This window comes from Pituophis catenifer, unplaced genomic scaffold (genome assembly GCF_029215685.1).
Source record: "Pituophis catenifer annectens isolate HBS135680 unplaced genomic scaffold, rPitCat1.0.hap2 SCAF_2, whole genome shotgun sequence".
NCBI classification, from domain to species: domain Eukaryota; kingdom Metazoa; phylum Chordata; class Lepidosauria; order Squamata; family Colubridae; genus Pituophis; species Pituophis catenifer.
Window position 1 is genome coordinate 132,580,232 of NW_027256882.1, and position 113,820 is coordinate 132,694,051.

The following is a 113,820-nucleotide window of genomic DNA, read 5'->3' on the forward strand; positions in this document are numbered from 1 at the left end:
TTTCAAGGACCCAAATGGTTGAAGAAAAAACAGATGGTTGGACTAAAGGAGGCCCTTTATTCTCTTATAAGTATTTTAAATTTATAGCATCGAGTCTATTCTTGTTGGAATGAAGAAAAACTGGCTGAACACTTTAATCTATGCTGCTCCCCATTCCCCAATTCATGTCCAACCAAACATTCACTGGGTGCTCTGAAGTGTAATATATATCTGACAGCTACAATGTAAAACAAATGACAGCAATAAAAATGAGACGCATTTTCAAAAGTTGTTTTTATATTCCAACATTTAAGTCAAACCAGTAAGAAAGCTTATACAAATTTAGAATGATAGCATTTTTGTAATTACAGTGGTGAAAATGGCATTATTGTACAATTATGTAGTTTGAAAGTAGGGAACATAGGTAGTAGTTCAGAGGATTTACTTCTGAAACTGCCTAACTGCCCCAAAATGGCATGGTTTGTGAGGAGGGTCAGCAATGTCCAGAGAGAGAACAGAATGTTCTGGAAGTCTCTGGAAAATTCTGTTCTGAAATCAGTAAGTTATAAACATCTCTATTTGAAACCTTCGTTACTATCACACATACACGAAAGACATCTAAAATGTTTATGTAGAACTCTAACGAAAATGTCACCATACAGATTCAATCTGATTTCTTGTTCACATAAACCTTCCTATCAGTTGCGTTCAGATCTGCACAAAGATCCCCCAAAGACAGGAAGGGCTACTAATATAAAGTCTCAATTTTCAAAATGTTCCAGGTCCTGATTTGTGACATTTAATCTAAATGGATTGCATGGCAATAACTCATTTTAGTCCATATGATGACCTCCATGAAACTGAATTGTCACATACTTTTTTTCTTCTTAAATTTTTGACGGGAGTATTGAATCTTGCCTATAATTCTTGGAGGCAAACAGAAAAAAAATGTTACTAAATGGTCCAACTCAGTAGTTTTTCTTCTTAAAGAGCTTCACACTCCATGAAGATCCTAAGGTAGTGACAATTGTAATACAGTTTTCAATGAAGTATAACATTGACACGGTGACACTGCATTGCACACAGTACTGTACGAAGCAGTCATAGCAAAGCTTAAGAGCTTTTTTTCCACAGAAAAATTCCATTATACACAGGACGGTCCACTCGTCTTTTTCCTATTTTCAAACAGTCTTTCATTTCCACATCAGGAAAAGAGTGTCCCTCTGTATTTCAAAGACAGTGATTTTGGTGTCAGTCAAATCTGAAAAAAAAGCTTCAGTCACTCAATCAGTTTCTTTACTGCGCTTGTCACTGTTTTGCCTTTTTCACTATAGTGCCAACAGCTGAAATTACTGTTGTTTTGGAGCCACTTGCACTGGTGGTTACAGTTACAACAGCCGGCAATGTTGCAGTGGTTGTGAGAATGGTGGGCTGTGCTATTGTTGTCACAGGAATGGCAGAATCCCATTTGCTTTTCCTCTTCTGTGCATCTGTGTATTGAAAGAAAGCATGAATTTCAACAGGCTTCGTTAGACAAAATTCTCCTTATCACAAATTTACTTTCCCTCCGAAGTAAAATGCTTTCAAAGTCATCCCATCCCACTTCAAAATGCTGTTGGGGGAATCATTAATCTCAAATGAGTTTTCCAATTCGACAGTATCATCACATTTGAGACTAACAAATGATTGCTATAAACTTTCATGGATACTCCACCAATGGAAACCTTATTTATTTGTTTAGATTTGTAAGACTGCCCAACTCAAAGCCGACTTTAAAAACAGCAAAAACCCATAAAGAAAATTAAGAGTGGGGAACATGCATCAGAACCCAAAGCAACAATACATATCAAATGGGCACATCACCAACATATCCTGCAGCAATTTTTGAGAAATGTATAAAGGCCTGTAGGGTTAGGGCGGCCCAATCCCTGGGGTTCCAGGAGGCAGGCACTACAACAGAAAAGATGTGCCTTCTGGATCTCCTCGGATGACAGTACTTAATAGCTAGGACACAAAGCACATCATCCACTGTGTCAAATCTTATGAGGCAAGCAAAAATAACAGGACAAAGGCAATCTCTTAGATGGCCAGGCCTGAGTGATCACGAGAACGGACTTCAAGTCCAGGAAAGGGTACAACTTACAGCATCCCAGATGAATCTGAAGGCCATGAACCTATAGAAGACCCTCCGGTCCACAGTTGTCATGTGATAATTGAACAAAGGCTGTGAAGTCCAGGAAGACTCCACATTGAATGCTAGTTTGAAGAGGACTATGTAACCTAAACAACCTCCAGACACTGAACATAACAGCATCACTTGGTTGACCAGTGGTCAAGATGCACAATGTTGAAAGAGTGATGGACAAATGAAGAAGCGGGACTTCATCAAATAAGGAAGAACAAAAATTCAAATCTAGACTTCTCACTTACCTCCACCCGCAGTGCTAGCTGTTGTGGTGGTTGTAGAAGGAGCATTTGTTGTCCCTTTCTTAGTGCCTGTAACAAATTCAATCTAAAAAAAAAAAAAAAAAAAAGGAAGAGCCATTATACTCCGTGCTTCTGATTTTTATCCAAAGGAATTAAGAACATGTTCCCCAAAATTATTAAGAACACATCTTTGCTCCTGTTCTCAATTCTGGCAGAATCACAGAGATTCAATGCATGAGACTCAGCTATTTACCAGGAAATAATAATGATTTTTCTTCATAAATAGCAGACAAGAGGGGGTCTCCTCCATTTTCTTATTTGGTCTTATTTAAATACTAGCTCTCTCAATTAGAACAAAAGGGGTTTAAAACAATTAATTAGAACTTCATACTATTTAACAATAAAAACATAAGGAAATTAGAACTCCTAGAAAGCATGTCTCTTCAAGCATAACCTTAACAATTTGCATCAACAATAGCAAATCAGTGGCTGGGAAAATCCCAACAATCTCATCATACTTCGACAAGTCCAAGATCATTGGACTTGGAGGCAAATCACAGAATTATGCAATTACAATACAATGTAAGAAACAATTTGAATGGCTGTGAAAAGAACCAAGGTCCAAACATGCTACTGAGAAGTCCTCATGTATATCTTGTTAACTATTTGGATAATATACACTAAATCCAGGCCTTTACTAGCTAAATATACTGGGTTCTACAGGAGGACAATCAGGTTGGTTCTGAGGAATTCCTTAACACAAGGATTCGTTTTATAAAGCTATAGATAAACATACAGATAATCCTCAACTTGTAACCACAATTGAGTCCAACATTTCTGTCTTTAAGCAAGACATCTATTAATGAGTTTTGCCCCATTTTATGACCGTTCTTGCCACAGTTAAGAATGTGTGGTTTCAAGTGAATCTGAATTCACTTGAATTCAGGTTTCAAGTGAATCTGGTTTCAAGTGAATCTGGTTTCCCCATTGACTTTGCTGTCAGAAGGCCGCAAAATGATCACATGGCCTTGGGACACTGCAACTGTCATAAATATGAGTCAGTTGTCCAAGTATCTGAATTTTAATCACATGAGCTTGGGGATGCTGCAATCGTAAGTGTGAAAAACAGTCATAAGTCACATTTTTAGTGCCATTGCAACTTCAAACGGTCACTAAACGAACTGTTGTAAGTCAAGGACTACCTGTACACAACACACAAATATATATAAAGTTGGAAAGTGCCAGGTTATTGGGAATAGAAACATGACTATATATCTCCATACTTACTTCTCATCCTTATCTATGCTTTTGGAATACTTGAAATATCTGTCATCTTTGGTCGAGAAAAGAATGTCTAATTTGCTTAATTTAATTAACTGCAGATTTATCAAAGTACAACCTGGGGAATGCAACACTTTAATTCTTTACATTCCAAAATGTAACTGATACCTTTGTTCGCTCTTTCTTGGCTTTTTCTAGCTTGTCCATTTCAATTTTCTGTGCTTTCGCTGAAAAAAGAGCCACATAACAGTAAATACACCCAACAGATTCAAATATGTGGGTCAAAAGAAGTAGTATCTCAATATTTTCAGCATCAAACCTTATCTATTAAAAACATTTGTTCTCCAGATTACAGAATACTGCAAGTTTCCTCTAATTCAGCTAAAGGGGAAATAAAAGCCATAACTAATGCTTTGAGCTCTTTGAAAAACAGAGAGCATACAAAGAAAATGCATTATTTTAACCACACGTTTTCTCCATTTTACTAGAACTTAGAAATCTAGAGAAAGCATGGAAGAAAAATCTTCAATACCTAGTGCCTCATAATATGAATCTTCAGCCCACCCATGAGGATCAAACATGTCCTAAAAGAAAAAAGCAGAAAAAAAAATCCCTGTTACATATGTAGATTTTAAATTATGCAATATTTAAAGAAAAGAAACCCCCTGACTTTACATCCTAGTTAAGAATAGCTTATGGATTTATGGCTTTTTTTAAACAGATAAAAACTAGAATCACACTGTCATAAAAGATTGTGCTTTTTAAAAAAAATCTTGTCTTTTTTATATATAACTCAAGGCAGTGAATATATCAAATTGTGCTGTGACGGTGGGAATTACAATGGACCACAAATTCTGAGAAGCAATGGTTCTAAAGCTTCAGCTGTATGTATGTATGTATGTATGTATGTATGTATGTAGGTAGGTAGGTAGGTAGGTAGGTAAGTAGGTAGGTATTTTGTCCTAGCTACAAGAAGAATAATTCATAATAATGGCAGAATGGTGAAGATAGTGCCTATTTGTGTGTTTACAATATATCATACACAAATACAGTCCCTTTTCCTCAGTTACTATAAGTGCTCCAGTTTGGCAATACTCATTTTTTTCCTCATGCCACAAAATAGGAAGCTACTCCTAGTCAGAAAAGTATATAATCCTCCAAGCTAAGTGGGAAACAATTTATTTTTATAATCAAGAAAATATCTCCAAAACGTTGTGGTGATCCAGTCTTTTAAATCTACTTACCTTTGGATAATTAGTGCCAAGTTCATCAATTGCACAAAACTGGATCAGCTTCTCATAGATGCTGAAACAAAGCATTGCAACATATTATTTCCATTATTTCATGTCCCATTTCAAGTCACTGAATAGTTTCTGACTGGCTTGAAGTAAATCAGTATGTGTTAAGACATACCATATTTTTCGGACTATAAGACGCACCTAAATTTAGAAGAGGAAAACAAAAAAAAGTTTTTGGCCTCCAAGTGCCCCATTTTCGGCCCTCTATTTGGCCCTTTTCCAGCTTTTTTTTGCCCGTTTTTTTTTTTAAAAAAAACAGGCTGAAAAAACCCCTAGAAAACGGGCCAAAAAAGCCCCAAAAATGGGCCGAGGAAAGCCCCGAAAACGGGGTGTGCGAAGGTCAAGAAACAGCCAGCGGGTGGGCAGGGCTTTGGCAATATTCAGTCTATAAGACGCACAGACATTTTCACTCCCTTTTTGGGAGACAAAAAAGTGCATCTTATAGTCCGAAAAATACGGTATTTATGCTCAAAATTGATATTGCATTGTATTAGTTATATTGTTTTCAGGAAGCTTGGACAACACACTAAAAAGAACGTCTAATTTATTTCTCAGAGGTCTGTGGAAGGAAAGCAGAAATCAAAGCTGAAACTTTCCATGACTACACAATGCTATCTACTATTGCCCTTCAATTTCTACAGATGAAATGTTCCAAATCTCTTGCCTACAAAACGCATAGCCAACCATTTAACTGAACTTGGGGGAATGATTAAGAATAAGCCCTCAATCATTTGTAGGAAATGGTCTTTCAGAACACAGAAGGTTTACATGGCTTGCTTAATCTCCCTATAGAGCACGCATGTCCAACCTTTTGGCTCGTCTGGGCTGCACTGAGTGAAGATGAATGTACAAATAACAAGTTTCTTTTTTCTAAAATATTTTTTATTATGATCTCGTGGGGCTGCATTACCAGCTGTCCAGGGCCACATGCGGTTCTTGCGGGTGGTACCTGCCTACTATAGAGGATATTTTGGGGGGTGAGGGGGGGGGAGAACCCAAGCATCAACCAGTTTGCATATTTTCATGAAGCTTAGAGATATATTTTACATAGAAAACCAATTCTGATAATCTTTAGCCAGTTCCAGAAACAAAAACTGTTCTCCCTTCAGTCCAACCCCAACTCATGAAGAGTCCACAGATATTCTCCAAATAGTAGTACAGTATATACTTCTGGACTCCGAGCCTTCATTGTTGCATATAAATGTGAGAGCTGGAGCTTACTATGTCAATATTATGATCCCGGTGAAGCCCTTGTATGAACATTTGGCATTCACTCAAGTTTTGAATTCGGTGGCCTACAAATGTGCTCCCAGACTACTACTTACCTGGGATTTCGGAACTCTTTTTTCCTTTGAATTATCAAGTTCATATCCATTCCTTCCTTGATTTTCCTTTCATATAGCTTCTGTATTTTGTCCTAAAGGAAACATATAGGAATATAAGCAAAGGAATGATAATAGTTAGATATACAGGAATGAGAAGCTAAATTGACACTTTCCGCCCAAAAAAGCAAGAGATGAAGGATATAGAATTTAGTACATTCCAGATGTTTTGAATTGCAATCCAGATATTCTCAGAAGACAAGGTCAATGGTTCTCAAGAAGAACTAAGGTTCTTATCATCTTCTCATTATTGGCTGTATTAGCTAGTGCAACTTTGGGTTTGTGTTCAAAAATGTCTGAAGAGCCACAGATTCCCCAACCCTGTTTTAATTACACTGCAACAGTATAATATTCATAATCTATTGTGTGTGAACTAGACTGCTCTTGTACAGATAATTGTTGAACTTAAAAAAATACAGAGTAACTATAATTGTAATTATGCATGGTAAGACATATTGGTTGATAAACTAAGAACACGTGTGCTTAGGCTGTAAAAAAAATATATATATCTAGAGCGCAGAATGTCTGAAAGTACAAACACTTCCTTAATATATGTGAAAAGTCTCTTAAGAGTTCAGTGTGCAACAGCTTCTCTTGAAAGGAAAAAAAAAACCCAGATACCTTGGTACACAAATACATTCTTCCCTCTTCAAAGAGTGTTCTTCAGAATCCCATACCAATAAGCTGTTGCTTTACTCTGTTTTCCCCAAAATAAGACATCCCTTGATAATAAGCCCAATCGGGCTTCTGAGTGCATGGAAATAAGGCCAAGCGCTTAATTCAGGGTTCAAAAAAATATAAGACAGGGTCTTATTTTTGGGAAAACACAGTAGATATTGTTAATGATTTCAGCCCACTTTGTGTTAAAAAGAATCAGGATGAATATGTGAGTGTCAAGTGACAACTAATTGTACAGTGGTGTACAATTAGTACAATTCAATTTTTTTACTACCGGTTATGTGGGCATGTGGTTTGGTGGGCGTGGCAGGGGAAGGATACTGTAAAATCTCCATTCCCACCCCACTCCAGGGGAAGGATACTGCAAAATCCCCATTTCCTCCCGATCAGCTGGGACTCGGGAGGCAGAGAATAGAATAGGGGCCAGTCAGAGGTGGTATTTACCGGTTCTCCAAACTACTCAAAATTTCCGCTACTGGTTCTTTAGAACTGGTCAAAACCTGCTGAATACCACCTCTGAACTAACAGCATCATTTGGATTAATAGCATCTGACAGACAGGATCTTTTTACAATTACAAAGCTATTATATATAGGAGTGAATATGAAAGAAAATGTGCATGGTTAAACCTTTATACAAGACTCCTGAAACAGATACTTTTTGCAGAATCTCAGATTAAGATGGTGATTAAATACACAAGATCTTAGTGATTAGAAAAAAGAAAAAAAAATTCAAGGAAAATCTTACCTGTAAGTGGTTGGAACATCTGCCTTGTGGTTCTGGGGGGATTTTGATCTCATCAGGTGACATGTTCCTTACCCGCTCAGAGAAGGAAGCTAGAAAGAAAGAGGCCATCAGAATTAAAAATTATAGCACATTAAGTTTATTTGTAAAAGTTGCATTGTGATATTAACAATAGATAATCCAAACAAGTACCGGTAAGTGGTTCCTAAAATCTGGGAAGCAAGTTAATTGACAAATAAGCATACAATACACTTCTCTCTGTATATAACTATATAACTATAATTTTCACAATCTCCAAACTCTTCCTATTGGACACTTTGGCTAGAGTTGGTAGAAGCTGCAGTTCATACTAACTGAATATTGTAGGGATTAGTACTGGTGATCAGTACTATATGACAACACTACTGGTGTTGTCATATAGCCAAAATTTGCATTTCATCACCTATAATTTTGTAAGATGCCTGCAGTCATCCAATCCATTACATTTTTTTAATGAATACATAAATTAAACAGCCTTCAATATCACAGATGGTCAATTCAGAAGTTTTTCCATATATAGGCAACCTGTTTGTGTATTTTTCCTAAGTATTTGTTAAACAAGGATGTGATAGTTGGACTAAAATGCGAAAGCCTCAAGATGCTACAAGATGTTTGTTGACATTCTTCATTTAAAACACATTGCAAAAGGCATAATCTGATAAATATTCAGCAGGGTTGTGTATAGGCTATAGACAACAGAAAAATGGCTCCTTTTCTAAGTATATTATTCCAAGGCAACGTTGTGTACTGGACTCCAGTTCTCCCCTCGGCATGAAGCTCTGCCTGTAGTCTGAAAAGTTCATTTGTGAGAATATGTTTTCGCTGAATTTTCAATTGTTACTATAAAGAACACGATAGGGTGGGGCAGTTCATGGAAAAGAACAAAACCGCTTTTCATTCGTTTTTACCATTTTAATAGTACTAATCGCCAAGCCTCCTGATAGATTGCATCTTTATTATCTTTATCTGCTGTCTATGAAAAAAAAAAAAACCTAAGTAAAGGTAAAGCCACAATTCTGTATGTAGCTTACTAATACGGTAGTGACTCTAAGCCAGGCCTCCATTGTGATATATAGGTAATATATTCATCTGAATTTCTGTTCTACTGACAAGTTTTGGAAATTTGTTGAAGATGCTATAATTGGAACAATTCCTCAATTATATTTTCTTTTAGGATGGTATGCAGGGTTGAATTCTCCAGCAGTCACAAGTGACAAAGAAATGTTCTTTGACATTTCCAGAGAATGTGTTTTTATGCGAAAAGAAATTTTGCCAACATCTCCAGAGAAACGCGAACTGGTTCCAGAACCTCCTGACAACAAGCTACAGACTTACAGCTACTGTTGTGAGAATCTGGCAATTGTTTTTAATTAAGAACTCCACTTCAATAGGGGCCGGTGAGGCAAAAACCAAAACACAAATGATGTCTATTGATCTTAGAGATTAGACAAGAGTTCAACACCTGGGACAAGATGAGGGTTTTTTTTTTTTAATTTCATAAGGGCAAAATCCTGAATGTATTACTTAGCCTACACTGAAATCAATGGAGAATGGAGAACATAAGTATATATTTACTGTGTGCCACCTGTAAACAAAAGCTTTAGATTTATCTAAAACTTCTCCTTACTACCATTTTACATTAAAAAAAGGAAGAAGACATGTTCAGAGAAATCACACAGAAACAGTGTGCTGCTTAGAGAGTGACTTAACAGTCAAATAGCAAATACTAAACAGCAGGTAATAGTTCTTGAGTATGGTGTATTCTATGCTCATTTTGTAATGGGTGCCTCAAGTCACCCTAGGTGGCCCAATGGGTGAATCGGTGCAGAGTTTTTCTGAATCAATTTAGCACACTAGGTAACATATTATACTAGTCCTTTAAGAGAAAGGCAATCAAAGAGAGAAAAGGGTTATAATATATATTAAAAAGCAATTAGTGGGGTAGGCAAAGCATCTATATGGGTATTTAAATCAGCTGGATGCCTAAGCCTAAGATTATTACAGTATAGAAAAAGAAGAAAACAAAGGATAATTACATCTGGTATTTTCACTCCAGTATCTTTCCTTTGAAAAGGAGCACAATGCCAGGATGCAATGGTAGACATTTATGTATTTTTCATTATGCGATTTTGGCAAAGATGAAATTTTACTTTTGTTGAAGCCCAATCAGTGACACTGGCTGCAACCCCTGCCAGGGTGTGTACCCTTGCTGCTTTCCAGTCTAAAGAATACTGCCCTGGGAATCCAGGATGTTGACTCTAGACATGACTCACCTCTATGAGTCCAACCAGAACATTTGCAAAATAAATAATTATCCATACCTTGCAGCTATGGTTTTGACAAAAGGTTTGAGTAACGCAATGCAAGCCACTTTAATAAGCTGGGACTTGACTGGAGTTAGAAATGTATCACTAAATATCCCAACATCAGCAGTATAGGAAATCTGCTTATACTGCAGAGATAAGCTTTATTAGTAGAACACTACCTAACATTAGTGAATCTTTTCTAGGGGTTAATGCTAGAAGCTGGGAGACCATGAAGTTTAGCCCCATCTAAGCCCAAAACCAGCTGGGTGACTTTGGCCAATCACTCTCTCTCAGCCCTAGGAAGCAGGCCATGGTAAACCTTGCTAAGACCTTGCTACAACCTTGCTAAGGAAACTACAGGAACTTGCCAAGGCAGTCGCCAGGAGTCAAGACTGATTCAAAGACACAAAACCTCCCCTGCTCGACTTAAAGGAACTCTACAGCTGTATCATCTTGCATTTCTCCAAACCAAAAGCCTTCATTATCTTATTGGTACAGGTAGTGCTCGACTTACAACCACCACTGAGTCCAAAATTTCTGTTTCCGAGAGAGGCAGTTTGTTAAGTCTTGACCCATTTTATGACTTTTATTGCCACAGATGTTAAGTGAATCACTGTAGTTGTTAACAACACGGTTATAAAGTGAATCTGGCTTCCCCATTGACTTTGCTTGTCAGAAGGTTCAAAAGGTGACCACGTGATTCTGGGACACTGCATCTGTCATAAATATGAGTCGGTTGCTAACCTTTCAAATTTTGATCATGTGACCGTTGAGATGCTGCAATGGTCGGAAGTGTGAAAACTGGTCTTAAGTCACTTTTTTTCAGTGCCGTTTGAACTTTGAACAGACCCTAAGTGAATGGTTTTAAGTCGAGCACTACCTATACTACTGCCACCTATTAATAGGGTGCAGTTTCTCCGCAAATCAACTACAGGTCTTTCCTTGTGCCTCACAGGGAAATTATAGTATGCCTTTATTTTCTGAAAACCGAGTTTTTTCATTAGTTTTCAAGCTTTTCTTCTATGGATGGATGAATAAGGTTTATAGCAACCATTTGAAATCGACTGTTTCCTCAAAGAAAGCCTTTCTGTGTAGCAACCCACTAGTTATTTATTTAAATCAAAGGACTGTCAGCAACTTACAATTACAGCAATAACAAAACATCAATAATACAATTACACATCCAAGTAAGCAATCATAAGAAAATTAAAACCATTCAATAAAAATCATAGGAACAATCAATAGATATGCAATAATGTATATAGCGACATTGAGAATAGTCCCATTTTGAATAATTTCCTAAAGCAAAATAAGGTTGATTATTTTTGCATGTCATCCCTATAGCAGAGTAAGAAATTCTGCAACATGAGTTGCAGAAAGGGCACCATTATTCAGGTCCGTGCTTTAAACTGTGATTGTATTGCCTGCATCTTATCTTTTCAAAGCACAGAAGAACAGGGTGTGTTTTCACTTCTATATCAAAACTTCCCAACCATTTTATGAATGGTTAAACATCCTGGCATAAAATGGCTGCAAACTAAGACGCGGGCAATATAGGTGCAGTCAATCATAAAAAGTTAATGTAAATCATGATGGCAATATATTATAAAAATATAGTTCTTACTTTACAGAAGGCATACAATGAGACTGAAACTTGCCTTTTGCTCCATGGAATGGGAGCTGCCCATGTTCAAGGGAAAGCAAGCCAATTAGCCTTCTGCAAATTAACTTCAGATAAATGATTTCAAAGTTATTTCTCCAAGGTCACTCGTAAGTCAAACCACATATTCATTGCCCAAATCAAATGCCTGTTCAATTAACATACTATCTACTACTTTTCCTCTCCGGCAACTTGCTAAAACTTTAATTTTTCTCTTTATTCCACGGCCATCAATCATTTTCAACTGTTTTGTGTTCCTCTTATGAAAACTGATTCATTCATGCTCTGCTATGCCCCACTCCTATCTATTTCTGCCTTCCCCTCCCCCCCTCCCCCCAATTTATGTGGCAGTTCTGAAATCCCTTTTATTTTTTCATATTTTCACTGAGCCACTGACCATGCTATAGTCTAATGTGTTGGGCTCTAATCTCCCATCATTGTCATATCTCAATCATTCTGGTGTTTGGAAGATGGCATTTAACTTGGGCACCACTGCCAGAAGTTCAGTTCATATATGTATATTAAAGTGTAGGCATATATATGTATATGGTTGGAAGAATAATTAAGAGGGGGAAAAACTAGTTCATTTTAGTGTTCATTAAGTGGGGTTGGACTGGACTGGACTGGTACAATATAGACTGAAGACTCCGGGTTAGCCACAGACTTCACTGGATAGCTTTGGGATGCCCATCTTCCCTCAGAGCAATCTACCTTACAGGATTGCTTTGTAAGGTGTAAAATGAGTAGAAATCATCATGTAAGCTGCCTCGAGCACTATGGGTATCTGCATAAAAAACAACAACCGCAAAACCTGACTGTAGTAAAATCGTAAGAAGCCAGAGGTAGAACAAAAGCCAAACATTTAATTTTCGAAGGAAACATGCTCAAGCTTGTAAAAGAGAAAATACGAGAGTATTGTGCATATCTCTCATGTTGAAATGGTCTTCTGCTTTAACTATATTGCAAAATTATGCTTATACATAAGTTTTTAATAAGTAACATTAACGAAGGAACAAGTGCTAAAAAACAGGGGTCAGCCAGTCTTTCACAAAATGGAATTGTCTTATCTAACTTATGCCTGGCTGAAGTACTGCACCTACGTATTCAATGTGCACAAAAATCTTTGCAGAAACAATAGGGAGCAATGCATTTTAAACTGGCATTCTCCTCAGTCCAAAACTGTTTGAATCGTATGCAAAGCAGAGCAGGTTTTCTTACTTTCTGGTAGCAGCAAAACAGACATATCAGGAGCATCAATGTGCCAATCAAGCATACACTTTGCAACAGATATACAGTTAACTAACTTATTCGTGGATTCAGAGATACACAATGAAATCAACATATTTTAATATCAATTCTTGATAATGTTCTTTTCCCACCTCTTGTATATCACCTTAATAATACTGGGGGAATATTTATAAGCGCTGATAAAATCTCAGGGTTGTACCCATTATTCTTCCTAAATTATAGATAACTTGTTTGGGTCTTTGATTCCTGCATCAGGAAGAAGGATAAATTCATTTATAGAAAGAAAATATTAATCTGTGGGAGCAGGAAGCCACTGAAGAGATTTGGATTTCTTTTTTTTTTCCTCAAGCAACTTTTCCCAGCAATCTCCTTAGTGTCACTTAAGGATATAAAATGGGTTCACTTAATAATTAAACAGAAAATAAACAAAGCGGGTGGAATGGTAGTTCTTCTGTAGTTCATGTCTAGTCTTTGAGCAAAAAAAAAAGTATCCCTGCTATAGTAGATGGACAGGATAAGAGTTGCCCTCTGTAGCCATTTGAGGGGAAAGAAGGAATATTTGGGACGAATGGGGAAGAACAAGCATGAAAAAGAAACGATTGCATAAGAAAAATGAGAACAATAACTGCCAAAGGTGTAATTCTTATACAAAGGAGGAAAAGTAGCTGGTTGTGAAGAGTTATGAATAAGCATGTACTTGAGCAGACTCAAACAAAGAAGAAACATGAGTAGGCAGAAAAAAAGATCCCAGGGAAGAAAAACGAGTCCGTTACTGTACATGGCCATCTTGAGAAAGTTAGGCCCAGATTGTGGAGCCTTTCTTCTTTCACCTCTATCCACTGGCCTTGCCTGATTTCATAGTGAGAAGGGAATTGTATGAACATTCAAAATATCATTAATCGTTCAAGAAAAACAAGGTGAGGTAAAATAATATTTTTATAGTACTTACCGACTAACTCCTGGGGATCCCTCTTTTCCAATTCCGAAAAGTCCTAAGTGCAAGCAAAGAAGAAAAAACAACAAAAGATTAGCAAAAAGCCTGTACAGTATTCAGGCTTTGTAAATGCCTGAATGTAGAGTGTTTATTACCCAAGTCTATGCAATAAATTGCTACTCAGAGGCTCACAATTCAGGTGCTTAGCTTGTGCAACCGAGAGCCTAAATTTAGAACAAAAAAGGTTAAACGTCAAGTGAATTGTAGAAAATCAGAATCAACCATATTCCCAATGTATCATCTCATGAAAGGGGCGTTGGTCCTACCTGACATGCTCCTTCTCGGGGTTGGGGGAAGATATTGAATGCAATAACTGTTATTTCAGTAATGTCTTTGAACTTTAATGCAATTTATGTTGCTGTTAGAAGGCCAGCGCCAAATTTAGGTTGTTTGAAATGAAACAATAAAAGGGGGAAAGCAAAGATTTTGAAAAATCTCTTTCCAAATTGGGAGAATGAGATACTCAAATTGCAGGGCAAGATGCTGCACAACGCAGCAAAGCAACCTAACTGCGTATAGGTCTAAGATGATGGTACTTCATCACAGGAAGGTGATTTGGGATTATGGTGGATAGCTCAATGAGTTCAATAACCCAAGGCCTGGTTGCTGTAAAACAAAGGAAAGTTCCATCATGAGAATCCTTAGGAGTGAAGTATAAAAGCTAGCAGGCATGAAGAAATATTGTTTTACTCTTCTGTTTTCCACACCCCAAAAAGAATCAGAAATGGATAAAATTCTCAAAAAGTAAGAGCTTTTGAAGGACGATTATGATAATGGGGGTTTTTTAGGCTTAAAGAAAGGGCAAATAAAAGGGATATGACTGTCTGGATATCAGTCATGCATGATTATGAAGAAATGAATAAAGAAACTTTTTCCCCTCCCTCATAATGTTACCATTCATGAGATATCAAGTACCGATCAATGCAGCGGTTGAATACAGATAAAAGGGAAAAAAAACTATTTCTGACAAGCAAAATAATGGAATTCACTGACACGTATAATACAGTTGGCAGTAACAATATATATTCTCATTATAATATGGGAAACGTGAGATACATTAGGGTTTTGTGTTCATGTCTGGCTTGTGTTACCATAGGTGCATTAACTGATTAAAATAAAGCTACAGGATTAGTGCTCATGAATGAGACTAATAACTTGTTAATAACTTGCTGAGAACCCAATTTCAACCCAATGTTGAAATCATTATTGAGAATCATTATTGTTCACACATTTTTGTAGGCAAGACCATACAGATATGAACTTGAATGTATTTGAAGAGACACAGGACTTCCGGCCCTACGACTGATTAGATTCAGCTGATAGCATGACAGCACTATAGCTGTTATAGCTTAGCTTCATGTTTACAAATGGAAGAATTTACTCAGAACACTCCTGAATTATGAAGTGCAAAGTATGAGAAAGTATGGCTGCCAGGAGGAAGGGTGCAAGGGACATGAAGAAGAAAGACAGGCATAAAAAGCACAAATTCTTATTAAATGAGACACTGGGAGCAGTAGCAAGTCTTTTATAATTTGCAAGACTTTTCATATCCAGGGTTTTTCTAGCAGGGCACTAATACTATTCATTCAAATAGGAAACACTGCCCATTTGTTGCCTAGCCATATGACTGCCACAAATACTACTATTTCTATTTCAGGTGGGCATAGCAGGAGATTATGTTTTAGAAAGGCTAACGTTCTGTAAGGTACTTTGGAAATTGGCTCTGCCAAATCCATGATGTCAACATAACCTTTTCTAAAGAACCTCTAAGGGATTAAGACCTTTTCTCAATCACTAAAGACAGTTAAATAGCTTTATATAGCTTTTTTTTCCTAAAAAAAAAAGTTGCATGGTTAGAAAAATGTTTAGGTCATAAACAGGAAGAATTCCCTCCCTCCCTCTCTTTCTTTCCCAGCATCTTTTTGCTGCAGCAAACACTGTCTGCTTTATTTCTCCGTACAACTATGTACAATTCATGAGACACATTCAAACTCTGTACTAAAGTCAAATGTTAAATGTCAAACTACATATTTAAAGCTGTCCCTATATGGAGATTCTAGTTGCATAGGCAATTGTCAAAATAAAGGCAGGGGTAATAATAAAGGCTAGAAAACATAAAATCTGGGAAATTTTACAATTTAATGTTTAAAATATATTAAACCAGCAGGCAAAAAAAACAAAATTGTCAAAACCAAACAAAGCTAATGTCAATGTTAACTTTGAAAACAAGAAACAAGTAATGGCAACATCATTTTAAAAGAAGCATTTCCTTTTCATGCTCATAGAGATATGGAAGCCTCTTAAGAAGATGCCTGTAATTATCTAAGCATGAATTTTGGATCCTGGGCATTTTCAAAAAAAGGGAAAAATAGAGAGTTTGCAATCATGTCAGAAATCAAGCTAGAAACTGACTATCCATCTCCATATTTTAAAACAAGATCTAACATACCAAGTATGTTTGGATTCATTGTTTGTACTTATAATTGAAAACTGCCTGGACAAGTCCCTGCAGTTTTTTGGCAAGGCTTTTTAGAAGTGGTTTGCCATTGTCTCCTTCCTGGAGCTGAGAGAAATGACTAGCCCAAGGTTATTCAACTGGCTTTGTGCCCAAGACAGGACTAGAACTCATGGTCTCCAAGTTTCTAGCCTAATGCCTCAATAACTACACAAAACTGGTTGTCACAATAAGAAACTGTGCCTGTTCTATTCAAAGGGAAAGAACAATTAAAATGCAGTTATCATTACCCTCTATTGTTCTCATCATGGCTAAGTATACATTCCTGTGTACAAAGGCTAGTAAAAAATAATAATTAAAAAGCTCAATGATCCCCTCAGAAACAGACTGTTCTGGGAATCTCACAAACAAGGCAGGAAAATAACAACCTTTTTTCCCCTCCTGTATGTTTGCCGTTTGTTGGAATCCAGGAGGACACTACGATGAACATAGGTTCTAGTCTATTCTCAAATACAGCAACATAGTTAGAAATTCTAACCAATGAATATATATTTTCACCAGGAATTTACATAGAACAGAATCTTTCAAGATAAATGTAGCAAGTGGAATTTGCATCATTTGGCAAAAAAGTTTAACATCATTCTCTAACTTTCTTGGGCACTACCTTATCTGTGTGGAAATCCCTCCTGGCTCCCATTTCCTTATATTAGAATGAGTAACAAGATGTATATTGTTTTCCCTTAGGCAAGGTTTGCATTCTCTGATGTTGTAAACTTACTGAGCAGCAGCTTCTCTAATTTTTCATGATGCTACTCCAACAAGGCAACTGCAATCACAAAAAGGGCTATTTTGTTCTAACTGCACTCTTCTAGTTTGAATTTGGTTGGTACCACAATGCTCAGCCACATGAAGTTTGTGTCTTGTGTTTCTTACTCACTGCAGGTACAGCCCTCACAAATTCCTAGTTGGAGATCGCATGCCAATTTAACCAAAAGCAGACCTTTGAACTGCTTCAGTTTTAGTCCTACTTTTCATCTGAAAATATTTTAATAGTCATGATTTTGGAAGATCACTACCGAAGTCTTTTGAAAAAACTAAATGGAAGCATCTCATTCACTGAGTTAATTTGAATGATAAATAAAAACAAACCTAAGATCTACTTGGCCACAATGCCCTTCTCTTTCCAGTGCAAGTGTTAGAGTTTGGTCAATGTACAAAGGTATAGAAATAAACCAGCTTCAAATCATAATTTACAAAGTTAATTAATATGAACAACTTACCTTAATAAATTATATTAAAATTAACATTTTGAAATTTGGAAGTTCCTCCTGCCTGCAGTTAATCTAAAAAAGAAACTTCTACTCTACAAGATCCAATCTTAGTCAATCACTGGGACCAGAGGTTTAGTCTTCCAAGCTTTCAGATTCGTGGAGAAGCCACAAGGAATTCTTCCATTCCCCACCATCCAATCAGAGCTGAAGAAGCTTCTTGGACGAGAAGTGAAACGTCTTCAAAGAAAAACCAGAAAGTCCAGTTGCCTCTTGAAAAAGCACCTTTGGGACAACTATGACCTGGATGACTGAGAATTTCCACAGACATCCTCAAGGAACTTCTTTTTACTGGAATCTATGTTTTGGGCTATTTTATGCATCCTATTTATGTACTGCCATCTTATAAATTGATTGGTGTGGTGATGGCCAGTGATTGGCTGTTGTTTCCTTGTGCCGTCAAGTCCTCTTCTACTCTGTCTATGGAGATTCTCAATCATCCAGGTCATGATAGGCCCAAAGGTGCTTTTTCAAAAGGCAAATGGACTTCCTTGTTTTTTTTCCCCCCTTGAAAACATTTTGCTTCTCATTCAAGAAGCTTCTCCAGTTCTACTCTATTCTACTCTCTTCCTCAAAGCTCTGTATGAAGTATATGGAAATCCAGGAACAGGGAAAGCAAAGTTTATACCTGTGGCACTTCATTATGTACAAACATTTCGTATGCCAATGTATTTTTAAGAATTTATTTTAAAACACTGCTACTGTACACCAATTACTTATTTCAGTGTTTGGATTGATTCCTGTATCTTTTCATATTTTAAAGGAAAAATATACTGGACTTGTTTGGTTTAATTTGACCAATAGAAAATTACTAGAAACAGATACAATTCCCCCTCCAATTGGATCAGTAACCTCTTTTAATTAAAATATAGCAGCAGCCAAATAAAAAAAGAAAAGGACCAAAACGTAGAACTAAAACTAATTGTAGCCTTTGAAGATTTGAGACATATCAAAACCATTAGTCATATAAAAAATACAAGGTTCTCCTAAATAAAATCAACCTTCAAGAGCTCATCTTCCCCAGAGGATATGAATTTTACTGAAAGTGAAGAATACCAGAGATTTCAAGACTGTACTAGTCCACAGCCTGCTATTATAAGATTAAAATCACTATCACTATCAAGTACACCTTTGGGAAAACCAATATACACAGCTTTCACCATTTCAGAGGTTTAAACATTCATCACATAGATATCAATGACAAAGAGATATGATAACCAATCAAAAGTAGATTCACCAAAGTTACCTGGCTTTGGCTCTTCTAATGTGCTCTAGAGTAACACTTTCAATGTGGATTTTATATAGAGCTTTCCAATCAACAGGACCCTCTTAGATTTTCCCCCCACTCTCTCTCTCTTGTGATAAAATCAACAGCTGATTTGAAATCAACAGAGACTGAAAAAAAGGAGTTTCTAGGCAAGAGGAATATTTTCTGGCTAAAAAGTGAAGGACCAGACAGTATGGCACACTAATCATATATTCTACACATATGCAGAATCTGGAAATTGTTAGAGCAGGTGCTTTTCTGATAGTTTTATAGGTGCTAGATGGGAGAAAAATCTTTTCAGGATAGTCATTATGTACTTTCAGATCTTTCTGATAAAAAGATATTTGGCCCTCTTTATATGATAGTGACGTTCTTCCGATTCAATTATATAAATCCAGTGAATCATCATTAGTAAATCCAGTGATTCATCATTAGTAACATCATTAGTGATTGAGAATTTATGCTGCAATAAAAAAAACCTGGCTATTCTTCTGGAGCCTGGTGAGTAATATGATAGCTTTTACATTTTTTAGCTTTCCTTTATCCTTTAAGTTCCTTCCTTTCCTTTAAGTGCATTTTACAGATACTGGTTTTTAATATCCTAAATTCAGTTGTGGTACCATCTACCTAGGGAGGGAGGGAAGAAATAAAGGGAAGAAACAATACAAATGAATAATTTCTGACAATTAGGCTGCCAGAAATTTATCTCCAGTTTAGGAAACAATTTTTGATGAATATCACAAAAAGTGCCTTATAGAGCATGTTATGCATAAATCTATCAAATCTGGTACGTAGTGGGGGCTTTCCCCTTTTCCCCTTATGTCTCTGCACCACAACTTATACAACTCACCATGGCCCTGACAATTCAAAATCAGATCTACTGCATCTAAACCTGGCTCCATCCTAAAGATTGGTTATGGTTTAAAACGATTTCTATGTAGCTTTTTGTTAACAATCAACATTATGGGAGAGAAAGTCTGCAAGACATGGGAGACAGATTTTTTCCCCCATGATTATGCTTATATCACTAGAGAAAAAATTATTCTCGTTAAATAAAAATGTTACCACCAGATTAGGTACATTTTGTATTGGGATAGATTATATTACAAAGAATATCAATTATACTCTTCTGCATTTATCAAAATATTAAACAATAACATGTTATTCAGTAATATGTAAGCTTCTTTATTATCCATTAAATCAATAACAATATCTTTTCCTAGGGTATAATAATTTCAGACAATGAGAGTAATGGAAGATAACTAACCTTTTTTTCAGGTCTAAGAGTCAAAAAGTGCTTCATTGCCTATTGAACCTTACCTTACTGAACAGAAAGCTAGTATAGTGTATATAAAGTTGTGATTTTTTCTCCCTATGCAAGTTCACAGCTTTGTAAATTTTGTCCATGGACTCAGGTTAAGAACCCACAGCCTATACCATGGAGAAATAGACTAAGAAATTCCATATACAATATGGTCTTGATGGTAGTACCTCATGCTTAAGCAGCTCTTCACTTGGTTGCCACTGATAAGCAGCTATCTGTAAAGCTATCCAGGTAGTAAGATTGTTAAAAAAGAAGATATACTGGCACACAGTCATCAAACATCTTAAAAACAGTGCATATTACAAAAGTGTAGAAGCATTTTAGGAATGGCCCAGTTAGGTGGCAGCACCTTGTCAATCATGGTTGATTTTAAAAAGTAAAGGCAGGTTGGACCTGATTAGGATTTGCATTAATCATTGCTAGAAAATGCCAAGGTTAATGTGGAAATCAAAAGGTATCACAGAAGAATGCAACCGCAAACCAGTTTTATACTGTTGTCAGAAAACAACAGTGATGTGTCCACAAACCCATCAATGATTACACTTAATATGAAAGGAACTTTTAATCAAGTTTTTCCTGCACATTCCAAACCTAAAAATCTATCTGAATTCAAGGTGGGAAAATCACTTCGGAGATTTAAGTTACATGGCAGATTCATTTTATGAAACTTCTTGGTATACAGAAGCTTCCAACACTTTACATAGATTTCAGTGTACATGAAGCTACAGTGGGAGAATTCTGAATTTTTTTCCCCCTTGCCCAACAATGGTGGTGGTGGGGAAGTGGAATGCTAGGGAAATGGAATCCTTAAACTATTTCCTATGGGTGTTTCCTGTTTGCCAGCTTTGTGACAAGGCTCCAGGCCAAATGCCAAAATTAAAGATAGTTAAAATTTGTTTGAAAGATTATAGCTCAGTGGAAACAGAACAGGCTATACTGTGAAGAAATTTACATATGCCTCTATCTAGAAATCCAGTTTTCCAGGTTTCTGCAGACAATCAAGTTTATTCTACAAAAGATAGCAGTAATTAATTTGGAAATGGGAAGGAGCAACCATCAAGGAACATTTTATTCCTTAAATGCTAACGTTTAACAGCATCATAGTACAATAGCTTTTATTTTTAATATATACTATCAATACAGTACAAATCCAGAGCACTGAAATAGTAGACTCCCAATCAAGCCAACAAGATTTGGCAAAAAATGATTGGTTATTGAAATATTTTAAAAACAGGGATTCCTAATACTAAGTCAGCAATAATGAATGATAAATCCAGTCCTGTCATCAATACATTTTACTACAATGAAGTTCACTAGTCAAGAAGGTATGATAGAAAATCTTTTCATAGATTATGGCAAATGTTTCAACAACTCAGTGCAATATCTTCAAATTTTATATAGGCCAACATCATAAATACATGTAGTCTTTGACTTTCAACAGTTCATTTAGTGACTGTTTGAAATTACAACAGCACTGACAAAAGGGGCTTATGACCATTTTTCATACTTATGACTGTTGCAGCATCCTTGTGGTCATGTGATCCAAATTCAGACACTTGACAAATGACTCATATTTCTGACAGTTGCAGTGTCAGGTGATCACCTTCTGATAAGCAAAGTCAATGGGGAAGCCAGATTCGCTTAACAACTGTGCTACAACTGCAGTGTTTCACTTAACAACTGTGGCAAGAAAAGTCGTAAAATAGGGCAAAACTCACTTAACTGATTCGCTTAACAATAGAGGTGTGGAGCTCAATTGTGATTGTAAGTCGAGGACTACTTACACACACATACTACCTTTTCAAAACAAGAGTTGCATCTTTATTTTAGTATGCAGCCTGAAATATTTGCACCGAGCATAAACTAGCCAAATCAGCAAAGCTTGTGGGATAACCCCTAACCCTGACTAATAGTTCAGAACAAGTGATAAGAAGTCCTGAATGTTTAAGACTGCTATATACTTGAGGCAAGGTGTCTTTTAAACCTTTTTTACTTTACTTTGGTAAAGTTTTTCCTTGGTTTCTTCTTGGCCCACCTTTTGTTTTGTTGAGCATAAAATTTGGGGAAGGGTACTGTCAACAGTAGCTCAATATTGTGTTTAATTGCTCAATATTTTATAATGTTTATCTGAACCCAGGACGAATGCTATCATTAATACATTAGTTCTATTTTGTGAATAACTGTTAGGAACAAAGCCAGTTAAGAATGGTAAACTTCAACTGTTCCTGATTAGTTACAGAGCCAAAATTCTTTACAGTTTTCCAGCATCTGCTAGCTTTAGTAAGATGCTACGGATGCACTACACACTCTCTAGAATGAATACCCATTCCCTAATCTGCAGATATATTTGGATAGGTACTATTTATTTAAAACTACTATTTCTCACTGAAAAAAACAGGAAAAAGGCACTTTTCTGAACACATTTAACAAACACTAGAGACTCTTGTGGAAGAAAGGAAGTCTATTATTAGCTTGAATGTGAGAATTCCCACCCCTCCACAAATACTTAAAATACTATAAATGCTCAGGTCAACCAAGTAGGTACCATAGATTTCATTTTGCACCAGTAAACTTAAAAGCTGTTTACTAAGGAATAGATTGAGAGAATACCCTCAGTCTGATACTTTCCAAATAATTCAGAAAATTAGCTGGAACATTGTCTAAATGACCAGAGATGTGGAACCATTCACATTTACTCTGGTTTTGTTTGACAGACTCAGACAGAATTTATTATTATTATTATTTTTACTAAAGATAGCCAACAGTCAAGGAGCAGTAATGAAGCATCAGTTTGCCCATCTGAGTTGTTAGATTTGTCAGGAAGGGGCACATGGGGAGGATAATAATGTAATGTAATAATGTAAGCCAATGCAAACAAAAATACCATTTCTCATTTGGAAGCCACACCACACCCATGTCAGCAATTTGTGGTATTCAGAACTGAAGGAGTCAGGAGGTTGTTCTAGCTTGTACTGCTGCTAAGGAAGGACCAAACAGGCATGTAAGAGACATGCCTTATTCTCTAAAAAGTACAGAAAAAACAGTTTAAAGAAAAGAACCTACAAAGCCCCAGGAAAAACATTTCCTTATTTCCTTTTATAGTAGAAAGAATTAGGGAGAAAGGACAATTATATTGAAGGGACACTGGAGAACCTCTTTTTATGATTAATGCCTTAACACTGGATGAAGTTATACTATCGGTGGTAGGTGATTACATCGCGCCTACCAAGGTGCAGATAGTCCTTAACTTACAACCACAACAGAGCCCAAAATTGCTGTTGCTAAGTTAATTTTGCCCCATTTTTCTTACCACAGTCATTAAGTGAATCACTGCAGTTAGTAACATGGTTGTTAAGTGAATATGGCTTCCCCACTGACATTGCTTGTAAAAAGGTCACAAAAGGTGGATCACATAACCTCAGGACACTGCAACTGTCATAAATATGAATGAGATGCCCTATGTCTAAATTTTGATCACATGACCATGGGAATGCTGCAATGGTCGTAAGTGTGAAAAATGGTCATCAGTCACTTTTTTCAGCGGTTGTAACTTTGAAAGTCACTAAATGAACTGTTGTAAGTCGAAGATTACCTGTAGTTGGAAGATTATTGCCATGTCTCTCTCCCTATTGATTTTGCTTGTCAGCAGTGAAAATTGCCACAAATTGGAGTGTATGTGTTTTAACATTTTAATGTTTTAACTTTTGTATGGGATATTGTTGCATTGTTTTATTCTCTGTTGTAAGCCCCCCAGAGTCCCTTGGGAGTTGGGCGGCATAGAAATGCGACAAAACAAACAAACAAACAAACAAACAAACAAACAAATAAATAAATTGCAAATGCTGATCACATGACCATGGGGGCACAGCAACTGACAGAAGTATGAGGACCGGTCTTAAGCAACACTCATTGAGCACCAATATTAAGTTCAAATGGTTTCTGAACAAGTGGTTGCTAAGTGAGGACTACTTGCATTAGAATGATATTGTACCCTCACTCCTTTTTTAGGAACTGGAACATAAACACAGCCCTTTCAATAACAAGTCTAGGTCCAATGTATACATCAGTTCATACCTGGCAGAAAATCTGCCAGGAATATTACAGAATATTCTCTCTCTCTCTCTCTCTTTTTTTTTTAAAAAGGAAGCTATTCTCAGAATGTAAAATGTGCACTTTATCTTCGTATTTGGGGAAAATGTTTTCATGATATAATTGTATGCCTTCTATGTTGTTTAAAATGATATTTTACAGGAATTTGCTGCTGAAATAGCTATTAGTTTCTGATTTTGTTCATCAAACAAGCTTCTGGAAAGTTAGGAAAAACCTCCGGAAAGAGAGTGAGTTTTGGGGATGTCTATATCTCAGTTCCTACAGAAAGTCTGAATCAATCTCCTTCTTAGTGAAATTCTTAGGGATGAGTTTTAAAATACACCACTGTTCATCTTTTCTATAAATTTGTCTAGCTAGAACAAATTTATTTTAATTTCCTACTTCCGATGCTAAGCATTATTTCATGCTTAAATTTCACTGGGCAGAGTGGTTTAGCTATATAAAAAAAGGAGAAAACTATCAATTAGATTTTGCATATGGAAAAAAAACCTACTGTAAACCATAAGGTGGATCAAATATCCTAAGTTTGTGGATTTAATGTCAATTAAAGAGAGGCTGTACCTTTGATAGAGGTATACTCTGTATACAAGAGGTCCTTGGATTATTTCCTAGCATCTCTATACAAAGATAGGAAGCATTCCTAACAAGGACCCTGAAAGCTGCCACTATTATTTCATACAAACCAGATAAAATGAGCCAATGGCATGATTCTGTATAATGAAACATTATACTTCATGAATTTGACAAAGGAATTGTGTGTGGCTATGTATGGAAATGGAAAAAGGACAAATAATTAGCACAGACCCTTAATTGGATTCCTTATTTTTTATGTAAAATACAAGATACATGTTAGGGATAGATTGCCTTAGAATTAGTTCATAATTCAAAGACCAAAGATTTTCAATAGACTCACAATCAATCACCTAACCGGAAAGAAAATAGAATTCATGATACAATTGTTGGTATTTAGTAATCAAACATTTGGACTTTGCCACTCATAAAGCAATCATTAACATGTACAAAGAGGAAATGCTAACAGTCACTCTTGGAACCACACACATTCCATTGTGAACTGAAGGCTCTTATAATTCCCTTAACTAATATTTCTATTGGAGTTATTTGATAGTTACTTTAAAGAAAGTACTCGGAGCTGGAATTAGGAACTTCTAATGAAAACATGGCTTCACCAAACAAGATGCTACTGTATAACAAATGTAACATCCTGCAACATTTTATATATGAAATTACTGAGAATCCATGACAAAAGGAAGAGGCAAGGAATTTTAGTGTCAGAGACTATATCCATCTCTTCAAAATTTGGCAGTCATTAGTCAAACAGGTAAATATTTAACTATTAGCCTATATTTAAATTAGACTGGATGGCTAGAGTAATTCCAAACTTTTTCATATGGATTCAACATGGTCATAAGCACCATGTTGCTTTTGGACACAAGGCAGCTAAAAACGTTGACTGTTTTGCATGTCTATTGTTTGTAAATCATATGTAAGAAAAAATATTATATCTACACTGCAGATCTTTACAATTCACATAGAGTGCTAACACCATTGGATCAAGGTTGTAATAATAAATAAATCTAACTCCTAAGATTAAAAGCTGAAAATTATGGCTAGAGACTCATATATTGCTCTGTAAATATGTGCTCTTTTAAACCAGATTTCCAACCTGACACTATTCTCAAAAAAATTAAAAGGGAAGTAGCGGGGATTCTATTGCAGGCACTCCTTATGAATTAAGTGTTAAAGGTGGGTACTGAAATGTGTCCATGGCATGACTCTACTGATGAATGTGTTTATGTCAGTCACATCAGACTAGTCCTCATGGATATAGTTAATCATTCCCCTGAGAACACTCCTTGAAAAGCTTAAGCAGAAGAGTTAGTCATACAGTGTTTATTACCTATTGTACTACTCTATGTTCATAAATCTGTGATTACTATTCAAAATTCTTTCCAGACTGGTATAACATCAAAGCTACAAGGATTTGGGATCATTAAAAACAACTGTATTTACATGATTATTTTTATATCAGTGTTGTAAAATAAAAGCCTTTCTTTTAAAGGCTGTCCTCAGTTGCAGCTAGCCTAGCCCTGGAGCTAAGGAGAAAACTGCTACTTGACATCCATGTCTGAACTTATAAAGCTGACTTGGACATGCTGTTCTGTTATTCAGCATGACTAAAAAGCTTTAAAAAGCAGCCTTTTATAAAAAAAGAAAAGAAAAGAAAAGAAAAAGTCTCCAGGAACAGAAAAAGTAGTTTTAAAAACAAAGCATCCATATAGAGAAAGTCTGGGTTTGGATGTTAATTGATTCAATATAAATTGCAGAAATTAGAAAAAGAAGGATCTTTATAACTTTTAAAATGTTTTTGAAAAACAGAAATGTATGCCCATCTGAATAGAGATAATTGCTAAGTTTATATTTCAAAACATTCAGTTCAGATCTTCTATATACCCTCATCTACTAGGCTTCTTTGTACTATTATATTTGGGACATTAATCAGGCTGGTCAAATTATCAACCTGGGTTTGCCAGTTGAGTCATCTAATTGATGCAGCTTGATATAATGAAATCAGAGGGTTAGAAAAATTAGTGAAGAAATACTGCCACTACATGGACAACACAGTTAATTAACAACACAGGTTTTTAATTAACTTTTAAGTCTCAGATGTTTTAGATATTGAGAGGCATACATTTGGAAAGAAATATAACTTTAGGATGCTTTAAAATACTCAACAAGTATTTTCCTAAGTAAACAAATAAACCAAATAAATAAATATCTCATATATAGACACAGAGAGAAAGCATCTAATCAACATCACAATAAGACATCTATTTCTTACTTATTACATTTAAATCCTGAATCTGAAGCTCAGTAGTTCTTCCTCCCATTTTGCCCCACAACAAAAAAACGTGTAAAAGAGTGACTGATCCAAGTCATCCAGAGAACTTCCAAAGCTAAAAGTGAACTTAAACTGGAGCCTCAAAGTCCAACAACTTAACAACTGTTATCACACTGGTTCTCTGTGGTATCAAATTATAATGGACATATTTTGGGATATATGTGATTGTTCAGGATTCAGTTTAAAATACTTGAGTACGTGAACCAATATTTTAACTTCAACCAAGTGGTAGTAAGACAACAGAGGAAATTTGTCCAAAATAAGATTACAATGCCTTCTTACAGCAGGTTTATACATGCCTCTGATTTGTAACATATACAATATATGTGGCTGGACAACACTTTATATTCCACATTTATATCGCTTTCAGTAGGTATATTTACAGATCACTCCAGCAGGGTTGATAGGTAGATATACATTTAAAAGTTATATATGTGCTGAGAAACTAAAAATTGATCCAAAAACTAGCAATATAAAGCTCCCAGGAGAATAGCTAGTTGAATCTTGATCTTGGGCTGGGAAGATTGTGAAATATAGAAAGTATGAAACATACGCACAAACACAGTGATCAAATGGAAATGGGAAAGAGAAGCAGCTTTTTGCCTTACCAAAATTGTTTCATGTAGCAAACTGGCAAGAGAAATGTCTGCAGACATTGTAGCACTGACATCCCCTAGTTGGGCTTCACTGCTTTATATTTCAAATCAGTTCTACCAATTATTCAAACGGATTGGGGTAGGGAGATGGGGACTGCTTAATGCAGAAGATTATGTACCTATTACTTTGGTTGATGGAGGTGGCCATATATTAATACAAGTGGCCACTAAATAGCAGCATCTACAGTTTCACGGGACTAGCAATCTCCCTCTCTCTCTATGAACCTTTCAGCTTCTCTTAAACTATTTTAACAGACTCTGCCTGCAAGAGAAAAATCTGCTTGTCATTTTACATATACATATAAATTTACATATACATTTTATATTTACATATAAAGCAATGTAGAATCCTATTTATCATTTAATAGGAGGTGAACAAACGGTGGTTATGACTGGTCCTTGAGTTCCAGACATCTCGGCACTCCCATGATCACGTGATCACAATCTGGGTGCTTATCAAGCCGTTTGCACTTATGACCAGTTGCCAAGCGCCCCATGATCACATTCTTTATGAGCAATATTCCGCAGTGGTTTCCACAGAAAGTCAATGGGGAAGACAGCAGGGAAGGTTGCAGGTTGCTGGGTTAAATCTCTGCCACCCTCTCTGTGCCCACACTGCAATGGTCACTTGCACACCAAAGCATCCACCCAACCCTCGCTGTGCCTCCCTCATACTCTCAAACACCCCCTTACATATAACCCAATCCACAACCCCATGCACTATTATGTGGAAAGGGACATTATTGCAGCATTGCCACAGCCCTAAACTAGCTAGGGCTCTAACATATACCGTAAGCAGCACTGTACCAACACTAAACTGAAGATCAATGGATGAAATAATATCCTCAGGAAATTAATGAGCTCTACCTGGAGAGCCAAACTAAGGGTCCTTAGGACAACAGCTCTAGTTCTTTGCTATTCAGCAGGCAAATACACCTGCCCAGTCTGGTATAAATCAACACCTGCACAGCACCTCTCACACGCCTCTTGCATCCTTCTGACCTATGTGGTACCTCTCTTGCAACCCTCACACTCTCCCTGGCTCTCTCTCACAACTTCACAAGCCCCCCCCCCCCAATTGTACATATCTTCCCTATTACCCCTTTGCTTCTTTCCCACCTTCTTATGGGCCTGGTAGTTGCAATTTCCTACCAGTCTCCCCACTAACTTCGGTTATAGGAAGCCAACAGGAAGTTGTCTCACCTAATGACTGTGATATTTAGTTGACAATGGCAATTGGGACTGCAGAGATTGCTGTTGCAATGTGGTCATGCATCACTTTATTGACCGAAATTCTGTCACTGTAAATTGAAGAATACATGCCTGGTCTTATTTTTTTTTTTTTACAACCCCAAATTAAGGGGTTGCAGTCTCAAGCACTGCATGAACTTCACAAATCACACTAAAGACGAAAATTTGGAAACTGGTTCTTAATACAATTCCCTGAAACATGTAACTCCTTTTTAGACATCTGCATTATTTCTAACCATTTGTGTTAAGAGCCCATATAAAGCATAATATTGCATTTCCTAATCATTAGTCAATCTCTGATACAGAAGATTAACTTAGTTACTCAAACTCATATATACTTTGTAGAAGGAGAACTGTGATGAGTCTACAGAAGGATCAAAATTAGGAGTCTGGTAGCACTTTTTCTGACTAACCGTAGTTGCGCCTAATGAACTGTACTGTAGTTCACAAAATCTTGTATCTTTTAATAAAAATATGAAAAGTTGTTATCCGAGTCCTCCTGACTTTTTATACATCTCAGGAAACATCTCCCACTCCCCAAACAAGAGTTAGCTTGCCAAGAATAGAAGATACGGATGACTAACTAAATCACACTATTATACGCTTTGCAGTGTATTCCCATCCCACCATAATACTCCTCCAAATACCTTCAGATCATCAGCCTCAGGTTTTTCAGTCTCTGAATCGTCATCTTCCTATAAGACAAAGAATGTACAGAATTAAGCTTTAAATTGTCAGCAAGTCCTTGCATATTTGGCTAGGGACTTGCATTAAATAGCCTAATTTGGCTTTTTAATTCAGCTGGGCTGTTCTCTCGACTTTCCCGAACTCCAAACAGCCATTCAAGGGAAAAAATATAAATGAGTTAAGTTTATTTCTAAGATGGTAGGGTAGATACTAGAAACTCACACAATACTAGATTTAAAAAAAAAAAAAAAAAAAGCACTACAAGTCAACAGATAGGATAAATTTTATCAGTAGATAATTATTTTTTTGCCAATTTTATTTTAATAAATAAAGCAGGTCCCACTAGGCAAACATGAGGAGAACTAGTCATGTACCCACTTAAGAACATACAGTATCTCTGATTCTAGAGCCTCCAAAACAGAGTTTCAAGATAGTATAATGTGCATTTGTAAGAAAACAATTGCAAATATTGAATACAATGGAATGTGGGGTCCTTACTGCCCTCTGAGCTTAAAGATTTTCTTAAACAATGGAATGAATGGAAAATGAGATAGAACACTTTTCTAAGACTAGCATATAACTACTACCATAGAACTGTATTATCAATCAATACCATGCCCCAGGTTTTTCATTGCTAAACAATGGCCCTGAAATTCTGTAACACGTCTACTTTAGGGTTCAACAATACTGTAGGTTACAGACTCCACATTTATTATCACATCCACTGTGTCTTTCTGAAACTGAAGTTGTTATCCAGATTTGCTACCCAGATTCTACTTTAGGTACTTATTTCAAACTCAACACAAGATTAAATACTGAATAATCACAGTTATAGGGATGTCCACAATAAAAAGGATCATTTAACATTATGAAGAAATTTTTAAAATTGCAAATGTTTTCTTCTATATGAAGAATGGAATTATGGATACCATTAGTTAAGATTAAGTTTGAAAGAATTTACAAAAAATATCACATCGTAATTCTGTAATTTAATTTTAATTTATAGCTGCATGAAACATCAATATTGTGAGCATATGTGGTAGAGGTTTGAGATGAGGTATCAATATTATTAATACACAGTTCTTCCTCTTACTGCTATTAACTGATCTAAAAGAAGTGGCAGGAATCCTGAACAGGTGTCCCGGATATGTCTTGACACAGATAGAAAAAAAACTTAATTTAGACAATAGTATACAGTAATAACCATCTGTGGAGGATATCAAAATAAGCAAGATGGTAGACAAGGTGTGGCATGGCTGCTTTTGAGCAAGTGTATTGATATATGCACATAATAAGTGGGATTTGCATTGTGATATTCAAATATTTGTGTTATGATGTTCAAATAAACCGCCATTTGCAGATGCTTTCAGTAGCACTAATAGGTTCTGCCAATCAATATAGAGATATAGAATCTCACTTAGATGAAATGTGCTATATTTATGAATTTATTCTGAGGTGTTCATGCAATAGCATCAGCCTGAATGTTGGATATCAGCTATAAAGCAAGTTATTTTATTTTTTTGAAAAATGGATTTCCCCTGCTTTAAATATCTTTGGGATTTATTCACATGGAAGGATGGTTCTTGAAATAAAAACTAGTAGTTGGTCAAAGTATATGAGCAATATACTTATTCTACTACTCAGATTAGAGTCCTTTTATCTTCTCAAGAGGTCATCCATACATGTCATATTAAATTTCATTTTAAGCAGGAATCAGAAGTATTTTCATGCCACTTATTTATAAAAAACAGTTATATATCTAAATAGTAGGTATTTGGAGATAATACAGAATTGAATAGAGATGCACATAAGAATGGAAAAGTTACAGGAAAATTTTACTTACTTCAAACTAGTAAAATATGTAGGAATTTTCAGTTACAACCCCAACTGAAGGGATAAAAGAGGAAAATACGTTTGGGAAATGCCACAGTATCTTGGTATAAATTATCATTTGAAACTCTGGCAATTTTAAAATACTATTTGAAGACTCTTTTTAATTATCAATTTAGAGAGCTGCCCAACTCACAATTGCAACTCTGGGTGCTCAGCATTAGATTAAAAGCAAGAAAACAAAAATATGCCATACCCAAGTGTAATAAAAATAACACATCTCAGACTAATCAAATGTTCATAGAATGGGCTCATCTAACATCCTGGCCAAAGAAGGGAAAGTGGCCTAAAGCAAAGAATGGAACAGAGTAGAGTAGCTACATTTTAAAAGCTTTGCAGGAATAATCACTTCAAGCAATGCATGTGGTGGAAGGAATAACAGTGTATTGATTGCTACCATATAATCATGTTATCTGTTTTTATCAATTCATTTATTTTTTACTTTTAGATTTTAGAATATAGAAATTTACTTCTAGAATCTAGAAATGTCATGTGTACATCTACTATAAAATTGATCATTTTATTTTTACATTAAGATTTGATCTTGCAAACAAAAAGGTATTTTCACTTTTCCATTTTATATAAGCATTCCTTTAGCAATTCTGTGATAACTTCAAATACAATATATGTAAACAAAAGCAATAAAGAAGATACAAAAAGTTAATATTCTTATTATGCTCTAGTGAAACCTGCAATCCAAGTCTGATTGCTGTATAACAAAATACCTACTGACTGTCTGCTGTTTTCATCATCATCTTCATCATAACCATCCTCTTCTCCTTCCATTTTACTGAAGTCATCTTCTCCATAGCTTTCTGACACCAAACCAGCTTTTTCTTCTAGACCATCCAAAGGAAGAAAATGATTAATAGTCACTTTGCAACCCAGTGAAAATACACAGATTGATACTATTGTACAAAATCACATAAATACACCTGCTGAAATAAAATTACCCTGCTAAACAAGAACTATGATCTTTTACTTAAGTAACTTTTCTTCAGCCCCTCTAGTGTAAGTTCTTTCTTGCTAACTGTCCAATAAAATACATTAGTTTTACTATGTTTTGCATATACCATGGCACTTAAAAGTGTGTGTGAATGAGTTTAAATTTACAATGTTTCTGCAGAAATATAACCTAAAACATAATCTGTCCTCCATACAGATACTAAAACTAGTTAAAGAGAAGCCAGATAAAGAAATGAGTCAAAATATTATAATTCATTTATTTACTGAGGAAAGCTACAAACTTGTAGTGGCTAAAGTAAATGACCTTCTAGGGCAGTGGTGTCAAACTGGTGGTCTGCGGGTTGGATGCAACACATGCAGGCCACACACACTCCAGCTCCACAAATGGGAAAAATGTTGAAACATCACATGATGGCAACGTGATGCCGTGAGTTTGACACCCGGATTATCAATTCCTTGGAGGGGAAATTCAGGGGTTTCAATCAATGATTGAAGATAATCAGGTGTGATTGTGAAAGGTTTGCCTTATTTAAATAATGGAATTCTGAATATTCACTTTCAAAGTCTGATCTTTGCAACACAGGTAAAGAGAAGTGTGTTATGGCTCAAACAAAGGAGGTTTTTAAGCATCTCCCAAAAACATTGTTGATCCTTACCAGGCTAGAAAATGTTACAAAATTATTTCCAGAGTTTGAATTCTGTCAGTCCACTCTCAGGCAGACTGTGTGCAAATAGAGATAATTCAACATCACCGTTACCCTTACCAGGAGTGGTTGACCAACCACGATCATACAAAAGGCAAAGTGTGTAATACTTCAGGAGGTGTCAAAGAGGCCCAGAGTAACATCTAAGGAACTAAAGGCTTTTTTCCACTGGTGAATATCAGTGTTTGTGAAACTATCATCAGAAAAACACTGAACAACAATGGTGTACCTGGCAGGGTTGCAAGGAGAAAGCCATTACTCTCCAAACGAAGAAAATTGTTGTCCATCTACCATTTGCGAAAGACCATGCAGATAAACCAGAAGGCAACTGGAAGAATGTTCTGTGCACAGATAAGACCAAAATAGAAATTTCTGACTTGAATGAAAAACATGTTTGGTGAAAGGCAAACACTGCATTTCAGCTAAGAATTTTATCCCATTTGTGAGACATGGTGGTGGCAGTATCAGTTACTGGAAGCAAAGGTTCACATACATTTGCCACACACAGGTATGCAGTTCTGGATCATTTTCCCCAATAAATCATTAAATATGATGTTTTGGCTCACACAGATTATAATTAGAATAATAATCTAATTATTCTCTTTATCTAGCTTTAGGATTGGTGGGAAGAACAGATCACATTTTAGGTATTTTAAGCACCACTGTTTTTTATATATATAAAAACATTTTATATATATTTTATATATATAAAAAAACATTATTTTTTATAAAAACAGACATTTAGTACATCCCTGTGACATCTCGGTGTTATCTTCCGTCATTCTTCTTCTTCCAAAAAAGGAACTTTTTTCTATCTTGATCTTTATACAAACCATTTTAATATCTCCTTACTAAAACAAAATTCTGCCTATAAAATTTTTAAAATATAATCATAAAACTTTTATCTTTTATCTCTCTTTTCCAACCAATAATAGAAACAGTTCCATATTCTATAATACTCTTATCTCTTCCCTATCTTTAATCCTTAAAGTCAATCTATTCATTTCTGCACAGTCCATAATTCTTTTTAAGCACCATTGTATATGCCAAATAATACCAAGTCAAACGTCTGATATTTTCTCTAACAACTAGTGTGGTAGAACTCGCACTGAAGAGGCTTGAAGAAAGCAGTCGCTGTTAAGTAACTGTGGGGGCTGAAGTTAATTCACAGCCGTAGCCAAATAAAAAGGTGCTTCATATTTTCAGAAAGGCACCTTCTCCAATAACCAAATTATCCGCCCAAGATCATTCGAGAGGAATATACCGCCACAACACCCATCAGCCAAGAATCCAGGAAACGGGAGGATGGAGAGATTGAGAGATTGAGAGAGAGAGAGAGAGAGAGAGAGAGAGAGAGAGAGCGCTTCAACGGGGAGTAAAGCCATTTATCATACCTCCCTGAACACGAAGCCAAAGCCAACCAACCCTATGATGCATCAGCACACCCAGCAAAGACCCCGAAGCTGATTGCGAGCCATCCCGATCAGCTTCCAAAGAAGAAGAAACGAGGCATGGCGTCTTATTAAACCCAACCAAACCGCCGCCTTCGCCCCAAAGGCCTCACCCGTCCCTCCTCCTCGATCGCTACCGGCCCCGCCGGCCTCGCTATCAGACTCGGGCTCGGAATCTTCCGCATAAACCGCCAAGGAAGATAGAACGCTTTTTTTCGCCGCCGCCGCCATCTTCCTTTCCGAACTCCGTTGAATTCTCTTCCGGCGCAGGAAAATGGCGTCAGCGAAGCGATCGCCGGAACTACCGTCTTTCTGTTCGGGACCGCGATAAACCGCGGACTACTTTTCTCCTCAAAAGTATCTCCCACCCAAGGAGGAATCCGTGTACTGCCGGGTGTCGTTCAAAGCGGAGGAAAAGAAGAGCATTTTGTCTCCAAAGTCTCGGCTCTTCAACGGCCTCTTACGTCATCAACGCGCGCTGAAGCGATGCCGAAGTCTCAGAGGCTGCTGGAAAATGAAGCCGTCTGAATTGCTAACCGGGATTCTGGCAACGGCTGCGCCCTCACCGGGGCCTTATGGCGCAAGGATGTAGTTTCGGAGAACTGGGAAGGAAGGGAGTTTAATACAGCTAGTTTATGGATGCACTAAAACGCTTCCCCGCGGGGCCTCGATCTCGAGTTTCGGTCTCGGCTTCCCTCAGATGGAAAAGGTTGGAGCGGTCAATACCTGGAGATTATTTTTTTTTAATCCCTATCCCCGGACAAAGGTCTGAATTTTTCATCGTATCTCTTTTAACCTGCTGGGTTTTTCTCTGGCGGATCTGCGTTAGGAAATAATGTGAGAAAAGTGATACCAATAATAAAAAGGTCAGGAAATTCAAATTGGTCTCAGAGTTAGGGGTCGGTTAAATAGCGATTTGTTCTCCAAGCCCACTCGCCCCCTCCTTGAAGGGTTAAATATTATTTCGTGCGAATTTAAAAGCTGCATTTTGTGGAGCATTTTCTGAAGGCTGACCTTCAGAAAAGCTAAAATTTGGCTTAGTACTTTTGCGCGAACGCCACTTTTGAAGGATCCCAAAACTATAGCCTAAACTGGGAAGAAGAAAAACATCCTGAAAAGACAGCTGCTTCCCTATTGTTTAGAAAATCGCATGGAATTGAGCTCCATTTGAAGGAAACGAAGGTTGGGACACAGGAGCTTGCAAGGCAATAGAAAAATTAGTACATATAAAATAGTAATCTGCATTCCGAAAAAGCAAGAAAATAGTTAAATTTCTTGTGCCTAGCTTTTTGTAGTCTCTGGATTATAATACCAAAATAGTTTTGCTTTTTCTATAGGCTAATAAATAGCAAGAACCCTTTTGTATTTTACTAAATCAGAGAATATAACTGCCATGGTGATGGTTGTATAAAAATAAATTATACTTCATTTTAAAGAAGATGGTATTATTGAAATATGTCTGTTATGCCTATACAGGTGATGGTTTGCAAGAAAAGAAAATAATTGCATGAAGGCCCTCTCCTTACCTCTAGTTTGAATTATTCCTAGTATTGGCTTTTAAGATGAGTAACATCTCTTCCTCAAGATTGGAAGATAGAGTTCTGCAAACTCTGACAAAAGTTTTTGGATTTAACTCTTTCAAGACTTCATTGCAAGGAAGTGCAACTATGACTGTGGTAAAAGGTAAATCGCAAGTACTTTTTTATGACAGTATAAAATATTTTTAACATGTCATTCAACGATTCCCAGCTTTCCAAAACATGGCAAGTATTAAATTCTATTCTCTGCAACAATAAGATAAAAACATATAGTGAAAAAGCTCTGAATATTATAAAAGACCATTTTTCTACTGCTGAAATTACAGAAAATCTTTTAGATTCATTATTTCATTATTTCAATTGCAGATTTTCCTAGACTCTCATAAAATGAGTAATTGAACTTGGCCAACTCTGTAGTAAGAATTGATTTATCTGGGAAATAAACCCAATTAAACAGACTGTTTTCTAAGGAAATGAATTGTCAGTTCCAAAGGTTATGTTAGCTGAGAAATCATGTAAATGTATTACAATCCTAATACATATAGAGAATACTTGGCTGGTGATGGATTTTACATCAATTTGGATGACGCTGGTTTAGCTTCATAAACTAAAATGTGAAACTACAATTTATTCTGAAAGTTTTCAGTTAACAGTAATTTCCTAAAACATCCAAACTGAAGAGCTATGGACTGGAGTCAGATTTCGTCATTCATAGAATGGAAATCAAATAAAACTGGTCAGGTAGTCCTCAACTTATGACCACAATTGAGCCCCAAATTTATGTTGTTAAGTGAGAAATTTTCTAAGTGAGTTTTGCCCCATTTTACAACTTTTCTTGCCACATTTGTTAATCATTGAAGTTTGTTAAATTAGTAACAGGTTGTTAAGTGAATCTGGCTTCCCCATTGTCTTTGTCAGAAAGTTGCAAAAGATGATCATATGATCCCAGGCCACTGCAACCATCATAAATATGAACCATCTGTCAAGCATCCAAATATATATAGCTTGACCTTGGGGATGCTGCAATGTTCATAAGTGTAAAAATAGTCATAAATCACTTTTTAAAAATACTATTGTAATTTCAAATGGTCACTAAAAGAACTGTTGTAAATTGAGGACTAACTAAGTTATGACTATTTTTCTGACCCACAAAAATGAACCATTTCACCTTAATTTAATCCATAACATTAAACCAATATTACTCCTATTAGCTGGGAAACCCAGCACCTCTAGTTCTCCCAGCCTATCTGGAATTAAAGCAAGTAGAAATCCAGTCCCATCCATCACCCAGAAAAAGAACAGCTGCAAAGAGCTTGTTCTCCTCACCATGGCACTCTGCTCCATCTTTGCCCTGCAGTTGCTATACCAAAAGAGCATGCTGTGGCAAAACTCTGAGAGCTGATAGTGTGCATACATGCAGGACTTTTTGAAAAAGGAGTTGTTTTCTTACAAAGATAATTTATTATATGGCATTCAGAATGCAAATTTCATAGTTCCAGTTACATTTGAATGATTTCATAGACATCCCATGTAAGAGTGAAACTCATGGACACATTTCAGCAACATCAATGACATGGTCATTGCTACGGGGCTTTGTGGTCTTTTGATGGCCAATTTAGAGCCTCATTTAAATAATATCTGGGTATATGATACCGGAATCCACTCATTAAACTTGATCTGTGGTACCTTTTTTCTGGATTCAGCCTGAAAAAAAAAGGTTCTGTCACTGAATAGCAGAAAGCTCACTCTGAGCTAAAGCATTTCTTTTAAATCATTTTCATAGAGTACATAGCTCTAATATGTTTTACTACAATATATTGTCTCGGTAGTGTTGTGCTTATATGGATATATGTAAGGTTTGATGTCCTATGCATATCCTAGAAAAAAAATTGTGCTGGTCTTCAAAACAGAATCTGGAGATACTTGTAATTGAAAAAAAGATCTTTGTACATTTTGTTCTTGCTTTTGCAGGGGAAAAGGATGTATTTGTATGTATGCCAACAGGAGCAGGGAAATCCCTGTGTTACCAGCTTCCAGCAGTTTTGGCAAAGGGCATCACGATAGTGATTTCACCATTAATTTCACTTATTCAGGTATCTTTTACAATTATTTGAAAGAAGAAATACATTTCTTTAAATAGAAAAATGCCTTAGAATCTACGTTTTCTGAAGAGCTTGTTAGCTTAATTCAGATCAATAATTACAGGTTATTGTATAATTCAATCTCATAACTGAAAGTAATTGGAAGTTCTGGAATTAGCTTTTTTTTTTGGCCTTCAGGTATTACCACAGTGAGATTATATATGTAATTGTTCTGAATTATCTTTCTGTATCAAACTTTAGAGGTGTTTAGAAGTTTCACGTAAATAAAAATTCAAGGAATTAATCCATTGTTTTTCATTTTTGGTACTACAGGTGAAACTTGAAAAATTAGAATATCGTGCAAAAGTTCATTTATTTCAGTAATGCAACTTAAAAGGTGAAACTAATATATGAGATAGACTCATTACATGCAAAGCGAGATAGTTCAAGCCTTGATTTGTCATACTTTTGATGATTATGGTTTACAGCTCATGAAAACCCCAAATTCACAATCTCAGAAAATTAGAATATTGTGAAAAGGTTGAATATTCTAGGCTCAAAGTATCCCACTCTAATCAGCTAATTAAGCCATAACACCTGCAAAGGGTTCCTGAGCCTTTAAATGGTCTCTCAGTCTGGTTCAGTAGGAATCACAATAATGGGAAAGACTGCTGACCTGACAGTTGTGCAGAAAACCATCATTGACACCTTCCATAAGGAGGGAAAGCCTCAAGTAATTGCAAAAGAAGTTGGATGTTCCCAAAGTGCTATATCAAAGCACATTAATAGAAAGCTATGTGGAAGGGAAAAGTGTGGAAGAAAAAGGTAAACAAGCAGCAGGGATGACCGCAGCCTGGAAAGGATTGTCAGGAAAAGGCCATTCAAAAGCGTTGGGGACTTTTACAAGGAGTGGACTGAGGCTGGTGTCAGTGCATCAGCAGCCACCACACACAGACGGATCCTGGACATGGGCTTCAAATGTCGTATTCCTCTTGTCAAGCCGCTCCTGAACAACAAAGAACGTCAGAAGCGTCTTACCTGGGCTAAAGAAAAAAAGAACTGGTCTGTTTCTCAGTGGTCCAAAGTCCTCTTTTCTGATGAGAGCAACTTTTGCATCTCATTTGGAAACCAAGGACCCAGAGTCTGGAGGAAGAATGGAGAGGCACACACTGCAAGATGCTTGAAGTCCAGTGTGAAGTTTCCACAGTCTGTGTTGATTTGGGGAGCCATGTCATCTGCTGGTGTTGGTCCACTGTGCTTCATTAAACCCACGGTCAATGCAGCCATCTACCAGGAGATTTTGGAGCACTTCATGCTTCCTTCTGCAAACGAGCTTTATGGGAATGCTGACTTCATTTTCCAGCAGGACTTGGCACCTGCCCACACTGCCAAAAGTACGAAAACCTGGTTCAATGACCATGGGATTACTGTGCTTGATTGGCCAACAAACTCGCCTGACCTGAACCCATAGAGAATCTATGGGGCACTGCCAAGAGAAAGATGAGAGGCATGAGACCGAACAATGCAGAAGAGCTGAAGGCTGCTATTGAAGCATCCTGGTCTTCCATAACACCTCAGCAGTGCCACAGACTGATAGCACCCATGCCACGCCGCATTAAGGCAGTAATTGATGCAAAAGGGGCCTAAACCAAGTACTTAATACATATGCATGCTTATACTTTTCAGAGTTCTATGTACAATCCTTGTTTTTTTGATTTCATGTAATAATCTAATTTTCTGAGATTGTGAATTTGGGGTTTTCATGAGCTGTACACCATAATTATCAAAATTATGACAAATCAAGGCTTGAACTATCTCGCTTTGCATGTAATGAGTCTATCTCGTATATTAGTTTCACCTTTTAAATTGCATTACTGAAATAAATGAACTTTTGCATGATCTTCTAATTTTTCGAGTTTCACCTGTATATTGGATGTTGCTCATTGTCATCTTTCTTTAATCAACTTGTTTAAATAGAGGCAAATCAAATACTGTAGGTAATTTCAACCATTGTAGTTTAAAGAATACTCTTAAGGACCTAAAATAAAAAATTGCATGTATAGTAAATGTGTTTGAAAATTCTAAATATAGTTAGATGATTATAAATGTCTTCAAATTGCAGCAGTTTGCTGGTCAGATTCTTTTTGTAAAGTTATCTTTCTCTTTTCCCATAGGACCAAGTGGATCATTTGCTCTCTCTCAAAGTCAGAGTGAGCTCTTTCAATTCCAAGATGTCCGTTCAGGAGAGAAAAGCCATCCTTGCTGACTTGACAAGTGACCATCCTAAGATAAAGCTGCTGTACATCACTCCAGAGATGGCAGCTTCTGCTTCTTTTCAGCCCTCCTTGGAGCGTCTAATATCTCAAAATCTTATCTCTTACCTGGTAGTTGATGAAGCTCACTGTGTTTCCCAGTGGGGGCATGATTTCCGACCGGACTATCTGCGTCTTGGCTCCTTGCGTTGTCGCATGCCCAATATATCATGCATAGCCCTGACAGCCACAGCTACTAAGCAAGTTCAAGAAGATATTATAGCCCTGCTGAAGCTAAAGCAGCCTGTTGCCACTTTCAGGACGCCTTGCTTCAGGCCCAATCTGTACTATGATGTGCAGTATAAAGACCTTTTAGCAGATCCCTATGAAAATCTGAAGGATTTCTGTCTGAAGTCTCTTGGACCGCAAAATGAATTAGGGGTGAGTGAAATCTCTCAAAAAAAGATTGTGGCTTATGGGTCTTCGGTAACTTACAACTATCATGATAGGACAAAACTTGGATTGAATTATATTTCCTTTGCTACTTGTTCAGAGAGAGGAATTCCCTGATAACATACATAAGACATCACATGCATCTGTTGAGAGATAACTAGGAACTCAGCTGTGAAATATACTTGTAGGTTCATGGATAATATCAATCTGTAATAGGTTCAAAAGTATATAGTTCTAGTATATAAGGTCTTTTGTTATTCGGGTCTTCTCCCACGTAAAATTGGAAGTGTATATAAATTCTAGTATATAAATCTATATACTAGATTTATTTCTGAGTAGACATGCGTAGGATAATTCTGTTGAAGTGACTTTTTTCAGAAAAACAAGTAAATGATAGAGTAGTATTACAGAAAGAATAATTATGTATAGTCATTGACTTACAACAGTTCATTTAGTGACTGTTCAAACTTACAGCGGCACTGAAAAAAGTGACTTATGACCATTTCTCATAATTACAACTTTTGTAGCATCCCCATGATCATGTGATCAAAATTCATGTGATCAAAAGTGTGATCAAAAGTGGCTTGTTAACTGGTTCATACTTATGACCATTGCTGTGTCCCAAGGTCATCTTTTGCAGCCTTCTGACAAGGAGAGTCAAAGCCAGATTCACTTAACAGCTGGGTTACTAACTTATCAGCTGCAGTGATTAACTTAACAGTGGCAAGAAAGATCATAAAATGGGGCAAAGTTCACTTAGCAGCTGTCTCACTTAGCAACAGAAATTTGTGTTTCTGTTCAATTGTGGCTCAGTTGTGGTTGTAAGTCAAAGACTGCCTGTGGTCATCTAAATTTTCTTCAGAGCTAGATCTCAACAGCCCTCAGCCATTGCCCACATTAACCTGGGCTACTGGAAGAGTTTCTTTCACAGCATATGGAGAACTATAATCCCACTCTCACAATATTATTTATAGATCTGCAGGAATAAAGGAGGGATATAAATAAGTACATAGGTGACATGTATCCAAAAGGCTCAAAAGAAAGAATCCAAATTCTGCAGATTTTATTTAGCAAGTATGAACTTTTTAGCAGCACATTGGAGTTTGAATTCCTGTTTAGTTTAGCAGAGTCAGATTGGAGCAAAAGGACTGTACATGAAAATGCAGATTATATAAATATTGTATAGGAATATAAGATTATATAAACTTATATAAGTATTGCAGAATTCTAGTTTATTGTGGAGTAAACATAACCTGTATCACCTCATGGGAAACAGAATAAATATAATATTACTTTATTCTTTTTTCCATAAGGTGATTCAAGTTGTATAGTCCATTGAATATTTTTAAAAGAAGGCTTTGAATATTTTTTAAGAGACAGTGAGGCATTGTGGTTAAGCTGTTGATCCCAGGTTCGTATCCAGGATCAATCATAGACATTCTTGGGCCATTCACTGTTTCTTAACCCAGTATACCCCACAGATTGTTACAGAAGACATCAGAGAAAAGGATGCTATGTTTGTTACCTTGAGCTCCGAGAAAAAAAACAGGATATGAATCTAATAATAATTATTAATAATAATTATAGTATAAATACTAAATTAAAATTCAGAGTCATCCAAAGTTGGGCAGCCATATAAATTTTTGAAATAAACATCTAAAAATATTTTGAAGTTGCAATTTCCAATTTCCTCTGCATATGTATAAATTTATAGATCAGTAGTTCAAACTGCAAGATCAATTTAAGGACATATCACTTTAGTCTGCAGTACTTTTGTCTGTTTATTTAAAATATTTGTATGCAGTGGTTATCACCAAGGACTGAAGATAAGTACCATTTGTTTAACATTGTTATAACTTTGAATGGTCACTGAATGAATGATTGTTAAGTGAGGACTGCTTGTATAATAATTCCTTTGGCGCTTCAGATCTGTAGTTTAGAAAACTTAGCTATTTCGAGAACCTGTTCTGTCACACTTGGCATCACTGAAGGTTACCAAGCTTTTTATTAAAGTCAACATAAGAAGGAAAGGGGGAAGAATGGCTTATGTGAGGTAATAGACATGAAAGAATATTACCACAGAGAAATTGACCTTTTATAATCAGGTGAGGAACTATGGCCCTTTGATGACTTATGGACTTCAACTCCCAGAATTCCTGAACCAGCCATGCTGGGAGTTGAAGCCCACAAGTCATAAAGGGGCCATAATACTCCACCTCTGATCCATATGGATGGCTGGAGTCAGAGAACATAAATATTGTCCACTGGTAAGTCTTTTTTATCTTGATTGTTCAGTGTAGCAGATACTGTTCAGACTTTTGTACAAGTTCTATTTGGATGAAGGAAAATCAAAAGGTTCATGAGAATATGTTGGCTGCTGTATAAAATATATATAGTGTTAACCCTAAGCCAAGTATATGAAAACTTATCTTTTAGCACCTCATATCTCTAGCTTAAGTGTTATTGCATTTCTTTATGATGCTAATGTTAGCTTCATTCTCTTTTCCTCTATGCAGGGATATCCTGGCTGTGGAATTATCTATTGCAGGATGAGAGATGCTTGTGAGCAAGTGTCTATTGAACTAAGCTATAGGGGAGTAAAAGCCAAGGCGTATCATGCAGGTAATGAAAGCTCTGTTTCTTTTTACTCCAAGCAATTATTTAATACATACCAAAAAATGTTTCTTAGGATAAATGGATGGATAAAGACAAAGTCTGCTGATATTATACTTGTCCTTTGTTTTTTCCTAAGGGCTGAAGCTGGTAGAGCGAACCTCCATTCAAAATGAATGGATGGAGGAAAAATTTCCAGTTATTGTTGCTACTATCAGTTTTGGAATGGGAGTTGACAAACCCAATGTCAGGTGTGTGCAAAATGATCACCAAGTAGCCAAACTGTTTGTGCTTTCAATATCAGTATATGTCTTTGCTCCTTTTCATTTAATAAGATAGGGGCAGGGGATGGGGAAGGAATCATAAACTGGCCTACATTTATTGTTGTGGTTAGGTTGGCCTTTAATATGGACGTATTTTAAAACTTTTAGATGTATCCCATGTAAAAATTATTATTGGTTTACATCACACAGATTCGTTGCACACTGGAATATTTCAAAATCGATGGCTGGATATTACCAAGAATCGGGAAGGGCAGGGAGAGATGGGAAGCCATCAAATTGTCGCCTTTATTACTCTCATACTGACAGAGAACAAATCTGTTTTCTCATCAAGAAAGAAATTACTACACTTCAGGTAGGGGCCTTCTGTGGTATGGCTTCAGTGAATTCTTTCTTTGCCAAATCAACTGCTCATAACTAAGAATCCTTCATTTACTGTGTATAGTACTGTGTGCTATAGCTCACATTTCAATGCTCACAAAAACCAGTTTAATTTTGTATTTGAATAAAACGGGCAAGATACAATATAGATTTTACTGCTTCCTCTTTGTGAAGGTAACAGTCATGTTCGTTAATATGCAGACAGCTTCTTACTAGTAACTGGCAGGTTTGCCAACACATAGTTGGCTCTTTTTATATACTCATAAGTAATACATTGAAACTCATAATGGATTTTTTTTTTGGTACAAAATTTCCATACTGTACTGGCTTACATTCCATTTCCTTGGTAGTACAGGGCACCCTGTTTAAGTTTAAGGCACCCTGTTATTAAGCTGGTTATTAAGGACCAGCTGCCTGCAATTACTGCAGGGTTCGAATCTCGCCAAGGCTCAAGGTTGACTCAACCTTCCATCCTTTCTAAGGTAGGTGAAATGAGGACTCAGTTGTGGGGGCAATAAGCTGACTTTGTATAAATATACAAAAGGATGAAGGCTATTTCTGAGCACATTGTAAGTCGCCCTGAGTCTTCGGAGAAGGGCGGCATATAAATCAAATTAAAAAAAAAAAAATTCTCCCCTTAATACCACTATTGTCCATGTTTCCTCCAAAATCAGATTGCCTTTTTTAGCAATGATCTCCCCAGTTTATTCCATATTCTGCACTTGAACAGAGACAGCATAAGATATTTCAACTTTCTTTAAGTTTTATCAATTTCTTCAATAAACTAATTCTTCAGCTGTTTGCACAGAGTAGGATCTAGGAATTTGGTATTTTTTTACAACTTGGACAAATCCCCACATTTTATTATGTCTAAGATTCACATGATCTCACACACTCAAAGGAGAGAAGGGCTTAATCCCACCCCCCTTATAATATTAATCTTTTTAATCTTTTTTCTTTTCTTTTTAAAAGAAAATTAATCTTTTTCTTATCTATGCTTCAATTGTTCATACATATCTCTGCAATCATCTTGTGAGTTTAGCAAAATAGTAGATGCCGGTAACCTAGTTTGCAAACATTTCCCATCAGTAATTGTGCTGGTGACTTTATGTCCAAATAGGATTATTTCTATAAACTCAAAGACACAAATAAAAATCAGAAACATACAGCTTCTCTAACATTCTATTTGCAGTCTGTATAATTGTTTCTACCATCCCATTTGTCATAGGACAGGTACACTTGTCAATAATCCTTTCAATTTATTCAGTACATTTTATATACTGGCATGCAGGGAAATTCCATGTCTTCTAACATCAGCTACCTTAATCGAGTTTTCAGAGTAGCCATTCTCAGAACAAATTTTGCTAAATAATTAGCCATACCTAAAAAACGCTGACAGTCTATTTTATCCTTTGGATTTTGCATGTGAACAATAGCTTCAATCTTTGTTTCACACCACTAGAAATAAGTTTATGTCAAATTTAATTTTTTGCTTATTTAACTTCAAATTTCTTTCTTCACGCCATTCCAGAGCTTAATTCTCTTACCTTGTAATTGCTTATCCTGATCCTATAACAACATATTATAAATAAAACACAATACTCTTTCTAAACCTTCCAGAATTTGCAACTCCATACAGAATTTGTATTGCTATTGATACACCAAAAGGTGTATTGAATATACATAGCTTAGCATTTGTGTCATCTAATTGAATTTGCAAAATTCATTGCTTGATCTAGGGCAACAAATATTTTGTCTCCCACTAAATTAGTCATATAATTGCCCAATCTGGCAAGAATATGCTAAAAAATCTCTATTATGGGGGCATTAATATTTTTGCCTCCCCTTTGTTTCCTTGTTAGTATTCACAGTGATTTTTAGATTTCTCAACAACACTTGCAGGTTCTGCTTATCAGAGTGCTTATCTCCAGATTAGAATGAATTAAAAACTTACGTTACTTCCTCTCTAGCAACATGCATAATGAAGCTGCCTGTGGTTTCCCATTCTTTTTGTTGGCTCTACTTCCACATAGTACAGCTGAAATACAGCTTTGTTTCCATCTCCTTCATGTTTTTTATACATTTCCCAAAAACATATTTGAAGGCTATTGCTGTTTCATGGCTACATGGTACCATCCAAATTTTTTTCTGTTGATTTTTTACATGCATTATGTTCCTTAGCACAACAAACATAGAAAATATACAGAAAGACAAATTCAGTGTGGAGGTAGGTCTAGCTTTAAAAAAAGTAAAGAGCCACATCCACACATATCTGGCTCCTCTTATTCATTCATAAGTAATACGTTGTAATTGATAATAATACTGAGGAAAAAAATGAAGACTTATTTGCTACATTCTTATATGAAGAAGTATACCCATAAAGAGTATACTTTCAAATTGCTGCAGTACTTTTACAGGATTTAAATAAAATGCATATTTGTTTGTAGCATCATTACGCAACTAAGGATAATGTGACATTGTTGTGAATAAATGGTTTTCTGAATTCAGTGCTTTGGGACATAGCTTTGTTTATTCAGTTTTATGTTTCCTCAGGGGAAACGAGGTTCCTTGAAGGAGTCTGATAAAGCTGTGATGAAAAACTTTGAGGTTATGGTCGCCTTCTCTGAAAATCTTGTGTAAGTATGGATGGATACTCAGATGGGTTGGAAGCTTTCTCTTCTATATTATGTGTGTGTGTGTGTGTGTATGTATAATGTAATATCAAGTAATTTTATTATTTGATAAGATGGGAAGGACTAAGGTTAGGCTGGTAGCACAAGAGGCCTGTGTTCTATCAGTTTTCTCTTCAGAAGATCTGTGAGAAACCTGCCCTCTATATTACCATTTTTGGGAAGCTTCTCTTCTTTGAAAAAAAAAGAAGGTGTGAAGCCTAACAGCTTGAGGATGAAAAATTAAATTGGATGCTCCATAGTTACTGATGTTCCTTATTTAAAATAGTAGTTGCAATATTCAGTAATTAGTGTAGAAATTACAACCTGTCCAAAAATAAATTCTATATTTAAAATAGATTGTGCTGTTGGAGCCATGAGGAACTTACTTTTGCAGTAAGACAGTAATGTATAGGTGCTAAATATAGGAAAATATAGGTTTGTCTGTAGTCTAGTGTGTTCTAGAGGACATTTAATCTAGTATTACAGAGATGCCAGGCAATAATGGTGGGCAGGACTGAGGCTCACATGTGGATAGAGAAGAGATATTTTCTTACTTAGTTTTGGGGGCTATAATTGAAGACTGGGGCTGTAATTGAGAGGTTCAAAATTGCATTGCACTAATTTGTTAGCTTCATCCATATTATGGGAGAATAAGAATAAAAGCTGAAGACTTTGTGATTATATAGTTGTATTTGCATAGTTATTTTGGCAATAGTTTGAGCTTGCCTTTGGCTTCTTCCAGGATTTTTTTCCAACTTTCCAATCTAGCCTACAACTTCAACTTCAAGAAAAGAATATGTTGCTTGAAGTTGAACTATGGAGTCCTAGGTGCTCTGTAAGTTTGGTTGTTTGCTTGCAGATATTTCATTACCAAATAGGTAACATAATCATTGCTCGAATAGTTAGATAATGACATGTTTGCAAGCAAAGAACCAAATTCGAAGATCACCAAGGACTCCACAGCTTCTAATTTCCTGGTGGCTTCGAATCCAAATGCTGACCAAGTATTACACTGTTTTACTTTTTCAAGGTCAGCCCAAGTTGCCTACATGATGGTAACTGTTGTGGTAGAATAAGGTTACAAGAAGATAATAAAATGTTGTTTACATTATTCTTGAATAATTGTTGCTCATTGGTACTACAGTACTATATATCAAGTACTATATATTTCATATATTTACTTGGTTTACTTCCATTCCAAGATTGAATAAGATTTGTAAGATGTGTTGATCTATTCTGAAATCAATTATTTTGGGGGACTTGCTACCTAAATCTTGGAATAGTAGGGGTTTATTTGTAAAGTTATTGGTGTTTCATTTATTTGGTACGTTTTCTTCCCAGGGCTTAAGGTAGAATATGATTCTGTATTCACCTTACCTTTTTGAGGCAGGTTACAATAAAAATAGGAAATACAATATCTGGGCAACATTACTCAGTATTCTGTGGCCAATTGTAGACTTGATGTCCCTGGTTTTAGTCAGGTGTTATGCCTACTCTGCCACACTGCTTGAAAGGAATAGATTTTTCATACGCACATAGAAAAGATAATTGAAAAAAAAAGAGACTTTTCATATACTTTAGAAAAGACAACATAAAGCAAATTGTCCTTCAGGGACTTGGACTGATCCTTAGCTAAGTACTTTTCATTAGGGCAGTGATTTGAATTAAAGAGCAAATCTGAATCAGCAGCAGTATGTATACTTCACACCTGTTAGGAACACTTTGAAGCAACTGCATCTTTTCCTGGGGCCACCCAGCTGCCTTCTACAGCTGGCATTTAAACCCAGGAAAATTCACATTTGGCTTAAAGTATTTCAGGCAGTTGGTACGTTCATCTGTGGCTCAAATGGCATATCCTTTGAATTGTTGCCCAACCCTAATTTTTATGGCAGTTGCCTGAATACTGTACAGGTGAGAATGGAGATTACACTTATAACTTGCTTTTTCTTATCTCTATGACTGCTTTAGGTCATTTTTTTCCTCCTATTCTTGAGTGGTTCTAGGTTTCATATTGGCTGGGATAATATGTAGATTTGGCTACATATTGAATGAGTGGCAATTGAGGCCCATTAGAATGAGAAGAATGTTTTCATTGTTTCTTATGGAAATAATCCTAACTATCCATAATACCTCCAAATTGTTGGTGAAAATTTTCATGAAATCAACATTTACCACGGCCCTGTGTAATATTCAGATGTAGCATCCAAGTACCCATGAAAGATAATCCATCTTGTGTATGTAAGAATTTGTACATATGCTGTATGAAAAATGTTACAGTATATTTACTTGGACAACAAAATAGATTGTATGAAGGATTAGGGCTATTCTTTATTTTAAATAACAGTTTGATTTTTTTTTATTCATATCATTGTTTTTAGATGTAACAGATGTTTTAAACAGACCAACTGTCAGGTCCTTTCACACTTAAAAAGTTTGCTAGAGAAAAAAGTTAAGTAGATGATCTTCAGAAAAATTAGACATATTCTGAAATATAAAACAGGCCTTTTGAAAGATTGAATGAAGATTTCTGAGACCATAGCCATTTATTGTTCAGTTTTCCATTGCAAATAGACACCACCCTTGCATCAAAAACACAGCAGAAACATGGCTTATTGCAAACTTCACTTGGAGTCAGCCCTCAGATGCTAGTTGGCGTTATGCTTTAGCAGCACCAGTTTCTTCTTTGATACATTCATTTCTAAATTCAAAAGATAAAACATCAAGAAGCAGCAGCTCTTTACACTACTCAGTCACTGTAGTTAAAATACCTTAAAGGCAAGTACTCTCATGATTTACCCAGAGCTTAGTTTCTCCTTTCAGTTGAACAGCAGCCAAAGATCACAGCAAACAAAATGAGGACAATGATGATAGTGAAGAATGAAACTATCACCACTAGTCCCCCAAGAACCCAATCATCCGTCAGAATCCTTGTTTTCATATCTTCTAGAAATTGAAAAGCTGCTTGCTTTGCAGTTGGCATTGTTTCCAGGCCCTGAAGAATGCAGGAAATAAAACATATATGTACACTTATTTAATTGACAATGTTTTAAAAAATTCTCCAGTTCTTTCCAGGCTAGCAATTCTCAAACAATACAGGTAGTCCTTAACTTATGACCAGTTGCTTAGCGACTGTTCATAGTTACAATGAACCTACCTTCAGGCTACTTATGATCCAGATTCTAACTTCCAACAATCAAAGCCCCTCATTGGTTATACGAGCAAATTTTGGGCACTTGGCAACATGGCCGCATTTACAGCAAGTTACAGGTTCCCACAGTTACATGACTGCATTTTACAAAAGTTTTGCAAAAAAAAAAAAAAGGCACTTACTTTCAGTTTTCGGCAAAACCATGCCATAGCAAAAAAAATATGGATCTGCTTAATGACTACAAAATTTGCACGTATAGCCACATTGTTCACTTAACGACCACTGCAAAAAAATGTTGTAAAATTGAGTCAGTCACGTGACTGCAACCATTACAACTTGCAACCATAATGGGTGGGCTCTGTTATGGTTATGTGTCAAGGGCAAACTGTAGAAATGCTTAGAGATGGCTATAGGAGTAAGGTCTCTAGATACTATTCCCCACAGCAAGGAGAAACCCAGATGGTTAAATTTATTATTTTATCCAAAGAAGAGAATATATTTAATTTGTTTCTGTTTGGAAATTGCTTCCAGATTTTGTGCTTGCAATGGGGGGGGGGGGGGCTGATTTTGTTTTTGCTGATTAGATAGGTTTGTTGCTATAGAAACGGCAAGTATATACTGCTGTGTAAAAGTAAAAAGTTGAGGCTGTAATGTTATCTTCTGTGCTAAAGAGAGTTGGAAGTTGGTGCCTTTTTCTTGTCCCTCTTTACTCCATATTTTCTCCTTTCCCCTTCCCCCAGTTTTTTGCGAATTTTTTAATTTTTCTTTTTGTATTTTATAATTAGATAAACTAATAAAAATGTATGAAAAGAAAGGAAGGTAATTCTTATTTTACGACCACGATTGGGATGGGAATTTTGTTTGTTGAACCAAGCAGTCATTAAGCAAGATACCCATGCGACCGCGCTCTATGGCCACATTTTAGACTCTCCCAGTTGCAGTCAATAAGTGATTCTGTGGGTCGTTTACTGGAGTGCGTGGTGCCTCAGGTGGTGGGGAAACCATATTGCCTAACAGTTCGTGAAAATTTGCTGCAGGCTGGGAGGCTCTCACCTTCTTCCCACCACACCACATCTGGGAAGCCCAGGTCCTCTCCCTGCCCCATAACACTAGGGTCCATTTACCTTTGTATTCTTCTGACAGATGTACCCAGCCAACGCAAAGCACAACCTCCCTACCAGGACCACCTCATGTCATTCTGTAAGTGGGCTCCATTCTCGCGAAGATTTGGAAGGCTCCTTCTGCAAATCACATAATTTGGAGGAGGACCTTATGAACCACTGCAAGAATTATCACATTTGCCAGGCTAGGAAAGCTAGCAAATATCATTCTGAAGGCATGTCATATTTTGCTAACATTCTCCTTCTGACAGCCAGGATATTTAATCTCGTTACTTGTCACATTCCGAGCTAAGCTGCAGAACATGTTGCCCCATAATATTGTGGTGATCACAACATACTTGTAACTGTTAAGCTAGACTAAGGAAAAAATGAATTGAAATACTGTTCTGATTGTTTGCTAGTGTGGACATGTCTGATATACACTGCCAAAAGTTGATTGGCTGCTAACTAAACTCTGCTACTATTTGAACTTATAATGTGAACACATGCTAACTGGTATTTCACATTGCACTAAGCAATAATGTGTTTGGTTTTTTGAATAAACCAATTCTGGTTTATTCAAAAAACCATGTTTAAACCAACTATGACATAGTATAAATCAGGCATTGTGATGTGTACTAGGATGTGTGAACAATCCAGCTATTTTTTTACCCTCCTTGCAAATAACAATAGTGAATTCAGGCTGTCAGCTGATATTGTTGGGCATAATTTTTCCTGTGTCTCACAAATGTTAATGTTCTAACTTTCAAACAGAAATTTCTCATATTTAGCATTTCAATTTTTAAGTGAAAGTGGCATGGCTAATTATCTTAGTGTGAAATGTCTTTTTTTTTTTAAAAAAAAAAAAGGCAACATTTTAAAGCCACTTTCACTTTTACAGTAATTTCCCTGATTTGTTTTCATTGAAAAAACATATGAATTATGCATTGAATCAGCAAATATAAAGTGAACTGATTAAAGACTGAAAATTAAACATTAGCTGGATTCAGCCTGTTTATAACTAGTCTTGCTTTCCAAATTTTGCCTTAAATCTGGTTTGGAATGAGAAGGGGCTAAGTAAAATGTAAATAATTTCTGTATTATAGGGGCATACTCAGTTTGAACGTTTGAAATGTTGTCATTTATCTGCACATTAGTGATTCCATTTACCTGAAGCTTCCTTATAGTACTACACATTTTATTTTAAAAGGATCTTTTATTTATTACTACATTCAGCCGATACAGATAGAAACAACAAAAAACCTTTCTAAAAATTCATCTGTGAGCTTTCAGGACTTTTTGGAATCTCAGAAGCATTTTCTATAAAATGATGATAACTTTGCCAACAGCAATTGCTTCAAATCCCAAATCCTTATAAAACAGCCATTTAGTTGTAATAATTTTAATACACCTGGAGAATACAAAAGCGAAAGAATTACTTTTTTCTTACCTTTGTATAGATTTTGTCTATACTAGATGTGGTTTGTTTCTGTGGAAGTCTACCAAATGCACTCCTGTCTTCTAAAAGACCTTATTTCACTTACGTGAATTGCAAATACAGAATATCTAATATAGGTATTTGTTCTTTAGTAAATCATTAATACACCAATAGATTATTTCTCCTCCAATATAGAAGTTTCTAGGGGACAGGTTTATTTGCAATTCTGTTGTTATAAATACTGCTGTAAACTTATTTTCGCCATGATTAATCTACCTCCAAAACTGAGTAGAATTTGTCATAACTACAAGAAAAAGCACTCTGGAAAAAATTCTAATTTGCTGGGAATTCCCCACCTCCACCCCCATTTTTATATTTGTTGGGAAATAAATGTTGGTTCTGGGCTATCTATTTTCTTATGCATTATAAACGTACAATAAAAGTGGCATTTGCAGTAAAGATTCTGGATGAGAATGGAGAGACCCATATATTATTTACTTCTACGGTAGAAAGAAGTTGATTGTTTTATTAATTTTTCATCTAAAATCATTATAAATTTTCATACATAGGTTCCTTCTTGAGCAGGTAATTGTTGTTTATATTCTATAAAGAATATGGCAGTAATTTAGCTTTTGGTGCTGAATGTGTTTTATAATTTAATGTTAAAGCAATAAATATTTTATGGAAGTTTAAAGCCATAGTAATCCACCCAAAATGAAGGTATGAATGATGACAAATAAGTACACACTAGACTTTTCTTTCAGAAAGAAAGAATTAATTGTTTCATATGCCTTCATTGAAGATCGGTGGAACTAGTATTTCAAAAAAGGTGCTTATTTTTTTCCTTGCAAGGCCTTTCTCAATACAACACATACTTTTGTTTTCCCACCCCAAAAAATCTCTTTAACAGATTTGTGAGGAAAGCAGATGTGTCCAATAAAAGGTTGAACACTTTCTCCTGGAAGACTTCCTCCCTAAACCTTAAAAACAATTATTTCGGCCTACCATTAGTTTCTTTTAATCCAGCATTTTTTTCCAGTGTAATACTTGGTTTAAATTTATTATAGTATTAATGGAGATTCAGGATATTGTACTTTTTTTTTCTGTAGCGCACTATCATTGTATTGTTGGAAATACTGGACAATGATTTGGCTATGGGATCATTTTGTGTGGCTAACTTGTTCTCTCCACAGTCTGGCAGCTGTGCAATTATAAAAAAGCAGCCATGTTTGAAATCAAGTTAATCTCTGTGTCTCTGTGGTTGCTGAAGCTGTTTTCTTATTCCTGTCATTTGCACAAGGGAGTGACTTCTGAAACAGTGCACACCCAGAATAAATATACTGGAGGCTTTTCATCACTCTTCATAGCATATAGAAATAGAACTTGCTGGTAGATGTTGCTGAAATGCAGCACCTTGCATCTCTCATCTTTACTTATGTTGACTGAGGTTCTTCCCAATTATAGTTCTAAATGTCTGGGTCATAAATTTCTCATCCTTCCACTAAGAAAAACAACCTCAGTTGTACCTTAATGCAGCAAAACTTCATGACAACTCGGTTGGATGCTTGATAAATCTGGTTTTGCAATTTGGGATTGCAGAAATTTGGAAGAATTAAATATTTGCAGGCACAATATATAACTGGTACATTGCTCTAAGTTTTAGTCGAAAAGGTATACAGTTTTAATTGAGGTATGGCATATATATTCAGCATATTTAAAGTGCTGAACCAGAATAAGGGTTTATTAATCTATATTATTCAGAAATGTGGATTCATGGGATATAACTAGGTAACTATGAGATTATGTATTGTGGTAAAAGGTAACCCTATTTCATGTTAAATTCAGATTCAAATCGCTTTGGGGTAAATGAGATAGTTATCTATTACCACAATAGGAGTCTTAGCAGTCTAACTGTGGGTGATGACAAATATAGATAGTCCAATACCTCTAAAGAACAGCAGATATACCGTTATCCACCACCAACTTTTCTATTTCGATTTACACAGGTCAAGTGCCATTGTTTCTCTTTTGTGCACATGTAACCCTCTTTGAAATCGATTAAAGCAGAAAGTGTCTCTTTGGAAAGGGATTTATACTCTGTTGTAAGTTGTGGCTGGGTAGCTCATTCTTGGTTATGTTTTTGCTGTACCATTTAGCATAATGCTGTTGTCCAGCTGTTGCACTCATTTCCTGAGTGAAACCTCCTTTCGCTTGTACTCTGTCTGATCTCTCTGTGTATAAATTCACCTTAAAACACAGACTCCTAATGAAGGGAGCAAAGGATTAAACTGTAAACCTCACTGAATGATTGGAAGAGTTCCTGTTACCTCCTGTTGCCTTTTTTCCCTTTGGTATATTTTAATTGCCTTAAATATAACATGAACCCACCACAACTATAAATTATTCATAAGAGTATTCATAGAGGACATATATAATTCTTAAGCCCAACATAAAGTCAAGTGATTCTTTTGTTCCCTTTCCTTTGAGTTAAGGATTTGTCATATACAAAGTTTAAACAGAAGACACCAAAACATTAAAAAAAAAAAAGGCAGTAATTTTTAAAGGCAGGAAACAATACAGCATTGTGAGCATTATCATATCCCTTCAGCTTTCCTTGGGTATACAGCAGCTACAGCATATGTACTTTCTTTGACAGTTGTTTATTCTTTCATTAAGGAGGGAAGGAAGACTAGAGAATTTGTTGCTGCTTTTCTTTGCTGTCTCTGAACTCGTTTGTCATCTTCAAGCCTGCATCATTTTCTGAATGCCTGACTTGCTTAGCTATCATGTCTCTGGTTAACTTAGCTTTAAATGGTTGAGCAGAGGGGAAACCATGCTTATGTTAGACTTCATTCTGCTGAATGCTTGCACATATCTTGATCTCTCTGGGACTTCCCCAGCTGTAATGTGGAAATGAAATCTGGTGTAACTTTCTTCTGCATGTTTGACCAGATTTTACACTTGGAATTTTAAAAATTGTATTGTCTTGATAGGTTGAGGAGAGAAAACTACTGCAAACGGTGCATTTTCAACATGTCAAAAGCCATGTCATAAAATAGAGTCCTATGTTCAGGTTCAATCTCTTTTTTCTTCTCTCTCTCTCTCTGTCTCTTACTTTATCTCTCATTTACCATTATGTTCCATGGATTGGTATGCCATGTTGGAGTCGTTCCAAGTCTTCCCCCAACTTCTGTATTCTTTTTTAAATTCAGTTTTATAAATCATCTGCAGGTTGAACCTCAATCCTTTTGGCCTTCTCTTTTGGTTTTCCATCATAGAAGCAGCTGCAGCAAAAGCTGCAAGCTACAATCATCATTGAAAGCATCGTAACTGAAAGGTGAAAGGAGACAAAGAATATTGGTTTTGGAAATGGACCAGAAATTAGAACCAGTCCAGCCCACTACGCAGTGAGTGTAAGCAGATGTAGTCCAGAAGTAGCTTTAGAAAGTAATTTCTGAGATTGCTTATAATGCCAACAAAATATTACCTGAGAAGAATTATTACTTTTGATATTCAAATTATAAATTGTGGCTTAATGTTTTTAATTGTTGAGCTTCTTGGGCTTAAAATTGTTGTAATGCTTTCTGCCACACTCAGTGAGGGGATGTGGAGGGAAAGGTTGGTATAGCTGAATACCTGGTGCAGAAAAAGCATAAGCAAAGTGTTGTGTTTATGTACATCCCACCTGTCTCCTCCTACATAGACATGAGGAAAATTTTAGAGGATTTAGCTTCACCTCCCCCAAACCCTGGTTTTTTCTCTTTCCTTTGCCACTGTAATAAATCTTCTCCTGGCCACACAGGAGAAGGGGTGGAATAGACTCAACAATTTGCTTAGATTTGTTCAGGCTTGTCTGCCAGCCTCTCCTTTTCACACTTTAACTTATTCTTCAGCTGCTTTTATTCAATGGTTAACTTCCTAAAAATTAATGGGCCTTAATTAAATGTTTATTTGTCCTGTGAACTCCTGATCTAGTTCGAAGCTGGTTCAAATATGCCCATGTTATTAGAATATTTCAGAAGTAAATATGTTCCATGGAAATATAATCACAGACATTTCATATTGCTCCACACAATCTGCTTTCTAGTGCTTCAAGTATCCCTTCTTTTTACACTGATAAATGTCCAGATAAAAACATGCATACTTCAGTATAATGTTGAGATGTGCAAGTTTACAATTATAGGTAGTCCTCGCTTAGTAGCCACAATTGGAACTGGCAACTGGTCATTAAGCAAAGCGGTTGTTAAAGGAAATCATTCTTATGATGTTAGTTCACCTTTTTTTTTCTTTACAACCCAGCAAAGATCATAAATGTGATGATTGGTTGTAAAGTTACTTTTTTGCCACTGTTGTAACTAGTAATAGCCATTAAACAAGGACTATCTATGCTTAGAGAGTGTTCATAACCTGGAACGAAAAATATGCTAGCACAGTTCTTAAATCAAAAGCCTTATTCTCATCATTCTTACTTTGTTGATTGACCATGCTGATTTGGAATAGTAGGCATTGTGGCCCTGCATTTCTGAAGCCATTCAGTTGGAGAAGCTTAATTTAAATATTGTATACATGTTACCATATTGAAAAGCTTTGCTGTATTGCACTATACATAAAGACTTCAGACTATCCCATTCTAAATTAAAGCATTTAGTTCCTTCTGAACTTTATAGCCTTCTATAAATCAGAAAAGATTTAAATTACAGAATAAGCTTATGGAACAGCACTATTTAGAGCTCCTATCAAACATATTAGTTGAGCCTGGATCTGTTGCAAGCATCAGGAAGCTGGATACTTACCAATGAATAAGATAATAATAAAAAAACAGACAATCTCCAGCGGGTCAGCTTTGTGTAGTCTCTGGAGCTTAAGCCATAATTTGTAACCAATAGCACTGAGCTCGTTCTGAAATTCTTTGAAGGACATTCTGCTGTTCTCAGTCCACAGCTTGCAGCACTGGGGTACAGAGAGGAAGGCAGAAGACAATGTGTTTTGCTTTAGTTTCAGCTTGTGAGCGCTAGGAGAAAGACCTGCCTTTTATTTAAAGCCAGCAAAAAGCAAGATCATTAACAAAACAAGTTTATCCGGGCTGTGCCCCAGGATTTTCAGACAGCTGCTTGGATGAAGGTTCTCCAAAGTTGCCCAAACATAAAAATACATTGAAAGCAATCAAATGCTAATTTGCATTTGTCTCATTTTAGAGTTGTAGCACGAGTGTAGCATCTCCTTGTATAGAGCCCAAACAATTAATCATGGGTATATGTATCTATTTAAAGTATGTGTGTTGTATCTTCATAGTACATTATCAGTGATTATATGATTTGTTCTATTTTGACAGCATACTGACAGTTAAGGGGGGTTTATAGTTCACTTGCCAGCTTTTCTTGATCTTCCAGTGAGAAAATAATTCCATCTCACAGTAAAGCAAGCTTGGAGCAAATCCAACATGAAGTGCATCATATTGCCTTTCACATAATAAATGATGTTCTAAGTTCTATGTTCCATCTACTAAGAAGTATTTGTTTCTGTTCCAGAGTTGTTGGGGTTCTATCTGCTACATGGTACATTCTGAAACCTCTAGTCTAAGAGTGGCATCACTATTTCATTCTGAGTGTTTTGTTCAGTGTTTTAAAGTATAACTCAGATTAGATATATTTTAAAACATAGCACAGAAATTATGAAGGTATAACATACCAGAAAATAATAAGAAAGGAACCACAAAGGAAACATCTGTTACAGGTTCATTCTTTTTGACCTAGCTACCAATTTGTTATGAGCTCTGTATTGCCTTTAAGCTGTTGAAAAAATGATAATGTAATAGCATGTAATATAATTAAAATCTCAAGGGAACTCCTTAATCTAAGGAATTAGACTAGCTCCAATTATAGTATTAATGGCATTGGACTTGGAAATGGATTTTGGCTACTGATGGTGGGGGGATCAGGCAGTTTGAGAAAATCACCCTGTCATTTGGGCAGGGTGATTCACAGAGTGTCCATTTACAAATCAAGGACAATGCTTCTCCTTACCTCCCCTCGCACTTCAGAACAACTTGTTTTTTACCTGGGAAAATATGGGCATATTTCTAAACAAACGGTTGGTTATGTGGAGGTCCAGAGATGTAGTTTTGAATAAAGAAAATGCTTAACGCCAATGCTTTAAAATGAGACTCAAGGAAGATTGGTGAATGTCAAAACAGGTGTCCATAAAATAGATTGCCTATAGACATCACATAGCCTACTTTTATATTTATGGGAGGTTCTTGTTATTTTACACCTTGTAATATATATTTTTATTTTAAATTATAAATGGTAAATGTATGTAGTCTTATACTCTATGTGTGTTGGCAGAAATATGGGAATAAAATTATAAATACCTCAAATCTATCACATTTGAATCAATAATTGCTAGCATGTCAAAATAAAGCTGATATTTTTTCTTAAGTATCAAATATAGGGTAGAACTTATGAATTAGAGAATTATTATCTAAGCAATGTGTTAAGATATTTAATTTAATAGCTGAAATAGTAAAGTGGATAATGGGCCAAAATACACAGTGATAGTTGGTTGGTTGGAGAATGCATGAATTCCTGCATGAGGCAATCTACATTATGATTGGTTGCTGGATGTAAAGGGGGACTTTTTCCCGCCTTTTTGCTGTTTTGTGATTTACCATCATGATGTAGTGATGTGCCTGGCTATGTTATTTGTTGTAAATATATGTTAAATATATTTATTTATATAAAATTACAAGTTCGTGTAAGCATCTCTGACTTCATTTGGACACCTGCTGCACAATTCCCTAACAGGTTATGGGCCCAGAAGTTCCCTGACATGACAGTAGAAAATTTCTCTGATGTAAAAATTTTTTTGTGAGTCCTAGAAAGGTTGAGGATTATTGGCTTGTACAGACAGCATGAGGCTATGTTACAGGAATGGGAGGAGGATTTCCTTTGGCTCTTCTTAGGATGAATTATCTCTCATGGAGCATAAAGATGGAGATGTTTCTGGAAAGGAGGATTTGTAGACTGTTGTAAGCAATCCTCCAGCAAAACTTAATGAGGAACAACAAAAGCATAATTTTGTGCTGGGAGGATAGTCAGGTAATACATGTGTGTGGGCTCACAATTGCTAGGGAATACTGCTTTGCATTACCCAGAATTTATGTAAGGAAGATGGCAAGCAGCAAGTAACTCTCACCAGAAAACTTTATAGAGCAAGGCTATATAGTCTGGAGAAAGTCTGACAAATCACCTCCAGTTCATGAGGAAACCTTCCTAGAAGAGCAAGGAATGGTGTTTTCAGAAGCAGCACAAATTGTATGGTGCTGTGTTCCCTTGATGATGCATGGGACATGTTAGTAGCAAACCTGGAGTCCATGAAAAAGCATGATTTAACTGAGTTATATAACCAGGAGGCTTTTGGAAGAAGAACAGAAAAAAATAGTGAGAAACATCGCACCTGAGAGTAACAATAGTAATTTACAGCTCAGTCAAAAATGATCTGCATTCCAGAGAGATAATAAGATGGGAGAGAAAATCTGTGTACTAAAAACACTGCTTTGCATGTGGATCCACTCAACATATCCAGAGAAATTGCCCAGTAAAAAGATTAAAAGAAACAAACAGAGAGACAGCACAACAATAGAAGAAGGGAGACACACAGATTTCTATGGTGAAGGCAAACAACAAAGGCATTCAAGACATTTGGTTGTTGGACAGCGGGGCAAATGAGCATATGAAAAACAACTTTTTTCCAGTCTGGGACCAGCTGCCCAGAAATATGTAAGCCTGGCAAATAGTAATCGTTCTTTTGTACAGGGGCAAGGAACAGTATATGTACCATGTATTGATAAGTCGTTTAATAAGGTTTTGTGTACCAGATTTAGATCACAATTTGCTGAGTGTGTCTTGGAGAGTGGAGTTGAAGAATGAAGGATATGAGGTAATTTTTACAAAGGGTACATGCAAAGTCATAAAGACTATCGGTGTGTGCACAAGATTTGAAACTGAACAATTTATGTTTTGAACCACAAGAAAACTAGTGGCAGTATGCAAACAATTTCTAATGAATCAAAGCATAATGGCTGTGCACATTTATTGCACAGAAGACTGGATCATGCAAACTTTAAAGTATTACAGAAAATGCCTGACTTGAATGTAAAAGATTGTGACAACTATTTGGATTGTGCAAAGAGACCAAATCGAAAATAAACCCTGTCAGCAAAAGAAGTGAGAGGAAATCTGACAGCATTTTTCAGTTAGTACATACTGATTTAATTGGCCCTCTATCTCCATCAATGGGAGAGGCCAAATTTGCTTAGGTAATTGATGATTTCTCAAGATATGATATTGTTTTTATTAAAAAGCAAAACAGAACTGTTCAGCAATTTAAGCAGTGGGTAATGTTCATAGACAGGAGGGCATGTCAACTACAAACAGAGGAACAGAGTTCATGTCTAACATGTTTCAGCAGTGGCTGAGAAAGAAAGACATAATCCATAGAAGAATGAATCTCTACACTCTGGCAAAGAATGGAATTGTTGAATGCAGAAATGGTGTGTTACAAACTATGAAAGATATATTACTAGTAGATGCAGGAATGAGTAAACTGTATTGGTGAAGCAATTTTAACTGCCAATTATTTGGTAATAGACTATGGAGTTCAGCAATTAATGAAACTCCATATTACATGTTATATAAAAGACAACTATCTTTGGCACATTTAAGAATCTCTGGTGACAGTGCATGGGTGCACATTCCCAAGACAATGAGGAGGAAAGGACAGCCAAAGGCAAGGGATTAAATGAAATTTATAGGTTATCAATCAACCTATAGGTTATAGGCATTTTTGTGTCCATCTGTAAATGTTATTATCTCACATTCTGCAAATTTTTCAGAACATGAGAATTGGGAAAAGATTCATGCCAGTACTGAAATTTTAATGCCTGTTAGTCAGAGGTCTCCAATGAATGAACATTCACACAGGCAAGTTAAACAGGAATCCAAGAGTAGTTTAGGATTTGTGTATAGCTCAGGGGAATGTTTGGAGAGTGAAATTCCAGTGAAACAGGAAGAGTTTATTCCAAGGACGGCTGAGAGAGCAAACAAAGATGTTCCTCCAGAAAGATTCACAGTTGATGAGGTAAAAAGTATGTGACATCTTTTATGAGCCCCCAAATTACCAGGAAGTATTCAATTTACCTCTGGCAGAACAAAAGAAATGGAAAGAGGTTATAGATAAAGAAATGTTGTCTATGCAAAAACAAAGTTTTCACTCCAGTGGGATTACCAGAGAGAGAAAAAGCTGTTGGGTGCAGATGGGTATACAAAAAGAAACTTTTGATGAATGATGAAGTACAATATAAAGCAAGGTTAGTTGCTCAAAGCCTACATAACAACACTGGTTAAGAATTAAAAGAATACTACATTTAAAAGGAAACATGGATTTTGGATTGCATTTTCAACTATCAAATGAATTGGGAATTGAAATGTTTTGTAGATAGTGATTGGGCTAATGATGTACAAGATGGACAATATCAAGATTTGTTCTAATGTTTGCAAATATACTATTGGTTGGAAATCTAGAAAATAGACTTCAGTTGCCATTTTCACAGCTGAGGAGGTTTATAGCATTGCCAGAATTGTGCTCAGAGTTAACATGGTATATACAATTGTTAAAGGATTTGGATATTGAAGTGAAAGGAGCTATACCAATATTTGAAGTAGCACAACATATATACAAATGGCAACAGGTGAGAGAGTAAAAACCAGAAGTAAGCATGTTGACATAAAATATTATGTCAGAAAAGCAGTGAAAGAAAATGTGATAGACCTAATTTATTGTCCATCAGAAAACAATTTAGCTGATTTCATGACAAAGCCATTGAGTATTTTATTTTATTTTATTTTATTTATTTGTTTCAATTTCTATACCGCCCTTCTCCAATTAGGACTCAGGGCGGTGAACAGCCAAAGTAAAAAACAGGACATACAAAATTTAAAAACAGTTTAAAATAATTAAATATTTTGGCCGTAAATTGAAACAACCCAATTTAAAATCAATTTAAAATTTAACTCAAGCCAGCCCAGCTAGTTGAAATAAATAGGTTTTTAGGGCCCGACGAAAAATCCGGAGGTCTGTTATTGTACGTATCTCTGGGGGGAGGTTGTTCCAGAGGGTGGGCGCCGCCACAGAGAAGGCTCTCCCCCTGGGGGTCGCCAGCCGACATTGTCTGGCGGACAGCACCCTGAGGAGGCCCACTCTGTGCGAGCGTACTGGCCGGTGAGAGGCTATTGGTGGCAGAAGGCGGTCTCGTAGGTACCCCGGCCCTAAACCATGGAGCGCTTTAAAGGTGGTCACCAACACCTTGAAGCGCACCCGGAAGACCACCGGGAGCCAGTGCAGCTCGCGCAGGAGAGGTGTCACATGGGAGCGCCTCGTCGCCCCCATAATCTCCCGCGCGGCCGCGTTCTGGACCAGCTGGAGCCTCCGGGTGCACCCCAGGGGGAGCCCCATGTAGAGAGCGTTGCAGTAGTCCAGGCGGGAAGTGACGAGTGCCTGAGTGACTGTGCGAAGGGAGTCCCTATCTAGAAAGGGGCGCAACTGGCATATCAGGCGAACCTGATAAAAAGCCCCCCTGGCCGCGGCCGTCAAATGATCTTCTAAAGACAGCCGTGCGTCCAGGAGGACGCCCAAGTTACGAGCCCTCTCCGTGGGGGCGAGTGATTCGCCCCCAATAGCCAGCGATGGCGTCAGCTGGCTATATCGGGACGCCGGAAGCCACAGCCACTCGGTCTTGGAGGGGTTGAGTCGGAGCCTGTTTCTCCCCATCCAGGCCCGCACGGCCTCCAGGCACTGGGACATCACTTCAAGGGCATCGTTGGGGTGGCCTGGGGTGGAGATGTACAGCTGGGTGTCATCAGCGTACTGATGGAACTCCACCCCGAAGCCACGGATGATCTCACCCAGCGGCTTTACATAAATGTTGAACAGAAGGGACGAGAGGACCGACCCTTGTGGCACCCCACAAGCAAGGTGCCTCGGGGTCGACCGCTGCCCCCCTGTCAACACAGATTGCGACCGGTCAGAGAGGTAGGAGGAGAACCACCGCAGAACAGTGCCCCCCACCCCCAACCCCGCCAACCGGTGCAACATGATACCATGGTCGATGGTATCAAAAGCCGCTGAGAGGTCTAACAGGACCAGGATAGAGGAGCAACCCCTATCCCGAGCCCTCCAGAGATCATCCACCAACGCGACCAATGCCGTTTCCGTGCTGTGCCCAGGCCGGAAGCCGGACTGGAGCGAGACAGCTTCATCCAGGTACCGGGGAAGCTGTTGCGCTACCACACTCTCAACAACCTTCGCAACGAAGCGAAGATTGGAGACTGGACGATAGTTAGCCAAAACAGCCGGATCCAGAGAGGGCTTCTTTAGGAGGGGCCTCACAACCGCTTCTTTCAAAGCGGCCGGCAGGACCCCCTCACTCAAAGAAGTGTTAACTATCTTCTGGAGCCAGCCTCGTGTCACCTCCCGGGAAGCCAGTACCAACCAGGAGGGACACGGGTCCAATAAACGTGGTCACGTTCAGCCGTCCCAGGACCCTGTCCATGTCCTCAGGAGCCACAGGATCGAACTCCCCCCAGATAACACTCTCAAGACCTGCCTCAGTCATCCCGTCCGGACATACCCAGTCAGAGGCCAGCCCTTCCCCAATCTGAGCGATTTTGTCATACAGATACTGCACAAAGTCCTCAGCTCAGCCCTGCAAGGGGTCATCCCGCACTTCCAGGTGGAGGAGGGAGCGGGTCACCCTAAACAGGGCGGCCGGGCGATTATCTGATGACGCGATAAGAGCAGCAAAATAGCTAGATTTCGCCGCTTTTATCGCCACTAGGTAGGTCTTAATATGAGACCTCACCAGTGTTCGGTCGGATTCGGAGCGGCTGGTCCTCCAACTACTCTCCAGGCGTCTTTTCCGGCGCTTCATCTCCCTGAGCTCCTCGGAGAACCAAGGAGCTAGGTGAGTTTGGTGCCGGGTCAGAGGCCGCAAAGGCACGACACGGTCCAAGGCCCCGGCAGCCGCACTATCCCAGGCGGCCACCAGGTCTTCAGCCGAGTCATGAGCCAGAATCTCAGGAAATGGCCCAAGCTCCATCTGGAACCTACAAAGACACAAAGATCTTGTGAAACAACTTGGTTTGAAAATTTGAAATTTGAAAACAGCAATTAACTATCTTCATACAAATCTTGAATTCTAAGCCATTCTTCAATCATGTATAAATACTTTTGCAAACTTAAGGATTTGAATTGGCAAAAAAATTAAGTGTTTAGGATTTTAGTGTGAGAAAGTAAAAAGTTGTCATTGCAAGGCTTAGGAAAAACTTGGAGCATATGATAATAAATAATGGTGGCTTGTGGGATTGCAGGTAAAGGAGACTTGTTTTTTCCTAAATTGTACATATTGATATTTTTAAATGTAGACTTCCTTTGCAAAGTCTATTTTAGATGTAAATTTCCATTGCAGTACCTATTAAAGCAATGAAAAATTACTAGATTAACACAGTTAACTGAATATAAAGCATATTCCAGAAATGGATAATTTGTTAACAAGTTGGATATTTTACATTAGCTTTTCCTTTTATAAATTATGGTTGTGGATTTGGGGAACTCCTCTCACTCTCCACTTGGATGCAGTTTTTAAAGCCAAAATTATGGAGTTATTTCTTATTCCAAGCAAAATACATAATAAGCAATGCATTATTGTATACCATTTCATTAATAAACAATTCTTCATAGAAAAATCCAGCCACTTTAAAAACGAACTGTCCTTAAGCTTGCTTTCTTCTCTTTGAATGTTATTTTCCCCATTGAAATGCAATAGCAGTTCAGCTCATGCAAACATTCATTACAGTGTGAAGCAATCTTGATATTTTGTTTATATAATGGTATGCTGTAATAAATGTTTATGGAGATTCTCGGTCATCCAGGTCATTGTTGTTCCAAATATGGGTTTTCAAGAGGCAACTGGACTTTCTAGTTTTTCTTTGAAGACAAAAGAACTCTAGAATGCAAATGACCAGCTGTCTGCAAGGAGTATAAATCCTTCCATTCCCCACCATCCAGCCGGAGTTGAAGAAGCTTCTTGAATGAGAAGCGAAACGTCTTCAAAGAAAAACCAGAAAGTCCAGTTGCTTCTTGAAAAACCACCTATGGTATGCGATAGTAATGATTTTAAACTTGTTTTTCCTGTATGCTTTCCTGTCAGGTGGTAATGAATTGCAGATAATTATATAGGTATCCTCAACCTTTAGGTTGTTTCTCCAAACCTTGATGATGGAGCAGACTTCTTTCTCCAGAATATGCTCTGTAGAAGGAATTTCTTAGACATTCTTCCAAGGAATATTCAGAAGTTCACTGTCCTTGGTAGCAGGTTATTATTGTTCCTAAGACTCTACTAAGTGAAATAACTATGTTTTGTGCAGAGCCCCTTCACCAACTTAATGTCAGCATCTGCTCCAGCTTTGTTTCATAAAGGCACTACTGGTTTGAGTGGACAGTCCTGCAGGTGTCCAGATGCCAAATCATAAAGGGCTTTATAGGTTGAAAACAGTGCCCTAAATGGTACTCGAAAACCAATAGGCAACCAAGACAAGGTCTGGAAAGCCAAATGTTGTATATTCTAACCTTCAGGAGGCCAGAAGTTATGTGAGTCACTGTATACGGATCTGGATGGGGAGGAACAAACTCAGACTCAACCCATCCAAGACCGAGTGGCTGTGGTTTCCGTCGTCCCGATATAGTCAGTTGGCGCCATCTCTGATTATTGGGGGCGAGTCGTTGGCCCCCACAGATGGAGTTCGCAACTTGGGCGTCTTCCTGGACTCGCGGCTGTCTTTAGAAGAGCATATGATGGCCATGGCCAGGAGGACTTTCTATCAGGTTCGCCTGATTCGCCAATTGCGTCCCTTTCTGGATTGGGACTCGTTACGCATGGTCACTCACGCCCTTGTCACCTCACACCTGGATTATTGTAATGCTCTCTACATGGGGCTCCCCTTGAGAAGCACCCGGAGGCTCCAACTGGTCCAGAATGTGGCCGCGCGGGTGGTGACGGGAGCAATGTGGCGTTCTCATGTGACCCCCCTCCTGCGCGAGCTACACTGGCTCCCAGTGGTCTTCCGGGTGCGCTTCAAGGTTTTGGTTACTATCTTTAGAGCGCTCCATGGCTCAGGGCCAGGGTACTTACGAGACCGCCTCCTGCCACCAATAGCCTCTCACCGGCCAGTTCGCTCCCATAGAGAGGGGCTCCTCGGGGTGCTGTCGGCCAAACAATGTCGACTGGCAGCCCCCAGGGGGAGAGCCTTCTCTGTGGGGGCACCTACCATCTGGAACGGGCTCCCCCCGGAGTTACGAAGGATCCAAGACTTACGCATCTTCCGCCGTGCCCTGAAAACGTTTCTATTCCAACAGGCTGGTCTGGCCTAACTCTCCCTTTTAAATTGGCTTTTAAATCAGGTTTTTAAATCGGGTTTTAGATCTCTTTTAGATAAATTTGGATGTTTTGGTTTTAATTTTTTTGAGCCTAAATTATTTAATCTGTTTTTAATAGTCTTTAACTTTTATAAGTCTTTGTATTTATTTATGACTGTTCACCGCCCTGAGTCCTTCGGGAGTACGGCGGTATACAAATATGAAAAATAAATAAATAAATAAAAATTTTTGAACTAATTGTAATTTCTAAATAGCCTTTAAATATTGCCCCAACTGGAGTGCATCATAGTAGTCTAACTGGGTAGTGATGAGGTAATAATGAGTTACTGTACTGTAGCCAGGTTCTTCTACCCCAGGGTCAGGTCACAGCTGGCACACAAGCTATGTCCTTCTGGCAACAGCTTCCACCTGCTGTTCTAGCCAGAGCTGCAAATCCAGAAGGATCCCAAGTGGTGAGCCTGCTCTCTGCTAAATATTGCTTGCCCATTAAAGAGGCAATAACAGCAACTCTGACTTACTTGGATTCAGCTTCAATGTGCTCACTCCCATCTGGACCTTGATTGCCTCCAGATACCAGGAAAGAATGACAACAGCATCTCCCTCACAACCTGAGGTGGTGATATACAGTTGGTTATTATGAGAGCACAGGTACTCCTTGCTTTATGACATTCGTTCAGTGACCATTCAGGACTTACCATAACACACTGTGGTATAGCACTTGTGGCAGTGATGGGGCTGAATTAAAACCTTGGGTGCAGTTCAAGTTGCTGGTTAACCCCTTAAAAACCTTATATGGCATGGGACCTGGTTATTTGCGGGAGTGCCTTTTCCTAAGACTGTCCGCCTGTCTCACTAGATCAAATTGGATGGCCATGCACCAGATCCCTTCCCTAAAATCTTTCTGTCTCCAAACTTCATCATTGCACAATTTGTTCATATCTTTGTGGATAATATCAAGTAAAGGATAACATATTGTACTCTCTGAAGGAGAAAATGGATGGCAAGTTATAAATTTCATGGAAGGTCCATGCTTTACATGGTTTGCTCTTCCAACAGAAGTTGTGGCAGCCATCACTATTGTTTTGTATCTTTTTGAAAGATGTACAATTTGCTTTTGTAAAGTATTATCCAGTTTCCTTGGTTAGGGCGAACAATGGAGGTACCAATAATAATATGATTTTGTTAATGCAATCACTGATTTTTATCCAGATGGTCTCTACTGTATCCCTATGTTCTTCCACTTAGATTGCTGATCTGATGTAGTTATTTTTTCACTCCTCCCATTTTATTACTATGGGAAAAATCTTCAACCTGCAGCATGAGAAGAACATGACTTGTTAAGGAGGCTGTAATAAGTTCTTGTAATGATAAGCATAGTACATTTATAGCTATCTGAATTAGGACACCAGTACTTTTGTACTCTTTTTGTGTTTGTTGAAAAAAAAGTATGGTTGGTTAGCTGACATTCCCACTTCTACCCAAATATCAGCAAGTCATGAGTAAAACAATCTCCTTCACACTGAATGCAATATTTTGAGAGCACTGATTAGAACAAGTGATTAAGATTAATTTGACACTTTAAAAAATTATTTAAAGCTTTAGCTTTGGTATTTTTGCCTGCCTGCCAAATGGAAATTTCTGTATGTGACCTGTGAAATGAGAATGAGCAGAAGAAATTTTTCAAAAGACAATAATTGAATGATCTGAATAATTGTAGTGGTTTCTTCACCCAAAAGTTTACCAGGTTTCATTACCGACCAATCAGGATTTTATTTTGCTTTTATTGACAGTTGTTCTTCAGTCTGGCATTTGGTTGCCTCTGTCAGTAAAGTATGCATAGTCAATCCACTACATGGGGAAAAATAGTTTTTTCTAGGAAAATGATCACATCAAACTCTCTGTATATATTTATGTTTAATTTTTTGGCTTATAATTTTACCTACTCCCACAGCTACCAATGGAACATGATACAGGTAGTCCTAGACTTACAATAATTTATTTAGTGATGTTCAAAGTTACAACATCACTGAAAAAAGTGATTTATGAGCATTTTTCACACCTACAATTGTTGTAACATCCCCATGGTCATGTGATTTACATTTGGATGCTTGACAACTGACTCACATTTATGAGAGTTGCAGTGTCCAGGAGTCATGTAATTGTCTTTTATGACCTTCTGTCAAGCAAAGTCAATGGGGAAACAAAATTCACTTAACAACCATGTTATTAATTTAACAACTGCAGTGATTCACTTAACAAATGTGGCAAGAAAAGTCTTAAAATGGGGCAAAACTCCTTTAACAAATTTCTCACTTAGCAACATAAATTTTGGGCTCAATTGTGGTTGTAAGTTGAAGACTACCTGTACAGAACTGATTTTCTCAAATTCTCCTTCACTCCATTTTCTTTTAACTTGCACAATGACATGCAGATTGTTAGCTGAGCTCTCTGAGAACTGCAAACCCCTCTGATTGAACTGAGTAGCTTGCATGTGTGGTGAAGTATGGCTTCTTTTCTATTATGATATTTATTCCACAAAAAAAGGCAAGTTTTTCATTCATGCATATGCAGGTCCCCTTTCTATGCTGCCAAAAATTTAAAGAGAGAGGAAACACTACTAGGGATCACATAGCCCAGGGGAAGGTGACTGTCTTTTTCTAAACCACAGAATTAGTGGCTCCTGATGGAATCTAAGAATGACATTCTTTTATTAAAACTGCCAGTTGCTTATACTAAACAATTGGATGCGGGATTGTTCATTTTCTCACCTTATGTACAAGAGCCTAACACAGTCTGGCTAGCTAGCTTAAAAGAGCCTTTCTTAAAGGGTACTCCTTTGAACAAATCTTGTCTGTTGTAGGGAGTAGTTTGAGAATGGGTCCCCTTTGGGAAAATAAGGAAAGCTCTTTTGATTAGCAAAAATTTGTACAGATGTTTTTGTATCTGTTTTTGTATGCACGTATTCCAGAATGCCTGTCCTGCCCTAATAACCTGAATTAGGGGATTATTATTTTTGATTTTGACTCCTCAAGAAGCAGCACTTGATAACAAATCAGCAGGTTAAGGTCATGTGCATACATTCAGATCTTTATTGAGGTGTTTGTACAATGGTCTGAGAGTGCTTTAGCCCATTGTTTTAAAGTGCTGTTTCTTAAAGTGAATGCAGTGATACAGATATTCCAGAAGATTTTCATGAAAAGGATCAAGTCCAAATACTTACAGAAATAAAGGAAAATTCTGTTTTGTCTTAATGTTTCATCGAGGTATTGTTCAAAGTTTTTGTAAAGTGAATGACATACTATGCTAGCCTGTTGTTGTGCCTAGCACTGATAAAAGCTACTTGGTAGTTGTGTTTAAGAGCAGCAACTTTAAAATGTGGGGATTCCAGCTTGCTGGCAGCAGAATTCTGGGAGTTGAAGTCCACACATCTTAAAAGTTGCTGAGCCTGAAAAATACCGCTTTAGAAGACCAAGAGGCCTCTTTATTACATGACAGCTGGCAATGCAAGCAAAGGTTCTTATGTGGAAGACATGTGTTTTAAATTGCATGTTTCCTTTTAGCTGCTGCATACATTTGTGGCCAAATGTTGGATGCTTTTCTCTTTCTTTTGGCCACAGAATGTTGGACTGTTTTTCCTCCCTGTCTTTTGACCTTCTCTGGAATCTTCTTTTTTATTTAGCCTTCCTTCCATTCTCTGTTTTCAGCCAATAGCAAGAGGTCTAGCTAGAGAGAGACAATAGTAATTCTCCTACTTAATTAATAATTTAATAGTAATTTAATTATCTCCTTGCTGAACGTTCTAAATGCATTGCAAAACAGATTAGCAAAAAAAAAAAAAAAACCTAAGATCAGTTGGCTCTACTTTGAACCTCAATTTGTATCAAAAGTTTAAGGTGAATTAGGGAATTCTGGAAAAGTTCCTATTGTGGAGAATTTAGCTTGAGGCTTTTCTTTCCATCAAGACTGTAGACTTCTTTGAAACTTTATGCTGTATTGCCACCCAGAAGTGATTGCAGAACCATTATATCAGTAGTTTGATCTAATTAGCTTCATGTACAAAGAAAAAAAAGGGTGGGATTTGGTTAATTTTTATCTCCACCAACAAAAAGTGACTAAAGTATTTCAGTAAGACAGATCCTTACTGAAGCAAACCTGCTTTCTGGTGTGTTTGAGCAAATTGTCTATTTTTAAGCACAGAGACCTTATATGGTTAAAATGATCCTCTCCACAATGTCTGAGTCCTGTAACAGTATTATTCAATTATTTCACATACCTTATGATCAAGAGTCAGAAGATTTGAGACTGTGAGTTACCCCATATTACACAGTTTTCTAAAGCAGGATCAAGGGTGACATAGAGTTTTAAACCTCCAATTTATTCTCTATGTTGTTGCATATTTAGAAAAAGCTAATACAAAAGATAGTTTGGAAGCCTATATTGCCAACACCCAAAATGAGAAAAACTTTAGTTTTTAGTCCTAGATTGTTATAGAAGAACGATTAACGAATGGAAAATTTATGCAGAAAAAGTAGAAGCAATAATGGCAAGAAACTTAAATAACTAACCTATGCAGATGGAATTATTTATTTTGTACCCCGCTCTATATTTTTGCAAATAATTCAAGATGGTGATCATATCCAGCATACCATTTTCATATTTTCCCCACAACAACATTGAACATTTAGCTGACAGAAAAGGATTTCTAAGGACAAATTTTACTCACACAAATCTGTTTAAAGATTAAGATATTCCTCAAAGAGTTTTCCACTGATCTCTATCCCTTTGGAAGTGAAAGGAATATTAACTACAAATATGGTCTTTTCTTCATATGAGAGCTTGCCACTGAAATGTTTTGTATTGATGGAGAAAAAAACCCTGGTTTTGTAGGCCTAATAAGCTTCTCAGATATTTAAGTTTTCACTTGTTCCAATTATAATGTGTTAGTTTTAGCTTTGCTTTTATTATATTTATCATTAACATCTTTAAATGGAAGGATGAGATATAATATAAATAACATAAAAATCTCATATATTATGAGATATAATATAAATAACATAAAGAACTGCTTTGTTCTGTTGTGTATTTGATATGAAGTGCCCCTTCCTAACTAAATGTAGTGTGGCAACTGTTGCCTCTGTTTTTATAGACTTCTGGATCTGTTTGTTTTGTTTGGGACTGCTGTTACAAATTGTCTTGAAGCCGCATCTGATGCCAAATTCCTAAGAAGGCCTGTTGTTTTTTAATTTCTGCAGCTTAGCTGCTTGGGCCTCTCATTTTTTAAAATTAATCTCCCTATAACTCTTTAGATCTTGGAGAAAATTACTATCTCTCAATTAGTTTTTACATTTTGAAAATCAGTTTTGGAAGTCCTCAAACTAGGATTCAGATTATATACAGTTAGCCCTCTGCCACAACTGATTATTAAATTTTTAGACAATAACTTCTGTGTAGGTGCTTAAAATCTATAGTTGAAAGGTGAAACATGTACTAGTTGTTGGTATTAGCTGGAAGCTGATAATATAATGTGCTGGTGAAGTCAGGCTTGCATAGAAACGGAAAGAAAATATCAAATTGTACCTCAATGTTCCTTTATAAAAACATTTTTCCTTTCCACAAGTTACCCCAATTTTCTCACAATTTGTTTTCTTGGAAAAAAGCTCTTCAGATTTAAAGCTCTCTTTAAATCTTTTAAGGATGATAGCCTGTTACAGTTAAAATAATTGTGTATGTTATTGTATCTTGAAGGGTAATAAACGTATTGCAACATATGCGCTTGTAGGTTGGAGGTCTCTATATGTATATATTTAGAAAATGTATATGCTGCCAACTAGATTGATGCCTTTGGCCAATTTACAGGATGCAGTAGTAACATATACTAACAAAACTTGTTACAAACAAATCAGCTTCCAAAATATTTTACATTAAGAAATGTAGTATAAATATGTATAATCCTAAAAATAGGATAAAGAATTTTTTTTTTTTATAATATTAGATCAAGCCAATCAATGCATGTTTGGCCGCTCCCAAATACAGATCTTTCTTAGTGAACAGTAAAATGAACATTTAGTTAATGTGAGGTGAGTACCCATGTTCATTTATTAGCACAAAGTAAATGAGAGAACAACCATATTTTTTGTTGTACAATGGTCTGTGCCAAGATTTCTTTAGGTCAAATTTACTGTGGAATTTAACAGAGCTTTACGCTGGTCTTTTGAAGAGTTTTGGAGGAATCTTGCAAATTATCCACAATGTTTGGAATGTCATCCTACAAGTTTCATTTTTTTTCTTACACAGAAATTTGCCAATCCAGACAAGTTAGAGGCAGGAATATTGGTATATTGGCGGATGAGTATCAGCAGATATGTCATGCTTTTGAATATGCAGATAGGCAAAACATTAATATTACTGTTCATTTTGGAACTGAATTTGTTCCTTATTGTAACTCCCTTATGTAGCCCATTGTGACCATGTCACTAATTGATCCGGTTGGTTTTTTAAAAAATACCTGCATTATTCAAACACCACACTAATCTAGTCATTGCTTCTTAATAAATAAGCTCGGATTTCCATAAAATACCAATCTATTTTGAAATTATACTCTGCTTAGGCTATTCATGCTTCAAAAGATATTTGAAAGAAGTGTTCCGTCCTCAAACAAGCACAGCATCTCGAGCAGTCCAAACCTAAGATAAAGATGTCACTGTTTTAAAGAATATTACTAAATTTAATGCAACTCTTAGAGCAGCTGAAACTTTTCCCTTTACATTGTCAACACAATAATAAGAATAAATTACACATCAACATAAATTCACATAGAATGCCTTGATAACTGACTTTGTTAAAAGGTATTTATGCAGCTGTTTCCTTCAGACACTGCTGGAGAGTGAAGTGAAAGCATACAAATTTTGATATTTTTTCCACTGCTTGGTATAATGACCAATTCTGTGAGTCAAATTTCAGCGGTTGTGCAACAGCAATAGAGCTCTCTTCCTGAAGACAAAAATTTCACCCTCTCAGAAAAAAGTGCTACAGTAATAACGATTAGCAAGTTCCAAAGTATTCCTTCAACATCTATAGTTGATTGTCAGAAAATGCTTTACAGATCAAGACTGGGAAACTCCTGAAAATATTTCTTAAATTCTTGTTCATAATAGCATTTAATTTGTGTAGGATAATGCATACATTTCAAACTAGCAAGGAATCTATGTTACTTTATCTTGCATCAATAACTATGGGTGCTCAAGTATTTTTCCTGTTACCAATTTAAGTTCTCGGTGCTGAGTTTCTAAGAAATAAGAATACAAGGGAACATGCAGAAACAGATCTGTTAACACACTTTTCCTGCAGTGCAACTTTGCCAGCCCAGCAAAAAGCCTTTATCTCCCCACCCTGCACTCCCCTGCCCCGGTGTGTCCTTTTTACACACTTTCCTCTCCATTTACAAACACTTACGTTGAACTGTAAGTTGAACAGATCAGTCTTCCTCTGTGATTCTGTTTGAGAAGAGCTTTTCTCCAGTGGCGTTGAAGAACTTTGTTTTCTCTGTCCTTTGTATTTTTCTGTCACTGCCCTTTCATGTCAGCTCCCGTTGCATTTTTGATTCTCAATGCATATCTCCCTCCTCTGTTTCTCTTATCCTTGTTACTGACAGCCAGCTGCTTTCTCTGCCTGCCTGCGTGTGCGTGCGTACATGTGTGCTGGCACTCTTTCTTTTTGTTGTTAGTATCCTGGAGATGTAAAGTTTCATATTACATACTCACCAAGAAGGGAAAAAAAACACAACTGAAGTCTCACTATTGCCACAAGGCAATCAAGAGTTGTTACAACTTTTTGTGCAACTATTGATTGCATCTGAGAAATTTCTTCAGCTCTTTTCTCACACTGTCTGGGCAACTCTTGAGTTCTTTTCCACATCACTGGAGACTGCTAATTTTGTGATGGGTGTTAGAAAAAGAATGATTTGCTCTTAGCAAAATCAACAGAATGGAAGAGATAACCGAAAGGCTCTTCCTCAACAGATACCAGAAGATCTTTGCAGGCTTATTTTTCTCCTTTGAAATACTCCATGAAAAAGAATCAAAAGACCCAGTTTATACAATGGCTGTGCCCCCCCCCCCCCATGGGAAGAGAGGTTTTGAGAAGAACTGTTAATACATGGAAGATACAAGTAGAAGCATGTGCACTTCCAGGGCAGTGGGCAAGGCAGGGCAGGGTAGGGTAGGGTAGGGTAGGGAGGAAGATGGATGGATGGATGGATGGATGGACAGACAGACAAGGATGGATGGAGGGATGGATGGATGGATGGATGGATAGATAGTTAGATATTCTGATTCCATGCTATTCCTTGCAAGAAAGAGAACAGCTTCTCTGATTTCCATTTTTCTTCTTTTTCTTCCTCCTCCTCCTCCCTTCCCCCACATCCTCTGCCTCAATTTAGCACTTTGCAGAGAGTTGGCTGCTCTAAGGTCATGAATAAAGTATTCCAAAGAAAGCTGCTCTGACTATTCTAAGAAAGACCATCAGCCCCTTCCAGCCAAGAAACCAACTGGCAACTTGGACAGTTCTTGTAACTCTGCCAGAGATTGACCTTTTGACTTGAACCTGTAACTCCATTGCCTCAACCACTAATTAAAAACATTGCCTGCTTTTTTATTAGCTAGTATCATTTTAAAGATGAGAATACGGCTTTAGTTGTACATACTGAGTTCTTTTCTGTTACCTTGGAAGCCCTGCGGGAGTGCTAATAATTAAAAAACAAAGTCTCCTTCCTGGCGTAACCAAATTATATTTTGTTCTTTTCCTTTTCTGGAGAGAAAAAAAAAATGGGACTGCCAAAGACCCTTGGCATTTCCAGCTGGGTAATGCTAGCAATTGCTAGAAGGGCATGAAGAAAAAAAATTCAACCGGATAATCTTTCATTGGTTGTGAAAAGAGGCTTTCTTTTAGTCCAAGAGCAGTGTGAGTCAGTGTCACTTTGCAGAACTGATAAGGGTAGCTTTGTAGCATTTTTTTTTCTCTTCTCCATCCTAACTTTTTGTATTCAGAGATTTTAAGCCACCAGCTGACTATCTGACACAGATTCAGCTTTCTCAACTGGATGGGTACTAAGTGTTAGCACAAACAGGTGATTGTTTTATCTGTACATTTGCTGAAATAGTCCTGACTCTTGCAAAGTTTTACTCCTTCCTCCTAGAATTTAATGGGGAAATGCCTCAAAAGGCATTTTTTAAAATGCCATAAAAATACTCTGCTACTTGTGGTTCATATCTTTCCAGCATAAGCCTGCTTTCAAATGGAAGATGTTTTGGTTTTCGTATTATTTGGAATAAGGAAAAGTGCCAGTGCTTAGAAATATTGTAAATGAACTCCTTAGGATATTGTACCTATCATTGGAAATAAACTGAAGCCTACATTCCTTTGGTAATGCAGAATGAGACAAAATATATATTCAGTTTATATGTTTATAACTGCATTTGTGGCATGCTTGGAAATTAATATACTAGGAAAAAAATAAGTTTTTGAAAGTCTCTATTAAATAGTAATTTCCATCTCATGAAGAGCCTGTGCTAAATGGCAAGGATGGAAAGGAGAATGTTGGTTCATTGGCATTCATTCTATTTATTTTTTTAATGTTGTCAACAGAAATAGATTATCCTTCTCCCAAAGGTATCTTTTAGCTCAGTCAACAAGGACTGCTTTTTATTGGCCTTCTATGGTCTGTACAGAGAGTTCCATTCATCCAGCCAGTTAGGTAGTTGCTCTAACATGAACAGCATACAGCATATTTTTCCATTTGATACTCTGCCCAATAACATTCATAAAAACATGTATGAAGGAAAAGGTTAATATGAATCAAGCCTAAAACAAGACCTCATTGTAATTTTAAATGCCTGTGGTTTTGATGTGTTATAACTGCCTTTATAACTTCTGGTTAGAGATTAGTAGGAGAGGTTGTCAACAGATCATTAAGGTTACCAAGCTGTATACTCAAATTATCTCAAAATAGAAGGCTAGCACTTTTCAGTAGTCTAGAAAGCATGGTAAGCAAATAATGCTCTTCGTGTCCCCGTGTCCTTCTCCTGTGAGTATTTTTAATTTGGCCACCTTCAGACGGTCTCTGAACTTTCCAAACCACTATAAGAAAAGCGTTTTCTCTGTTTCCTTTCCTTTTCCCCCATCTAACATTGCTTCTTTTTTGGCTGTTAGTTGTCGCCATGCTGCCATAGCCAACTACTTTGGAGATGATGTTCCCCAATGTAACAAAAGCTGTGATTACTGTAAGAATCCAGCAGCAGTGAAGAAGCAAGTAGAAGCATTACAGCATAGCACCAAAAGTTGGAGTAGAACCTATATTGGACCTTCTGCTTCATCTTGGAATGCCTGTGACCCTGAGCTTTATGGAGGAGGAAAGCGAGGCTGTGGTGGCTTTGAAAGGTAGGTCTGCGTTAACTAATTCGGAAGAGGCATTTTTTTTTTTTTTTGGCCAAGTAAGAACTGCTCTTCTTCCCCGCCCCCTCCTTTGTGTGTGTGTGTGTGTGTGTGTGTGTGTGTGTGTGTGTGTGAGAGAGAGAGAGAGATTTTGATGATTCTCCTGACTAAGGAGGACAAAAGTTGAGAATTTTTTCTGCGTAAGTGAACTGAAGTGATGATCTCAAAAACCACAGCTTCTTCATGAATCTGCCACCTCAATAGATTGCACAATTACTATTTGTAGCTCAGTTTGGAAGTCAAAAGCATCAAGAATAAGGAGGATAAGAAGTATATGTGGGTTTAAATTGTTACAGAAATGCTTTTACATGTTTAAATGTAGTTATGCAATTCTCTTAATACAAATGTAAAACTGGATCTCAGAATGCATTGAGTTGTGTAAACCTGTTGCAAATAAAAGCTGCTGTTCTCCCTTGTGGGGCTGCACAGTTTTTCTGCCTTATTTCTATTTCCTTGGTTAAGGGAAGGCTGCAGGCCTTAAAAACAAATAGGGAGATGCAACATGTCTATGTGGTAGGATAATATTCTCCTGCACTTGCTTCCCAAATTGACTTTTAAGTTAGAGTTAGGGTTAGGGTTAACCCTTAAAAATGTTCAGAAAAAAATGACAGTTTTCTTAGAACAATCTGCCAACTGTTGTTGGTAAAAAGATTTTTTCATAATTTCTGTTGGAAAATTAAGCATACATTCGGCATCACTTTCTTCCTGTGAGTGAGAATAAGATCCAAGTGTTTATTTTAACAGCTTATTCTAATATTTATTTTTAATCTTTGCAGCATACTAGATGAAAGTTAAGGGCATTTTCTTACATTACATAGTTATACAAAATTGTTTACATTGTATTTGTGCTGGAGCAGGTAGTATGTGATCTTCTAGATGTTATTGTAATAGAGACCCGATCAACCTTCGTCAGCTATCATGCAAGCTAAGTTAGTGAACTTCTGAGTGGGCTTGAAATTTGAATTTGAATTTGAATTTGAAACGCATTACCAATCATGGTTCCATAGTTTATTCATCAAATGCAGTTAGTAACTTTGAGTTACATGAACAAAAGGCATTTTATTCTGTAGTAAAACTACAATCTTATTTATACAAGGGTCCATAATCCTGTGCTTAATCCTAATGCCTAGAATATTGGCCTTTGATGCTAATTTAAGATTTGATATAATTTTACATGACTCTCCTGTTCAACTTTCAACTCTTTCTGAGTTATTATTCAGATATGATGAAGATACCAGGAGTGTGGGTGAAGTTAATGAGGACAGCCAGAAAAAGGAATGGAACAGTTTCTATAACAAACAGATGAAGTTGCGCAGGGTAAGTGGAAGAGCTTTCTATAGAAGATAGAGGCTCACCTATATAGGTAATCTTCAAGTTATGAATGTAATGGAGCCTGCCAATTACATTCGTAACCCGAGGATTTGTATGAGTGAATCATGTAATTTGAACGTGATCATAACCTTGCTTTTGTCCACACATTCGCTAATGGAATGCGCGGGTCGTTAAGTGCATGAGGTATTTCAGGGAGAAGAAGACCACGAGGGGCCTAGTGCTTTCCTCAACCCACTGAGATATCTCATGCTCCCCCCTCCCATCCTGCCCAACCGGGTCATTTACCTTACATAGATCTCATGATCAACGGAGCTACCTCCTCTCCAGCCTCTCTAATACGTTTTCGTCTTGAGCAAAGGCTTGCCGAGACCTAAGGGATGAAAGATTGTGTTCCTATAGGCTCAGGTCATTTTTGCAAAAAGCCTTTGCCAATGAGAACAAGAGCCTGGGAAGGGCTCATGTCCCTCCAGGCCTCCATTCTTGTCAGCAAAGGACTTGAGGAAAAGGCTTTTGCTGACAAGAACGGAGGCCCGGAGGGATACACGCACTCCTCCCGACCTACATTCTCGACGGCAAAGGCTTTTTGCAAAGCCGGCAAAAGGCTTTGCAAACGGAGGGAAGGCTTAGGTGCTTCAGGCCTTCCCTCCATTTGCAAAGCCTTTTACTGCAGATCTCATCCAGGCCTCCATTTGCAGAGAACAGAAGCCTAATGTACTGGAAGATCATGCGAGATCTGTAGTATGAGATCTTGCGTTACTGATATCACGTGATCTTGTGGAACTTTAGGCCACCATTCTCTGCAAACACACTGAAGGCCTAAAGCACCGAAGCAGGCCAAGAAACCGAAGGCTCGCTAGATCTTTGTAAGGCGAGTATCCACAGGCCTAGTGCCTGTGGAGACCCGGCTTATGTGGGGGTGGGGTGCAGCGAATAGGCAAGGTGAATGTTGCAGACGCTCTGCGATCATTCATAAGTGTGAACGACTGCTGTGGTGATGCAACATTCATAATTTTGGGACTGTGTCATAAGTACTTGGGGGGGTGTTATGTTGTAACTTTGAACAGTCGCTAAATGAACTGTCATAAATCAAGGATTACCTATACATTAAACATTTGGATTGAGTATGTCATGCAATCCTGATATGTTTCCTAAGAAGTAAGTCACACTGAGTTAAACTGAACTTACTCCCACAAAAATACAATTGAGCCCAAAATTTATGTTGTTAAGTCAGAATTTGTTAAGTAAACTTTGCCCCATTTTACGACATTCCTTGCCACAATTGTGAAGTGAATCACTGCAGTTAATAAATTAGTAACCTTGTTATTAAGGGAATCTGGCTTCCTCATTGAGGTCAGAAGGTTGCAAAAAGTGATTCCATGACCCTGGGATATTGCTACAGTCATAAGTATGAACCAGTTGCCAAGCATCTGAATTTTTATCACATGATCATGGGGATGTTGCAAAGGTTGTAACTGAAAAACTGTCATAAGTCACTTTTTTCAGTGCCATTGTAACTTTGAACGGTCACTAAATGAACAGTTGTAAGTCGAGGACTACCTGTAAGACTTCAGAATTGAGCTAAAATATTAAGACTAAACCTTGTAACAATACTAATAGGAAGAAAGACATTCAGTTGCTTTAAAAACTGGATATAATTCTGGCTTTCCTCTGTTGCTAAGAGAATCATATTTTGGAGAATCACCTTTAGTCCTTCATCACAGATATATGCAACCTTTGGGTGACCGGAGGCTGCATAGTGTGTTGGTGAATATGTGTTCAAAATAGGTAGAACCATATAGTGTACTTGAGCAAAAGTGGGATTTTGTCTTTATTTTGTTTTGTTTTTAAATTGAAATTGTTGAGAATTGTTTCAGGGCTTTTAAGAGTACAAACAGCAGGCATCAAAGACAGTAGTTTCTATTTAAAAATCAGTCATTAAAGTGGGCAAGATTTTAGACAATATTACATACAACCACAGAGATTTTGTGACTGACCATTTCACAAGAATTTGCCCACTTTGAAAATACTTCATTTATTTTTATTTATTTTATTTACTTTTTTCTAATGTACTGTATCTATAGATTAAAGATAAGTTAAATCAATTAAATTTTTGTAAATATATAATTAAGAGCCTATTAGGGGAGCCACCATTCTTGGATTGCTAGCCCTTGAACTACATTTTCATGCATTTCCTATTTTAAAATAGTGGGAAACCTTACCACTGAATTTGGACAGCATAGTGAGAATTGTTTAATTTTATTTATTCATTTATATCCTGCGTTTCTTATTTTTATAAATAACTCAAAGCAGTGAACATACATAATACACCTTCCTCCTCCTATTTTTCTCATAACAACACACCTGTGAAGTGGGTTGAGCTGAGAAAGTAACTGGCCCAAAGCCACTCAGCTGGTTTTCGTGCCTAATGGAGGACTAAAACTCACAGTCTCCTGATTTCTAGCCTGGTACCTTAATCCATAGGTCCAATACAGATCTCAACTCAAGGATAAGAAGAATAGAGTTTCTTCATACGTGAGACTGCAATTTTAAATTATTTCTTCTTCTAAGCACTTTCTTGAGTGTTTTCTATATGATTAGAATATTATCTAGTAATATTCATCCAAAATTTACTTGTACGGGTCAGAAAATATAGGATGAAGATACTGTATATGATAAGTTTAACAGATCTCTACTTTAACCAGCTAAAGATAAATTACCGTAATTGCCACATACATTGGGGGGGGACTATTGTTATTAACCCTAATCCTGTTAATTAACCTAAGTAACCAAATTTGGTTTAAAATATTTTTAAAACTTATTTAAATACATTGATTTTTTGAGTTCAAATTTCGGCTTCTTAGTTAAGTTTTAGCATGCAACATTTTAAAAAAACATTTCCTATGGTCATTTGAAATATGTTGTTTCTGTTTAATCTCTTTAATTTCCATCTTTTTTATATCTTTAGGGCAGAGAACCTGAAAATGATAACTTTGTTCTTCCAGGTAAATATTATTTCACATATCAGTTTTGGATAAAGTTTGCATGGGTGTTTTTGAGGAGTTGACAGTAATTACAGCCTATATATAGTTTAGCCTGTAAGATAGAGGGATTCAATTACTGCAGCAATGGGTGCTATATTGGAAGATCTGAAGGATCAAGTGGGGTTAGTGTGTCCAGGAGAAAATCTGTCTATGGAGATATGTAATAAGTCAATCAATGCTTTAGCCTGCATAAACCCTAGTATGAGGGCTAGTTGATAGAATTAGAAACAAATAACCTGAAACTAGATGGTAGTTTACATTAATGAAGAACAGGTGGGAACTGTTCATCCTGCTCAAAAGAGATGCTTCCAGCCTCTTTATCACACAGATAAAAGAAAAAGGTGTAAAAATGTGAACTTTGATTTCATTATAAACGGAGCTTGCATTTTATTCATAGTAGTTGCTGGAATTCTTCCTAGTTTTTCCATTTATTGTAGGTCTGCAACATTTATAGATTTAATATCTACCACCAGAAGATTGTTTAATGGATATTAGTATGCTGTTTGCTTTTTGTATATGACATTACTGACCTCAGGATTCCATGTTGGACTGAACTACAAATAGTATAATTGCCTATGAAGAGCTCCTTGCTAAAACATTTGGATTTAAGCCCAACACTGGCAAAAATAGCTAAATCAGACTTTCACTAGAACTTTGCTTTGTTCAGTGCCAAATACCATTCTGGAAATTTGTGATAAATACAGATGTTTTATTATGAGTAAGATGAAGTACAAGACAAGATCATTGATTCTGTAACTTAGGTGGCACGAAGAAAAAAATAAACCCTGCCTCTCCTTAATTGCCCTCAGCTTTTGGCTTTTATGCTACCTATTGAAAATTTCAGAGATAATCAAAAACATGTAAGCAAAATGAAGCATAATAAATAGTGGGTAAATGTCAGTAAAATGATACACTTTCATTATGATCTACCCCAAAGATGAAATAACTGGCAGATTTCCAGATCGCTAATAAGATGGATCCTCATCACATGCATCAACCAACAGGATGTAAGCAAGAAAGACCCAGAGCCATAGAGAGTTACATGAATTCTTCCAGTGTAAGGATAGTATATGCTGGGAAAGGAAATTTTAAAAATCTAGATATGGTTGGTGAAGTAACAAAACACATATACAGAAAGAGTTCTGTTCTGCAATCTGGTACAGTTATTCTTCTCATCTGTGAAAAGTTTGGCAACATATTAGAATTTGTTAACTTACCTTGTGTATTTGCTCCTTTTGGTAGATAGTGATTGTCCCTTGAAGGATGCAGCCAGTAGGAAAATTGCCAGAATTACAGTAAAGGTAAGTGGAATTTTTTTCAAGACAGGTTATTTTAATTTTTAATTCAGTCTACTTATTATTCATTGTCAACTGGTTAAATTGTGATATTCAAATTGAAGACTAACTGAAGAAAAATATAGCACAGATATGTTTCCTAGGTAAAGTCAAGATCAATCAAAATTTAGGTGGAGCCACCCCTTCAGTGCAACTCTTTCACCTTTCTTTCACTGCTTCTTCCACATCCAGACCTAAAGAATCATAGTAACTCTTAGCCCCAGCTTTCATATGCAGTTTAATTCATTCTGAACTACTTGACTACAATATGATGTAACATTCACATACAGGTATTGATTTATAGCTTTAAAATGTCTTCACTGTTATTTTTTATTAGTACCTGTCCTTTATTTGAATTTTATGAATGGTCTAGAAACCATTCTGTAATTCCCACCCCCCCAAAAAAAAAAAGTCCAGGGAGTGCTTTAAATGTATCTTCAGAGTTCCTTTAATAAATTTGTATTTCTTTTTCTGATTTTTTAAAAAAACTTGTCTTAGCTGTTTAGATCATGGAATAGACTTCTCCAGTCCTTATCATCCCAACTCTGTGAAACCTTTTTATTTATGCCCTAAAACATGTTTAAAAAAACCAGTTAGTGATGATATTGCAATTTGTCATTAGTAGCCTGATTTCGATGAATACATCAAACGATAATTGTATTGGGCTCTTTCTTACTTCATTTTAGGCCTGGGTTAATCTTTTTAAAGAAAAAGCTTAATAAGCAAAAAAGTAGATCTGGGTTGTAATGCTGTAACCCCAACTCCTGGAACAATTATTAGGGTAGAAGGAAGGATATTATCCTGGAAATTATCCTGCTGCACATACATCAAGTTACACATTTGACAAGGAACACACTTCCATATGTCCTCTTTTTATTTTAGGCTCGAGAACACTGCCTTAGGATGCTGGAAGAAGCATTGGTCACCAACCGGCAAGCAGCACCAGTTACAGATAGGTAGATCTAATCCAATTTGGTGGAAGAGTCCCAGAGCTCCCTTTGGATCCTTTTCCTCCCTGCCCCACTCAGACAAATTAAGGGCAAAGATGCAGACCAAATTGAGCTTTCACCTACGTAGGTCCTGCACTGATACTGGATTAGATGGAATTGAATCTAACTGATATTTAAATATGATCCATTGGCAAAATGTTTTGATTTATTCTAAAATTCTTATTTTACTGTTTTATACACACACACACACACACACACACACACACTTCCCCCCCCCCAAAGAAAGTGGGTGGAAATGTCTGTGTGTCTTATAGAGCGAATATTGCGGGGGGAGGGGGATTAGTTTGCCGCCGTCTGTCACGGCTGTCAACGCTTGCCCTCACAGGGGAACGCTGGAGCCTTCACTGCTGAGCAGCTGATTGGTGGTTGGATCGGCCTCCCGGAATACCGTCAATCAACTGTTCTAGGCGGCAGGGATTGCTGCCGCTGATCTCTGTCAATTGCCGGTGGTGGTGAGTGGCGGCAGTGAACGGCCTCAATAGGCAGCAGCGATAGGCAGCAGTAATAGACAGCAGCAGCGATCCCCACCACCTAGAACAGCTGATCGGCGGTATTCCGGGAGGCTGATCCAACCGCCAATCAGCTGATCGGCAGCGAATGCTCCAGCGTTCCCCAGTGGCAGCAACAGCTCAGCTCAGTCAACCGGTAGTGGGCACAATGGAGCGGAGCCCTAACGAACCACTTGCTGGGGCTGTGATAACATGCTGAAGCTGACCAGGCTGTTTGCTGCAAGGACGCTAGCCAGATGAATACTGGATGGATGCTGGGAGGCAGAGGCAGGTTTTTCTTTCCCCTTATTTTCCTCCTATAAAGCTAATGTGCGTCTTATGGTCTGGTGCGTCTTATAGTGCAAAAAATACGGTAACTTCTGTGGGGATTTTAGATGGGTTTTTTTGGTTCTATTTCTATTGCTATTTTTGTTCTAAAGTTGCCCTGGGATTTGTTTTTTCTTCTTGAAAGACAGTCTATAAATGAGTAAACTTGAATACCACTGCCATATTTTGGACCATGGAAAAATTTAAGAGTATTTGCACAAATCACACAAAATGTCATCATGCTTCAAGTTAAAGCTCTAAATATGCACATTCACAGGGATGACTATATTGGTTCTCCAGCAAATGTCAGTGTTGGAATCAAAGTATGCAGTTACGAGGTCATTCTTGTATTACTGGGTAAACTTTTTTCTTACATGAATGTGATTATCTGAATGACCCAAGTATATTTGCATCTTTTCTTCTGTGATCTAAATAGTGCAATTTCCTTTGTTTCCACCAGAGGATAGCAATGTACTATAAAAATACATCATACTGCAAAAAGAAACAGGCAGGTTAAAAGTACTTGTGCAATAAACTAGAAATATTGAAAGGAAAAGTATAACTTTGGGTTACTGTTTTTTGTCTCCTTATTTGGGGAAGAATAGTCAATTGCCACCAGTATTTTTGCACTCAGGCAATAATTTGGAACTGCCAACTGTCGCAATGTGGATTCTACAATGACACCTAAGAAAACATGGAGCATTTCCTTTGTATTTGGAGAAATGCCTTCGGCCACTGCTGCTCAAACTATGGGTCTGTTTTAGTTCAGGTCTTTTAGCAAGTGCTGTAGAGATGGAATATGAAGCTTTCCGGACCAGTAAGATGGCAAACCTATACAAGGCATCAGTTCTAAAGAAGGTAATAAACAGTTGTGGAAATTAACATTGTGGGCCAGTGTTCTCTCTGATAGTTGGATTTCTTGAAACATGTAGTCATAAAGAAAAAAGGTGGTGTATTTATTTTTGACTTACTGGAAAATGTTGTTATCATTCCTATCAGTATGTAGATTTTCAACAGAATGCAGATTCAGTAATAATCAGATTTGTAGCAGTTTTTAGATCAATTATTGCATCACAGTTGAATATCTTCTCAAGAATGTATGCTTTAAAATAATCTGCAGTGTCTGTGTCAGCAGTACAGCTGTCTCATTCATTTCTGAACAGCCCTTCTTTAAAACTATATGGTTGCAGCAACATAATAAAACTTCACAAAGGATTAAAGGGGAAAAAACATACTTCTTGTGTTGGCAGAGCCTTCTAGTCAAATGAAAGTAGACAAGTGGCTTGGGATATCTAGAAAAATGCATCGCTCCAGCAGCTGAAGGTGTTGCTCACTTTTGTATGCTTTGGAAGCTATTCTCTAACATTGAAATGGAGACTTGCACGACTCTCCCTCTGGGTAGCTTTATAAGAATCTGATGTGTAAATAAGTGTCAGTTTCAGTGGCAAAATCTTCCTTTCAGAGGTAGAGCAGAAACACCCTTGAACAAAAATTAGTAACAATTGTGCACTCAACTTCTAGTGCTCCTCTGTAATTTCCAGAGTCTCGCTTCATTTCGGATAAGTATAAATAAGTGGCTTGAAAGACAGGCACCTAAAGGTCTGCTGCCTTCTTGAAATTACCCCACTCTCAGAGGGTGATGCTATCCCAATTGTGAATTGCCCTTTCTTGCATTGATTGTTTGGCACTACAGTGGAATCTTAAGTACAACTTAAACTTAAATTTATCCCATTATTCACCGATCACTATTGTTTTTAAGATTTTGTTCTTTTATTTGTTAATTTCTCACATTCCTATATTTAAGCTTTGGACAGGATATGCATTTAAAAGTGGGGTGCATCTACTTTGAATGAATCATAGTAAAGTAAGAACTTTATTTTTTGACAAAATGGGGAGGGGGGGAGTCCAATCCATGTTATCTGTGCTCAAGACATTTGAATGAGAATTCAGACAAGGGAGGAATAGTTGAAGGTTAATCCATCTTAGATTGTTAAGAACCTGATCAGGAATGATGGTAATGCTACATTAATTGCTTTATATAAGAAAAGCCTAATTCCTTAACATTTCCTTGCATGGATTTCCTGCTTGTTGCAACTACAGATAATCCTTGCTTAATATCCACTCATTCAGCAACCATTTGAATTTATGACAGTGCTGAACAAGTGATAGTTATGACTGATGCTTGTACTCAGGTAAGCCGCAATATCCCACAATAACAGGATCACCATGTGCCAGCCATTCTTTCCTGGCTTCCTACAAGCAAAGTCAATGGGGAAGCCAGCAAGAGGTCACATGTAGTGACCACGTGAAGTCCTTGCTTAACACCCACAGTGATTTGCTTAATAATGGCAATCAGAAGTGCCAAACCTTCTGTCACAAAGCGTTGCAGTGACATGACATTGCATTTTATGACTGTCAGTTAGCAGTGGAAATTCCAATGCTGGTTACTATTTATACTAAATGAGGACTAGTATAGTGAAACAAACACGGTACAGTACCAGAGACAGAGAATCCTCTGAATAGCCCTCTTTACTGTGTCTCTTTTTTCAATAAAGGTCACAGAAATTAACAAAGCTTCCAAAAATGGGGAATTGTATGCCATCCCGGACTTGGGAATCAGTGACTACCCCAAGATGAAAGGTGAACCAACTGCTACACATGATGACGTCTTCTGTCAAGCATCCAAAGTGAATACTGTAAGTGCTATAAACCTTTTGCTTATAATTCATTATTCGGGAGGTGGTTTTGCAACAGATTTTGCCATGCATAATTTTTTTGAGCTTTCAGAAATCTCTGTTATATTTGCCATATAGTCCCAAAGGTGCTTTTTCAAGAGGCAACTGGACTTTCTGGTTTTTGTTTGAAGACGTATCGTTTCTCATCCAAGAAAATTCTTCAGCTCTTTTGAAGCTTCTTAGATGAGAAGCAAAACTTCTTCAAAGAAAAACAAGAAAGTCCAGTTGCCTCTTAAAAAAGCACCTTTGAGACAACCAGGACCTGGATGACTGAAAATCTCCGTAGACATTTGCCATGTAGGAAAAATATCTATCCATATACTACTACAATTCTCTTTCTTGTAACCTTGAACTGGCCAAAATGGTACACCATAGGGCAAAACTTTTTGAAACAAGATACCTCAAATGGGCTAATTTTTAGAATGCCTCCAAAATATGGGATCCATGATTTCCATAGAACTGAAATTTGGCAAATTTTATACAACATTTTATGACATAAAAATTAACGTCAAACTGTGTATGAAATAATACAAAATGTGATAAAACATTTCCAGGGCTTCCTGTTTGACTGTGCTCTACACTTCAACATGGGCTATTTTCAAGGCAGATACATATTTCTGAATGTATCCCAACTTTTCCAGTAAAGGCAATACATTAGTTCTGTCGTTGAAGGCATTGAGAAATCTAATAAGGAAATAACTTTGCAAGGATGACACAAGGGTATCACATGTTGTCCAGTATATTAATATTAAAATTCTCCTGTTTTGTCTGTGTGTAACTTTAACTGGCCAAAATTATGCATCATATGGAACCATTTTTGAACCAAAGTACCCCAAATGGGATAACTTACAGAATGCATCCAAAATCCAAAACCCATGACTTCCCTGAAATTGAAATTTGGTACATTTTCTAAAACATTTCATGGCCTAATACAAAATATAAAACATTTCCTGTGGTCCTGATATTTGACTGGGCTTTACAATTTAACATGGCTATTTTCAAGGCAGAGTCATCTCTGAATATTTCTCTGAATTTTTAAAAATGTTTCCTGTGAAGGCAGTGTGTTAGAAGCTCTGCATACATTAGAAATAAAAAATATCTCAAATGATTGTGTTCTTGATTTCAAAATTTCATAGGCAAATTCAAATGTTTTAGAAATGTAACTATTTTTTATCTTTTTCCCCAAGTTCAAACCCAAGAGAATGGGGATTGGATTTCAAAGGATGTCTGACATGTTCCAGTCTGCTTCAGAGGTTCTATCTGCTAAGGAAGGAGATGACATTAATGTTGTAAAAGAGGAAATTGGCTCAAACTGGAAGGAAGACAGCAGCTGTGGTCCCAAACCTTTGGATATGGGTGACATTCTTGAGGATAAGGAGGAAACAACCAACAAAATATGCAAAAACGGTGTTGAATCCCCTGAAAAAAAAGGACAGCATGACACTGCTGAGGCTGTCACCTCCTTGGCAGTTAGTCATGAAAAGAGAAAACCTACTAAGAAGCAGTTGCTGTTGGCAGAAGCAGCTAGGAAAGAATCTCAGAATATCTCCAAATTCTTCTCCATCCCCAAAACAGGATGTAAAGCCAAGGCTTCAGAAATTGATTTGGCAGAAAAGAAAATCAACTGTCTCAATGAACTGCCTCAGTTTCTCTCCCGAAGAGCATGTGAAGAGAAAGCTGAACCTCAGGAAACTGATACTGTCTTTAAAGAAGAACTAACAAGTTCATCCCCCCAAAAAGAGCAGGAATTCAAGAGTGTAGAAGATATGCCTTTGAGCAGTCAAAGATTAGGGAGAGAGTACTCGTACTCTGGATCAAGTTTTGAAAAGCTAAAGTGAGATATGTTTTTCTTTGCCTCTCAGTTATTGCCTGTTTTGAAGTTAGGATAGACAATGGGCATTTGAATAGAAGCTATGATTCAACTATAGTTTCTCAAGTCAAATTTGAGATTGTAGTATATTAGGTTGGATGAAGCAATTGAATTTAAGCATGTTGCTCATCCTGAGAGTTGACACAGGTTGTAAAAGTACAGCTGAAGGTGAAAAAGCTAAACCTTAGCCTAGAATTTGGACTGAAATTGAGCAGAAGGATAGCTCAGTATGTAGATTTGGAGATCTAAGCGTAGGCTAATTTCAGGTATTTCCTCTGTCTCCACAAAGATGTTAACATTATTCTTACAAGATGTATTTGTTATACTTTTTTTCTTGAAGGGCTGAATCTTCTAAAGAAGATATAACCAATGATTGTGAAAATCATAACGGAAAAAGACCAGGATCAGCTGAGGTGAGTTATATTTTATTAAAATTGTCTGTCTGTCCATCCCTCCATACACACTCACAGAGAGGGGGGGGGGCATATGGAGGGATGGGTGTCATGCCCCCGTCAGAGTCTGAATCTGTGGGAGAAGATGAGCTGGAATAAGAACTGACAAGAGCGAGAGGGTGGCTCCGTTGGCCTTGGAGGAAGAAACTGGGGAAGGGCAGAGTCAGTCCGGGCAAGTCTTTTCAGGATTAGAAAGGCTTGCAGACAGGGAGGAGCAGGAGAGACAGAACTCAGGGGAAGAGCAAGGACCACCCCCTCCTGACCCTAGAGTACGCAGAGAAGAGAGAAGGCCAGAACAAAGCAGACTGAGCTGGCTAAGAGGGAGGAGAGTGCCCCACCTCCCTTCACAAGGCACACCTGGGGACTGAGATGTAAGGAGGTGCTGGTGGGAGGGGCATTTGGCGGGAACAAGCGTTGAATCTCTGGAGCCTTGTGTGCACTTGCCGACACCTGGAGATTACTGTTTGGCTAAAAACTGGCTTATTGGATTGCTGGCCCTGGTTACTGTTTGGCTAACCTTGCTTTCTGGACTACTCGCAGCCAGGACTTGTAGTAAACATGGGGATGTTTGGGGGCAAAGTTGGATCAATAGAGGGGAGTTAGACCTGTTCTCTGCCTGTGTTGCTTTCGTGCCACAGATGGGCCTGAGATTTGATGACAGGAATATAGGAGTGAAGGAATAGGAAGTAGCAAGTGAGATTATTTCTGTTTGCCTGAACTAATTCCCACATGACATTTGCAGCGAGGCCAACTAAGATTCAGGTGGCAATTTAATAAATTGATGCTTCATCCAAGAGAAGTCAGTTTCTTCTTTATAGAATTTGTCTCTAGTGCTAACCACCAAATGACAGTGACACTAATTAAGGCTGGCTGCTTAACTAATTAAATTAATTGGCCATGCATCTGAAGTACGTAACTGTGAGCAGGGAAAGAGAGAAGATAGACTGCATATATGTATACAGAAAATAAAACACAGCAGCCAGAAAAGTAATAAAAATAGCCATCAACACAAACAGGATCTTGAATGGGTTGCTTCTAGACTATATTGGTTTCATTGCATTGCATTTTAGTGATGCACAAATCAGTGTTAACATCACACTTGGGAATTGACATGCTTTTGGTTATTTTTGACTGTTCCTTTTTTTAATGAGTAATTACTGTTCATTTATTTTTCTCGAACAAAGACTATCCTCTTTTGATCATGCAAATAGCAGAAAGTGGGCAATGACTAATATGACATACCTTGCCTTAGAAGATATGTAGACAAAAAAGTCTTTGTTAGTCTTGTTGCTTTTGTTTGGCTCAAATTAATGCGAAGGATCAAAAAGAGTAAAGGAAGAGGTATAATTAGCACTGAAGATTTTGTGCTTGTTAATTTGTGTTCCTGGATATCTGTTTGATCCTTTGCTTCAGTCTATTAATGATACAACCAGGCTTCAGAAAAGTCATGATAATTTCCTTTGATAGTATATCTTTGAGTGTATATCTTTGAGATGATAATGCATCTTCATTGGGAAATGTAGATAACAAAGGAATATTCTTTTACAGTGTTTTGCCAAATTTCTATCTCCAGAAGTGTTCACTATCTCGGAGAGGTTTCCATTGTACCTTTGATTTATAAAAGTTATTTAACAAGATATTACTGAGTTATTCCCAAAAGAAACTAGAACTAAAAAAAGCTGTTCCACATCCATATATGCAAGCACACAAAAAGATACTTATTAAGTGCTAGAGTTGCGAGTTGTTATGGAGAGACACCTTGTTTCATGTGGGAATAAGTTGTTTGAGAAGAAGTGACTTCCTATTTTCTTTTACGACTGTGATAAGTACAAATGAAAATTCAGCTTTTACTCTGTGATTATGGCATTACTTAACATTTTTATAACTCTTTTTTTTTTTTTTGCACTTTTGGTTTTGTCTTTTTCATATCTTTTTCCCCCTCTCTTTATTTTAAATACTGAATTAGTTCTTGCTATTTTCCATCTTTTTTTCTTTTAAACTTTAATAAAGATACAAAAATGGAATAAGGTGCTTTTTCCTTCTGCTTCTTGTATTAAGAAACCGGATCACATTACCCTGTTTCCCCGAAAATAAGACCTCCTGGATAATAAGCTCAATTGGGCTTTTGAGCACATGCACTAAAATAAACCCTCCCTGAAAATAAGCCCTCCCTGAAAATATTTAAGCACACGAGCAGTTGGTCCCCGCCATTTCCTCAGGTTAGGGAGACAGAGGTGGAAATCAGTTAAGACGGCAAGAGGAGCCCTGTCTTGCTCCATGCGCCCCAAAATAATAAGACCCTCCCCCCAAAAATAAGGCCAAGCACTTATTTCAGGGTTCAAAAAAATTTAAGACCGGGTCTTATTTTCGGGGAAACACGGTATCATCTCTTGACACATGCAATGTTGAGAGTTTAAATTGTAAATCATGCCAACAAAAAATATGTGTTTCTTGTATTTCAGGAAGGTTGCTTAGGTTTAGCCATGTAAAGTTGCTTTAAAGATTTCTGTTTCTGCCTTTCCAGGACCTGGAGAGCCCTGCTGAAAAGAGGCTACGGATGATGAACAAGTCCTCCATTTTGTCAGAGTCAGAGGGGAAAGCTGGTATGCTGGCAAAAAAGAAAGTCACTTTTGACCCAAATTTATCACAGGATGATAAAGAAGGGACCACGGGAGCCATCCAGCCACGTTCAAAAACATTGTCGCTTAAGGAAACAGCAGATATTGTTGTAAAATATTTGACTCCTTTCTACAAAAGTGGGAAATTTGCATCTAAGGTGGGTTCTGAACTATTTAATTCCTTCCTCCTCCTCCTTTTCCACCTCCACCTCCGTTTGATTTATGTGTCCCTATCAGTTAAAGCCTCCATGGTGACACAAAAGTTAGGTATGAAATTAAATGCTGTTGCAGAAGATATCTAAGGAAATGCATGGGGAATAAAATGTTCCACTGTCGTGTCATCTTAGTCCTTCTTATGATAGGGATGGGATAGTGCTAGACAGAGCTAAGCTTGGTTTTTTTTTCCCCCTGCTATTGTATTCCAGTGAAATAAGCACAGTACTTTCAAATAATAATTGTGTGTATTTAACTTGCTTTATTTATGAGCAGACAACACTGTCCTCCATTTGTAATTTTTCTGTCTTTCCCCAACTTTAACAAAACCCATTCAAGGGGAATAATGTAAAATAGCAGCAGTGTTTCAGGGCAGGTAAGTAGTACAGTAGTAAGTAGGGACGTGTGAATTGTGACATCACACAAAATGTTCCACCCTAGAACAAAACATTTCATGTGATCCAGAACTGATCTGACCTCAAAATGGGCTTCTCCAAATACTCCACAAGCAGTTTAACAAATTGGAACCCTCTTGAGTGTCCTTGTTGCAACGTCAGAACACTCCCATTCCATGGTTGAACAGCGCACTTCAAGGCCAGAGCCTTTCACCAGATAATGTTTTGCGCATCATCACTTAGAAGCCCACTGCCTGGAAGCGCCTTCTCGGCTGTAATTTTCATTCCTTGAGAAACATGCATGTAAGTCAGCAGTTTATTCCTCTTCAAGACATTGATGTCTGCATGAGCCTCTGTTACATTCAGTTCAGCTGTTCTTCTGATCCCACTTACAGGTGATTGTGAATTTAATCAGAATGGTAACTTCACTAGAACTACTTTGCTTTCTTACCAGGACAAAAATGTTGAATTCTAAACTTGCTACTCTACCACAAGGATAAAGAGCTGCAGTATGCCCAGTAAAGGCCTCTATGAGTTGAAGTTGTCCCAGATTACTTTAGCACAATCTATTGGATTTATTTATTTATTTAGCAATCTATTTATTGCTTGCTTATTCATTTAAAATGTGCAAAATGCTGATGTATCCAGTGATACCTCCCTTAGCACATACCAGACTCTATCTAGCATGGATCAAAGCGAAGCACCAACATCAAGCATCTGTTTTATTTCCAGTAATGCTTTTGTGGTCTAGTATAATTCTTATAAAATAAAAAATGGCAGGTGACTTAACCCTGTGCTTTGTAGATATGCCTGTCTGACTCCTCAAGAAAAAAAGGCAAAGATAAATCAAGTGGTAGAAAACACTGAAAGTTTTGAGTGGTTGCAGGGAGCAACTTCCCAATGTGTCTTCTGGCTACCTCATTAAGGGGAGTCATTATGTAAGATAGATTCTCAAAATTAAAAAATCCAAATTCCTTGTAGATCCCTGGATCCAATACTATTATACCCATATATTGATAATTATAATATAAGCACCTAATTCAGGCCTGGGCATTTTATGGCCCCTGACCACATTCAGCTTTTGGCTGTCCCTGTCCAGCCCGCGTGAGGTCAGTTGGAACTTAGAAATCAAATGTAAATAAATGTGCCGCAGAGGAGCAGGAGACAAAGCCAAGTCATGTCCAGCTCTGTGCAGTCACAGTGCACTCCTTCAGTCAGTTGGCAGTTACAGGGGGGGAGGATGGGGGGGAGGAGAAATAGCACTTTTCTACTCCTGCATAGCACTCGCCCCTTAAATGAAGCAATCTGAAGCGTTGAGGTGATGGAGTTAGAGGACATCAAATCAGTTTGGCTCTTCACCACAGTTCCAGTTTCTCATGTGGGCCCTTGAGAAAATTAATTGCCCATCCCTGATCTAACAACTTGGATTTGATTTTAGTTTCACAACCTTGACTGCCTCGTAATGTCTAATTGTTTGCACATGCACCTTCTATTTAAATCACAGATAGCATGTTCCCTATTGTATGATAAGCAGACACCTAATTATGAGTCTGCCCAGCTGGGCATCAATTACTTTGTCTGTCATAGAAGCACAAGAGTTAGATGTTAATGAGGGAATTGCATTCCAACACGCTTATTCTGCTTTCTTATCTCATACCTGGCAGGATTTGTTCAAGGGATTTGCTCGACACCTCTCTCATTTGTTGGCTGCAGACAAAAGTAGTTTCCGCAAAACAGGTGAGTTGCCAAATAAAGGACAGGGTGAAGGAATATCTTGTGCTTTGTCCCTCTTATTTTGCAAAATTGTTGACCTGTAGAGATCTCTAATTTTCAATTCTTTTTTTGGTATGGGGGCATAAGGTATAGTTAAGCTTGATTAGTATTTATGATATGATGGAAATGTTTGAAAATCTGTTGTCAATAAAGTATAGGTATTAGACATATATATGACTTTCAGTAATTGGAGATTGTTTTCTGCACATTTTTCTTTCTCACCATTAGCTCACTTTTATTCATTCGTTCATTCATTCATTAGCCCCTCACATCCTGGACAACAAGACTAAAACAACACTAGGGCATTGCACACCAGAACAACTAGATACAAGGACAGTTTTCCCCCCATGCCATCACTCTGCTAAACAACTAATTCCTACAACACTGTCAAACTAATTAGTAAGGCTGTATTACTATTATTCTTCTCATCTTTCCTATTACCTATCTCCTTTTCTACTTATGTCTATAACTTAGTTGCTTGTATCTTTACGATTTATATTGTTTTAGTGTCCTAGTATGATTTATGTTGTTTGATTATTTAGTATCCTGTGACTATCAGTAAATGTTGTATCTTATGATTTATGATGAATGTATTTTTATGATGTCTATAATCATGCTTACTTATTGCCTGTATGTACACTGTGAGCTTATGCACTGAAGACAAATCCCTTGTGTCCAATCACACTTGGCCAATAAAGAATTCTATGCTTAATCTTATTCTCACCACATTCCATGTCCTACCATGTTCTGTTAACCGTATTTTGCAAATACTGTTTGAGCCAATAGGCACAATTTGCATTTGGTAATGAATGAGAGGTGTGATAAATAAACTGTGATTGAGAATGTCATTATCTCAGGTGCCACTCTTTCTGTTTGCAGTGAAAAAAGAAGCGCAGAGGCTGATCAAGACATTTTTCAAAAGCCGGGACAAGTGTGAAAGCGAAACAGACTGGCAGGAGCTGAGCACTTTGGAAACATGACTCATGAAAGGCCCTGCTTCGCTTTGCTGGTTATGACATAGGACTGTCCTTTCAAGTTTCGCTGTAGCTACGCTTTGTAACAATGCAATGGGGAAGCGGAGGGAGAGGGCAGTTGAGGAGATAGAGGCCGCAGAGTTAAGGATTTTATCTGCACAATAGATTTTCTCTTTCTGGAAAAAAAAAAATAGTCATGTCGCTGTCAGGTTTTGAGGGCAGCCCACTTTCCTCCTTCTAGCAAGTATGAGTGAACTCAACTTTATTATTTGGCTAGGCATATGATTGTGACTGGAGAGTCTCCAGTCTTTTAATACAGATTTTACTGGCAGCTATCTTAAATAGACGAAATGCATTTGCCTCAGTCAGGATTTCTTTGCTGTGAGAGTAAGGTGTAAGAGAGTACTTTGGGAAAGACCAGTTAATTTATAATTAAAAGGAAACCCAGGAGGGTTATTTTGGCCAAAGCTCTTTAGATTTCTGTTCTTTTATGGTGTTGACATGTTTCTTTTATTCCAACAGTGTTCCCTTGCAATAATTTTAAAAAAATTAAAGCTCATAAGCTGTAACAAAATGTGCTGAGTTGACTGGACAGTGTATTGATAGAATTTTCCCTGAGTTGGTAATATAATAAATTAAATGCAGCAAATTAAGGGCATAGCAACCAGTACTAATTAAACACATGCAGCACTTTGTTTTTTTAAGTGCTGTTTAGAGAGGGTCTTCCAATGTGGGCAACAGGAACTATTTTGATGCTTAAGCTTTCCTACATTATTTCCTTTCCCAATTACTGCTTCGGTAACCCTGCTCTCCTTCTACGTCATCTGTCAGTATTTGCTATGTGTACTTCAGGGACACCCTGCCAGCTGCCCAGATAGGTGTTGGTGTAAGTTTCCTTCATCTCCCACCAGTATGACCAGGGTCTTTGTTGGCTGGGAACAGGGGTGGGCTTCAAAAATTTTAGCAAGGGGTTCTCTGCCCGGTTGCTGGGTGGGCATGGCCATGGTAGGTGTGGCCTAGTTGGCCTCCTGCACCACGGGGGGGGGAGGGTGTTTTTGCCCTCCCCTGGCTCTGGAGGCTTTTCTTGAGCCTCCGGGAGGGCAAAAACAGCTTCCCCAGGCTCTGGAGGCCCTCTGAAGGCCGGAAACGGGCCTGCTTCTGGCCTTCCTGAACTTCCGGTAGGCTCGTTTTTTGCCCTCCCCGAGCCTCCAAGCGTGCCCTGCACTTACCTGCATCCAAAACAGGCCAGATGGGGACTTCTGAGAGGAGCTGGGCCAGGAATTTGGGGGTTCTCCGAATTGCACAGAATCTTAGCTAGAGGTTCTCCCAAACCCCCAACAGCCCACCCCTGGCTGGGAACGATGGAAGTTATGCCTTTAGACTGGGTTTGGGAAGAGAGTTCTGAAACATTATTTTTAAGGAGAGAATTAATATTGTGTCTTGCTTCTGTTCCTAGTTGGCATGTCTTCCTTTATCCAAGAGGGACTATTACACACCTATTACGGTTAGAAATGTCTAGTTAGGAGCAATAAAACCTCAGGAATAAAGGTCAATACCTCCCTTCCCAAAGATTCTGTTCTTCGATATTAATTGAATGGAAATGCCTGATATATTTAAGGAAAATTGCCATTGCAGTATCAGTGCACATTGCTCTAAAATTATGCAGTAGTAATATTTTAGATTGCATTTTTATTTTTTGCATATGGAGAAAATTATAGACCCTTACAGGAGATCATTAATCACAAATGTTTTCAGTGGGTTCTTGCAAGGCTGTTACACAGATTATTTGTACAGTGAGGAGCTGTAACATTTGGGGGGGACCCTTGGATTTGCCACACTATAAACATGGGTGTGTTGTATTAAAAATGTGTTTAGATAAATAATGTAAAATTAGCACTTTAAAATATGAAAAATGTGAGAAATTTATCAACTACTGTAGTAGTCTCCAATTCCCACCTTTAAGTTGAGTTGCTTCAAATAGTTTTGTTTTCAGGAAAGAAAAAAATTTTTACAGCTCACATTCCCTATCATAAGTAGAGAAATAAATGTGCATTTGAAAGAGATGACCTAATTCTTTTCATATGTCACATACTTAAAAGCCATACTATTGTACTGTGCCTCCAATCTGGATCTAACTATAATAGTAACTCAGTATTATGGCAAAGTAACCCTAGAGAGCTTATAAGGAAAATGCTGTTTTATTGATATTTAAGAGAAACTGAATATATTTGGGGATTCTTGGTAAAAATAGTAGTTTTTATCATTATGGTTTTTTGACCTGTGCCTTAGATCTGTCCCTGGAGAAGCCACTGATCTTTCTGACGTTGAGAGCTGACAGACAAAGGCAGAATTGTGGAAGAGATCTTCAAATTAGCTTTTGCTGGAGAAATAGGCTTTGTAACTTTAAAGGTACATGGCAAGCTGCTAATAAAATTAATGTTAAACATGTTACTCTAGTGCTTTTATTTATTCAAAACAAAACTTTGTGTGTCTGGTAAAGTTAATCGGTGACTACTTAGCATAATCTGTGAACTAAGAGAATTTCCATATGGGAACCATTCTGCATTCCATGTAAAGTGCACAATTGTTTGTATTCAACAGCTGAGCTGATTTATTTCTGACTGCAGTGTATCTTAAATGACACAAACAAACTTTCCCACTTGCAACCCTGAACACCGACCGAATATGCAGGTGGGAAGAATGATTTGATCATTTGTTTATATCAAATTTTTACATAGAATAAAAGGCTAATCAAAAAGGGAAAAAAGGAAACAAAGGAACAGAAAGAAAAAAGTACAAGAAATGAAAAAGAAATACAAAATCAGTTTATCGTGAATCTTTTCTCATTCATTGTCCTCAAGTCTCAATAAAAAGTATAGTTTCTTTGCAATGTTAGTCTTTAAATCTTTTGTATCAGGTGTGAATTTGTATCCAAAATTTCTTAGCTTTTTCACAAGTCCACCATGATAAAATGTTCCCTCATACGTTTTACATTTCCAGCACTGGTTTGAAATGTCTTTATACATTTTAAAAAATTTATCTGGTGTCATATACCAGCAATACTTCATTTTATTAAAAAATTCTTTTAAAATTATACAATGTAATTACCCACCGTTTCTCCCAAGTGTTAATCTCAGTTATATCCAAAGCTAATAGTCCATTTTGTCATGCAGTCTTTAATCTGTTCTTCTGTTTCAAATCTTAATAAAAGTTTATACATTTTTGTTATTACATGTTCACCATTTTACATAAGTCCATTTGAAATTGTTTTTTGCTTTTCAGTTCAGATACTCTTTTTATTCTTATTAAACCTTTCTTTTACCTGTGCATTTGAGAACCACTGAAAATTATGTTCTTTTGCAGTTTCCATAAACAAGTAGCCTATTACTGGGGAACTGGCTTTCCTCTCCCTTCTAAATTTAAGCCAGCTTCTCCCATTTCCCCTTTGCAGAGATTCAGCTGCTGTAGAGTGGTGGTATCATTTCAGCAAATGTTCTTAAAACAATTGACAGCTGGTGCCTTGGAAACTTTGCATCTGCTCACAGCAATGGCTGTTCTGTAAGCCCTGAGCAACTACCAGGAACTGAAAATATGGATTCGGGACCACTAACTCTGCGTTGTTTTTCATGCCCTCCTGTAGAACAGCTGGATGGAAGACCTGAGTGGCTTGTGCTAGTCTATGTTTTGAAGTTGGTGGCAGTGAAGTCCATTAGTTAACTTTAAACTGCTTTTGAAGAATCAAGGAGTAAAAATTGTAATGATGTGAAGATGCCCTTGATTATCCCAGGATTAATAATATTGTTATGCATAGTTTAAGAAATGCAGATTCCTTTCTTGCTTGTTTGCAAAAACTGTCTGATTAAATGAAACTAGCAAACAGCAACAAAAAGATGTCAAAAGTTCAAAGCCAGATTAAGATCCTTTAAGTAGAGATAGGGAGACATAGATCTTTGATTTTAAATCTCCTCTCATTCAGTTGCAGGATCCTGGTTTCTTCTGGAATGAGGGAGAGAAAAAATGTCTCTATTCTTGTTTTATATAAAGTGTGTGCAATTTTATACCTCTATCATTTCCCATATTTTCTAAACTAAAAAGATATTTTGACAAAGACCATTATTGTCTTTAAACGTAGGGGTGGCGATGATAATATGTGGAGATTTTTTAAATCATCCAAAGGCAGAATTATGTTTGCATACATGTATGTATGAGAGACACTGAGCACCCTAGTGGTTTGGGTTTTTTTTAAACAACTTTATTACATTTCAAGAGAAAATAAAATACAAGATAACAAAAAATGGGAGAAGGGATTCAAAAGGGGGAAAGTTAAGAAGTGGGGGGAAGAGAGGGTGGAGGGATAAGCAATATATATTTAAAAAGACTTCTAATTTTCTTCAGTACAGATACAAACATATAACTAGATAATCTCTTATTATAAATTAAATTAAACAGCATAGCCAATATCTAAGTTTAATAGCATGTACAATCTACAATCAATCCAATTATCCAATGACTAATTCAAAAATGCTTATTCATTGTTATCAAATAAGATTTTAAATATAATTTCTAGTTTAAAAATAAACCAAAACAAAATCTTAAAATAAACAGAATATTCAATTTTAGCAGCTCCTCAATTCATTTTTACAAATCCACTTTTTCATTACCAATTTTTATCTTTGTTTCATCTCTGTGCATAATATAATCCTTTAAAAATTCCCATAGTTCCTCCATTCTATTCATCATATCAAAAGTTCCTAATCTCAATTACACATCCATCTTTACATTCTTATATAAATCACAACTTCATCATAAACTTCATACCTTAAATTCACATACCCACCAACAATCAAAATTAATATTATACCCCAGTTTTAGAAGTTTAATCTTAACTAACAATTAAAAAATATACCGTGAGTATAAAATAGCCATCATTAATACATAGATCTCTGCTAATGCCTATTTTCTCATCTAAACTCTATCAAATATATGTATGCACACCCTTATTTTCCTTTTATAGTTCTTTTATTAACTTAAAATTTCTTCAAATAATAATTTACTCAGCATAATCAATAAAAATTGTAGGCCATCTTGTTACAAATCTGTAATCAACCTTCATTATAATATGACCAAAAAAATCTTATAATTTATATGTAACATATTTTCCCTTTCATATACCTCCTTATCCATAATCTCCAGACTGTTGTTGAATATGCATTTCCTTCTGTTTCTCTTAAATTCTCATCAAAATATATTTCTAGTATGAAAATAAATAACCCTTGGACAAAATATAGTTCCCATTTGATCTATGAAATACAGTCTGTTTGGTATACATCAAGTAAAATAAAATGTTTCCTCCCCTCTTTTTCTCAAACCCCACGTAGCGGTTTCTTTCAAAATAGTTACAGTATTTAAGTTTCCAGCTTTTAATCTTAAATCAAATGAAAATGATCATAAGAAACTTGTTCCTGTATTTTTTTCTTTCTGTAGATAACAATCACTTAAAATGTATTTATAAGGTGTCTTTCCTTAATTTTAATTTCTATTTTATCTTTTATTTGTTCATGTTCCACAAGAATCATATAATTTATTATCCAGTAATTTTTGAGTTCACTCAAGCATAGCTTCTAGGAACTAACATCTCTAAGAATTTGGTGTGGTTTCTTTTTTCCCCATCATATTAAATAGCACACTCAAGTGTCCAAGAGAATAATTGCAAATTATGATTTCTCAGAGAAAAGGGGAGGGGGCAGATACAATTTACATTCATTGATAGATCCAAACCAATCAGCAATGAGTTAAGTGAAAATTCTAATATCAGAAAGGAAAAGAATGCAGCTTCAAATATCACAAGTACAGATTCTTCAAATGTAAGTTTTAATCCTTTAAAAAAAAGCAGTTTAGCCCCCCCCAAAAAAGAGTTTTATAATTCAAAATTTTGTCGTCTTGTTCTATAAGCTAAATTCAAGTCCCAGATCAATTTTTTTAATCCAAAATGACTCTGAAATATTGAAAGTCACCAAACTATTGTATAGTTCCATAATTGAGGGAAGACTCTCTTTGACTTAAAAATTAATAAGTTAAATAAAGTGTTTAAGAAATAGGGAGGCTAGGTTTAATGTCCATTTGTCCTGGCTACACAAAACAGCTGTTGAACTTGGTGAAAACCTTGCCTGGTCATTCACTAAACCGGGATATCAAATTTGATTTCATTGAGGGTCACATGAGAGCCATATTATGTTTGACTGCAGCGGGCATGGCCAGGTGGGAGTGGCCAGCTCGACATCACTTGTGTTGGGGGCACCTGTGATGGCCCGGGCTGGTCTGGGAAGACCCATTGTCTCCAGCGGAGGAAGGCGAGAACAGGGAGAGTGCCAAACCCTTGTCCTCCAAAGGAGCCTTGCCGTCTGCTGGTGGCCAAGTGCTAAGACAGGACTTCTCTTCCTTCCTTCCTCCCTTCCTTCATCTTTTTCTTTCCCTCTTCCTCCTTTCTTCTTCCTTCCCCTTGTTGCAGAAAATCAAAGGACTCGGATTTTGAAATCAAGAGAAGCTTTATTTTGGCCAAAAGGTTCAGACAGAAATATAATCATCTAACATCTGAACAAAGTTCTGTTTAAGACACACATTCTTATAGTCTGCTAAAGCAGCAAAACACGGAAATATGTGAAATCAGTCCTAATGTCTAGGCCCCTTGTTGCTGGGCAGAAAGCTGATTCATGCTGACCCATGTGGTTTTTAGTTCTGCATTTTGACATAGAAGGAGAAAGTTAGCTAAGTCTGTGGTTTGACTTTTTGAACTCAGCAACTGTCTCTTACAATAATAAGTCAAGGTACCTTTAGAGATCATCCAAGCCAACCCCGTATCATTTCACTCTTATATCCAAATTTCACTTTACGTCCTACTTTACCCTCTTTCCTTTCCTTCCTTGCTCTCTTCTCATCTTCCTTTCTTTTTCTTTGCCTTTCGTCTTTCCCTTTCTTCTTTCCTGTCCCTTCTTGGATGCGCAAATGCAAAGGGCGAAACATTTCTCCTTTTGTTTTGTTTTGCTAGACCTCTGCCAGCAAAAATGGGGCTGGGGGGGAATGCGCCCCCTGGGCCCCATTTTCAACCTAGATGGTCTGCAGCCCTCTGCCAGTGAAAACAGAGCTCAGGGAGGCTGTGCACGGCTCCCACCAAACTCCATTTTCGGTGGCAGAGGGCTGCAGGAGGCCATCCAGGCCAAAAACAGGGCCTAGTAGGGCTGCATGTGGCCCTCCCGAGCTCCATTTTCGCTGGCAGAGGCACCGCAGGCTGATCCTTCACTTTTTCCAGGCTGGCCTACGGGCCAAATCTAAGCACCCTGTGGGCCGGATCCGGTCCCCGGGCCTTGTGTTTGACACCCCTGGGTAAGGTGATCCACCCAAAGATACTCCAAAATAGCTATGGCATATTTTTGTATGGCTTGAAGTCAAGAAGCTCCTTTTGCTGTCTTTTTTTTTTTTTTTAATTTGATTTATATGCCGCCCTTCTCCGAAGACTCAGGGCGGCTTACAATGTGCTCAGCAATAGCCTTCATCCTTTTGTATATTTATACAAAGTCAGCTTATTGCCCCCACAACTGGGTCCTCAATTTACCTACCTTAGAAAGGATGGAAGGCTGAGTCAGCCTTGAGCCTTGGCGAGATTCGAACCCTGCAGTAATTGCAGGCAGCTGGTCTTAATAACCAGCTTAATAACAGGGTGCCTTAAACCCCTGTACTACCAAGGCTCTGTCTGCAAGTTTAAGGACTGGAAGTGATGCAGGAACGATGATAGAATAGTGAACGGTGGTTCAAAAGAATAACATTTTCATAGCTCACATTGACTTGGGAGAAAACACTTGGCAAGTAGACACATCAAAAGAGTATGGGTATTTTTCAAGTACCAGGAAAAGATATTGCAGCCAACTTCTCTTGGTTGTCACTAAACCTGGGAATCTGATTCCCCACCGATGATTGTAATTAAATGGTATAATGTTTTAGCCTGTCAAAAGAGAAAGCAGTGTGAAATGGGTTTTTTTTCCCTTTCGGATGTGTACTTTCTCCTTCCAAAGGAAACTCTCAAAAATAACTCCTATCAAACCTTCCATATAACTCTCTTTGTGCATGTACAAACACAGCATATAACTTTTAGGATAACATAATGTTCTTTCTTCATAAAGAAGTCATTTGAGTGCTTTAGAGCCACAATTTGATTGAACAGAATTTTATCTACTTTTATTTAAAGAGAGATTTATTGTTTTTTTAGAGAAAATAAAATATAAAACAGTAAAACAAACAAAATGAAACAAAACAGAAACACAATCAAACCTAGCAACTATAACAACAAAAAGTGTACAAAAAAGGAGAAAAAAGTAGTCAATTAAATTTAACATGATCCTATATGTTTATCTACTCTCCTAAATCCATCATCGGCTTTTTGCTTGGTCTAGACCACAAATCATTGAGGTAAGCAAACGAACAAAAAAGGCTATTGGTAGGCACAGTATTCTCCCTTTTTCTTAAAGCTAGAATTACCCCATTTCCACCAAATATATACACTGAAAGCTGATGTTGCAAACCAGGGTGTCAACCCTGAAGTCATTTTGGAGCATCTTCAGGGATGCCATAGCAAAGCCAGTTGGAGCTGTGGGAATGGGAGGAGGGAAATAGAGATAGGTGGGGGTCTTGTAGCCAAAATAAACTTCTTTCTCCTGGGAACCAACGATGTTCTCACCAGGTGAGGGGAGGCGTGGACTGAAACCAGCTGGAGTTAGGACTGTGACCTGGTTGGACCAGGGGTGAAATCTACTTGCCTTCCTTACCGGTTCGCCAATGTGCACTCACGCGCGCCGTCCTCTATGCATTCACAAAACCTTCTGCACATGTGCAGAGGCTTAAAATGTCACAAAAAAGTGATGTCATGACATCCGCACGGATGGGCGGAGCCTCCCACAGCCGCCACTACCGGTTTGCCCCAGCTAGATAGAACCAGCTGGATTTCACCCCTTGGTTGGACCATGTGATGGACATGTGTACTGGGAGAAAGAACTTTGATTTTAATTTGGGTGGTGAAAACCTCGGGGCCTTCAGAGTCTGGTTTCCACCAGATGTGCCAATATGACATGCCTAATAAATTTGGACTTCGAGGAGCACCTTGGCCTCGGAGTTTTGATTGCATTGGGTCTGTTACTTGGAGCCCTGACACAGGGTTGGTTTATTTTTACACTGCAAAGCCACAGTTGCTACCTGTATTGATCAATGCTCTGCTAGCTTTAAAACAAGTTTTCTTGTTAAAAACAAGAAAAGATGATAGTGCAATAAACATTCAGAATATTTCCATCAAGACATGTCACAGTAACATACCTGTTTTAATTCAAAGCAGATAGTCTTGGGATTTTCTATTGTGCCATAGTTGATTTCTATGCCTGGAAGGCCAGCAGCACTGGTTGGACGTAAGGATTTCATCCGTAGTATCTGGTTCAGTGGAATGATGATCTGATTGCTCTGCACATGAGGAAAGACAGGCATGGTGGACGTGGCAGAATCAGTCATCTTTTCCGTACTTTAGTATTCCATTTCACTTTCAGTTGGCTCCCATTAAGGGGCAATGTTCTCAACAAAGGCCATCGTTACATGTCAATAAGAAATTTTGTGAATGATTTTTAAAAGTAAATCCCAGGCATGTTAGTTGCCCAGTTCTGTATGTGTGTGAATTAAAATACATAAAGTTCCATTGGAGGCACTGAAAGTGACCAACAGAATTCAAATACTGTGAACAGAGACTGCTACAGATTAGAGTTGTGTTTTGGCAATGTTGGTATGAAAGATTTGCTCTAAAACTATAAGTGGTTTTATTAGGCTCATAAGCTGCTCCAGTTGTTACCAGCCCTGAGTGGCTAGCATACGAACAAGTTTAAGACAAAAAGAACAAACCATTACGCCAACAATACAGTATCTTCTTCACGTACCAGGCAGCATTAACATACACTTAAAAGAGATCCACCTTAAAGAGATCCACCTTGTCAGCCAGCAAAACTTCGTGAAGTAGCTATTGGCTTCCAAAATCTCAGCATGGCTGGGTACTAACCAAATTTTGTGGGGAATGTGTTTCAGCAAAAGAATAAAATTATCTTCTGACAAATTACAGGCCCAGGAAAGATTGGTATCCTTGAAAGAGCTGGGAGGCCATGTCCTGACCTGAATGGCATCTTATTTATCTAAGTTCCTGTGTTTCATCCATTGTGACAGTCCCAAAGATGCTTTTTTTTTTTCAAGAGGCAACTGGACTTTCTGGTTTTTCTTTGAAGACGTTTCGCTTCTCATCCAAGAAGCTTCTTCAGCTCTGACTGGATGGTGGGGAAGGGAAGGATTTATACTCCTTGCAGACATGACACAGATAAACCTCCAGGTGACTTTAACGACTCGATAAAAAAATGAAAATGACCAGCTGTCTGCAAGGAGTATAAATCAGTGGTGAAATCCATATTTTTTTTACTACTGGATCTGTGGGTGTGGCTTGGTGAGCATGTCAGGGAAAGGATACTGCAAAATCCCCATTCCCTCCCCACTCTGGGGCCAGACAGAGGTGGTATTGCTGGTTCTCCGAACTACTCAAAAATTCTGCTACCGGTTCTCCAGAACCTGTCAGAACCTGCTGGATTTCACCCTTGGTATAAATCCTTCCATTCCCAACCATCCACTCAGAGCTGAAGAAGCTTCTTGGATGAGAAGCAAAACCAGAAAGCCCAGTTGCCTCTTGAAAAAAAGCCCCTTTGGGACAACCATTCTCAGTCTGGATGACTGAGAATCTCCATAGACATCCATTGTGATATTTCTGTTATAACCCTACCTGGGTTTCCCTGCTCATTGCAACAATCTCCTCCTGGTTCACTCCTACAATGCAAGGTGAAGGGATATCTGGGGCACTGATCCACTCCACAGAAAAAACATTATAGCCAAAGAGCGGCAGCTGAATCATGTGTTCTGCAAGAAGAGAAACAAGATAGGAGTGTAATATGTCAGACTCGTAGGCAAAACCCACACCAGCTGTGCATGTTTTCCAGGGCAAGTTGCCACCTCTGCTAAAGCAAGAATGTGGCTCGAAGCCAAGCCATTGAAGCCGTGGCACTCTCAAAGCTGCCCAAACCTCCAGACCCAAACCCTTTGCATACCCAACAATGCTTGCAGTTGCGGCTGGACAGCTATTGCCCTACGATTCCCTGCCTGCAAATCATCCCGACTGGGTAATTGCAGCACAGTTGGGAAAGGTTCTATTTACACGAGAGCAACAGGAGAGACCGCATCTGTTTTTCATGATGCTAAGGACGTTTGCATTTCGTTCTGAGGGACCATTTCTGTGCTTTTGTTAGCTCCACTAGGTGTACCAAATCAAGATATCGACTCCACCAAAGGGCCAAAATGACTTTTGTCGAGATTGTAACAGAAGCTTGTAAGCCTCTGATGTACCACTTCTCTTCTTATAGTTCAATGACTTAGGAAGATGTCTGTGAACTGCTTCTAAATGTTATCTTGCTGTTCTGAACTTAAAACATTTTTTACCCTCTTGTTGCCATGGCAATGGAGCTTGCATATCTCTGTCAAAGCATTTTTCCATACTGTCTTGTTGATCCACATAGTCCTTGCCTCTGGCCTATATATAAAAATGAATATTTATACATTGTGAAGGGCCCCTTCACAGACTAAACAGACCACAATTGTTGCTATATGCTTGGAGAAAATGGGTTTACTCACGTTGGTTGGCTGTGCAAATAGATGTGGAAAGCTTATGTAATAATGTCTTGAATAGATTTAAAATAGAGAACTACCCGCAACTTGCCCCATATAGAGGTAAGTCCTCAACTTACGACCACAACTGAGCCCAACATTTCTGTTGCTAAGCGAAACATTTAAATAATAATAATAATAATAATAATAATAATAATAATAATAATAATTTTATTTCTATACCGCCCTTCTCCCGAAGGACTCAGGGCGGTGTACAGCCTATTTAAAAACACAGACAAAACAACAATATAAAATTTAAAATAATTAAATAAATTGGCTCAGATTTAAACCCCCCCAAAAATTTAAATACTCCAATTTAAAACTATTGTGTTGATAGTCCGGCCTGGCGGAACAACAGGGTCTTCAATGCGCAGCGAAACACCCGGAGGTCGGAGATCTTACGAATTTCCGGGGGCAGTTCGTTCCACAGGGCTGGGGCTCCCACAGAGAAGGCCCTCCCCCTGGGTGTCGCCAGCCGACATAACTTGGCTGATGGCACCCTGAGGAGACCCTCTCTGTGGGAACAGACTGGTCGGTGGGAGGCTATTGGTGGCAGAAGACGGTCTTGGAGGTGAGTTTTGCCCTATTTTACGACCTTTCTTGCCACAGTTGTTAAGTGAATCACTGCAATTGTTAAGTTAGTAACAAGGTTGTTAAATGAATCTGACTTCCCCATTGACTTTGCCTGTCAAAAGGTCACAAAAGGGGATCACAGAACCATGGGACACTGCAACCGTCATAAATAGGAGTCAGTTGCTAGGCGTCTGAATTTTGATCCTGTGACCATGGGGATGCTGCAATGGTCATAAGCATGAAAAATGGTCATAAGTCACTTTTTTCAGTGCCGTTGTAACTTTGAATGGTCACTAAATGAACTGTTGTAAGTCAAGGACTACCTGTAATGAGTGGGAGAGATTCTCCACTGAAACACAGCACTTGCAAACTGAAATCATCCTTAGAGTTCATCTACGCATACTCAGCTTTGGCAACAATATACAACTTATATGCATATAGTAATAAGATCAGTGGTGAAATCCAAATTTTTTTACTATTGGTTCTGTGGGCATGGCTTGGTGGGCATGGTGTGGCTTGGTGGGCATGGCAGGGGAAGGATACTGCAAAATCCCCATTTCCTCCCCACTTCTGGGGGAAGGATATTGCAAAATCTCCATTCCCACCCCACTCTGGGGCCAGCCAGAGGTAGTATTTGCTGGTTCTATGAACTACTCAAAATTTCCACTACTTTCCTCCATAGTTGTATGAACATTTTATATCTACATGCATTTTATAATTATCCTCAATAGGCAAGATTTTGGCATGGTTTTATTGCTATATCTTATTCAGGGGTGAAATCCAGCAGGTTCTGACAGGTTCTGGAGAACCGGTAGTGGAAATTTTGAGTAGTTCACAGAACCAGTTTATACCGTAGGTATAAAAAAAAATTCCCTTCAAATCCCATGCTACCACATTCAAAACATTTCAGGCAGCAGCATAAAACCAGAACCCAACGCTAAGATGTTGATCAAATGCAGCTGTTGAACTCACCAATAAAACGTATTTGTGCCTGCAGTGGCTGAAGTGGTTCTATTGTCTCCAGTTGATAAGCCATGGCAATTTCAACAATGTCTAGGCTGATGTGGATGTTTGAAACAGGGATGTAATTCTTCAGTTCCTCTCTATTTAGACAAATAAAAAATATGGACTTGACCATGAACTGAAATTAGACAGTATTCAGAAAAACCCTTCCATGTGTGGGGAAGAAACTACACAGGACTTCTTGACATTACTGTCAAGGTGAGCTAGAAAAAAACACATGGCTAACAGCATGAATGCTAAGTGTTAGTGTGCAATTTGCAACTCTATGAGTAAATACGGTAGGTATGGGAGGGCTGATCTGGATGGAGAATCAGGATCCTATGCAGAGGCAGGGAAGTTTAACTGGCTGCTGTTTAGAGTCACTTTGAGGGAGATGGGCCGTTTTTAAATTATACATACACCTATTCTTGTCTGAGGTTCTTGTTTCTGCGTATGGTATATTGTTCACTTTATGTATACTTTTTTGAAAATGGATTAATAGAAAGCTATCTAGGTTTTGGAGGGAAAGAGAAATTATGCAACAGAATTTGGGGAGTTGCAAGTGTCTGTTGAGTATGCTAACAGAGGTTTCATCTTCTGTAAGGAATTGCTTTAATGGGAAACACAGAGAGGATCATGGCAGTGACTCATTTCCTTAAGGTATTTGGAGTCTAAGCACACAATTTTCTCTTTTGGGGCACTTCTTAGATTGTTTAAATAAATAAATAACCTAGTCTACAACCTATTCTGAGTTGATATGCCTACCTCCATTCCAGGGGTGGGTTCTACTTACTTTTACTACTAGTTTGCAAAGGGAGCATGCGTGCGCCCTTACTTGGCTCGCATGCGTACTAATGCACATGCGCAGATCACCAAATATGACGTTAGGGCGGGTGGGCGAAGCCTCCCGCCATTTTTACTACCAGTTCTCAAGAACCGGACAGAACCGGGGGCAACCCACCACTTCTCCATTCAAATACTGCAGAAAGACTCACCTTGTAGGGACCGATGGAGAGCCCCCGGCCCAGTGCTGAAGCAAAGCCAAGATGCCCAGCTGCTGCCCAAGTTTGGTGGTGTGCTGCAACAGCATTGTTCCTGTCATATAATTCTGCAAGACCTAGAAATAAATAAGCCAGAAGAGAGTTTGCTTTGTACTTCTCCGTAGTAGATTTTTAAAGCGGGCATCATTGAAGGAACATTTGTAATTGGGCAGATATTGCAACTCCTAACATTAACCTATGATAACAAAAAATATTTAATAAATAAGTAAATACAGCAAATTCAGCAAAGTGGGAATAGGAATTTATTGTGTATTCTTAGCCAACACATGAGTCATGTATTCCATAAGAATTATACAGCCATCCTTTGCATCATTATCATCATCATCATATCACATCTTCTCCAGGAGTTCAATAAGGCATATATATGGAGATCTGTCTTAATTTTATCCCCACAACAACCAACAATCACTGTCACACACTCAATCCCACTTTTTTTTTATGGCTAAGTCATAGTCCAGGCCTTAACCAGTGGTGGGTTGCCCCCGGTTCAGACCAGTTCGCAAGAACCGGAAGTAAAACTGGCGGGAGGCCCCACCCACCGCCACGGATGTCGTCATTGGCGATCTGCACATGCGCAGAAGCAAGGCGTGTGACCGAGCAAAGCAAGCACACACGCGTGATCCCATTGCGAACCGGTAGTAAAGGTAAGTAGAACCCACCCCTGGCCTTAACCATAATCTCATAAGAGCTCTTTACAGTCTTATAAGTAACAGTACAAGACTTTCCCTTTCATACCTGGTTATAATGGACGTTGATGTAGCCCGCATTATCAAAGTGCAATGGAATCTTCCAAGTGATCCTGCAGAAATGTAGTCCTATTGAACTTTCTTCTAATAAATAGTCATGGACATATTCCTCCTGGTGCAAAGGCCTTATCATCTTGCCTGCATAGGATAAAGAAGGATGGTCATACCATCCCCATCCAAAGTACTGAGCTCAAAGGCAAATATTTTAAGGACAACCTATTTCCCCAAATATAAGGCAACTTTATCCCCTTTACTTTAACTTTACTATGTGGTAATTTTACAGTCTTCAAGCTGATAGCAAAATGTAGCAAATATGTATACAGTTCCACCTATTAATCTCATCCAGCTTGTCTGTCTATTTTCACTGAACAATGTTATCACTTTTCATGCTTAACCAAGATGGTAACATTTTCTTCTCTTTCAGGGGTGTCAACCTGGCGGCCTGCGGGCTGGATGCGTCATGCGCGGGCCACGCACACCCCAGCTCCATGCTGAGAAAAATGTTGCGATATGTCATGTGACGGCAATGTGTCGTCACGAGTTTGACATCCGTGGTCTACATCTTTCTATCTTCATAAAACTTTTAGTTAAACTTCCTTTCAAATTTAGTTATTTCATACAGAAGCCCCCCCCCCCCCAAAATATGGTCATGACAGAAGGAGAAATATATATTTGGCATGATTTGAAAGCAAAACATGACATCTACACCTACACTTAAAAGGAGCAGATGCAATTTAAATGTTATTTTTAAAAAAGCAATAAAAGAACTGCCAACGAAGATATGGGCCTTAGCAAGCAATGAGATTTTAACATTAGAAATGCTAATACAGTGATGAGTATATTCAAAGAGATGCCTCTTCGTATCAGCAAACAAAAGGCATTGATAGCTTTTTCATATTCCCTACCGCAATGAATTTTCTATAGAGAGAAAGAGAACAATGGGTGAGGCAAATGTGGGGGGGGGGAGGGGAGAAAGGTGATGGTATTTGGACCCTCCATCAAATTTCATGAATGAGACAAAAGATTGCTCAACAAAAACAAAGTTACTCTGGGAGCACCCTGGGTCTTTTTCTTCTTGTGCCATATCTGTCATCGGATGATGGCGATCATGATGGCAAGCCAATCCCAGCACCACCTATAGTATATTCTCTTAATACTGTACATTGCCATGATCAAGTATGGCAATTAACAGGATGTGATTTCTAGAAAGGATTATAAACCTGCTATTATATCAAAAACTGATGCAAAAAAGGAAAAAAGATCCTCCGTTGCTACTTGAAAATATGTAAACTGGCCCAGATCCAGGAGTACTGGCAAATCTTCTCCTTTAACAGGAGCAAACCACCACAAAGGCACAATTTGAATAAATAAAGGCAAGATTCTCTATCACTGTGATGGCGAACCTATGGCATGCGGTGCCACAGGTGGCACACAGCGCCCTCTCTGTGGGCACATGAGCCGTCACCCCAGTTCAGCTCCACCACGCATGCACACATGCCTCCCGCTGGCCAGCTGGTCGTCGGGTCTCTGCTGTGCATGCGCAGGGGTGGGGAGCGTGCAAGGGGACCACACACACATGCACAGGGGGTGGGGTGCATGTGGAGGGTGCACACGCATGTGTGGGGGTGTGGTGTGTGTGGGAGGGGCGCAAGCATGTGTGGGGGGCAGGGGTGTGCGGTGGGGCCATGCGCAAATTGCATTTTGGGGGTTCAATCGCGTGCTTTGGGCACTCAATCTGGAAAAGGTTAGCCGTCACTGCTCTATCACATGCATATGGCCCTAAAATCAATATCAAGGCTATCATTATAAATACATTCTTCACGTATAAGCTTAGAGAAATTACAATGTGGGAAAATGTGGAAAAAAATATATACTCTCTTTGAGTTCTATGATTTTACGTATCAGTAAAACTCAGCTGGTCCTTAGCAATGCTTAAAATACACCTTCAGATGAACAAGACATGACATATTACACCATGTCATCATTTATTTTACAAAAAGAAAGCCAAAATGGAAAAGCCATGTTGTATGTTGTTGTTGTTCCTCTAAGGTTGTATTTACCTACTTTTAAGAACTGCTAAGGACCAGATGATTTTTACTACTGGTCTGTCCTGAATGAT

At 37.7% G+C, this 113,820-nt stretch overlaps 3 protein-coding genes and 1 long non-coding RNA gene across 7 annotated transcripts; 1 reads left to right on the forward strand and 3 right to left on the reverse strand.

Moving 5' to 3' along the window:
* Positions 1-254: 254 nt before the first annotated feature.
* On the reverse strand, positions 255-35,275 carry SAP30BP (SAP30 binding protein). 2 transcript variants are annotated; one of them, XM_070934620.1, is made up of 11 exons: positions 35,158-35,275; positions 32,653-32,762; positions 29,994-30,041; positions 13,991-14,033; positions 7,792-7,880; positions 6,311-6,402; positions 4,932-4,992; positions 4,220-4,271; positions 3,856-3,914; positions 2,410-2,491; positions 255-1,469 (listed from the first exon to the last, which is right to left on the reverse strand). In XM_070934620.1, exons 1-11 carry the CDS (start codon positions 35,273-35,275, stop codon positions 1,288-1,290), a joined length of 936 nt encoding a protein of 311 aa, XP_070790721.1. In that variant the 3' UTR covers positions 255-1,287. The 2 variants fall into 2 exon arrangements, with proteins under 2 accessions (XP_070790721.1, XP_070790722.1); XM_070934621.1 differs by lacking the exon at positions 35,158-35,275 and adding an exon at positions 33,823-33,894.
* Positions 35,276-35,478: 203 nt separating this feature from the next.
* On the forward strand, positions 35,479-98,992 carry RECQL5 (RecQ like helicase 5). Of its 3 annotated transcripts, none has more exons than XM_070937566.1 (20): positions 35,479-35,810; positions 36,521-36,727; positions 38,554-38,675; positions 40,838-41,356; positions 43,885-43,990; positions 44,121-44,232; positions 44,455-44,617; positions 47,197-47,279; positions 77,698-77,925; positions 79,200-79,296; positions 82,277-82,313; positions 83,595-83,653; positions 84,569-84,642; positions 86,276-86,369; positions 88,067-88,207; positions 89,434-90,080; positions 90,457-90,529; positions 93,093-93,344; positions 95,459-95,531; positions 96,447-98,992. In XM_070937566.1, the coding sequence occupies exons 2-20, from the start codon at positions 36,607-36,609 to the stop codon at positions 96,545-96,547; spliced, it is 3,102 nt and encodes a 1,033-aa protein (XP_070793667.1). In that variant the 5' UTR covers positions 35,479-35,810; positions 36,521-36,606; the 3' UTR covers positions 96,548-98,992. The 3 variants fall into 3 exon arrangements, 2 of the variants coding, with proteins under 2 accessions (XP_070793667.1, XP_070793668.1); XM_070937567.1 differs by having other exon boundaries at positions 35,735-35,753; XR_011600018.1 differs by lacking the exons at positions 89,434-90,080; positions 90,457-90,529; positions 93,093-93,344; positions 95,459-95,531; positions 96,447-98,992 and having other exon boundaries at positions 86,281-86,369; positions 88,067-88,151.
* On the reverse strand, positions 49,750-53,646 carry LOC139310460 (uncharacterized). Its single transcript, XR_011599885.1, has 3 exons — positions 53,014-53,646; positions 51,588-51,704; positions 49,750-50,307 (listed from the first exon to the last, which is right to left on the reverse strand). It is a non-coding gene; the product is annotated as an uncharacterized lncRNA (long non-coding RNA).
* SMIM5 (small integral membrane protein 5) lies at positions 55,484-75,133 on the reverse strand. The gene is made up of 4 exons (XM_070934622.1): positions 74,944-75,133; positions 68,010-68,099; positions 57,795-57,951; positions 55,484-56,331 (listed from the first exon to the last, which is right to left on the reverse strand). The coding sequence occupies exons 3-4, from the start codon at positions 57,919-57,921 to the stop codon at positions 56,216-56,218; spliced, it is 243 nt and encodes an 80-aa protein (XP_070790723.1). The 5' UTR covers positions 57,922-57,951; positions 68,010-68,099; positions 74,944-75,133; the 3' UTR covers positions 55,484-56,215.
* Positions 98,993-113,820: the final 14,828 nt, after the last annotated feature.

Excerpts from the sequence above, each read along its gene's own strand:
- SMIM5 (XM_070934622.1), bottom strand. The coding sequence starts at position 57,921 with ATGTCCTTCAAAGAATTTCAGAACGAGCTCAGTGCTATTGGTTACAAA. Across the intron at positions 56,332-57,794 it reads TATTATTATCTTATTCATTG|TTACGATGCTTTCAATGATG; the intron begins GTAAGTATCCAG and ends TTCACCTTTCAG.
- RECQL5 (XM_070937566.1), top strand. The coding sequence starts at position 36,607 with ATGAGTAACATCTCTTCCTCAAGATTGGAAGATAGAGTTCTGCAAACT. Across the intron at positions 82,314-83,594 it reads TGATAACTTTGTTCTTCCAG|ATAGTGATTGTCCCTTGAAG; the intron begins GTAAATATTATT and ends TCCTTTTGGTAG. Across the intron at positions 86,370-88,066 it reads AGGCATCAGTTCTAAAGAAG|GTCACAGAAATTAACAAAGC; the intron begins GTAATAAACAGT and ends TTTTCAATAAAG.
- SAP30BP (XM_070934620.1), bottom strand. The coding sequence starts at position 35,275 with ATGGCGGCGGCGGCGAAAAAAAGCGTTCTATCTTCCTTGGCGGTTTAT. Across the intron at positions 7,881-13,990 it reads GGATCCCCAGGAGTTAGTCG|CTTCCTTCTCTGAGCGGGTA; the intron begins GTAAGTACTATA and ends CTTTCTTTCTAG. Across the intron at positions 1,470-2,409 it reads AGCTAGCACTGCGGGTGGAG|ATGCACAGAAGAGGAAAAGC; the intron begins GTAAGTGAGAAG and ends TTCAATACACAG.